This window comes from Leucopleurus acutus (genome assembly GCF_964270905.1).
Source record: "Leucopleurus acutus genome assembly, chromosome: 1".
Classification (NCBI taxonomy): Eukaryota; Metazoa; Chordata; class Mammalia; order Artiodactyla; family Delphinidae; genus Leucopleurus; species Leucopleurus acutus.
This window is the reverse complement of record NC_139142.1, coordinates 167,094,315-167,205,428: the sequence shown is the minus strand read 5'-3', so window position 1 is coordinate 167,205,428 and position 111,114 is coordinate 167,094,315. Positions and strand designations below refer to the sequence as shown.

Genomic DNA, 111,114 nt, shown 5'->3' with positions numbered 1-111,114 from the left:
AATGTGTGTAACTGAAGAAAGTTAATGACGGGACAGTGTATAAAGATGCTGGCAGGGTTGAGCGAAACCAACAAGGGATAATGAAATACCCCAGGGCTAATGCTGAGAAGCCATTGTCAACCATAGGCCTGAAGGGGCAAAGAGATGGAACCAGTGCTCAGAGCAACAGCTGAAGGAGAGGGAGGGCCAGTAGGAACTTTGATGAATACAGCGCGCGCTCTCTCTCTCTCTCTCTCTCTCTTCCTGTGGTACCTCCCACTGGCTGAACCCAAGAGGAAGCCTAAGGGCAAGTGACCCCAGATGACACTGCCCTTCAAGGTCAGCCTCTAGAGAAGGATGGAGAGGAGTGGATCTGGAAGCAGATTATCTAGTAGGTATGTGATCATATAGCAATGTGAGAACCATCTAAACATATGGCCGAGGGCTTCCCTGGTGGCGCAGTGGTTGAGAGTCCGCCTGCGGATGCAGGGGACGTGGGTTCGTGCCCTGGTCCGGGAAGATCCCACATGCCGCGGAGCGGCTAGGCCCGTGAGCCATGGCCGCTGAGCCTGCGCGTTCGGAGACTGTGCTCCGCAACGGGAGAAGCCACAACAGTGAGAGGCCTGCGTACCGCCAAAAAAAAAAAAAAATTGTTTATACTGAGCCTGCACTCTAGATCCCGCTAGCCACAACTACTGAGCCTGCGTGCCACAACTACTGAAGCCCGTGCGCCTAGAGCCTGTGCTCTGCAACAAGAGAAGCCACCACAGTGAGAAGCCCATGCACAGCAACAAAGAGTAGTCCCTGCTCGCTGCAACTAGAGAAAGCCAGCACGCAGCAACAAAGACCCGATGCAGCCAAAAATAAATAAATAAATTTATTTTTAAAAAGATTGTTTAAATAATCAGTAAAAAGTACCCTCCAATGCTCTTATTTGCTTACCATGTGGAATAAGGCCTAACCTCCTTATCATGGACCTTATCTTCTGGATCCATCACTTGCATGTACCTCTTTCATTCTCCTCTTCTATCAACCGTAATTGTCTGTAGTCTATTGAATGCTGCACTGTCTCTCATTTCTGTACCATTGTCCATACTGCTCTTTCCATTTGGAACCTTCCCACCTCCTCCCAAAGTTGGCAATCTTCTTATTCTTTTAAGCCCATTAACTGCCACCTTTTTGGTCAAGCTTCCCTGATCTTCCCTGGTGTGAGGGAGTATCTTCCAGTTCCCACCTTTGTGTTATCAGTACATCTTACTGTATAGGTACCTCTAAATGTACTTATCATACCATATAATTCTAGTTCTTGGAGCTCAGGTGTACATGATGGGGTTAAATATGTTCCATGGGTCAGGGACCCTATATTCTTTTGTTCATGTGTGACCATCTTTTGTTACTTATTCAACCTAAAAACTAGAATTGACAACTTACATATATCCCCCCATCCAGTGCTTAATCTTTTTTCTTTCAGTTTTATTGAGATATAACTGATATAGAGCACTGTGTAAGTTTAGACGTATAGCATAATGATTTGAATTTCATACATTAGGAAGTGATTACCACAATAAGATTAGTGAACATCTATCATCTCTTATAGATACATAATAAAAGAAAAAGAAAAAAATGGTTTTCCTTGTGATGAAAATTCTTTGGATTACTCTCTTAACAACTTTCATATATAACGTACAGCAGTGTTCATTATATTACTCATGTTGTACATGACATCCCTAGTACTTATAACTGGAAGTTTGTACCTTTTGACCACCATCCAATTCCCCTTCCCCTCCCCATCCCCTCCTCATCCCCTTGCCTCTGGCAACCATAAATCTGACCTCTTTTTCTTAGAGTTTGTTTGCTTGTTTCTTTGGGGGGTTTTTGAAGTATAACTGGCCTACAGCACTACGTTAGTTCTTGGTGTTCAACACAGTGATTTGATATTTTTATACATTACAGAATGATCACCACCCCATTGCTTAATCTTGTGTTTATCATTTTCTTGCTCTTAAAAATATTTTTATGTAAAAAATAAACATTTTAGGGCTTCCCTGGTGGCACAGTGGTTAAGAATCCGCCTGCCATTGCAGGGGACAAGGGTTCGAGCCCTGGTCCAGGAAGATCCCACGTGCCGCAGAACAACTAAGCCCACAACTACGGAGCCCGTGTGCCACAACTACTGAAGCCCATGCACCTAGAGCCCGTGCTCTGCAACAAGAGAAGCCACCGCAATGAGAAGCCTGTGCACCGCAACGAAGAGTAGCCTCCACTCGCCGCAACCAGAGAAAGCCCGCACACAGCAACGAAGACCCAACGCAGCCAAAAATTAAAAAAAAAAAAATTTTTTTAAATAAAAAAAACAAAAAACATTTTATTAAAAAAAATAATTTTTTTTTTTTCTGCACCATGCGGCTTGCAGAACCTTAGTTCCCCAACCGGGGATCGGAGCCATGCCCTCAGCAGTGATAGCTGCGGAGTCTTAACCACTGGACCACCAGGGAATTCCAAAAAATTCTGGAGCCTTCGCTCCAGAACTACTGAGCCTTCGCTCTAGAGCCCATGAGCCACAACTTCTGAGCCCACTTGCCGCAACTGCTGAAGCCCGTGTGCCTAAAGCCCGTGCTCTGCAACAAGAGAAGCCACCACAATGAGAAGCCTGCGCACCGCAACAAGGAGTAGCCCCTGCTCACCGCAACTAGAGAAAGCCCGTGTGCAGCAACAAAGATCCAATGCAGCCAAATATAAATAAATTTTTTTAAAATTTGTATATGTCTATGTATTTACATACATACATAAGTATATATTTGTGTGTGTGAATATGCATACATATTTCCAAAACATATATTATTAATTTTAGTTGTTTTGTTTATTAAAGTAGTATCATTCCCTACATAATAACCTGGGAACTTTTTTTTTTAATTTAACTACAGTTGATTTACAATATTGCGTTAGTTTCAGGTGTATAGCTTCAGATTCTTTTCCATTATAGGTTATTACAAGATATTGAATATAGTTCCCTGTGCTATACAGTAAATCCTTGTTCTTTATGTATGATATTTTATACATAGTGGTGTGTCCTGGGACTTCTTTTTCACTTTTCATGTTTTATTGCTAAGATCCATCTCAGGTTTGTTGCCTGGAGCTGAGTTTATTTACGGTTGCTGCTGTTGACTATTTCAATGTGTAAATATGCTAATATTACTTTGTTGCTGGCAGCAAAGGCTCTTGGTGCCCTGTATTCTTCCCTTTGGCCCACAACTGGTTTTAGCCAAATATGTGGTAGCCAGTTTTGTGGGGCCTCCCATTTACTGACAATGCCCACCGCAAGTGCTAGGCCGTGGGCCTCTCCAATTTCTGCTTTAAGGCCTTCTCAAAAGCCACAAGAGCCTTCTCAGCCCTCTCCCAAACACAGACTGAAAGTAAAGAGCATTAACCCTCAACCAATGGGGGGTGTGAGCCAAGGGATAGATGCCCCAAGCTCCCTTTCTTCAGATGGACAATTCTGGGAGGGATTTTTTTTTAATACGGGATTTTTAAAAATATTTATTTATTTATTTATTTGACTGTGCTGGGTCTTAGTTGCAGCACGCAGGATCTTTGTTGCTGTGTGTGGGATCTTAGTTGCAGCATGTGGGCTCTTAGTTGTTGCATGACGGCTTTTAGTTGTGACACACAGTATCTTCAGTTGCGGCACACAGGATCTTTAGTTGTGGCATGTGAATTCTTAGTTGCGGCATGTGAACTCTTAGTTGCAGCATGTGGGATCTAGTTCCCTGACCAGGGATCGAACCCAGGCCCCCTGCATTAGGAGCACAGAGTCTTAGCCACTGGACCACCAGGGAAGTCCCTGGGAGGCATTTTGTATATTTCTCAGAGGTCTCCATGGAATCACACTCCTTATGTTGGTGTTTCCTGATACTTTGCCTCAATCTCACCCTCTTATTCACCCCTGCTGCCTGAGGTCACTTCTCAAATGAACAACTTGCACCCAAGTCCTCATCCCAGTCTCTGCTTTTGAGGACTTCAAACTAATACAACCAGTTTCCTGATAATGAGCATTTGGATTGTTGCAGGTTTTTGCTATTGCAAAAGTGCTACTAAGAATATTCGTATAAAACCCACTGGTGCACAAGTGCAAGAATTTCTCTTGCATATTTATACAGGAGTAGACTTGTTGGGTCAAAGACTAAGTGAACTTTCAGCTTTACAAGATAATTCCAAACTGCTTACCAAAGTGGTTTTTACCAATTTATGGTTTCAACAACATTGTATACAAGATCTTATTGATCCAAATCCTCTTCAACACTTGGTTCTGTCAGATTTCTTAATTTTCACCTCTCAAATAGATATCGAATAGAATCTCATTGTGGTCTCAATTTGTACTTCTTGATGATTAATGAGGTTGAACATGTATTCATATATTTATTGACCACAAATGTTTCATCTTTGGGGAAATGTCTCTTCAAAGCTTTTGCCCATTTTTCCATTGCTTGACTGTCTTTTCCTCATTAATTTTACGAATTCTTTTACAGTTATGGTTATTCTCCTTTGAAACTCAGAAGCTCAAAATCAAATTAACCATAATCTTCACTGAATATTACCTTTTTCCTGGTTAAAAAATTAATGCATGCTTGTTGTAAAAGAAACATGTAAAGAGTACAGACATGTTTAACTTAGAAAGTCTTCCTTGCTGTCAGCTCCAGCCCACCTCCAAGTAGGAATAATTCCCATGAATTGTTTGCCATCCCATATTTTGAGGATTTTGTTGTCACATCTCTCTCCCAGATTAGACTGGTAATTTCCCAAGGGTAAGGACTGTGTTGTATTCATCTTTGTATCCTCAGGCCCAGGCACAGTGCCTGGTTTAGACCTGGAACGCAATACATTATTGTTGAATGAATTGCTGAAAGTTGGGTTAGAACAGAAATTTTGAAGTTACAAGAAGACTTCAGTTTGGAACAGAGGATTCAAGTAAAAGTGGGAGATAGCAGTGGTAAAATGTGTTAGGGCTTGATTACCAAAAGTCTTGGCCGTTAGGCCAAAGTGTTTGATTTTTATCTTGGAGGCAGTCATCCAGGGAGGCATTCAAGACTTTTCAGGTGGAGGGAAGTTATTTGTTCTTATGTTTTTACCAGCAACAGGATTAGAACAAAACATTGACAATCCAGTCATCTAATGGCAATGTACAGGATGTAAAGCGGAGGAGGTTGGGGAAAATGAAACTGAAGACAGAAAAATGAATGAATCAAGAAGTTATTAACTTCTGGGGGGACACAGGCACCCATGAAAAACATGAGAACTATGTTTCTGTCAGAAAAATAGGCATAAACCCAAGCCCATGCACTTTTTAAGAACCCTTTGCTCTTGGGTTTGTTAGTCTAAGAGTGAGAGAATAAGAACCTGAACTATGGGGCCAGGATGTGTTCATTCATTCAGACATGTTTATCCATCACCTGCTACATGCAAGGCACTGGGCTGAGTGCTGAGAACAGTTTGAGGCGTGGGGTATGGTATGGCGTGGTGGCCAAGAGCATAGACTCTGAGCCCAACGGTCTGATTGCAAACCTCTGCCAGAGGTTTGGGACCTTGGCTAATTTACTGAAGTCATCTACACCCCACAGGTGTTTTACAGAGACAGTCCTATCACCACCCTCGTGATTAAGGGGATCTTACATCTGTATAAAGCACTTAGAATTCACAACATGCAGGGAGCCCTCAGCAGAGTTGTAAGGCAGAAACCAGAGTGGAGAGCAAGAGGAGGAAGCAGAGGGCATGGGCTTGATTTCAAGAACTTTTGTTAAAATAGAGGAGAGAGAAGACTAGAAGGGGAAGTGAGGCCAAGGAAGGTTTTTTTGTTTGTTTGTGTTGTTTTTTAAGATGAAAAGATATCCTAAATGCTCACAGGGAGGATGTAGTAGAGTGGGAGAGGCTAAAGACACATCACTGATGATCTGTTCCTTCCCGCTAAGGGTACCCAGATGTCGGGAGGGGAGGGCTTTCTGGCAAAGGTGAAAGGCCCGGCTTTAGCTAGGAAGCCACTTCCGCTGGCGAGCTGGAGGAGTGGCGCTGAGCGTTGCCTGGCTGCAGGTGCCTGCTCAGAAGTAACCACAGGCAAGCGAGAAGGAATGTCACCAGTGGGGGAGGGGCGAGGAGCGACGGCTGGTGGGAGGTCTGAGGAGAGAGAAGAAAAAATTGTGCCATACCATTTAAAAATGGGATGGTCAGAAACTAGAGGAAGCAGACTAGACTGCCAGGAGCTGGCAAATTTGTAAGGGTACTGATCTGCCTGGTTGGGTAACTTCCGGTGGTCCTGGGAACTCCAGGAGGAGGGAAGCATCTAAAGAAGGGGTGGTGAGTGCCAAATGTCACGGTGGTGAAGTTGGGGAGAATGGGGACGGATAGGGGACCGCTGGATTTGCCAGCTGACTGGTCATTACTGAAGTAGGGTCTGGAGGGTCACTGTAGTGTCAAAGCAGATGACACATGGCAGAGAAGAAAGGAGAGAAAAAATGGCAGGGCAGTAAAGCACATGCACTCCAAGAATACTGACTGTGAAATGAAAGGGCAAAGTAAGACATTAACCAAAGAAAGTAACTAAGTCAGTGAGGTGTATTTTTCTTTCTAAAGGTCGGGAAAGCTTTATATACATAATTATTTTATGTATGTATGTATGTATGTATTTATTTATTTATTCACTGCACTTAGTTCCCCAACCAGGGACTGAACCTGAGCCCCCTGCAGTGGAAGCATGGAGTCCTAGCCACTGGACCGTGGGGGAGTTCCCTAATTATTATTTTTTTTTAATAAGGCAAAGGCAGCAATTGTACTAGGGCTCCCCAAAGTCAGCAGGGGTATGATACAAGCATAACATGGTAATAAACAGCTCCTCTGAGCCAGATGTTTTCCATAAGATGATGTTATCATCCATTTATAGAGGAAGAAACTGAGGCTTAGAAAGTGAAGTCACTTGCCCCAAATCACACTGCTAGTATGGGGCAGAGTCAGGATGTGAACCCAGGTCTTACGGCTCTAAAGCACCAATGCTTGTCTACCCGTATACCACAGATAAGCAGAAAAGCTAACACTACTCAGGAGGAGGGACTGAGGGAAGGAAGAAAGAGTTGGGAGAGATGTGTGTACTAATGATTTGTGTTTATTTAGAATTACTCTCCTTCCCACTCACGTATGTAAATGTATGGACTGTTGAAGTTGGCATTATTGAGAAAGCCTTGCTTTACATAGGAGAAAATTCAAGCCAGAGAACTGAGGTGACCTTTCTGTAGTAAGAGGATTTGTGGGCATGGTCTAAAAAGTTACAGCTGAAGACTCAGGACAATTGCGTGGTCAATTGATTCACCCAACCCTCTACCCAAATGGTTGCTTCATTGGAGCATCAATCTCCTAGTTCAAGGGAATGGAGGTGAAAACAGTTTGCACATATTGACAAATTGTTTATTACGATTATCAACCTGAGACCTTTTGTGGTATATTCTCATCTATGAATGTTTTCTGAGAGGTGACTTCAAAATATCTGCCTAAAGAACAGATCTCATTTCTTTTTGCTAAACTCCCACGTGCAATGAACACAGAGTAAACCAAAACCAAACCACAGTCCAAAGGGAACTGTGTAGTGTTATGATCGGGTCACAGGCTCTGGCCAGGGATAGAAACAGAGCTTTGGTGAGCAAACTGGGCAACTAGGGCCTAAGGTCAGGACACAGGGGGCAGACCCTGTTGCCACACCAAAGTCCCAGCCCCAGAGGTCACAACAAAGGCCGGGGAGAAAATGCCAGGGTTCATGGGCATTTAGTAGACCAGGAAAGGACTGAAAAAGCAGATCTGAGCAGAAAAGAGGTAGCCACCTGACCCAGCTTGCAAATTAACCTCTACATGCCCACAAATGCAATTTTAAATTATCTAATAGCCATATTAAAAAGAGTGAAAAGAAATACGTGAAATTAAATTTGATGTATTTTATTTAACTCAATATATCAAAAGTATTATCACTACAACTTCTAACCAATATTGCCAATAGTTTACATTTCTTTTTTCATCCAACATCTTCCAGATCTAGGATGTATTTTATATTTGCAGCACACATCTCAGTTCAGGCTGGCCCCATTTCAAGTGCTCAGTGAACTATGTGTCAAGCAGCCCAAGCTTAAAGAAAATTGAATTATTTTGTCTAAATATTTTTCTCCTCTTTCTTTTTTTCTTTCTTTCTTTCAGAACATGTTGAATTGGGTAGGACTGAATTATGAAGAAGTGGATGAAAACTCTCATATTCTAAGAGACTCCAGTTTGAAATTTTAAATGTTTCAGGTACAGCACTCTCAGTCGATTTTCTTTCTATCCCTGAGAAATGGCTTTTTTTATTTGTTTGTTTGTTTTTAGATCCACCGTGCACAGAATCGCTTGGGAAGCTAAAAAGGCAGGGAATGTGATGCAGGTGCCTGCTACCAAATGTTCATTCCTTCTGTTCACTTGTTTGTTTATTTTTTTCCTCTTAACAACAGTTACTAAACACCAACCATGGGTCAGTTGCACCTAGGGCTAGTTTTACAGGCATATTCCCTGGCTTGTGAAACCTAAAATTTAGCAGAAAATCCAGGCAAATAAGTAAAATAAAATGTAGTAAGTGTTGTGATAGGGGAGATATGAGGGAGGGGCTGAGTGGCTACTTAGGAGAATAATTTGACCCATCTTGGAAAGATAAGAGAAGGCCTTTGCAGTGGAGGAGGGAATGAAGATTGCCTAAAGAGTGGCTAAGAAAAGGGAGAAGGGAGGGCTAAAAAATGCTCGAGGCAGAAAGAGCAGAGGTAGGGAAGGCCCAGAAGCTTTTTGTGTAACTGAAAAAAGCTTGGTGCGATTGGGGCCCCCAGGGTGCGAGGTAAGGCTGGTATCATGCATTTTTCTCTGGTCAGCCTATTTAACAGTGGGAGCTGGAAGGCAGGATGTTGACAAATCTGGAATAGGCAGGCCCAGCACAGGAAGTACTCCACCCCAAAAGTATTCCTTCACCAGTTCAGTTCAACTTTACTAGTTACAGACTCAAGTGGGTTAACTAGCTCTTCTTTATAAAAGCAAGAATTTCTCCTACAGTGATTATTCTCTTTTCAGATTATGTCAGGCCTTGATACTGTATTTCTGATTCAGAAAATTGAACATGATTGAAGTTCCATGTACCAAAGGACAAATAAAAGTACGTATAAAATTCAGGAGTGGAACTAATGAAGCAGTGTTAATCCTGCCCAGGGGAGGTCTGAGCAGGCTTCACACAGCAGATGACACTTAATAGCCATTATTTACTAAGTATCAGGTACCGTTCTAGTGGTTTACATTCTTAGCTCACTTTATCTTCATAAAAGCTTTAGATACCACAATGCCTGCTTACAGATAAAGAAATTGAGGTACAAAGAAGTAAAATAACTTGTCTAGAGTCACACAGTTTGTAGAGGGTAAAGCAGTTTGCTCCAGAACTCTTCATTAATCCCTCTGTCACATCCTGGGGCTGCAGGTGTTTGCACATGCCTGGACTGTGTGGCGAAGCATTGACAAAGAATCAGAGATCAGACTGATGAGAGAGGCAGTGGCCAAACCATGCAGAGTTTCAGCACGAGCACCTTGAAGACAGGCTCAGAATAGCCTTTAGGTTAATGTATTTTACTATTTCAGTGCATGTATAAATGATTGCTAATGATCATATCTTTGAATGTAGTTACATTAAGAGAACATTATATTCAAATCCAGATTTACACAAACCACATTTCGAATGGTGATTCATTATTGCCTCAACAGATTCCCACAGGATCCCTAAGCTATCAAGAAGAGCCAACCCCTGTCATTAGCTGTAAGATGCAAAAGCTCAAAAGGCAACTCATCATTGACAGAGGAGGTATAAGCCCCAGTTAGGGGGAGAGGCTACAGTTGCCCCCACTCTTGGCCCTTCACCCACAGGACCTCCACATTCACAACACGGCTCTTTCCTCTCTAAGAACTAAAAAACAAACAGCAAGGCCCCTTTCTCTTTTTAGCCAAAGTAGAATGGGCAAACAGGAAACTGGTGCCCTCCACCCCCCGGCCCCTTGTACACACATACCAACACGGAAAGCAGGCGCTTCTTTCTCCCAGCTGCCCTTGCAGCTGTCCAGGACTTTTTAAAGAGAGCGCTCCAAAAATCTTCCAGGGAAACTTGAGTGACTCTAGTAATCTCTCTGCACAGAAGGCACCTTTGATTTCGGGGAATGATATTTCTTCCTGACGCCCCATGTTATACAGAGCTACTGCATCTTTTATTTATTTATTTATGGCTGCATTGGGTCTTTGTTGCTACGCGTGGGCTTTCTCTAGTTACAGCGAGCGGGGGCTACTCTTCATTGCAGTGTGCAGGCTTCTCATTGCAGTGGCTTCTCCTGTTGCGGAGCACAGGCTCTAGGCACACGGGCTTCAGTAGTTGTGGCACGCAGGCTCAGTAGCTGTGGCACACGGGCTTAGTTGCTCCGTGGCCTGTGGGATCTTCCCAGACCCGGGCTCGAACCCGTGTCCCCTGCATTGGCAGGCGGATTCTTAACCACTGCGCCACCAGGGAAGTCCCAAACTAGAGCATCTTTTAAAACCATGGTCTCTGATGACCATAGCCACTGGGTTGGTGGGCAGAAAGTCTCATCTCTTGAGCCCCTGACCTGACCTTGGGGAGGCTGTGTGGAGGCTGTCCTCCCAGCAAACCCAGATAGATCCTTTTGGGAGGTGGCACCGGGGAAGAGCTAGGCTTCCAGTGTGGTCTGTGCACTGGCCTTCCCCGATATGCCTGGGCCACTTCCTTTCCTGTCAGGGTCACAAAGAGTCCTTCTCCTTCCACCCACCACTTCCTTCATTGGGAAGGTCAAGGAGAAACTGGTGAGATCACAGTTTTTTTGAATAGGGTTTTCAAAAATAGAGTCAACTTTGCTTCTGCTGTAGACACCCTTGATTTGTATAGAAGTGACTAACTGGGGCTCAGTTATATAATGACAGGCCTGAGGATTTGGACATCAGTTTGAACCCACTTCCTATTTTTCATAATTATTATCATTCATTGTCCACTTACCATTTGTCATCCATTGTGCTAACAGCTTTACTAACATGTACTATCTTGTTTAACCTTCAAATGATGAAAATGATTTTTATTCCCATTTTACACATCAAAAAACTGAGGATAAAAAGAATTAACTGACTGGCCCAAGATCACACAGCTAGTGAGTGGTTGATCTGTAATTCAAAGTCAACTGGGCCTGACACACTCTGTAAGATGCTTCCTTCAGGCAGGCCTATATATTGATATAAAGGAAAATACTAGGCATGCCATTGTGATTGATGGGGTCCAAAAGACTTATGTGTTTGGAAAGACTGGCAGTCCAGTGAGCAGAGAAAATAGCATGTTAGAGTCCCACATTCGGAAAAGTTAATTCCTTAGTCTTTACGTCTTTATCTAGTGTGGGATCACCTGTCCTAAATATCTGAATTATTTTCATAAGAGATACTGTTTCCACCCCAGCACTACAGGGAAACCTCCTTAAGCCTTTCCAGATCCACCCAGTTTATATGAATCTCTCCAGGTCCTATTCCTTCCTAACAAATTCTTTTCAGCCCAATTATTTCTTACTCAGCCTATCTTTTCTTCAAAACTGTAAGCTCCAAGGAACGAAGCCTGGTTGTTAGCCATCTCCCCATACCTAACCCCATTTCTAATCTGTGCTTATGCTTCCTCTATTACAGTGCAAAGATGGCCCAGTTGTGGCCCAGCTTCCCTCAGGAATCTCCTTTGACTAAGGCATGCCTGAAAGATTCTTTTCTTCTCTAAGTTTCAACAGCATGTATAGACTAGCAGTTATACCTTAACTAGTTTTCTTTCATAAAGATACTTTTTTTTTTTTTTTCTGCTGCAAATGATACTGAAAGCTCTTCAAGAACTAGGGCTATATCTTCTGCTTTTTACCTTGATAAATCCATTTTCAGCCTAGAGCACACACTGTGGGCCACTCTCCCTGTGGATCTGAGTGAGGATAATCCTATCCTTAGAATCATTCTTGGGTCTGGGCGTGGGTGGAAGGTTAGACTGGAAGTTTGGGATTGACATGTACACACAGTTATATTTAAAATGGATAACCAACAAGGACTTAGTATATAGCACAGGGAACTCTGCTCAATATTATGTAGCAACCTAAATGGGAAAAGAATTTGAAAAAGAATAGATACATGTATATGTATGACTGAATCACTTTGCTGTACACCTGAAACTATCACAACATTGTTAATCAACTATACTCCAATATAAAATTAACAGTTAAAAAAAAGAAGAATTATTCTTGATCCATCTGTCTCTGGAATGTCTGGGCCTCCTCGGCTTTAAGACCTCCCTTCATTCATTTGACAACTTTTTTTATGTGTTCGTTTCACGTAAGTTTTCGGGAGTAAAAAGATAAGTAATAAGGCTCTTGCCCCCAGGAAACTCAGAGTCTGGTGAGAGCAATAGATACACGATACACAATACACAAATGATGGTAAGTATGCAGGTAGGAGAAGTGCAGTGAAGGCTTCCCAGAGAAGGTGATGCATGAGCTGAATTCGAAAGACAAGGAAGAATAAAAAGCACTGGGGTGAGATGGAGGTCTTTTCAGGCACAGGAAGCAACTTACACAAAAGTGAGAGTATGCAGCGTTCAGGGAACTACACGCTCTTAAATGCGAGAGGAATGAGACCAGTCAGAGAGGTAGGCAGGGGCCAGATCACAAAGTGCCTTTTGGAGCATGCTAAGGAATTTGACCTTATCCGACAAGTCAGGAGGATCGACTGCAAGATTTTATGTAAGGAGGTAACATCATCAAATTAATGGTTTGGATAAATCACTCTGGCTGCAGTATAGAGAGTAGACTGGAGTGAGGCAATACATGGAGCAAGACTGCAGCTGGAAGACCGATTAGGAGTTCAATGCAATAATCAGGATAAGTGACAGTAGCATGAACCAAACTAGTGACAGTGGGAATAGAGAAAGTGGTCGGATAAGAGAGATATTAAGAAAGTAGAATAATAAGAGTTGGTAACTAATTGGATTTGGGAGTTGAGGGAGAGGGAAGAATCAAGAATCACAATCCAATTTCTTTTTTTTTTTTAAATGAAAACTGTGATCTTTTTTATTTTTTAAAAAATATTTATTTATTTGGCTGCGCCACGTCTTACTTGAGGCACCCAGGATCTTCGTTACCGGGTGAGGGAGCTTCATTGGCATGCGGGATCTTTTAGTTGTGGCATGTGGGATCTTTAGCTGCGGCATGCAAACTCTTAGGTGAGGCATGTGAGATCTAGTTCCCTGACCAGGGATCGAACACAGGCCCCCTGCATTGGGAGCGCAGAGTCTTGGCCACTGGACCACCACTGTCTGATTTCTTGTTTCTGTGATTGGGTGGTGCCTCTGTGGAGATTTGGAACGTAAAAGGAAGAAACTTATCCCACAAGTCAGGAGGATCTACTGAAAGATTTTTATGGAGAATAGCTGTTTTATGGAGAATAGTGAGGATGGAGACATTTGGACATAGTGAATTTGAGGTGTCTGCTGGACATCCAAGTGGAGCTGTCTAGAGGTAGTTGATATAATGGCCTGACCTCCAGGAGGAGATCAGAGCTGTAGATATTGGAGAGTTGAATGCATAGAGAAGATAGTTGAAGTCATGAGAACAGATAAGATCACTCAGAGGCAGTGTAGGGTGAGAAGATGGTGCGGGATTTCACCATTTAAGGAGCGAGCTATGGGACTTCCCTGGCGGTCCAGTGGTTAAGACTCCACGCTCCCAATGCAGGGGGCACGGATTCAATCCCTGGTCAGGGAACTAAGATCCCGCACGCTGCATGGTACAGCCAAAAAAAAAGGAGTGAGCGAAAGAGTCCATGATGGAGGCTGAGAATGACAAGCCAGAGAGATAGGAGGCAAGTTGGAAAAGGGGACCTAATGGACCTCGAGGTTTCAATCAGTTATTTTATGACTTTTAGCCGCAGGATGGGGCCAAGAATGAGCTCTCAGTGAATTGAAGAAAGATGTAAATGATGGTTAAATGGATATGTATATTTGTTGAAATTAATCAAGCTGTATGCATATTATTTATGCATTTTATTGTATGTAAATTGTACCTCAATAAAGCACTCAGCATAAACATTTTGAAAGAAAATTTGAATGTGATCAAATATGCTGGGAGAAGAGCATACTGAGGGAAAGAAATTAAGGGAGAGAAAGGATGATTAAGGGGAAAAGGTCCTGAGGAGGTGGAAGAGAGAAGCTTTGAGCAGGTGGAAGGATTAGCTTTAGACAAGGGATTAGCTTTAGAAAGAGGCCTTCCTCTTTCACTGATAAGAGGAAGAAATGAGGAAGAAGGAATGTTTATGGAAGTGGATAAGTTGGATAGGAAGTAAGGTAGTAAGTTGAGTCTCTCTTTAATACTTTCTTTTCCCATGAAACTGGACTCCAAATGTGGTGGTTTTAGAAATATGCCTACAAATTCTTTGATACTCCTCCCTTCAAAAGGTGGAACTTAATCTCCTCCTTCTCAGTCTGTACCAGACTCATTTCTCATGAATAGACTATGAAAGAAATGATGATATGTCATTTCAGAAATTAGGCTATAAAAAAAGACTGCAACTTTTGTCTTGATGGGGTAACCAACCATCCTGATTTACCTGGAACTGAGGGATTTTCTGGGATGCAGAAATTTCAGTGCAAAAACCCAGACAGTTATGGGAAAATCAGGATGAGTTGGTTATCCTAGGCTTGATCCTGTTCTTTTCTCTCTTGGACCATTCACTCTGATAGAAGTTAGCTGCCATGTTATAAGCTGCCAAAAGAGAGGTCCACATAAAACTGAGGGAGACCTATGAGCAACAGCCAAGTAGGAACTGAGGCTTCAGTCCAACAGCCCAGGAATAACCAAGACCTACCAACAACTACATGAGTGAGCTTGGAAGCAGATCCTCCCTCAGTTAAGCCTTCAGATGAGACTGCAGCCCCTCTGCACAGCTTGACTATAACTTTATGAGAGACCTTGAACCTTAACCACCAGGGAGCTCCAAATTTCTGACGCACAAAAACTGTGAGATAATGTTTCTTCTTTTAAGTCGCTATGTTTTGGGGTAATTTCTTATACAGAAATAGATAACTAATCATCAGATCAATGAAAATGAGGGGAAAGTGGTGTGATAGGTTTCCAGGACCCAGCATGGTTGGACGACTTCTCCAGCAGCCCTAGACAACTCCAGACCATGTGTTTGCCTACTTCATGGGCCACTGATATTATGCAATGTCCAACAGTATCTTTTTTTTCAACAGTATCTTTTGATAAAGGGATTTTTCCAAAATCTTATTTAGCTTTCTTACTGAGCTATTAATCATTAACACTATGACTGACTTTAAAAGCTTTTTGGCCGGAATGTGACCTGTCACTGTTTTGGCTACAAAAAGTGTAACTTTAAAGGATAGCTATATATATATATATATATATATATATATATATATATAAAATTTTTTATTTATTTATTTATTTTTGCGGTATGCGGGCCTCTCACTATTGTGGCCTCTCCCGTTGAGGAGCACAGGCTCCGGACGTGCAGGCTCAGCGGCCATGGCTCACAGGCCCAGCCGCTCCGCGGCATGTGGGATCTTCCTGGACAGGGGCACGAACCCGTGTCCCCTGCATCGGCAGGTGGACTCTCAACCACTGCGCCACCAGGGAAGCCCGATAGCTTTATATTTTTGATCCCTTCTCTTATCTTTGGGAAGAACTCTTATCAAAGTTACATTAGGAAGCATTATTTTGTGGGTTTTTCTTCCTCTAGAAAAAAATATTTTTGATTTATCGGATTGGCCACTGTGCTTTTTAAAAAATGGCACTAAAACTTCATTGACTTTATGACACTATTTGACCAAGTTTCATAATCTATATAATGAAACATATGTAGTGTACTAGGAACCAGGGGCAAGTAGACTACCAGTTTATTTATTTATTTAAAAAAAATTTTTGTTGACATATAGTTGATTTACAATGCTGTGTTAGTTTCAGGTGTACAGCAAGGTGAATCAGTTATACATATACATATATCTACTCTTATTTATTTATTAATTTATATTTATTTTTATTAATATTTATTAATTTATTATTATTTATTAAATTTTTTAATGTATACATTTTAAAATATTTATTTATTTATTTATGCTGCATTGAGTCTTAGTTGTGGCATGCAGGATCTTGGTTGCAGCATGCAGACTCTTAGTTGTGGCATGCATGCAGGATCTAGTTCCCCTACCAGGGATCGAACCTGGGCCCCCTCCACTGGGAGCATGGAGTCTTACCCACTAGACCACCAAGGAAGTCCCTCTACTCTTTTTTAGATTCTTTTCCTGTTTAGGTCATTACAGAATGGTTTTTTTTTTGGCTGCGTTGGGTCTTCGTTGCTGCACACAGGCTTTCTTTAGTTGCGGCAAATGGGGGCTATACTTCATTTCGGTGCATGGGCTTCTCATTGTGGTGGCTTCTCTTGTGGAGCACCAGCTCTAGGTGCACAGGCTTCAGTAGTTGTGGCACGAGGGCTCAGTAGTTGTGGCTCAGTGGCTCTAGAGCGCAGGCTCAGCAGTTGCGGCGCATAGGTTTAATTGCTCTGCGCGTGTGGGATCTTTCCGGACCAGGGATCAAACCTGCATACCCTGCATTGGCAGGTGGATTCTTAACCACTGCACCACCAGGGAAGTCCCATAATTAGCACTTTTCTTTTTCAGCTGTTCATCATAATTCATTACACTTGTGGATTACCCAGCCCCTGCACAGTCAGATTCATCCAGTATATGTATTTACACTGTATTCCTGGGCAATGTTTCAGTTACAACTTTTTTCTGAGTTTGAAAGTATTCAGCGTCCTGATTTAACTTTCAACTAACTGATTTGAATTAATGATCCACTTTTGTGAATTGAAAATAAAATGTAACACAATGAAATTTAACACATAAACAATAACACATATTATGAAAAAATACATTAGTTTAGATTAACTGCATCATATCAACTGAACATTATTAGCTGAGACAAACTATAGAGCAACCTAAACTTTAAGAGTGAAACGACTATTGAGATGTTACATGATTTGAGAAAATCATGATTAATCTGACATTTAAAATTTATGAAGTAGATGTGAATAAAAGCTTCTCATCCCACTAAAATATCCTGTAGATAACTTGATAGATCACTGGTTCAGGGACTTCATGTTGGAAAAGTGCTGGTAGATTGGGAGAAAATTGCAGTTACATGACTAGAGGACTCATTGAAGGGAAAAAGAGAAAGGAGAGCAAAAACTAAAAGGAAATGTACAGTGTGATCCCATTTATGTTAAAAAGTGAGCGTAAATTTTAAGTACATAGGAAAAAAGCACTAGAAGGAAAAAGTGTGTAGTGGTGATCAGTCTAGAGAGGGGAGAGGCTAGGAGAGCAAAGGGAACCATCACATTATACTCTATATATGCTTATCTTTTTTTTTTTTTTAAGGAACATTTATTTATTGGCTGCGTTGGGTCCTCATTGCTGCACGGGCTTTCTTTAGTTGCGGTGAGTGGGGGCTACTCTTCGTTGCAGTGCATGGGCTTCTCATTGTGGTGGCTTCTCGTTGCAGGGCACGGGCTCTAGGCGTGTGGGCTTTAGTAGTTGTGGCACGCAGGCTCAGTAGTTGTGGCTCACCCACTCTAGAACTTAGGCTCAGTAGTTGCGGTGCACAGGCTTAGCTGCTCCGTGGCCTGTGGGATCTTCCTGGACCAGGGCTTGAACCCGTGTCCCATGCACTGGCAAGTGGATTCTTAACCACTGCGCCACCAGGGAAGCCCGTCTTACCTGTTTTTAAGTGTAGAGTTTAGCAGTGTTAAGTGCATTCACATTGCTGTGCAGCCAATCTCCAGAACTTTTCTATCTTGAAAAAATGAAACTCTGTATCCCTTAAATAGTAACTCCCCATCTCATCTCCCTAACCCCTTAACCACTGTTTTTCTTTCTGTCTCCATGAATCTGACTACCCTGGGTACCTCATATAAGTGGAATCAGACATTATTTGTTCCTTTGTATCTGGCTTATTTCAATTAGCATAACATCGTCAAGGTTCATCCATGTGGTAGCATATGTCAGGACTTCATTCCTTTTTAAGGCTGAATAATATTCCATAGGATGTTTATACCACACTTGTTTATTCATTCATCCATTGAGGGACACTTGGGTTGCTTCCACATTTTGGGTATTGTGAATAATGCTACTATGAACATGGGTGTACAAAAACCTCTTCAAGACGCTGCTGTCAATTCTTTTGGGTATATACCCAGCAGTGGAGTGGCTAGGTTGCCTGTCATGTTTTAATCTTTTATGGTGAGAATGTACTCATGTATTTATATGAGTATGGAGAAAAGAGTCAGGTACTGTTAAGAAAGCTGGGGGTAGAAGGGTGGAAAAGGTCCCTGCCCTCACAGAGTTTATGTGTATTTTCCTCCACAGGCCTTCCTAATTTGGAGAAATCAGGAATTCATATTTCAACTCAGTAAGTGTGGGTTACCTATGGGCAACAGTTAGGGATACCTCACCCCCCCCAACACACACATGTATTTTAAATTCAGCAAATATTTGTTGGGTGCCCAATACTTGTCAGGTTGTACATTTGCCACTGGGAATTTAACAACAAACAAGAAATCAATGGTTCTTTTTCTTTTTTTGTTACAGCTTTATTGTGATATAATTCACATCCCATACAGCTCACCAATTTAAAGTGCCAATTCAGTGTTTTTTTTGTATATTCATAGGGTTGTACAGTTATCACCACAATCAATTTTAGAACATTTTCAACACCTCACAGAAAAAGAAACCCTATACCCATTAATATCACTTCCCATTTCTCCCAACGCTCCCAGCCCTAGGCAACCACTGCTTTCTGTCTTTATGGATTTGCCTATTCTGGACATCTTACATAAATGGCATCATATAATTCATGGTCTTTTGTGACTAGCTTCTCTCATTAAGAAGAAATGTTTTAAGAACCTAATGTTTTAAAGGTTCATCTGTGTTGTAGTATTTCTTTTTGTTGCTAAATAATATTCCATTGTATGGATATACCATATTTTGTTCATCCCTTCATCAGTTGATGAATATTTGGGTTACTTGCGCTTTTTGGTTATTATGAATTATGCTCTCATGAACATTCATGTGCAAGTTTTTGTGTGGACATATGTTTTTCGTCCTCTTAGATATATACCTTGGAGTGGAATTGCTGGTTAATATGGTCAAGATAGTAACTACAGTAATATAGTTAATATGTTTAACCTTTTGAGGAACTGCTCTATTTTCTAAAGTGGCTGCACCATTTTACATACCCACCACCAGTGTTCCATCCTCCCCCAAACTCATAATAAAAACTGTCTTTTTTATTATAACCATCCTCAAATATACTTACCTTTTTATTGTGAAATAATTTTCAATTTAAAGAATTGCAAGGATAGGGCTTCCCTGGTGGCGCAGTGGTTGACAGTCCACCTACCGATGCAGGGGACATGGGTTCGTGCCTCGGTCTGGGAAGATCCCACATGCCGCAGAGCGGCTGGGCCCGTGAGCCATGGCCGCTGAGCCTGCGCGTCCGGAGCCTGTGCTCTGCAACAGGAGAGGCCACAACAGTGAGAGGCCCACGTACCGCAAAAAAAAAAAAAAAAAAAAAAGAATTGCAAGGATAGTACAAAGAGTTCCAGTGATATTTTCTCACTCAGCTTCCCCTGGTGTGAGATAATCAATATTTTGAAAAAGATAGAAATAATAGCCAGAGACCAGTTCTGGTTTTCTTGTCCTAGGTGTGTGTTAGGTGTGTTACAATTTTTGTATTACTTTAACCATGGTGAAAGTGATAAGCATTCACTAGAAACTGTACTTCTTTTCCCAGTATGATACTCTCTTCTGATGGTGGGCAGCAGCAGCAAGCCACAGCTCCCAGTCAGCCACATGAGCACAGATGGCAAACAACCAGTATACTTACAACCTTTTGTAGCCACACCACCATTGTCTTTCACTTTCAGTACAGTAGTCAATAAATTACATGAGATATTCAACACTTTATTATAAAATACACTTGTGTAGGACTTCCCCGGTGGTCCAGTGGTTAAGACTCCACACTTCCACTGCAGGGGGCACGGGTTCGGTTCCTGGTCCGGCAAGTTCCACATGCTCAGCAGTGCGGCAAAAAAATTAAAACAAAAAACGGTTTGCGTCAGATGATTTTGCCCAACCGTAGGCTAGTGTGTGCTCTACTTGCTTAAGGTAGGCTAGGCCAAACTACGATGTTCAGTAGATTAGGCGTATTGAATGCATTTTTGACTTATGGTATTTTCAATTTACCATGGGTTTATTGGGAGGTAAGTCAAGGAAGAGCTGTATAGAGACAGAAGTCAGCGATAACAGGATCACATTATGGTGCCCGAGGTAACAAAACCAGGAGGTTTTCTTCTAGTAGACAATCAGATCCTGTTAGCAAGGTCAATTTCGGGGAGGAAGGGACTACCTCACAAGCCGCCCTACTGGTGGTCTCATCACACGGTTATATGGTTTGGTAGTTTTCTAATCCTACCGGGTTGTTTTCTCTCCAGCCACGAGTTTGTTAAACGCCTGAAAGTGTCAGGCAGTGCTTTGAAAGTCACATCCTCCGCCCTTACCCAACAGCACTTATTTAAACAACTCACCCGTCAGTTTCCCGTAGCGCAGGAGACCGGCCGCAACAGAGGAAGCAAGGCCTGTCGGAACATCCAGGGCCACACCCAGACCCACGACCGGGGCCGCTCAGGGGCCCCGCGCCGGCCGCTCAGGGGCCTTTTCTGCCCGCAGACTCCAGAAACACGTTTCCCTATTGGCCAGGCGTGCACCAGGGCCCGCCTTCTGGAAGTTGCAGGGCGGCCTCCTATCTAACCCCTAGTGGCGGCCTCCGTGTGGGGCCACGGGGCTGAGAGCGGGAAGTGGGCTTCATTCTCTTCTCAGCAGACGAGGTTAGGGGTACGAGAGCCCTCCTACAGCGAGGTCAGGCGAGGAGGCTGCATTAGGACGGTCGCGAGACCCTTTGTCTGCTCGCCCCGGCGAAGGGGCGGAGCCGCGCCGGTTCCGCCCCGGTTCCGCCCCGGAAGCGGAAGTGCGGGCAGCCTGAGGTTCTGTCCAGTGAGATCTTGGACCGTGCGCCAGCCGTTCCTCCTGCCGGTCACATCTCGCCGTCTCTTCTGCCCGTGTCCCCTCGCCGGCCCCGCCATGCTGTCTCTAGATTTTTTGGACGATGTGCGGCGGATGAACAAGCGGCAGGTGAGGTTGGCCGCCCACTGTTCCCTCTGTCCCTTCGACGCTGCCACTGCGGTGCCCCGCGGACCTCTGGGCCCCAGTGTGAGGGCCGGAGCGGGTCTGACGCCTGGATTATTCCATCTCTTTGTGGGGTCTGTGTCCAGAGGTAGCTTTATCCGCCCCATATTTTTAGCCGCTGGCTGATACGGGGCCTTCTAGGGGCGGAGCGGGAAGCCTGGTCTTCACGTTCCATTGCCCTCTGTGTGGCAGGGAAGCAAGTGGAAACCGTAGGGCTCTTTATAAGTGGGAGTTGGGGTTGCTTATTGTTTTAGGCTTAGTAAGGCGGCAAACTCGTGATTTCTCCAGTCGCAGCGACTTCCGATGGATTCCAGTAGCTAGGTTTAGCAGTTCACCGCTACTCTGGGATGCTCGGGAAGGCGGTTGTAAGGCCCCACAAAAGCCGTTTGGCTACTTTGAGCCCGTTACAACCCTTCTAGTACAGCTCGGTCTCAGCGGGCTGTCCTGACTTCCTTGAACCACCTCCGAGTTCAGAGTTGAAACGTTTACTCCCCTTGTCCTTGAGTCCGCTTAGCATTAAGGTATACCTCAGGATCCTCGGGTATACCTCCCAGTATTAGTGGTACCGGGATCCTGAAACTTCCATCTCCTGATTTTGTCCTTAAATCTTACTCCGTCTTGAACTTACAGATCATATTCCAAATGGTACTGGGAATACTGTTGTAATTATTTAGTCATTGGAAAAAGCTGCTCCTTTTTGTCTTCTACACCAAGTGTGTCTGTGGAGCCCACTTTTGCTTGCCTCGGACCTTTTTACAGTGTTTTGCTGTTAAGAATTGTCTTGATGTCACTATTAAAGGTTTTTCTCTTGGACTTCTATTATGCACTATTTATATTTACCATTTAGGGAAGAAGATATACAACTTCCCCTTACTCCCCTTCAGACCTCTTCTTAGACATGTTTGCTAATTCCTTCAGTCATAATTGATCATTTTTTCCCCAAAGTGCACAAAACGTTTCAGATTCTCACTTGTATAGTGTTTTTTTTTCATCCATATCTGAATTTCTAGGTGCAGAGACATTGCTTTGAAGAAACTCTTCTTTTGGGCCTACTGTTTATTGTACCCTGTGCTAGGTACAATGAGAGAAATGCGAAGATAGATAAGACAGATTCTGCCTTCAAGGAGCATAAATATGTAGATAATGACTAAGGCAAAACAGTAGCTATTTTGAGCTCTTGCTATGTGTGAAATGCCTTATATACCTGTGAGGTAGATAATGTTATTCCCATTATACAAGTGGAGAAAATGAGCAACCTCCCAGAGATTGTTAAGAGGGGATGTGAAGGATTGGATAGCATGGGGATGGGATGAGGGAAAGTTAGAAATGAGGTTTTACCTGCACATAATATCTGGGGGAAAAAATTGATACTGACTGTAGGTACCAAGAGCTAATTAGATGAAAAGAGGGAAACTAGAAATTTCATCAAATGTCTGATTAATTTGAGTTGTAATTTTTTTTTCCTGTCAGGTTCATAGAGGAATACTTTAGTACAGTAAACTCCATCCAGGGGAATTCCCTGGTGGTCCAGTGGTTAGGATTCCGCACTTCCACTGGGTGGGGTCTGGGTTTGATCCCTGGTCTGGGAACTGAGATCCCACAAGCTGTGTGGCGTGGCCAAAAACAAACAAACAAACAATTATATACACCCATTACAATCAAGATACAGAACATTTCTGTCACCCACAAGATCCCTTTGTAGTTCATTTCTTTAGCACTTGGCAACCACTGATTTGCTTTTTTGTCAATATAGACGGGTTTGCTTTTTTTTAAAAAAATATTTTATTTATTTAGCTAGCTGCACTGGGTCTTAGTTGCTGCACATGGGATCTTCATTGCGGCATGTGGGATCTTTAGTTGCGGCATGAGGGATCTTTAGTTGTGGCATGTGGGATCTAGTTCCCCGACTAGGAACCGAACCCGGGCCCTCTGCATTGGGAGCGTGGAGTCTTAGCCACTGGACCACTAGGGAAGTCCCTGGTTTGCATTTGATAGAAATGGAATCACAGAGTATGTATTCTTTTGAGCTGTAAGTTTTAATTGATTTTTAAGACCTTACTCAAGACTTTTGTTTACGGTATGTAATTTTTATTTTTGTCTCCTTCACAGTTTTCAAAATTAAAGTGTTTCACTACTTTCATGGCATCCAATACACTGTTGCAAGATTAATGTCTTCTCTCCTGCCCTCCAACCTTCAGTAGATCCCATTGCCTTGTAGGTTAAGTCCAAACCCCTTAGAATGGCATTTGAAGTAAGTCCCAGTCATTTTACAGTCTGCCGTTTCTCACTGTTTCAGTCTTGTCCCAGTTTACTCTTCCTGCCTGTTTCATTTCACTGTGTATATGAACATTGTTCTATTCAAACTTTGTGTACTTAACTGTCTTCAGAACTCCCCTTTTACTATTTGAGTCTTTGTGGACCGCCCTAGACTATTAGGTGATCTCTAAAGGCCTTTTAGCTGTTATGTACTAGTCTATTTGTCTTCTCCCCTTTGCAGTGTGGCTCTTTTACTGTAGTGTCAGAGCACAGTGTTCCTGAGGCTTTTCTTAATCCATGAAACCCTGATTTGTAGTTTGCCTGTTTCTGTGGTGAATACTTCCAACATGGTTGATTTCAAGCTGCTAACATGACATCACTGAATGTGGAATTAGGAAGAAATGTGGTAGCATGCAACTGTAATTTCCACCTTACAGGTAAAATTTAAAAAATAATCTCAAGAACACAGATAATAGTAAAATGTAGTAAAATAGTTAGAAACTGATTTAGAGTATTTATTGACTTTGTTTTTTAAGTAATTTAATTGTACTAATTTTTAATAACACTGTGTTTAACAACCAGCTTGCAAGATTCCTGAAAATTTAGCAGGTTGGCTCCAGCACACCTCTGGTTGTAGGTTAGTTTCTTGATGCCCATTGAGGTAACCTTTGTGTGCAGAAAAGCCTGTTTAGAATTCTTATATTTAAAAACATAATATTCGATTTGTAAAACCTAAAATTTTAAAACAAAGTTCTTAAACCTTTCAGAATCAGTTTTCAAATCTTATCCTATTTAAAATCTAGCAGTTGGTGGGATCTTAGTTCCCTAACCAGGAATTGGACCCGGGCTCTCGGCAGTGAAAGCGCCAAGTCCTAACCACTGGACCGCCAGATTGGACCGCCAGGGAATTCCCAGGTCTAGCAAATTTTAACAATCACTTTTAAGGGCCTTTGAATATTTGGGCTAATTTATAAACAGACATCTTAAAAACGTTAAATTTAACTTATAAATTTAAAGAAGTTCCTTTTTAAGAACATCGATTATTCAACAAACACCACTGCATACTTATATAATTTTTATAAATCTGGAGCTTAGGTTCTCCTAAATGTTTCAACATTTGAATATAAGGTATAAATAGTAAGCTTTCTGATTAAAATAATAAATCTACAATTGATTGTACATTTTAAATTGGAATTACAAACCTGACCTATTACTTTTATATTCCAAATTCTCTTAAATTTTACAAAACTTAAGAAAAACTTACAAAACTTACAAAAACTTAAGATACCAAATATGCACAGTACCCTTAACATAAAAGTATTAATACTATACATAATCTCCTTTAAGCATTTCTGTTCTTAATTATGAATTTTCCTGGAGTGAAAAGATGCTTATTCACTAAATAAGTATGTCATGCCAAGTAATTTTTATATTATTTTCATGTGTAATTCTCTGCTTGCTGAGAATTCTTAATGATCAGAGGATATTGGCCAGCATGTGACTAGATTCATGTTTGAGCCCTGATGGGACTAATCTGACTTTGACAGAATTTGCTTTATTAGCTCCTCCTTAGGCCTTTTGCATTACTTGATTGAATTTTGCATTTCTTTGGATTTTAATTATCTGTATGTTTTCCTACGTAAATCTGAAGACCCTAGGACTTGGCACGATCCTTTCTTTTTATTTATTTATTTATTTTTTAATATTTTGGCTGTGCCTCACAGCATGTGGGATCTTAGTTCCCTGACCAGAGATCAAACCCCTGCCCCCTGCAGTAGAAGCGCTGAGTCTTAACCACTGGACCGCCAGGGAAGTCCCTCTTTTTATGTTTTTCAGTCTCTTAGGATCCCTTAACTCTTCTTTTTTTTTTTTTTACTTATTATTATTTTTTATTTTGGCTGTGCTGGGTCTTCATTTTGGCACACAGGGTCTTTGTTGTGGCATGTGGACTCTTAGCTGTGGCATGCATGTGGGATCTACTTCCCCAACCAGGCATTGAACCCTGGCCCCCTGCATTGGGTGTGCAGAGTCTTACCCACTGGGCCACAAGGGAAGTCCCTCACTTAACTCTTTTTTTTAAAAAATAAATTTATTTATTTATTTTTTATGGCTGCATTGGGTCTTCGTTGCTGCACGCGGGCTTTCTCTAGTTGTGGCGAGCCGGGGCTTCTCTTTGTTGTGGTGCGCAGGCTTCTCACTGCAGTGGCTTCTCTTGTTGCAGAGCATAAGCTCTAGGTATGCAGGCTTCAGTAGTTGTGGCTCAGTGGCTCTAGAGCGCAGACTCAGTAGTTGTGGCGCACGGACTCAGTTGCTCTGCAGCATGTGGGATCTTCCCAGACCAGGGCTCGAACCTGTGTCCCCTGCATTGGCAGGCGGATTCTTAACCACTGAGCCACCAGGGAAGTCCTGTTCACTTAACTCTTAATGGCTATTGTAGTGATACCTGATTGAATTCCGGATATCTTTGGTAACTTTTTTTTTTAATGAATTGGCCCTCTGGTGAAGCACATAGAAGCCTAGATTCTTCCTAGGCTTGGACCTAATATGAGTAAGTGTGCTGCGAATAGGAGGTATATACAGTACAGAGGAGAGATCCATTACTTTTTTTGATTATTGAAAACTAATCTGGTCTTGTTTAGGATCAGGAAACTCTTTATCACTGGCAGGGTATAAAAATTCAGTAATAAATTGCCAAGTTTCAATGTAGAAACATCAGTCTCTGTTATATACACAAGGAAATCACAAGTAAAATTATGTTAAAAACTGCGCTTACTGTCCTCGAATATATTCTTCTTGAGCATCCAAAAATCATTCTTCATCCTGTATAACTTTGAGCAAATCTAGAATACAGTGCCATAGTAAGGATAAGGCATTTACTTGTTATGGTTCTTAGATACTTCATATTTTTTAGGTTTTTTTTTCCCCCATAGTATTCTCTCCATGGACATACAGACAAGCATGATTATTTATTCTCATGCCAGATGGCACAAGCCTCCAACAATAAAGACAAATTCCACTTAAGCAGAAATTATGACCATAACTCTTCTTCAAAAGAGTTGTCTTTTGAGGCTTCCCTGGCAGTCCAGTGGTTTAAGACTTTGTGCTTCCACTGCTGGGGGCACAGGTTGGAACCCTGGTTGGGGAACTAAGACCCTGCATGCCATGCAGTGTAGACAAAAAGAAAAAAAAAAAGAGTTGTCTTTTCTGACTTCAAGGAAGGAGGTGAGGTAGAGTATCCAAACACAGAATATGTTCATGGGGATAGAATGCTTTGTCTGAAAAATTTGGCTTATCATTCAGGGTTTAGTCTGGGAAGCAGAACCACTATGAATATTTTAGAATTAAGGGATTTATTATAGGAATAAGATTTTATACAATTGTAGGAGAAGCTGGATGAGTCAGGAGTCTAAAACAGAGATGCAGAAACAGAATGTCACCAGTTCTTCTGTAGCACTGTTGTGGGTAGACGGAAGCTTGCCATGGAATCTGGGGCTAGATTCCACATCTGGCTGATGGAGTGGAATCACACCAAAGGAGAGTAGATGAAGTCTGTGGAAGGCTGTTGCCTCTACAGCTCGTTTCTGGATGTGGAGCAGGGGAATGCGAGGACAAACTGGATTCTGCCAGGCCTTTAATGTCTGTCTCTCACCATGTCTAACCACAGTGACCTTCAGCATAATAGCAGCTGCTGCTACTCTTTCACCTTCTAGGTCTTGGGCAGCTTTCTCTTTGCTAAATCTAATTCAGAACCATACATGGAGGGGGGTTTGGGGAAGCCTAGTTCTAGCTAAGCCAATTTGGCAAAACTACTGTAGTTTTCAAAACTATTATAGTCTGTCCTTTGTCAACTCAGCATTTATACACACCTCTTTTAATCATATTTCACTTTTCAAATAAACATAAAAGCAAGATTATACTTCTGTCTAATATGCAGCTTTCCTTTGTTTCTGTAATTGGCTACATGGTTGTAGCTGTCATCTTTCTTCTTAACCATTCCACATTCCTTTTGCTCTCAGCAGGATCCTAAGTTGGTCATAGTTTCTTGCCTTACCCAAACCGTGATTATTAAAGGGTAATGTCATGAGGAGTCCTGCCTGAACTGGATTGTTATAGTTTTCACTAACTTTTATTGTAAGACATGGAAGTACTAAGAAAGGCCTCAGAGGATTCTTTATATTCCTATATATTCACTTCCCTCATTATGTAGTAACAAACCTCTGTTTTTCTCTGATGGTCAGGGTCAATCCCCTTTGCCAGTAAATAACCACCCCATTCCCTGCATTTTGGTTCACTGGCATGAGTATCCCAAAGTGGCAAGGGGGCAGACTCAACTTCCAGTTTAATGGAACCACTGTGTCTCCTGGTGGAAGGAAATCTCCTTTAGGAGTGAAAACTTCTGTTTTTTGGCTGCGCTGGGCAGCTTGTGGGATCTTAATTCCCCGAACAGGGATTGAATCCGGGCCATGGCAGTGAAAGCGCCAAGTCCTAACCACTGGACCACCAGGGAATTCCCAGGAATGAAAACTTCTAAACCAACAGCCAAAACTATGAGGCTGGGAAGCAGAAATTTCACTAGCAGATTATTAGTAGTGGGAGGAGTCACTTCCATTCCCACCCTTTAATTCTGGACTAGTGAATCCTACTTACAGAAGATATTGGTTGCTGATTAAGAGCATATACCACATACTGGAGGACATTAGACATTATCCCAGCCCAACAAAGTGTTGCTGCTGTCTGGCTGGTACTGTAGCTGTCTTCAAAAGGCCATTTGTATCACTCAGAAGATAGAAACAACACCAGTAATTGAACAGGGAAAAATTAAATACAAAGAATTGTTAACTGGCAAAGATGCTCAACCACTAAAATGTGTAAAAGAGGACTCCTAAGGTGTTCAGAAATAGCGTATGCAGAAAACAGTTATTACCTTCTAGGATAAGGGAGTGAACGAAGAAAGAACTAGCAAAATACCTCCCTCCAACCCCCTTCACCCCTTCTTAACCGGAGATGTAGACCTCTTTGGAGAGGGTGTGGCTGTCACAGGGACTTGCAATGACATTTGCCAGAGCAGTGAGCTGGAGCTGGACCTTAGAAGTGGCCCGCTGGGAGGTTGAGAAATTTGCCAGAGTGTGTGTGGGCAGGAGTCAGTCTGTGATGGTCTCTGAAGTGAGTAATAAGAGACCTCCAGTACACAGATCCACTAGCTACTGGGTGAAATAAAAACACTCCATGGGAAGAGAAGCCCCTCCCACTCTCTATCACCTTGCTGTGGCCCTGCAGTCCCTTTATTAATAAAACCTAACATCATTGAGCCAACTGGAAAAGGTGCCCTTGTTTATAGGCTCAGCCTGGTAACACAAAGAAGGATGGATTTGGTGCTGAGAGACAATAAATTGATAATGCCTACTGTTCCACTGTTCTTTCAGGCCAGCCACTTAAGATGATGGAGGACACAGTAAGACCAGTGAAATTCATGACCATGTGCCCACTGTTGTGCTTTAATTACCTATAAGTTCCCTGGTCAGAATCAGTGTTGTATGGAATACCATGATGCGGAATAAGGCATTCTGTAAGTTCATGAATGGTGGTTTTGACAGAAATACTGAGGACAAGGAAGACAGATCCATATACAGAGTCTATTCTAGATAGAAGAAATTGCTGCCCCTTCCATGCTGGAAATGATCCAGTATCAGGAATGGTGGCATTGTTGGTCTTTGCAGTTGGCAGTCTAGGCACTCATCATTGGCTAGAACCAAACTGGTCTTGGTGAGTGAAAGTCCACATTGCTAACCTTCATCTTGGCTGCTACAGCCACTTTGATCATGAGTCCATTGGGTAAGACATGGATGGCTAGGGAAAGAGGCCGCTGACATCCACAAAACAGGTAATTTTATCCACCTGATTATTAAGATATTCTTCTGCTGGGGTAATTCTTTGGTGGGACACAAATATCTTCACATTCTATGTACCTACTTGGAAAGCTCCATCCACATACCTTTTCCGCAAACCTCTTGTCTCTAACTTTCCAGTGATATATCTTCCAAGTCCCTGGCCATCCAGCCAAATTGCTGGTCACTCTTGAATCAGTGTAAATCCACACCTGTGGCCATCTCTCCTTCCAGGAAAAGCAAACAATTATTGTATCACTTGAAGTTCTGCCCATGGGAGGATTTCCCTTCATCATAATCCTTTATGGTGAACCCTGAATGGGGATGTCATGGCACAGCTGTCTACTTTCAGTTGGTGCTAGATGGTTCATGTAGAACCATCATCTAAACATCAGGCCTAAAGTCTTCTTTAGTCAGCTGGTCATAGGGAACTCCCCATGAGGCGAGAGGTGTAAGCTGAGAGAGAAGAAGCAATGTAGCATGAGTAGGAGCCATGAGTATCTGAGTCACTTGTGTCTCATACAACTTACTTGTGTCTTCAGGACCTGCTTGAGCCCAATCTTGTATATACTACTTACAGTGGATGATGGAGTACTGCTGTGAATGCCCAACTTTATGGCTTGGTGGATCTGGCAGCATCCAGTTCATGCTGAGGAGTTCAGGTTATATGGTAACTTGGTGATCCATGGTCTAGTGTTTAGTCTCTTCTAGAATTCAGCAGCTAGCTAGAAGCTGTTACAGAGGAGGAGAATAGTTCTCCAAAGGATAGCATAGCTTTGCCCCCAAATTCAAAGACCTGTGCTGTTGTTCACCCATAGAGGACTGCCAGAGGCTCTCCATCTGTTACAGGTATTTCAGTTACCATGAGATCTGCTGGGTGTTATGGTCCAAGTGATAGAACAGCTTGATGGGAGCTTGGACCTGTTGCACAGCCCTCCTCAAAACTGGATCAGAATTGGTTTACTAGGTCAATACATTGGAGTAGCACACCCACATGAGGTATATGTTGCCTCCAAAATCCAAAGAGGTCCACTAGGCTTTAAGTTTCTTGGTAGTAACAGGAACCAGATGCAGCAACTTGTTCTTCATCTTGGAAGGGATATCTTAACATGACTGGGACCACTGAACCCCAAGAATTTTCATGGGGATAGGAATTTCTGTGGGATTTATTTCTCACGCTCTGGCCACATATGTGTTTACCAAGGTGTCTAGGTCATGAGCTTCAACCACCCAGTCTAGTCACTGTGATATCATCAATATAGTGAACATGTTTACTCTGTGAATGTTGGACCAATCAAGGTCCCCATGGACCTTTATGATAGAAAGCTCTAGGGCTAATTGAGCCCTCAAGTAGGCTCTGCCACCAAAAGCATACTGCTTCTGGTGGTCTTATTTCTCTTGCTATAGGAGTCCTCAGGGATAGGAAACTGTCAAAAACGCGGAATGAGTCTCTTAAGTTGGAACTGCTAGAAGCTGATGATTGTCTTACTAAGACAGGGAACCTAACTTTTTATTTTAATCATCTAGACTTATTAAGAATATGTAACTTTTAGTTTTGATTGGTTATGCAGTTATTGCTACATGTAGTAGCATTGTTAAGGACTATGATATTCTGCATTACAAGCTAAATTATGGTTTGAGCCTAGAATATCACTTGTAGCAAGAAATAGGAGTGGAGAAGATAGCAAGAGCCAGATCATGGAAGGCCCTGTATACTCGGAGGTTCAGAATTTATCCTATAGGTAGTGAGAGAAGTTTTTTTTTTTTTTTTTTTTTTGCGGTACGCGGGCCTCTCACTGTTGTGGCCTCTTGCGCTGCAGAGCGCAGGCTCAGCGGCCATGGCTCAGGGGCCTAGCCGCTCCACGGCATGTGGGATCTTCCCAGACCGGGGCACGAACCCATGTCCCCTGCATTGGCAGGCGGACTCTCAACCACTGTGCCACCAGGGAAGCCCTGAGAGAAGTTTCTGAGCAGACACCTCAATAATTTTATTTTCACTTTGCGAACAATAATTATATATAGGTGGATGAATTAGAAGGATACAAGTCTAGAGGTAGGACTCTCAGATTGTTTCAGTAGTCTGTGTAAGAGGAGATGAGACGTGAAGTAAGGCAATAGTCATAGAAATAAAGCCAATGGGATGGATGTGAGAAATGTTGGGGAGATAAAATTTAGAGGACTTGGGTGGATGGTGATACTAATCACCAAGAGAATGTGGGAGGAGGAAGAGATTTGAGGAAAAGGATTGAGTTCAGCTCTGGATGTGTTGAATTTAAGGTGTCTGTTTAACATCTAGGTGATTTTTAGTAAGTAATTGGATATACATACCAATTGGATATAATTGGTCTGGTATGGAGAAGAGATTTGGGTGTCATCAGCATATATGTTGTAATTGAAACCATGAATAGACAAGATTGCATGCAGAATGGAAAGAGAAAAGGGCAAAGGTTGGACTGCTAGAACACTTGTATTTAATGGGATGCCAGAGAAGAGGTCAGGGTCTGAGGTCGGTGACATAGAAACCAAGGGATGAGGGAGTTAGAAGAAAGTTAATCAAGTGTCAAGTGACTCAGAAAGACAAGGTAGTTAAAATAAGTTCATGGACTCCCTCTTCCGTTTTTTTAAAATTAATTAATTAATTGATTGATTGATTAATGGCTGTGTTGGGTCTTCATTGCTGCATACAGGCTTTCTCTAGTTGTGGCGAGCCGGGGCTATTCTTTGTTGCAGTGCGCAAGCTTCTCATTGCGGTGGCTTCAGCACGGGCTCTAGGTGCGTGGGCTTCGGTAGTTGTGGCACGTAGGCTCAGTAGTTGTGATGCATGGGCCTAGTTGCTCCACGGCTTGTGGGATCTTCCTGGACCAGGGCTTGAACCCATGTCCCCTGCATTGGCAGGCGGATTCTTAACCACTGCGCCACCAGGGAGGTCCCCCTCTTCCTGGTTTTTAATGAATAGTTTAAATAGGTAATATATTTACATTATTCTCCCCCACCCCCACAAAAAAGTGAGAGTGACGTTTTCCTATAGTCTCGCCAGCATTGTGTGTTTTCAGACTTAGATTTTTGCCATTCTAATAAATGAAAAGTATCTCAGGACAGTCTTACTTTGTATTTCCCTCATTATCAGTTTGGTTGAACATATTTTCATATGATTTTGGAGTTGTTTTTATTTCATTTTCTGTGAACTAGCAGTTCATAATCCTTTGCCTATTTCCCTTTTGGATTGTTGTTATTGATTTCTAGGAGCTGTTTATAGGAAGATTAGTCTTTTGTCGTATATATTGTAAATATTTTCTCCCAGTTTGTCTTTTGATTTAGCTTATAGTATAATTTGCCATGCATAGTTGTCAGATTTTTTTGGTTATTTGCTCTTTTATTTTGTTTTGGGTAGCCAAATTTACCCATCTTTTCTTCATGGCTTCTGGATTTCAGGTCAGTTTAAAAAACCTCCTTTACTTCAAGGCCTTTCCTACTTTATTTTCTTCTATTACTTTTGTGACTATGTGCTTTAAAAAAAAACAGCTTTATTGGCATATAAAGTATAAAATTCACCCATTTTAAGAGTATAATTCATGGTTTTTAGCAAATGTATAGGGTTGTGCACCTATCACCACAATCCAGTTTTAGAACATTTCCATCATCCCTGAAAGATCCTTCGTGCATTTTTACAGTCAATGCCTGTTTCCACTCACAGCCCCAGACAACCACTAATCTGCTTTGTATCTCTATGATTTGCCTTTACTAGACATTTTATTTTTTTATTTTATTTTTATCAACAATTAGCTTTTATTAAATCATTTTATATAAATGGAATCCTATAAAATGTAGTCATTTGTAGCTGGTTGCTTGCTTTTTTATTTTTGGCTGTGTTGGGTCTTCATTGCTGCATGCGGGCTTTCTCTAGTTGCAGCGAGCAGGGACTACTCTTCCTTGAGGTGTGCGGGGCTTCTCATTGCAGTGGCTTCTGTTGCAGAGCACAGGCTCTAGGTGCACAGGCTTCAGTATTTGCAGCACATGGCCTCAGTAGTTATGGCACTCAGGCCCTAGAGTGCACAGGCTTCAGTAGTTGTGGTGCGTGGGCTCAGTAGTTGTGGCTTGCAGGCTCTAGGGTGTAGGTTCAGTAGCTGTGGGGCATGGGATTCATTGCTTCGCAGCATGTGGGATCTTCCCGGACTGGTGATCGAACCCGTGTCCCCTGCATTGGCAGGAGGATTCTTAACCACTGTGCCACCAGGGAAGTCCCTGATTGCTTTCATTTCACATGATTTTTTTAAATTGTGGTAAAATATACGTAACAAAATTTTCTATCCTAACCATTTTTTAAACTTTATTATTTATTTATTTTTAATGGAAATGTCGTTGATCACAATATTGTGTTAGTTGCAGGTGTACAGCAAAGTGATTCAGTTATACACAAATATATATGTATCTATTCTTTTTCAGATTCTTTTCCATTATAGGTTATTATGAGATATTGAATATAGTTCCCAGTGCTATACAGTAGGTCCTTGTTGTATCTTAACCATTTTTTAAGTGTAGAGTTCAGTAATGTTAAGTACATTCACATTGTTGAACAACCCGTCTCTAGGACTCTTTTTATCTTGCAAAATTAGAACTCTGTACTCATTTAAAAACTCCCCATTCTCTCCTTCCCCCAGCCCATAGAAACTACCATTGTACTTTCTGTCTCTGTGAATTCGGCTTTTATTAATTTTTTTCTCATTATTTGTTTTCTATTTCACTGATTTCTGCTCTAAACTTTATTTCCTTCCTTGGTTACTTTGTGTTTAGTTTGCTATATTTTCTAGTTTCTTAAAGTGGAATCTTGGGTTATTGGATTAAAGTCTTTCTTTTCAAATATATGTATTTAAAGCTATAGATTTGTCTCCAAGCAGTACTTTAGCTACATTACAGAAATTTTGACATGTTGTGTTTGTTTACACTCAGTTTAAAATATTTTGTAATTTCCCTGTGGTTCCTCTTTGAACCATGGGTTATTTGGGAAAAAATGTTTCTAAGTATGTATTTGTGGGTTTTTCAAATTTCTCTCCAGCGCTGATTTCTAATTTAATTATATTGTAGTTGAAGAGAATAGTTTGTATGATTACAGTGTTTTAAAATTGAGTCCCCTTTTAAAATTTGCCTAGAGCCTGGTCTCTGGAGAATGTTTCATGTTTGTTTGAAAAGAATGTGTATTCTCCTGTGTGGGGTGGACTGTTCTATAGATGTTTAGTTGGTTGAGGTATTCAAGTTTTCTATATCCTTGCTGATTTTCTGTCTTATTCTATCAACTATTAAGAAGAGGATGTTGAAGTCTCTAACTTTCTATCCTGAGATAGATCCTACTTGGTCATAAGGTATATATTGTTTGGTCTAAACATTTACTAAAATGTTACAGATACTTTTTATGTCTATATCCGTGATACCATTCTGTGGTTTTCTTGTAACATCTTTATCTGATTTGGGTATCAGTAATGTTGGCCTTCATAAAGTGAGTTGGGAAGTATTCCCTCTTCTTCAGTTTTCTGGAAGAGTTGGCATAGAATTATGATTTTTTCCTTTAAATGCTCGGTAGAATTCATTAGTGAATACTGTCTGAGCCTGGAGTTTTTCTTTGTGGGAAAGTTTTTAAATCATAAATTCAGTTTCTTTAATAGGTCTGTTCAGGTCTATCTATTTCTTCTTCAGTGAGCTTTGGTAGCGTGTATTTCAAGAATTAATATATTGGTATAAAGGTATTCACAATACTTATTATCCTCTTGATATTTGTATATTAATACAAATTAATAAGTATTAGTCTAGTGATGTCACCTCTCTCATTCCTTCCTGATATCAGTAATTCATATCTTTCTTTTTTTCCTCATTAGTCTGGCTAATGGATCTCCTCAAAGAACCAACTTTTGGTTTGCTTTTCTTTACTGTTTTCCTGTCTTCAGTTTCACTTATTTCTACTCATATTTTTAGTATTTCTTTTTTGTGAGTTACTTTGGATTTCATTTGGCTTTCCTAGTGTTTTAAGGTGGAAGCTTAATTTGGGAAATCCACAAATATTTGGAAATTAAACAGTGCATTTCTAAATAACCCATGGGTCAAAGGAGAATCACAAGGGAAATTGCAAAATATTTTGAACTGAGTATAAATAAAAATACAACATATAATTTGAGACATTTCTGTTTTCTTAACATAGGCCTTTACTACTATAAAATTCCCTTTACATACTACTTTAGGTGCATCCTACAAATTTTGAAATGTTGTATTTTTATTCTCTTTTGATTTCTTCTTTTACCATGGGTGATTTAGAAGTGTTATTTGATTTCTAAACATTTGGGGGAATTTTTCAGGTATCTTTCTGTTACTGATTTCTATTTTCATTCCATTGTGATTGGAGAATACTCTTTGCATAATTCAAATCCCTTTCTATTTATTGAGATTTGTTTTGTGGTCTTGAATATGGTCTATCTTGGTGAATGTTCTCTGTGTACTTAAAAGGAATGTGTATCTGCTGTTGTCGGGCAGAATGTTCTGTAAATATCAGTTAGGTCAAATTGGTTGGTAGTGTTGTTCAAATCTTCTCTATGCTTATTGATTTTTTTGTCTTCCTGCTGTATCAGTTATTGAAAGGGGGTGTTGACATTTCTGACTATAACTATGGATTTTTCTGTTTCTCCTATTCTTTTCCATTATGGTTTATCGCAGGATATTGAATATAGTTCCCTGTAGTATACATTATGCTATACATAAACTTGTTGTTTATCCATTCTTAATGTAATAGTTTGCATCTACCAACCCTAAACTCCCAATCCATCCCTCTCCCTCCCCCTCCCCGCCTTGGCAACCACAAGTCTGTTCTCTATGTCTGTGAGTCTGTTTCTGTTTTGTACATAGGTTCATTGTGCCATATTTTAGATTGCACATATAAGTGATATCATATGGTATTTGTCTTTCTCTTTCTGACTTCATTTAGTATGATAATCTCTAGTTGCATCCTGAAATAGTTTTTTATTGCTATGACTTCAGTTTCACTAAACTTTTCTTCTGTGATGTCTAATCTGCTGTTATTCCATTCTGTGTGGTTTTCAGACAAGATTGGGTGCTTTCAGGGTGGTATGCTGTGTGGTTTTCATTTCAGACATATTCTTTTTCATCTCCAGAGGTTTGGGCTGGGTCTTGGATATATTTTCTATCATCTAAGTCTCTATTTAATGTGCTTAGTCTTTCCCCCTACCTTTTATTTTTATTTCTTTTGCCACACCACACAATTTGTGGGATCTTAGTTTCCTGACCAGGGATTAAACCTGGGCCACGGCAGTGAAAGCACTGAGTCCTAACCACTGGACTGCCAGGGAATTCCTGTTTCAAGGCTTTTTTTTTTTTTTTTTTGGCGGTACGCGGGCCTCTCACTGCCGTGGCCTCTCCCGTTGCAGAGCACAGGCTCCGGACGCACAGGCTCAGCAGCCATGGCTTATGGGCCCAGCCGCTCCACAGCATGTGGGATCCTCCCGGACCGGGGCACAAACCCACGTCCCCTGCATCGGCAGGCGGACTCCCAACCACTGCGCCACCAGGGAAGCCCTCAAGGCTTTTTTAAAAGGCTTTGTTAGGCAAGTCCAGAGCAGCCTTCAGTCTAAGGTTAATTTTGCACCACAACTGAGCAATAACTTTTGAGTATGCTATCCAAAGCCCATGTGTTATGAACATTTCCACTCTGGCTGGTGGAAGCAAATTATCCCTGCCGCATATGAACTTTTAGAATTGTCCTATCTGCTCCTTTTAGTTGGTTCTTTTTCCGTCCTTGGTACTTCCCTGAAATGCATGTGCTGATCATTGCTGATCATCACTCAGCTGAAGACTTGAGGAGAGACCATCTGTAGATCTTTGTGTAGTTCTCATTTCTGTACTGCCCTACAATCTTAAGTTGCCTTCACTTCCCCAAACTCCCAGTTCTTTATCCTCAAGTCGAGGAGACTTCTAGGCTCTGGCTACATTTCTGTTTTGCCCTGTGGCCTGGAAACTATCCATTCTGTAAATTGGGGCAATTGTAGGGCTCACCTTGTTTCTCCTTTCATAGTCCTATGCTACCTGGACACAGTCACATGTCCAGTGTCTGAAAACCTTTGTTTCATATACTTTGTCCAGTGTTTTAGTTATTTCAGAGGTAAATTTGGTCCCTTTTCCTCCAGTTTGGCCTGAATAGCATATATTCAAGATTCATCTATGTTGTGTGTTTCAGTAGTTCATGTTTTCTATTCCTGAGTAGTTTTCCATTACTTGGAAATGTTGTAATTTATTTATTCACCTGTTGATGGACATTTGGGTTTTTGTCTTTTTTTTTCTCCCAATTTGAGGCTGTTATGAATGAAACTGCTGTACATGTGTTGTGTTTTCATTTGTCAGATTTTTAAAAGATTTAATGGATTTTTTAAAATGAAAATTATCTTATTGGTATTATGCCTGTTTAGACTATTCAGGAACTTTTGTTATCGTTGTTAATCTTTTAAGATCCTCACTGGGACTATCAGTGACTTTATTGGACCATAATAACAGTGTCTATTCTGAATACACTTCAGTTTTTCCAACACCATCAGTTTCACTTGTACCTGCTGTCCGTGTATCTGCCTCTAATGCCCTAGCTTCTGCTGCTGCTTCTATGAGTTAGAAACCAGTGGAATTGTGGTTATGAATTAATGAGTCTCTTAGTTTGAGGTCGCATGGTAAGTGGAATTTAAGACTTAGGCCAATGGCTATTTTGTAGCTCTAAGACACATTTTTGCTTCCATGGTCACTTCTGTCTTTGCTTGAGATGGCTAGAAGTCTGACTTCTATGTAAATATCCTATATGTTGAACTTCAAGTACCTCTTACAAGAACAGGAAATATAATGGTATATTTGATAACTAAAGGATAAATGCACAGTACATAATTTCCAGATTGTGGCTTGTTAAATTATAATATTTAAACTTACTATCAGCTTTATTTTGCTGAATTTTCTGTTGTAGGTTTTTCTTAAATTCTTGTTATTTATTACTTACTGTTTATTTTAAGTTGTCATGTGGATTATTCTAGTCACGGAACTTTTGGGGGAAGTCTCCACACACTACTTCCCAAAAGTGCAAAAGAAAAATAGCACACACAAATCTCCCTATACCATAGCTACCGAAAGATATTACATAGAGCTTTGACTGGTTTTAATAACATTCTTTTCTAGTTACACCTTGAACACTGAGGGATATAATGTTCCAGTCACTTCTTAGAAAAAATAATGGGGCTATTCAATTCTGTGGTTATTATTCTACTTATGTCACAATGTCTTATTAATAGTTAGCTTGATGTGGCCAAATGGTATGAGAAGGTTAGGTAGCTGCCACCTTATTTCTGCCAATACCCAAAAAAGCACTTCTTTCTGTACGTTGATTCTGTATATTCATTAGCATTCAGATATAGTGGTAAAGAAAGCAGGGGCTAGGGAGGCAATATGTTTGTCTTTTCAGTAAAGATTTTTGTCACGAAAAAGGGGAGAAAAGAAAGAGAAAAATAGGACATTTTCAAACTTGCTCAGGTAGAGTATTTGTTTTAGCAAATAGTGTGCTTCTGTCTAGGTTTTGGCTCACATACTGACTTAGCAGTATTCAAACAGGCACCTTTTAAGGAACATTTGCCAGTTACATGTATTGAGGGACTTTTAACCTCTTTCTCTAATAAGAATGATGAGGATAATCTTGATGATTAGATGCATTTCACAACAATGATTCTATAGCAAAAAGTAGTATTACATGTCTGAAGAAAAAGAGAAGGGTAATTATAGTGACCTCCTGGCAGGGACAGAGAAAATCACGATTTTTTAAGTCTTTCATTTTTCTTTTAAAGGACAGTTATTTTAGGGACTTCCCTGGCAGCCCAGTCGTTAAGACTCTGCACTCCTAATGCAGGGGGCACGGGTCCCATCCCTGGTTGGGGAACTAAGATCCCATACACTGCATAGCATGGCCAAAAAAAAAAAAAGAACAGTTATTTTATTAGATATTGCACACCTGTTCTGACAATGCTACATCTGTGCCCTTCTGAAAATGGAAAGATTTTCCTCAACAAAACAGATTTGAACTGGCTGACATGTAGCTATTTTTAGTTTTATTTATTTCAGTGTGAATTTTTTATGTTTTGCTGGAGAAATATTAATATGGTTGATTATGGGATATTGCCTGCTTGGGGTGTTATGTGCTATATGGTATGTTACCTTTTCAAAATCTGGACAATTCTGAATTACGAAGCATTTCTGACCCCCAAGGGTGTTAAATAAGGAATCATGAAACTATAGTTTATAGTTTTTATGGAATCCCACAGCCCTTCCTTCAGTGATTCTGGATCGGGGCCCATAATCTATTGTCCTAACCAGTAGTATAGGTGGCTTTCTTAGCATGGGAAGTTTGGAAAATAGAGCCTTTAGCTGAATTCCTGACTGCTGATCCACAGGTTGACCATAATCACTTCTTAGAAGCTAGTTTTCCTGCTTTTAGCCTCTCCCACTCTACTTCCTCAAATCTGTCTTTGGAATAAAAAGACCATTTTTTGTCTTTTAAAAAGCTACTGTCTTGAGGTGGAGTCAAGATGGCGGTGTGGGAAGACGTGGAGTTAGCATCTCCCTACAACTAGGGTGCCTGCCAGCTGCTGGTGGGGGACTCTGATACCCAAGGAGACGGAAGGAACCCCAAAGTGAACCGGTAGGATGTAGGGGGACTGAGGGGGGGAGGAGAAGTGGAGGCCAGACAGGATCAGCACCCCTGAGGCCGGAGAGATCAGGAGTGGCAGGCGGAAGGGGCCCCCGGAAAGAGCAGGCAAGGAGTGGAGGGCGGTTGCCCCACCCACTCAGGCACAGGGAGCCTGCTAAGCTCCCAGGCGGGTCCCCTGCTCTCCAAAGCCCCCTCCAGGCCATGTGGGTCCTTGAGGGCATAGGAAGGAGACCTGGGAGATCAGGAGAGGCAAGTGGGAGGGGCCCTCCAGGAGGAGCAAGAGAGGAGCAGAGGGCGATTGCCCTACCCACTCAAGACCAGGAAGCCTGCTGGGATCCCAGGTGAGGTCCCCCGCCCTCTGAGACTAGAGGTGGGGGCACGCCTGGGCCCCTTCTGTCCCTTGAGCCTGAGCCCCACCCCCCACAGCCCCCAGGGCCTTTTCCAGTCCTGTGGGTCCTGAGCATTGGCCCCACCTACCGCCCAAACCTCGCCCCTGCTTAGGCCCTGCCCTCCACAACCAAGGCCTCCCCCTCCCTTTTTCTTTTTCCCCTTCTCTTTTTTACTATTGTGGTATTGATGTACCTTCTGGTTGTTTATTCATCTATACTTTTATTTTTATATTCTTCCTAACTTATCTATTAGTTTCCTAGTCTAATTTTATTTTTTACTTTGTTATTGTTTTTTGTTTTTTTGTATGTTTTTTGGTTTTTCTTTCTACGCCTCAGGCGGCTCGGGGGATCTTGGTTCACGAGCCCAGGGTCCGGCTGAAGCTCCTGCAGTGGGACTCTTGAGTCTGAACCACTGGACTAACAAGAGAACCTCAGACTCCAGGGAATATTTATCAGAGTGAGGTCTCATGGAGTTCCTCATCTCAGCACCAAGACTCAGCTCTACCCAATAGCCTACAAACCCCAGTGTTGGAAGCCTCAGGCCAAACAACCAGTAAGACAGGAACACAATCCCACTAATAAAAAAAAAAAAAAAAAGTCACAGATGAAAGAGCAAGGTAAAAACCTACAAGACCAAATAAATGAAGATGAAATAGGCAGTCCACCTGAAAAAAAATTCAGAGTAATGATAGTAAAGATGATCCAGAATCTTGGAAATAGAATGGAGGCATGGACTGAGAAAATACAAGAAATGTTTAACAAAGAGCTAGACAAACTAAAGGACAAACAAACAGAGATGAACAGCACAATAACTGAAATGAAGAATACACTAGAAGGAATCAATAACAGAATAACTGAGGCAGAAGAATGAATAAGTGAGCTGGAAGACAAAGTGGTGGAAATAACTACAGAGGAGCAGAATAAAAAAAAGAATGAAAATAATTGAAGACAATCTCAGAGACCTCTGGGACAACACTAAACGCACCAACATTCGAATTATAGGGGTCCCAGAAGAAGAAGAGAAAAAAGAAAGGGTCTGAGAAAGTATTTGAAGAGATTGTCGTTGAAAACTTCCCTAACATAGGAAAGGAAATAGCCACCCAAGTCCAGGAAGCGCAGAGAGTCCCATACAGGATAAACCCAAGGAGAAACACGCCCAGACACATAATAATCAAACTGGCAAAAATTAAAGACAAAGAAAAATTATTGAAAGCAGCAAGGCAAAAATGACAAATAACATACAAGGGATCTCCCATAAGGTTAACAGCTGATTTCTCAGCAGAAACTCTACAAGCCAGAAGGGAGTGGCATGACATATTTAAAGTGACGAAAGGGAAGAAGCTACAACCAAGATTACTCTACCCGGCAAGGATCTCATTCAGATTCTGTGGAGAAATCAAAAGCTTTTCAGACAAGCAGAAGCTAAGAGAATTCAGCACCACCAAACCAGCTTTGCAACAAATGCTGAAGAAACTTCTCTAAGTGGAAAACACAAGAGAAGAAAAAGACCCACAAAAACAAACCCAAAACAATTAAGAAAATGGTAATAGGAACATTCATATCGACAATAACCTTGAATGCAAATGGATTAAATGCCCCAACCAAAAGACACAGACTAGCTGAATGGATACGAAAACAAGACCCACATAAATACCGTCTACAAGATACCCACTTCAGACCTGGGGACACATACAGACTGAAAGTGAAGGGATGGAAAAAGATATTCCATGCAAGTGGAAATCAAAAGAAAGCTGGAGTAGCAATACTCATATCAGATAAAATAGACTTTAAATTAAAGACAGTTACAAGAGATAAGGAGGGATACTACATAATAATCAAAGGATCAATCTAAGAAGAAGATATAACAATCATAAATGTTTATGCACCCAACATAGGAGCACCTCAATACATAAGGCAAATGCTAACAACCATGAAAGGAGAAATCAACAGTAACACAATAATAGTAGTGGATTTTAGCACCCCAGTTACACCAATGGACAGATCATCCAAACAGAAAATTAATAAGGAAACACAAGCTTTAAATGACACAATAGACCAGATCTAATTGATATTTATAGGACATTCCACCCAAAAGTGGCAGAATACACTTTCTTTTCAAGTGCACATGGAACATTCTCCAGGATAGATCACATCTTGGGTCACAAATCAAGCCTCAGTAAATTTAAGAAAATTGAAATAATATCAAGCATCTTTTCTGACCACAACACTATGAGATTGGAAATCAATTACAGGAAAAAAACTGTAAAAAACACAATTACATAGAGGCTAAACAGTGTGCTACTAAATAGCCAAGAGATCGCTGAAGAAATCAAAGAAATTAAAAAATACATAGAAACAAATGACAACGAAAACACAATGACCCAAAACCTGTGGAACACAGCAAAAGGAGTTCTAAGAGGGAAGTTTATAGCAATACAACCTCACCTCAAGAAATAAGAAAAATCTCAAGTAAACCCTACACTTAAAATAACTAGGGAAAGAAGAACAGAGAAAACCCAAAGTCAGTAGAAGGAAAGAAATCATAAAGATCAGAGCAGAAATAAATGAAATAGAAATGAAGAAAACAATAGCAAAAACCAATAAAACTAAAAGCTGGTTCTTTGAGGAGATAAACAAAATTGATAAACCCTTAGACTCGTCTAGAAAAAAATGGAGAGGACACAAATCAATAAAATTAGAAGTGAAAAAGGAGAAATCACAGCTGACATTACAGAAATACAAAGGCTTATAAGAGGCTACTACAAACAACTATATGCCAATAAAATGGACAACCACGAAGAAACGGACAAATTTTTGGAAAGGTACAACTTTCCAAGACTGAACCAGGAAGAATTAGAAAATATAAACAGACCTATCACAAGTAATGAAATTGAAACCATAATTAAAAATCTTCCAACAGACAAAAGGCCAGGATCAGATGGCTTCACAGGCAAATTCTATCAAATATTTAGAAAAGACCTAACACTGATACTTCTCAAACTCTTCCAAAAAATTGCAGAGGGAGAGACACTCCCAAATTCATTCTACAAAGCCACCATCACCCTGATACCAAAACCAGAAAAAGATATCACAAAAAAAGAAAATTATAGACCAATATCCCTGGTGAACATAGATGCAAAAATCCTGAACAAAATACTAGCAAACAGAACCTAACAGCACATTAAAAGGGTCATACACCATGATCAAGTGGGATTTATCCCAGGGATGCAAGGATTCTTCAATATATGCAAATCAATCAATGTGATACACCACGTTAACGAACTGAAGGATAAAAACCATATGATCATCTCAATAGATGCAGAAAAAGCTTTTGACAAAATTCAACACCCATTTATGATAAAAACTCTCCAGAAAGTGGGCAAAGAGGGAACCTACCTCAACATAATAAAAGCCGTATATGACAAACCCACAGCAAGCATCATACTCAATGGTGAAAAACTGAAAGCATTTCCACTAAGATCTGGAACAATTCAAGGATGTCCACTCTCACCACTCTTATTCAACATAGTTTTGTAAGTCTTAGCCACGGCAATCAGAGAAGAAAAAGAAATAAAAGGAATACAAACTGGAAAATAAGTAAAACTGCCTCTGTTTGCTGATGACATGATACTATACATAGAAAATCCTAAAGATGCCACCAGAAAACTCCTAAAGCTAATCAGTGAATTTGGTAAGGTCGCAGGATACAAAATTAATGCACAGAAATCTCTGGCATTCTTATATACCAACAATGAAAAATCAGAGAAATTAAGGACACACTCCCATTTACCATTGCAAGAAAAAGAATAAAATACCTAGGGAATAAACCTGCCTAAGGAGGCGAAAGACTTGTACTCAGAAAACTATAAGACACTGATGAAAGAAATCAAAGATGACATAAACAGATGGAGAAATAGACCATGTTCTTGGATTGGAAGAATCAATATTGTGAAAATGACTGTACTATCCAAGGCAATCTACAGATTCAGTGCAATCCCTATCAAACTACCAATGGCATTCTTCACAGAATTAACAAAAAATTTTACAATTTGTATGGAAATACAAAAGACCCTGAATAGCCAAAGCATTCTTGAGAAAGGAAATTGCAGGGGGAGGAATCAGGCTGCCCGACTTCAAACTATACCACAAAGCTACAGTAATCAAGGCAGTATGGTACTGGCACAAAAACAAATATAGATCAGTGGTACAAGATAGAATGCCCAGATAAACCTGTGCACGTATGGGCACCTAATTTACGACAAAAGAGGCAAAAACATACAGTGGAGAAAAGATAGCCTCTTCGATAAGTGGTGCTGGGAAATCTGGACAGCTGCATGTAAAAGAATGAAATGAGAACACTCCCTAACACCATACACAAAAATAAACTCCAAATGGATTAAGGACTTAAATGTAAGACCAGGCACTATAAAACTCTTAGAGGAAAACATAGGAAAAACACTCTTTGACATAAACCACAGCAAGATCTTTTTTGACCCACCTCCTAGAGTAACGGAAATAAAAACAAATAAACAAATGGGACTTAATTAAACTTATAAGCTTTTGCACAGCAAAGGAAACCATACACAAGACAAAAAAGAGAACCCTCAGAATGGGAGAAAATACTTGCAAATGAAACAACAGACAAAGGATTAATCTCAAAAATACACAAACAGCTCATGGAACACAATATCAAAAAAAACAATCCAGTTAAAGAATGGGCGGAAGACCTCAATAGACAGTTCACCAAGGAAGACATACAGATGACCAAGAGGCATATGAAAGATGCTCAACATCACTAATTATTAGAGAAATGCAAATCAAAACTACAATGAGGTATCACCTCACACCGGCCAGAATGGCCATTATCAAAAAATCTAGAAACAATAAATGATGGAAAGGGTGTGGTGAAAAGGGAACCCTCTTGCACTGTTGGTGGGGATGTAAATTGATACAACCACTATGAAAAACAGTATGGAGTTTCCTTAAAAAACTAAAAGTAGAACTACCATATGACCCTACAATCCCACTACTGGGCATATACCCTGAGAAAACCATAATTCAGAAGAAGATATGTACCACAGTGTTCATTGCAGCAGTGTTAACAATAGCCAGGACATGGAAGCAACATAAATGTCCATTGACAGATGAATGGATAAAGATGTTGTACATATATGCAGTGGAATATTACTCAGCCATAAAAAGTTACTGAGTCATTTGTAGTTAGGTGGATGGACCTAGAGTCTGTCATACAGAGTGAAGTAAGTCAGAAAGAGAAAAGAGATACCATATGCTAACAAATATATATGGAATCAAAAAAAAAAAAGGTAGTGATGAACCTAGTTGCAGGGCAGGAATAAAGAGGTAGACATAGAAAATGGACTGGAGGACATGGGGTGAGAGGGCAAAGCTGACGCGAAGTGAGAGTAGCATCGACATATATACACTACGGAATGTAAGGTAGTTTTCTGGTGGGAAGCAGCAGCATAGCAGAGGGAAATCGGCTTGCTGCTTTGTGGTGACCTAGAGGGGTGGGATAGGGAGGATGGGAGGGAGGCTCAAGAGGGAGGGGATGTGGAGACATGTGTATGCATATGGCTGATTTGCTTTGTTGTGCAACAGAAACTAACAGTATTGTGAAGCAATTATACTCCAATAAAGATCTATTAAAAAAACAAAAAAGCTACCGTCTTGAGATGGAATTTAGGAGACCTAAGTTTTAGTTGCTACTCTGCCTGCCAAGAGCTGTGCAGCCATGAGTGCATCGCTTAGCTTCTCTGTGCCTCAGTTTTCTCACCATAAATGGGAGTGTCAAACTAGGTTTCAAATCACACCTGTATAGTCATATTACTATATTACTCAAAGAACAGCAGGTATTTCTAAGTGTCCGCAAGAAAACGTCCATATTTTCTTTCTTCCTTTGTGCATGATGTTATGTTGATAGAATATGTCATACTTCGTTGGAAGTGTGTTCTGGCCATTAGCATGGACTTAAGAAAAAAAAACCTAAACAACTTATTTTTGAATAGGTGATACTTGCATTTAGTAAGAACTTAAAAAACGTGCACATGTATATTGGAAAGAATTTTCCTTCCACCTTGAGTTCCAGTTCCTCTTTCCAAAGGCAGCCATTGTTCCCAGTTTCTTGTGTGTGCATCCAGAGATTAACTATATGTTTATAATAATATGCAACCTGAAACTTTTTTTAGAGTATGCAGGAAAAACAGGTTAATTGCAGGGGAAAAAGTAGAAAGTGGTATGAGAGCTAAAATCCTCATCATAATAAATAGTTTATAGATGATGTTCCAAATTTATGAAAAGAGAAGCAATTAATTTTTAGAAGCATGAGGGTAAAATAGCTAAAAGAGGTGAAAAGGATTGCTGGGGGTGGCTTGCCCTGGCCAGGATATGCAGGGTTTTTTTAAAAAAATATGTATCTCTTGACTCTATGTAATCTTTTGATAAAAATAAAAATTAATTTTAAAAGGAGAAAAGAAAATGTGGATAAACAAATGAAACAAAATTGCCTGGTATTGTAACCCCAGGTGTAACCAGTTTATTTTCTTCCAGTTTTGTCTATACTTTAAAAAATAAGAAAAATTGTAAGGTATCACCCGCACCCCCAAGGAAAAAAAAAGGGTAAATACGTGAGGTGATGAATGTGTTAATTAACTTGGGGGAATTCTTTCACAAGGTATATCAAATCATCACATTGTACTATGAATATTGACTATCTTAACAATTTTGTCAGTTATACCTCAATAAAGCTAAAAAAAAAAAGAAAGTTTGAAAGAATAGTACAGCAAACACCTGTAAGCTATCACAGGTTTAACAGTTTTTAACATTTTTCCATATTTGCTTTGTATGTACTTATGTGTATGTGTGTGTATATATATATATGTATATATATATAATTTTTTCTGAATCCTTTGAAACAAATTGCAGATATGACAGTTCACCCTTAACTACTACTACTAGCTAATTACTGCTAAGCATGCGTCTCTTACGAGTGACAGTGTCCTACATACCACAATACCATTATCATATGTAAGAAAATTAACACTAATTTCCTAGTATCATTTAAGTAATAATTTGAGTTTCCCCAATTGACCCCAAAATGTCTTTTATAGTTAGGGTTTTTTCTTATATGCATTTTGTTCTTTTGAACCAAGATCTAACCAGAGTTTATGCGTTACATTTGGTTATTATGTCTCTTTAGTCCAGTACCCCACCTTTATTTTCATGACATTGAATTTTTGAAGACTGTAACAGTTGTCTTGTAGAATGCCCATATACTCATATATATATATGTGTGTGCGTATATATATATATATATACGCACACACATATATATATGTATGTAAATAATTTCTTTTTTTTGCCGCACCACGCGGCATGCAGGATCTTAGTCCCCTACCAGGGATCGAACCCGTGACCTGCGCCTCCTGCAGTGGAAGCATGAAGTCTTAATCTCTGGACTGCCAGGGAAGTCCCAGCACATATATTTTTTAAAATAACGAAAGTGAACTTAACATTGGACATATTTTTGAAACTTCTGCTTTTTCACTTTAAAGTATTTTATGACTGTCTTTATAAGTTCACATTTTCGTTCGTACATTCAGGGGTCTTCATAATCTGAGCTTAATATGCTTTTTCAGATTTCTGTCACTGCTCTCCAGCACCATCTTTTCCTCTCCTGAACTATCTGCCATGGTGTCCAGTCATCGTCTCTACTTTTATTCATTATCCAGCATTAGTCCAACACAGTTAGCTCATATGTTTCCCTCACTTGAAATACCTTTGCTTATTTAAGTCATAGAATTTTACAATTTGTTGAGCAGTGTAAATTTTGTAGGGCATAAGGCTGGCCTTCAAGTCCTAACTATGTGACTGACAAGCTGTATGACTTTGATAAGTCATTTCCTTTCTGAGACTAAGTTTCCTCAGCTGTAAAATGAGGGGTCAAGTTAAATGTCATTGAATAGCCCATAATTATCAAGGGATAAGTATTGTAGAAAAGTAAGTATTAGAGTTTAGAAGCAGAGGTATGTTGCTGTTGGCTGGTATGTGTCATGTATGTGATTGAATTTAAGCTGAATGGTCGTGAAGCCCAAGTAAAATAATTTATGTGAAAAGTTCTGAAAAAACGTTATATAAATGTAATGTATTTTAACAAACAAAACAGCAGGGTTCTTTGGGTGAGTGGGTGGGGATGTTCTGGGATGCTGATGGTGTAATCATTACAGTATTTTAAAGAGTTTTCTTAGAACTTCAGGTGCCCTAATAGTACTACTTAAAACTTTAAAATTGATACTACTCAGTGCTTTCCTAGGCGAGGATAATTATGGATCTGATATCTTCTCTTGTTCTTACAGCTCTATTATCAAGTCCTAAATTTTGGAATGATTGTCTCCTCGGCACTAATGATCTGGAAGGGGTTAATGGTCATAACTGGAAGTGAAAGTCCAATTGTAGTGGTGCTCAGGTAACAGTTTTTCTTTTCAAGGCATGGAATTGCATGGCATTACTTGGGAGAAAAATTGAAGTGTTTAATAACTGATGTATCATTCCTTTAGACACTACTCTTTCCCAGAAGACGGCCTGGAAGAAAATTTGTTAGTCTTTCTCACTTGTGAGAAATTCTAAACCTTGTTAGGCACTTTCCATTCAGATCCCAAAGGGCTCATGACTTTTCTATGAAATGTTTATGTGAGCTTTATTTTTGGCACATCTGTTAAGAAAGTATTTCGGTATACTTTATTTTCCTGAAATCCTTCTGTCTTCTTACATTCTTTACTTTGGAATATCAGGAAATTTAATTTACAAGATTTACAAGATTATATATCATCTTTACAAATTAAGAATTTTTCTACAGCATGTTTTCAGTGTCAGTATAGAAGCATCACTAATTATTTCCATGTTTCCTGCTGACCTTTAAATATCACTTCTAAATAGACTTCAGGAATTCTGAGTATATTAATGCCATCTCTTAAAGTGACAAATAGTACTGACTTTTTTTTCTCCACTGTCTTCCTTCCCTATCCTTGTACTCATACTCTTAGGGATTTAAAAACCTAATTTAGCAATTCATTTTTGGAGAATTACCACTTGGTGATTTATTTGAATCATTGTAGTTCTGTCTTATTTGGGGCTTAATTATGTAAGCTATCTCAAGTCTTTTCTGGAGATAATGGAGTATAACTATAAAATAAATTGAATCATTAACATTACCTAAAGTCTAGATAATAGTACATTATTCTTAACAAGATGAACTTGACTCTTTCATTGTCATACTAGGATATACTTCCAGCAACAAGTGGTTGGAAGCACTGGGTGGCCAGTATCTTACTCCTCCCTTACTCATACCCATACCCTCGGTCTGAATTTATTAGTAATCAAATGCAACTGTGATTTTAGAGATACAGTGAAATGTCTGGAGTTTATTACCTGGGAAAACATTTAATGTACTATTCTAGGGGTATAGAGACTTGGGTCTCTAGCTTTTTCATTGTCTAACTACAGCCTTGGGCAAGTCATTTATAGACTGAACCATAGTTTCCTCATCTGTAAAATGAAGACTAGACCTAGATGATGTCAGAAGACTTTTCCAGTTTTAAAATTATGTGGCCCTAAGTTCCCAGTCTTGAACTCAGTGGAGAGCTTCAATTTGTGAAGTGTTCAAACACTAACAGAAGGAGAAGCCACACTAATTGGCACTGTGGGGAAAAGCTGTAGAGAGAAGGCCCAGGGAGGCTTCTTTTGAAGATTCTTCTGGAATTATTTCAGAGTGAGTTCTGTTCAGTGGAGATGTTTAAGTACAATCTAATGACCTTTAAACTGGGAATGATGGAGTGAAGAGGAGATTAGACTAAGCACCTGTGGAACATTTTGGTGGTCCTGAAAATATCAGTTGGGGCTTAAAAGGAGTGTTTGGATAAGTTATTTGGTAGCTAGGTTATTTGTATACTAAACTTTTCTGATTGCTGGTTTGGAATAAAGAAAAAAAATGAAAAGAGACAGGTCATATTAGAAGAGAATCTGGTCAAGACTGGAGGGAGTAGTCATTAGAGAAAGGTAATTTATGTGATTGGGTGTTATTTATGTGATTTCATAAAACTTCAAGGAATATAATTTTTACCTGGAACCAAATGTGCCTCAGAGGACTCAGGCCAACTGAGAATCCAGTTTTAGGACTTTCGTGAAACCACTGGGGATAAAGACAAAAATACTTTCTTATTATTTATTTTATTAACTGAAGTTTCAGGGAACATTGAAAACTGATTTTTTCCCCCTTTGTGAAGCTGAAGTCAGTTTAATTTATTTTTATTTTTATTTATTTATGGCCAAGCCGCGCAGCTTGCGGGATTTTAGTTCCCCCACCAGGGATCGAACCCGGGCCCTCTGCAGTTGAAGTGCGGAGTCCTAATTGGTGGACCGCCAGGGAATTCCCCAGTTTAATTTATATATAAATTATTTATATATAACTTCTTATAAAATTGATCATGATTGATGTATTAAATTTGAAAGTATCGTTTAATCAGATAACAGTAAGATGTTTATCAATAATTTATTTAATTTTTTAAAAGTTTCCCCTGGTTATTTCTTTAATGATCCTCTTACCACATGCTTTTATCTGTTTTTAATTGCCATCTGTATCTGAATTATTATTTTTTTTTTTGCGGTACGTGGGCATCTCACTGTTGTGGCCTCTCCTGTTGCGGAGCACAGGCTCCGGAGGCGCAGGCTCAGCGGCCATGGCTCACGGGCCTAGCCGCTCCGCGGCATGTGGGATCTTCCCAGACCAGGGCACGAACCCGTGTCCCCTGCATCGGCAGGCGGACTCTCAACCACTGTGCCACCAGGGAAATCCTGTATCTGAATTTTTAAATCTTTTTTTTTTTCTAATCCAACTTTATTCCCTGAATCTACACTCTTGTTTTCGTCCTACACTAACATCTCTATCTGGATGTTGACCAGGCATTTGAAACTCCACCTAATAAAAGTAAAATTCATCTCCTTTTCCCAAAAACCTGTTCTTCTTCCTCCTATTTCTGTGACTATCACAGCCATCTGCTCAGTTGCCAGTGTTAAAAACCTAGGAGTCATTCTTGATCCCCTCTTCTGTCATAGCCAGTTGGCCATCGAATTTGTTATTATCCCTCTCTCTATTCTACCCTTTTTTAGCTGTCCTCCCTGCTGTTATTCTATTTCAAGCCCTCATTTCCTGCCTGGGCTGTTGTAACAACCTTTAAAAAAATGCTTTTATAATCAGAAAAAAGTTAATATACTTTCATTATATGAAATGTTGAAATCACAGAAAAAATCTAGATGAAACTAAGTCACCCATAGTTCTGGGATATAATCACTATTAACATTTTAGTCTGTTTTTTCATGTATATTATTTCTTACATAATTGACGTAATTCTGTATGTGTATCCTTTTCTCAATCTTTTCCCCTTATCATTCTCCAGTGTCCATGTTTTTAATAACACTTTTAATAATTACCAAGTATTCACTTGTAAGTAATAGCCTGGACAACTGGTCTCCCAATTTACCTTCTCATCTTTTTCAGTTTACTCATCAATTCAATAAATATTTGAATGTCTTCTATGTACTCTGTAGTTTCTGAAGTGATGTTTCTTAAATGCAAATATGATAATGATACTCTCTGCTAAAATTCTAGAGTATCTCAGAAGCAGTTTAGCATAGTGAGAGTGAACCTCCTTGGTTCAAATCTCACCTTTATCATTTTTTTAATTTACAACTCTAGGCCATTCTAAGCCTCAGTCTCCTTATCTATAAAGTTGGGATAATAATAGTACCTACATCATAGAGTTGTTCTGAAGATAGTTTTAAAAAAACTCTTAAAATTGGCACTCTGCATATAATAAGTGCTCGATAAAGATGAGTCATTCACCCAGAACAACTCAGCTTTTATCTATTTCATTTATATCATTTTCAAGCAAGGTTTTATTTGAACAAAGGATGTCACTGATTTTAAAAAAGAGCCAAAATAAAAACTTGAAAATTTCATGTCTAGAATACCTTCTGTAATATTTTCACCAAACACATGTTCTATCTTTTGTCTGAACACCTTCTGAGAAAGGGAACTCATTGCCCCAAGAGGAACCTAAACAAAACTTTTAAGAATAAACGTGTACTGAAAATTCACATTTCTAGTGGTTCCCGAATTTTGCTCATATTAGAATCACTTGGGATCTTTACCGAATACGGATGCCTGCTTCTCTCATCCACAGACATTCTGATTTAAGTGGTTTGCGATATGACCTGAGCGTGGGGACTTTTAAGTTTCTCAGGTGATTCTTGTGTGCACCAAAGTTTGGGAACCACTGCCATATTCCCTTATGTATGTAGAGGGACCAGAGTCTTCAAACAGAAGTGTTTGGACTTTGTCATTTTTGCTGTATTGAATTTTTTTCCTTGTCTTCTGTTTTTTCTTACTAAATTTATTGTTGATGAAAACTGGAGCTTGAGTTTCTGAAAACAATACTGATGGGCTACTTCTTTATAGAAAGAAAAGTTTCATTAATTAGTGCAAATATCTTAGGACCTTTGAAGAACTTGGTATAAGGTAGAACAGGTGAAAGGTAAGAAGACACTCTAGAAGTTTGTCATCCGTAATTACCATGGAATTGAATTCTTTGCTTGTTTCTGAAATTCTTAGGCAAAAATCTCTGGTCTTGTCCTTGGTTTTGTTTCTTGTTTCTCTTTTTTAAATAAATAAATTGATAGCGCAAGCATTATCTCTGTCGCTGACTGTTCTTTGACTTGATGAGCTGTTTTCCTTCTTGTTGGGTTGAAACCATAAGGTCATCTTGGTCTGTATCTTTATAAATGTCAGGAAAAGATGATCCAGTTCTCATCTGAATATCTTTAGCGTTTTCAGATGAAGTGAGAATAAGGACAGTGATTATAAAGTTCACTCTTTTATATATTGTTTGTCACTTGAAGTTTTAAAAGGTTAAAGAATTAGTAACATTGCCCTTTTCAAAATTTAAGCTCCTTTGAATAGTAATGGTTGAAATGGAACTAGTTATGAAGGCTATTAACTAAAGGAAACCTGTAGTATAACTAGTCTGAGGAAACCATATTTGGAGGACAGTACACATTTTATGTTGATATATTTGTTAAGATATTAAGTATATTCCAAAGGTGATACTTCTAATTGTTTGTTGCATATCTAACGTTGAAAGTAAATTTAATCTCAGGCTTTCTTTTGCTATTATATTCTTCTTTCCCTCCCAGTGGCAGCATGGAACCTGCATTTCATAGAGGAGATCTTCTCTTTCTAACAAATCGAGTTGAAGATCCCATACGAGTGGGAGAAATTGTTGTTTTTAGGATAGAAGGAAGAGAGATTCCTATAGTTCACCGAGTCTTGAAGATTCATGAAAAGTATGTGCAAACTATATCTTCTCTATTTTAAAACATTTTTATGTTTTAGTGTTTGCAGCATTTAATTTTGATAGCCTAAAGATTAAGAAAGGGTGGGGAACTCCTAGGTCCTTCTTCCAGTCCATTTTTATGAATGTCTGAAGGTTTGGTGAACATTTGGAAGACTAAATACTTATTTAGTAATTCATTTTTCCCTGAAGGCTTTTCTGGAGGGTTTTCTTGGTTCCCTTCCACTTCCCAACCAGATCAGTAACCCTGTTTGTATATAGCTCCAGAAAAAACATGACAAAAAGGTTGATCCCAAATAGAATCTTCTGATATAATGGACGAGGTAGCCCTAGCCTTTCAAAAACAAATCTTTAAGGCAATCTCACAGATATTTTAAATAAGAATAAGTTTGTCAACTTTTTCAAATTCCAAAGAAAATTTCTGAAATCTAAGTTATTCTTGTAAATATAGACTCTTGCGTTTTAGAATTGAAAAGGATATATGTAAAACCTTGAGAATCCCCTGGTGTGGAGGAGGGACATAACGATGAGCAAAAAATGTCACCTCTCTGGGTCTCAGTTTCCCTGTCTGTAGTAGAAAAAGGTTCAGGAAGATGAACTATAAGATCTCTGGGTTCAATATTTTAAGATAACTTCAAATGGAGTATAATCTGTAAAAATTTTGGATCCCTCTGTTGTATACCTGAAAACTAATATAATATTGTAAATCAACTATACCTCAATAAAAAATAATAATAAAGTATGCAGAAAAAATAAAAAGATCTCTGGGCTCTAAGCCTATGCTTCCCTGTGCAGCTACATATTCCTCACCCCCTCCATTCCAAGTCTGTAATATTTCTAGTTAAGGAAAACTTTCAGAAGGAAGGAAAGAAAGAAATGAAGGAAAAGGGAGTGTCCTGGAGGACATACAGAGGGAAGTAAAACAGTGGGAGTGATGTAGGTTCTTGAGTATGAGGAAGCCCTAAATAGATACTACCTCATGTTTACCACCCTCTCAAGTGGTTTACATTCTCCACTTCCAGAAGAGGGAATTGACAACTGTTTTTTTGAAAAATCCCTGTAAACATTCTAGCTTAGAAGAGTTCTTTCTTCACTGATAAAATAAAGATCTTGGGCTTCCCTGGTGGTGCAGTGGTTGAGAGTCCGCCTGCCGATGCAGGGGACGTGGGTTCGTGCCCTGGTCCGGGAAGATCCCACGTGCTGTGGAGTGGCTGGGCCCGTGAGCCATGGCCACTGAGCCTGCATGTCTGGAGCCTGTGCTCCGCAATGGGAGAGGCCACAGCAGTGAGAGGCCCGCGTACTGCAAAAAAAATCAATCAATCAATCAATAAAATAAATAAAGACCTTACTGCTCTTTTTTTTCCATACTTCAGTATATTGGAAGATTATAGTTTTTATATTGCATTCTATTAGTGACTAGGAAGGAATAACTTAGTTTTCTTTAATTTTACTTTTATTTATTGTGAAGGTTTATTCAGTACAGGTAGTGTTTTCCACATTCTCAAAGTATATTTGTGTTGTTTGTTCTCAGCACTACCTGTTGTGAACAAATCAAAACCAACTTTCCCCTGAATTTATCAGAAAAAAATCACACCCTGCTTTGGGTAGAGCAGAAGTTGTCCATTTTTATGTGTGATCTTTTGACATTGAGTTATTTATTTATTTATTTTAGAATAGGTTTTTATTTATTTATATTTATTTTTGGCTGCGTTGGGTCTTCGTTGCTGCGCATGGGCTTTCTCTAGTTGCAGCGAGCGGGAGCTACTCTTCGTTGTGGTGCACGTGCTTCTCGTTGCGGTGGCTTCTCTTGTTGTGGAGCACCAGCTCTAGGCACACGGGCTTCAGTAGTTGTGGCAGGTGAGCTCAGTAGTTGTGGCTTGTGGGCTCTAGAGCGCAGGCTCAGTAGTTGTGGTGAACGGGCTTAGTTGCTCCGTGGCATGTGGGATCTTCCCAGACCAGGGCTCAAACCCGTGTCCCCTGCATTGGCAGGTGGATTCTTAACCACTGTGCCACCAGGGAAGTCCCAAGTTTTTTATTTTAAAACAGTTATCTTATTTCAGGACAGGTTCACTGACAGATATATCAATTACAGATTCCTTAAATTTAACAGAATTGTGAACATTTTAAACTGTATGGTGTTCGTAATCTGACGTTATTGGTCATTTACTTTAAACATTTGAGATGCCTTCAATTAGCAGGCCTGTTTAAATAACAGATCCTATTAATCTTCTGAAGTTTCAAATTTCCTTTTTTGGGGTGGGGGAAAGACTAAAATACCTGGTTGTAATAATCATTTGATTTAATAGTATTAACATTGTTCTTAACTATGGGACCAAATGACAACCAAAATGGATTAAGTTTTTTTTTTTTTTTGCGATATGCGGGCATCTCACTGTTGTGGCCTCTCCCATTATGGAGCACAGGCTCCAGATGCACAGACTCAGCGGCCATGGCTCACGGGCCCAGCCGCTCCGCGGCATGTGGGATCTCCCCGGACCAGGGCACGAACCCATGTCCCCTGCATCGGCAGGCAGACTATCAACCACTGCGCCACCAGGGAAGCCCTGGATTAAGTTTTTGTAGTAAATGTGTCCTGAACGTTTTCAAGCTGGTTTTTGCACTGTTAACACGTTTCTATCATCTGAACCTTGTTTTAAGAAATGAAATCCTGAGCTTTAAGAATAGAGGTAGGAAAAAAAAAAAAGAATAGAGGTAGGAATTGTTCAGCTAACCTCTCTCTTGTCTCATTCCTCCTTCTCCATCTACTTTTTTTTAATATAAATTTGTTTATTTATTTATTTTTGGCTGTGTTGGATCTTCATTTCTGTGTGAAGGCTTTCTCTAGTTGCAGCGAGCGGGGGCCACTCTTCATCGCGGTGCGCGGGCCTCTCACTATCGTGGCCTCTCTTGTTGTGGAGCACAAGCTCCAGACGCACAGGCTCAGTAGTTGTGGCTCATGGGCCTAGTTGCTCTGTGGCATGTGGGATCTTCCCAGACCAGGGCTCAAACCTGTGTCCCCTGCATTGGCAGGCAAATTCTCAACCACTGTGCCACCAGGGAAGCCCTACTCTTTTTTCTAATAAATTTTACTTATTTATTTAATTTTTTTTTTTTTTGGAACCTGGACAGGGACTTGAACCCTGGGCCCTCAGATTAAAAGTTCCATCTGCTTCTTATGTAAATTTGTAAATATAACATAAAACTTTTTTTTCATGTATTGAATCTCCATCTTATGAACATTCTTATTACATTATTATTCTTAACACATGATGCTGTGTGAAATTGGAAAATACAAAATTGCCTGTAATCCTAGCATCCAGAGACAAAATGTTAAGTTGGGGGTCATTTTCTTTTTGTCTTATAAACATACGTTTTCCTCCCCGTGCAACACTGGGATCTGCTCAATAACTACCTTTTTTTTTTTTTTTAACATCTTTATTGGAGTATAATTGCTTTACAATGTTGTGTTAGTTTTTGCTGTATAACAAAGTGAATCACCTATATGTATACATATATCCCCATATCCCCTCCCTGTTGCACCTCCCTCCCACCCTCCCTATCCCATCCCTATAGGTGGTCACAAAGCACTGAGCTGATCTCCCTGTGCTATGCAGCTGCTTCCCCCTAGCTATCTGTTTTACATTTGGTAGTGTATATATGTCAGTGCTACTCTCTCACTTCATCCCAGCTTACCCTTCCCCGTCCCCGTGTCCTCAAGTCCATTCTCTATGTCTGCATCTTTATTCCTGTCTTGCCCCTAGCTTCATCAGAACCATTTTATTTTTTATTTTTTGGTTCCATATATATGTGTTAGCGTACGGTATTTGTTTTTCTTTCTGACTTACTTCACTCTGTATGACAGACCCTAGGTCCATCTACCTCACTACAAATAACTCAATTTCGTTTCTTTTTATGGCTGAGTAATATTCTGTTGTATATATGTGCCACATCTTCTTTATCCATTAATCTGTCGATGGACACTTAGGTTGCTTCCATGTCCTGGCTATTGTAAATAATGCTGCAATGAACATGTGGCCCATGCTTCTTTTTGAATTACGGTTTTCTCAGGGTATATGCCCAGTAGTGGGATTGCTGGGTCATATGGTAGTTCTATTTTTAGTTTTTTAAGGAACCTCCGTACTATTCTCCATAGTGGCTGCATCAATATACATTCCCACCAACAGTGCAAGAGGGTTCCCTTTTCTCCACACCCTCTCCAGCATTTATTGTTTGTAGATTTTTTGATGATGGCCATTCTGACCCGGTGTGAAGTGATACCTCATTGTAGTTTTGATTTGCATTTCTCTAATGATTAGTGATGTTGAACATCCTTTCATGTGTTTGTCGGCAGTCTGTATATCTTCTTTGGAGAAATGTCTCTTTAGGTCTTCTGCCCATTTTTGGATTGGGCTGTTTGTTTTTTTGGTATTGAGCTGCATGAGCTGCTTGTATATTTTGGAGATTACTTCTTTGTCATTTGCTTCGTTTGCAAATATTTTCTCCCATTCTTAGGGTTGTCTTTTCGTCTTGTTTATGGTTTCCTTTGCTGTGCAAAAGCTTTTAAGTTTCATTAGGTCCCATTTGTTTATTTTTGTTTTTATTTCCCTTACTTTAGGAGGTGAGTCAAAAAAGATCTTGCTGTGATTTATGTCATAGCGTGTTCTGCCTATGTTTTCCTCTAAGAGTTTTATTTATGGGACTCTGCACTTCCTGGACTTGATTTACTGTTTCCTCTCCCATGTTAGGGAAGTTTTCAACTATAATCTCTTCAAATATTTTCTCAGACCCTTTTTTTTCTCTTCTTCTTCTGGGACCCCCTATAATTCCAATGTTGGTGCAAGTAATGTTGTCCCAGAGGTCTCTGAGACTGTCCTCAGTTCTTTTCATTCTTTTTTCTTTATTCTGCTCTGTGGTAGTTATTTCCACTATTTTATCTTCCAGGTCACTTGTCTGTTCTTCTGCCTCAGTTATTCTGCTCTTGATTCCTTCTAGAGAATTTTTTTATTTCATTTATTGTGTTGTTCATCATTGTTTGTTTGCTCTTTAGTTCTTCTAGATCCTTGTTAAATGTTTCTTATATTTTCTCCATTCTATTTCCAAGATTTTGGATCATCTTTACTATCATTTCTCTGAATTTTTTATCAGGTAGACTGCCTATTTCCTCTTCATTTGTTTGTTCTGGTGGGTTTTTACCTTGCTCCTTCGTCTGCTGCATATTTCTCTGTCTTCTCATTTTGTTTAACTTACTGTGTTTGGGGTCTCCTTTTCGCAGGCTGTAGGTTCATAGTTCCCGTTGTTTTTGGTGTCTGCCTCCAGTGGGTAAGGTTGGTTCAGTGGCTTGTGTAGGCTTCCTGGTGGAGGGGACTGGTGCCTGTGTTTTGGTGGGTGGGGCTGGATCTTGTCTTTCTGGTGGACAGGGCCACATCCAGTGGTGTGTTTTGGGGTGTCTGTGAACTTAGTATGATTTTAGGCAGCCTCTCTGCTAATTGGTGGGGCTGTGTTCCTGTCCTGCTAGTTGTTTGGCATGGGGCGTCCAGCACTGGAGTTTGCTGGCCGTTGGGTGGAGCTGGGTTTTAGCATTGAGATGAAGGTCTCTGGGAGAGCTCTTGCTGATTGATATTACATGGGGCTGGGAGGTCTCCGGTGGTCCAATGTCCTGAACTTGGTTCTCCCACCTCAGAGGCTCAGGTGTGACACCAGGCCGGAGCACCAGGACCCTGTCAGCTGCACGGCATTGCGTTGACTGGCTCTCCATCACCGTGACCGTGGCAGGCAAGGTTTGTGGGCACGACTTCAGCTACCTGGGAAAAGCTCTGATATGACATCAGAACTTATTTCTGCAACTATCTGGAAAAATCCATACTTGACTTTTTCCCATCTTCTCCAGCTGTAGAATATCTGCCCTCCAAGCAGCACATAACCTAAACAATGAGATGTTTGCCTCAGTTGTTTCCCAGAAACTTGGAGTCAGCTGTGTCCTCAGTACTATTTTGTAACATGATTATCTCATGAGCATATGGTAGAATATACCTGGTATTACCACATATGCAAAGAATTCCTGAACTAAAAGATGACCTTGCCAAGTACTACTTAATACGATGGTACTAGGTCCATGAATTTGAATCTGTTCTTTGTGCCCAGTGTAGTTCATCTAGTCCTGCCTGTTATCCACGTGAGACTAATTTTGTGTCCTGAGCTATCTGACTAGGCAATGGAAAAGTGCACGTTATCAAGGGCTTCTCTCTAGTGCACTACTGAGCTCAGGAAAAATTCCCTTAACAGAAACATTAAGTAATTTCCGATATTTGGGGACAATAGGAAATTGTGAGAAAGTGGTTGGCATTGGAGTTTTTGTTTTTGTTTGGAGATTGTGTTATCCCCTAATCATTTTATCTTTTTAAAAATTATTTTATTTGTTTTTTTAAACTAAACGTGTTACAAGATATTAAATATAGTTCCCTGTGCTATACTGTAGGTCCTTGTTGTTTATCTATTTTATACGTAGTAGTGTGTATCTGTTAATCCCAAATTCCCAATTTATCCCTACCCCCTGGCATTGTTATTTAAAAAAAAAAAAAAAAGACTTAACCACCTCCTGCACTGATTATAGTTAATACTGTATTTTTAATTAAGTAAAAAAAGGAGGGCTATGAGATATGCATGCAGAAAGGTTATATGTACTGTGGCAAACAGCAAAAAACATCTTCTTTGAATCCTTCTCTCCCCTTGCCTATTTTTTGCTTTCCATTTTCTTCCAAAATGGACGAGTTAGGAAAGCAGAGATAGTGAAGTTTGTTTTTTAATTTAAAAGGTGAGATAGCTATTAAATGTTTATCAGTTGACTTAATTTTCATGGATAGCTCCTCGTATTAGCCTGTTAGTCAGCAATTCGTAATACTTACATTTTTCCCACATATAAACTCTTTATCTTATTGTATAGCCTACTCTAATATGTATTTAGTAAGTTCAGCCTATAGGTAGTATTATAATTTGATGATATTGAATACTGGCATGTGATCAAGTATTTAGAAGGAGAATTCTCCATTGGGGTGACTTAGTCCTTTGCTTTGCTTTTTCTGTGCAGATAGATACATTATTTTGCACCCATTTGGCTCTTGGGGTCTTACTTTATCTTATCTAAGTTATTTCCTCCCTCCTAACATCACAGTATTGTAATGGTTGAATTTTAAGTGCTTTGAGCTCCTTGGAGATAGATAATACTAAATATTTGGTCCCTATGCTAGCGAGGGAAAAGTCCCATATAAACGTGTTGTCAATCAGGATTCGGTGCTCATGGGTTGTGAAGTGCTAGAATAGGTCTTCATAGTAGGCTTAATAGGAGCTGGTTGCCACCAGAGAATATTTCTTGCACTATTTTTTAAAAATTTTTTAAAATTAATTAATTAATTGATTGATTAATTATTTTTGGCTGTGTTGGGCTTCATTTCTGTGCGAGGGCTTTCTCTAGTTGGGGCAAGCGGGGGCCACTCTTCATTGTGGTGCACAGGCCTCTCACCATCGCGGCTTCTCTTGTTGCGGAGCACAGGCTCCAGACGCGCAGGCTCAGTAGTTGTGACTCTTGGGCCTAGTTGCTCCGCGACATGTGGGATCTTCCCAGACCAGGGCTGGAACCCGTGTTCCCTGCATTGGCAGGCAGATTCTCAACTACTGCGCTACCAGGGAAGCCCTCTTGCACTATTAAGTAGATGAAGGAAACCTGTGCTTTTTCAAACAGCTGTAGTGGGTCCTGATTACATCCCAGAGGGTGGGAAATTGTGTTTGTTTGTTTGTTTTGTTGACAAATTAGTCTTTGGGAATAGCTCAGATCTCTCGTAGCATCCCTTTCCTTTCCTGGGGAGTTTCCCATTTCCCAGCTTTTCTTTCCTCATACTTTACTTTTCTGCCTCTTTTCTTGGTGTTATTTCCTGGTTGAATGGACTCTTCTTCCTGCTGCTGCTGACTTTCACTCTGCAGCTAGCCCCCCCTTGGCACCTGTCCTCTTTTACCCTCCAGGATTTTTCAGACATTCTTTCACTTACTGAGTTGTCAGCTACAGATTATTTTTCTCTGTATATATTAGCATTTCTTCTAATTGGAATCTCATTTTTAATGAGACTGTTTGCACTTAACTGTTTTTGTTGTTGCAGCACCTCCCAATTTAGTTTTATCTGCAGATGATTTAGTGTCTAGTGAACCATTTTCTGGCTTAGAATCTAGGTGGATATTAGTCAGTAGGAGTTAAAGCTATTTTTCTTCTTTCTAGTGTAGCTGTTAACCCAAACTCACTTGAGTTAATTTTTTTTTTTTTTTTTTTTTTTTTTGGTGGTACACGGGCCTCTCACTGTTGTGGCATCTCCCATTGCGGAGCACAGGCTCCGGACGCGCAGGCTCAGCGGCCATGGCTCACGGGCCCAGCTGCTCCATGGCATGTGGGATCTTCCCGGACCAGGGCACGAACCCGTGTCCCCTGCATCGGCAGGCGGACTCTCAACCACTGCGCCACCAGGGAAGCCCTTGAGTTAATTTTTTAAGATAGTCTTTATCAACTGTAAAATGCACTTTGCTTTCAGTTAAATTTTAAGATTACTAGAAGCCTCATGGTTCTTTAGTAGAATTAAATTAATAATTATCTGATCGAGTAGGATGATGTTTCTATAGACCCTGGCTTGTAAAAGTAGTGCATGTTTGTTGGAGAAAAAAAATGAGAAGCTAAAAGCCAGCTAAAAAAAAGCCATAGATAGCTGCTGTTTACACCTTGGTCTATCATTTTAGACCTTGTTTAATATTTTTCTTTTTTACTTTTTTTTTCATATGGAGAATTTCTAACATGCACAAAAGTAGACAAAACAGTATAATGAACTTCCATGTACCAGTCACCTAGTTCCAATAATTATTAATCTATAGCCAATTCTGCCTACATTGCCACCTCTTCCCCTTCTCCTGCCTGTATTATTTTGAATTAAATCCTAGATATCATGTGGTATATATGTAAATATTTCAATAAATAGCTATAAAACATAACCAGTGAGCTTTTAAAGAGTATAACTGTAATTAACATTCTTACACCTAAAAACATGAACAATCATTCCTTTGTATCATTAAGTTTCCAATCTTTGTTCAAATTTCCAATTGTGTCTTAACTTTTTTTAACAATTTGTTTGAATCCAGATTCAAAGAAGGTCCTCAGTTGCAGTTGGTTGATATGGCTTTATAATGTCTTTTATTTAAATCTGTAAATTCCTTCTCTAATTTTCTTTGTCCCTTGCAATTTATTGGTTGAAGAAACTGGGTCATTCTGTAGTTTCCCACAGTCTTCGTTTGGAAGATTATATCCAAATGAAGTAGTTTAATGTGTTCCTTTGTGCTTTGTATTTCCAAAATTTGGTGGTTTGTGTTTATTTTAATATGAAAATGATATTATACTGTACATGCTATTTTGTAATATTTTTTCACTTAATAAAATTTGTATGATCTTCTGATGTCATTAAATTTTCTTCTGTATCACCGGCCTTAATGCTTGCATAGATTTCAACTCCTGTTAGACTTTGTTTGCTTCCAGTTTTTTCTTATTGTAAATAATATAGCTATGAACATCCTTTTAGCTAAATAAATAATTATTTTGATATTGGGAATGATGATAAAATGCCACAGTTCCACAGGAATTTTCAGTTAACATGAACAAATTTTGTACTTTCAAATGGCATGAAGGTATTTGGTGACTTGGGTTTCCCTTACTCTTTTAAGGCAAAATGGACATATCAAGTTTTTGACCAAAGGAGATAATAATGCGGTTGATGACCGAGGCCTCTATAAACAAGGACAACATTGGCTAGAGAAAAAAGATGTCGTGGGGAGAGCGAGGGGGTAAGTATAGAGGGGAGATTTACTGAAACATTGGCTCTCTCGATCATAGTGTCTGATCATACACAATGGAATATAATGGCTTGGTCCTGGTTCGGCCAAATCACCTTGTGTCCTTTGAAAAAGTATGCTTCTTAAATTGCATCTGAAACTTCAGGTTTACTGCTCCAGAAGGGAGGATATGGGGTGCTATAAAAGAACAGAATATTAGTGATGAGGATGAATTAGAGTGACAATTTAAAAAATTCATTTGTCTGTTTAATTCATTTCAGAAATGTTACTGGGCACCTTCCATGTACTCTGACGTCTAATACTGTGCTAGGCTCTGGGGATCCAGAGCGGTATTAATCCTGCTTCTTGAAACTTACATTTCTTAAGTGTTTACTGAGTCAACAACTTAAAGTGTTCATCTAGATTAATTTCATCATGTTGATTTATTCCATATTGTTTTATTTCTAGTTTTGAAATTATTGAGGTCAAATGAAATTTAAAAGTTATATTAAGCCTGTTTATTTCAGATTTTATCAGGAGAACAGATCAGTGAAGGACAGGAATTGTAAGTTACTGGTATGAGGAAGTATGGGATTATTACTACCTTCATGTTATTAATACTATTAACAATAACTCACATTTATTAGGGCTTACTCTGTGCCAGAGACTCATTCTAAGTGCTTTCTTCACAAGTATTACCTCATTTTAACCTGAGAACAACCCTAATATTTCCATTCTACAGATGAGGAAACACAGACATGTTAGGTTGTTTATCTAAGTCACACTGATGATAGTAAGTGGCTGGCTGACTCCAGAGCCCACCCTTTTTACCGTCATAGTAAAATTACTGGTATAACACTTCTGAGATGGGTAGCTGCTTGTTCTCACTCTTTAGATGCTACATGGCACTCTTATCCACTGTCAGAACACCTGCTCCTTCTAACCTAGAACAGACACTGTGGATTCAGTGATTCCACTAGTGAACAGTGGAGCTGAGGAGCTGTGTTCCCATAAAGAAATAAATTCAAGTTATTAAGTAAAAGCTGCCTTGGTTACAGCAGAAGAGATGTTCAGTTTGGGGCCAGAGAGATCGGATCAGAAAAAGCACCAATGTGTTTTGTCTTCAGCAGACCTGGTTTTTTGTGCACACCTCCAGTTCAAGGGAACTTGATTTCCTATGATGGAGCTAAACATACTTTTATAATTCAAATTAGATTATCAGTGCTTCTGAGAAGTGATAGTCCCCATTTCCCTCAGTTCCCAAGGTGCTGCTAATATCAGCCTCTTAGAGTCTTTTTGCTTTTCCTTTAATTGCAAATGTACAGATTCTTGTAGAAACATAAGGAAATAACAGTCATCAAAAAGCAGAGTCACTTCTTTCCTTTCAGTTCCTTCATAAATATTTAATTTTTTGGTTTGTGTTCTTTTAGCCGATATGTGTAAAGATGCAGATCTTAATGTGTAAGTGTGTATACATAAACACATTTTGTGTACGGGGAGAGAATGGTCACACTGCTTATAACCTCTTTTTTATCCTCCAATGTTATTAGTATCTATAAATCAAAAGATTTATTTCCATATCATCATTTTCAAATCTGTATGCTACTCTACTGTGTGCAAAGACCATATTTTTATTTAGCCAAAATCTCCTATTGTCAGATGCCTTTGATTGTGAGCAGTGTTATGATGAGCATCCCTGTTACATATATCTCAGTGCCTCTGCCCAGTCATTTCTTCACAGTAAATTCTTATACTTGGAATGACCTGGTGAAACATAAGCATATTTTAAGGCTTTGGACAAATTTTGTTGTACAGTTTATTTGTACTCCTCCCAGAGGGTCCCTTTATCTGGATCTTGATTCTTAGGTGTTTAGTGTAGCTCTGTCTGCTCATTCTGGCCCCCTGTTTGGGTAAAAAATGCATCATCCTATGGAAGGGTGGAGGAACCAGGCTTTCTTTTACTCAAGTAACTTGTCTTTTCTAAAGAATTTTTTAAAAGTCCCAAACTATGTACAGTGTTATTTCTAAAATCCCAGCATTGAAAGTTATAGGCCTTTTTCTGGTTATTAATTTTAAAAATGTTATAGTCTGGTACTCTCTTAATTAAATAACTTTGCATGAAGTATAAACATCTGGGACATGAACAGCAGGAGCACAGAATCTTAACTGTTACAAGTTCACTTTCCGTTGATTATGTCACCACTTACCTTGACACATAATGAGGCACATCATCTCCTTTTGTGAAAATTGTGTTTTTTAAATGCTAAACTATATTTCAGAGTCAGACTGTACCCAAACCTTGGAATTTTTTTTTTCCAAACAGCTGCACACTAAAAAATTTTACACTGAAGCCTAAAGCCCTAAATAAAAACAAATTTAAACAATTTTTTATTGAAATATAATTCACATATATTAGGATATAAAATTTACCCTTTTAAAGTGTACAGTACAGCGAGTTTTATTATATTCACAAAGTTGTAAAACCATCACCACTGTTTAATTCCAGAACATTTCCTCACCCCAAAAAGAGAACTTGGTACTGATTTGCAGTCACTCCGCATCCCTTTCTCCCTGCAGCCCCTGGCAACCACTAATCTACTTCCTGTCTCTATGGATTGCCTGTTCTGGACATTTTATATAAACAGAATCTTACAATATGTGGTCTTACAATATGTCCGGCTTCTTTCACCTAGCGTAATGTTTTCAAGGTTCATTCATGTTATAGCATGTAATAAAACACTTTTAGAAAGTGAAACTAATACTGAACCAAGTAAGAATAGGGGTGATTCTTTCTAAATTCAGGTAGTTGAAAAACACAAGAGAACCTGTTAGTCAAAGACGAGTAGAAAGCAACAGGAAAAGAGGACGAAAACCTGGCAGAAGATCAGGGAATAGAGAAATATTGACAGCGAAAAGAAGAATAAAAATAAAGGAAGGAGCAGAGTAATTGAGCTCTCTGTTGACTGAAATCAGTTTTATGGAGGAGGCTTTTATTTATTTATTTAATTTTTTTTTGGTCTGCATCTGGTCTTAGTTGTGGCGCACAGGACCTTTGTTGCCACGTGCGGGATCTTCAGTTGTGGCATTCGAACTCTTAGTTGCGGCATGCATGTGGCATCCAGTTCCCTGACCAGGGATTGAACCCAGGCCCTCTGCATTGGGAGCATGGAGTCTTAGCCACTGGACCACCAGGGAAATCCTGGAGGAGTCTTTTACAATGTACTTTTTACTTAGCTTGAAACAGACCGTTCCGGGATAGAAACAATGATCCTTTTTAAGGCAGCTACTGGGGTCCAAACTTCCCAGATGTAGATCCCTTTTGACATCTGACAGATTATTTTCACCCAGAGCATCAGCAGATAGTTCTTCCTTCTGAGGCTCCTTTCTTGGCAGCACCTTTGATCCCAAGAACTCCCAGGGACACGTATTTACCCCTACTGTACCTTCTAGATGTTAACTTGCCACAGGCTGGTGTTGAGGTTGGCTTTGTGGATGGCATTTGTTTTACTTATTTTAAACCTCTGCTTATTATCAACTCTGCTTTAGCAGAGTTTATCTGAACTCAGTAGGAAAAAAGTGCAACTGATTTGAATTTAAGATGACTGATGATAGCAGCATCATACACTTGATTAGCGACTCTTGACTGTCTGTGTCCATGGAGGAAAACAGTAGTATAGGTAATTAAATCTTTTGTTTGACTTTGGACTGCCTGTCATATTCTGGCAACCTTATGTTTTGCTTCTATTACTCCTAAAGATCAAGTTGCTTCTATTTCACACTTACGGTGGGCAAGGAAAAACCACCGTAGGGGGGGAAAATGTTTCCATGGATAACCCATAAGCAGACTATGTGATCATTGTGGTTCTTTGAGCATAGATATCATTGTATGGAGGTAACAGTGAAAGTCTCTACCCATGAGCATGGCTGCTGATTGATCATCAGGCCAGAATTAGCAGTCTGATGTTTTATTTATTTAAAACAAAATTTTTTTTTTTAGATTTTTATTTTATTTTCTTATTTTGGGCTGTGTTGGGTCTTCATTGCTATGCATGGGCCTCCTCTAGTTGCGGTGAGCGGGGGCTACTCTTCGTTGCGGTGCACAGTCTTCTCACTGCAGTGGCTTGTCTTGTTGCAGATCGCGGGCTCCAGGTGCATGGGCTTCAGTAGTTGTGGCACACAGGCTCAGTAGTTGTGGCTTGTGGGCTCTAGAGCACAGGCTCAGTAGTTGTGGTGAACGGGCTTAGTTGCTCCGCGGCATGTGGGATCTTCCCAGACCAGGGCTCGAACCCGTGTCCCCCTGCATTGGCAGGCGGATTCTTAACCACTGTGCCACCAGGGAAGCCCCTGATGTTGTTTTAATAGAAGTCACAGATGCTTTTATAGCTTTTAATCTGCATTTTACTGTAAGGCATTTGCCTTTATGTTCTTAAATTTAGACGATTTTCCTTCTGAAAGACTGGAAACTGTTGCTTTTATGAAGATGTTATAAGTGAGACAAAAGAAATACAGTTGTTGCATTAAAAAGAAAAAATATGTGTATTAAAAATATAGAAAACCTTTATCTACCCTCCTAGAGCTTAGCTAGGCCATTCTGTAGTGACTGTTACTTTTCAGCTCTTAGAGGTCCCACGGGCTGAAAATAAAGCATGGGCCCTAAAAGGGGATATGATTTGTCACCACATGCCTGTTCCATATATCTTGCTTGCTAGAACTGTGCTTCTTGTACTTTCATGTGCAGAAGCGTCATTTGGGCCCGACCTTCCAGAGGTGCTCTGACTCAATAAATCTGGGAAGATAGAGCAATCTGCACTTTTTAAGAAAATTATTTATTTATTTACTTATGGCTGCGTTAGGTCTTTGTTGCTGCATGCAGGCTTTCTCTAGTTGCAGCAAGTGGGGGCTACTCTTCATTGCAGTGCACGGGCTTCTCTTTGTGGTGGCTTCTCTTGTTGAGGAGCACGGGCTCTAGGAGTGTGGGCTTCAGTAGTTGTGTCTCGCGGGCACTAGAGAGCAGGTTCAGTAGTTGTAGTGCACAGGCTTAGTTGCTCTGCGGCATGTGGGATCTTCCTGGACCAGGGCTGAAGCCCGTGTCCCCTGCATTGGCAGGCGGATTCTTAACCACTATGCCACCGGGCAAGTCCGCAATCTGCATTTTTTTTTTTTTTTTTTTTTTTTTGCGGTACGTGGGCCTCTCACTGTTGTGGCCTCTCCCGTTGCGGAGCACAGGCTCCGGACATGCAGGCTCAGCGGCCATGGCTCACAGGCCTAGCCCCTCCGTGGCATGTGGGATCTTCCCGGACTGGGGCACGAACCCGTGTCCTCTGCATCGGCAGGCAGACTCTCAACCACTGCGCCACCAGGGAAGCCCCGCAATCTGCATTTTTAATGAGCTGTCCAAGTGATTCTCACAATGGAGGTGTAGGTTTTAAGAAACATCAACTTATGCGAATGGGAGTTTGGGGATGGGGAGAGAGAGATGAGTCTGGGTAGTGCTGCCAGAGGGAGAGGGGCAGGATGGGGTGAGGACAGGAGACGGGAAGTAAGAGAGCTCTTAAAAGGAAGTAAAATGCACCAAAGACAAAGCTTCTGTTTTTCAAGATTGCCAAAGCCTCTGATGGTTAGAGGTGTTATATAGGAGGTAATTTCTGTTTGTGTACCTTCGGTGTGTGCTAAGGTTGTGGGTGCCCTGAATAAAAGTATCTGGGATATTTTAAAGTATGCAAAGGTCAACCTCCCTTCTCTAGGACAGGCTCTAGGATGGTATCACCCAGTCCACTCTGGAATCCAACAGTAGAAGAGGAAGAGAAAGAAGAAAGTTGTATATTTCTAAATGCTATTTCCTCCCACATCTCTCTCTACCCTGAATTCTTATGATGTTGAAGAGTCTTTTGTTTTGTGGGGAGAATTGAAGTCCTGGGAGGAAGTGAAATCCCCAAGGGAAAGAGAAAAGAAGAGGCCTGGATATTCCAGCATTCAATCAGGCAGTATTTACTGGATGCCTGCTATGTGCCAAGTGTCAAGTTTGGCCTTGAAGATACAGTGGAGAAGAGATTGGCACTGTTTTTGCCTTTATAGAGCTTAGAGTCTAGTAGGGGAGACAGACACTATCCAGCTAGTTAGGCAACTAATTCTGTAATTAAATTCATGATGCAGACTTCAAAGGAAATATATGAGGTGATATGAGATTATTTAACAAGTGGTTTTACCTAGTTTGAGGGGACAAACTTTAGGGACAAGAGGAAAGCAAGAGCTAGTGAAAAAGCAAAGGTGTAGCAGCCAAGAGGTAGGTAGAGAAAGAGACTGGTATGTTACAGAAACCAAGGAGAAAGATTTCAAGGGCAGGTTTCTGGTCATCAAAGTCAAGTGCTGCAGAGATGAAAAGGAAGGTAGGAGCTGAGACTGGTCTTCTGCATACAATGATTTAAACTGTTCTAGAAGAAGTTTCAGGATTAAGAGAGCCAAAGCCAGATTACACGTGGTTAAAAAATGAGAGGGTGGTGAAATCTTAAGTACTATAATAGAGCTGTACACTCACTTTTTGGACACTTAACATGAAGTACCTTGTAATGTTCTGGCTGTGTTTGCCTTGTCTCCCCAACTAGATTGACAACTCTCCACAGGTTATAACAACAAACCCAACCCCTAACACTGAATCAGCAGGTGGCATTAGAGTCACCAACTAGAGGTCAGAGACCTCAGATCTGGTACTGGTTCCACCATGTACCTTGCGCATGAGCAACTGTTTCCTCATCTATAAAATGGCTATACCCCTAACTTCCCTATCACATGGGCTGTTGAAAGTGTCTAATAGGACAGTATATACAAATGGATTTTGTGAGCTGAAAATTAGTATTCAATGGAAGATATTGAGAATGTTCAGTAAATGATAACAGCTACTTAGAAAGTTCTGTGATGATCAGTTTTTTGTTTGTTTGTTTAGATTCGTTCCTTACATTGGGATTGTGACGATCCTCATGAATGACTATCCTAAATTTAAGGTAAGATCCTGTACTATATGTTTCAATAATTTTGGAAACCGTTAAATGGATTACAGTTAAAAGATGGAAGACCAGTTGGATAGTTTAGTGATTTATCTTAGTCACAAAGACCAGTTTGTTAATTAACTCTGAGGATTTGTGAACTTTTAAAAGCTTCTCTGACTTGTGATTCTGTGTTTGTTTTCTAGTATGCAGTACTGTTTTTGCTGGGTTTATTTGTGCTGGTCCATCGTGAGTAAGAAGTCTGCCTTGCTGTTCCTGGAAGATGCTGTACTTTTTGTTCCTGAATGTTTGGAGTAGATATCAATCTGTGGTTGGTGGAATGGAGAACACATGTTGGCGCTTCTTGGTAGCACTGGTTTGCATTAGTTTATGTTTCCACACCAGAGTACGTGTGGGCGGGTGCATGTGCACCACAGCGTGCACTCGAGGGGACTTTTAATCACAGAATTTCATAAGTTGTCATTGTCATACTTTCGCATTTTTGTACATCAGTGAATTTTTTATATTAAAAGATTGAGCCAAAGCCCCCAGTGTTTGTATTTTGAAGCCAAGCTTCACTTCTAAAGTGCCTACAGAGTTCTGTAAATGAAAATGCAGCTCTGCACGAGTTTGAAACTGTCATTCCTCCTTATAATGGGAATGGCATATACTGAGGTGGTCGTCGTCTTAACTTTTCAAAATTTTAAATAAAAGACTTTGCATATCGAAACCCCTTATCCCTGACTTGTGTTTGTTGGGAAAGCTTTTGATATTTGCTTTCCTGTGCTGGTTCTTAGCGCCCTTGGGGAGATACAGGCTTTGATGTGAACAATTCTTCAGCCAAGAAGGTTGTCCTAATACTGACAACTGGTTTTTGTTTGTGTTGTTTTGTTTTTGTGAAGCAAAAGTAGCCGTTGATATTCGTAAGAAATCTTAGTCATAAAATTGATTCTTCATTAGGGGGCCTCAGATGTGTATAAACCCAGCTGGTTGCCGAGAGGTTCAGAAAATCTCACTTTGCTGTAGACTCATAACCTTTTCTACACTTGAGACGTTCTCAACTCTTTCTACAAGATGGTAGTGAGTATTAGCATCTGGGGAGGCATGAGGAAGGTGCTGGAGGGCAAGTGTGCTACTTGTTTTCTTTAGACTCTAATTTGCCTGAACCTGTTCTTGTAGGTGACTGACTTTGCTTTTCTCTAATGCAGACTTTAAGAAGGGAAGGTTTAAAGTAGTAAAGGCAAAGCCCACCTGTGTTTTTTCTTTTAATATTGAGACAGGGAAATAGGGAGCATGGGGTAACTCAGTGTGTTTAAAGCACAAAATACTCTTAATCCTCTCTGTTCTCTTTTTGTATTAGTGTGAAATCTCAAAGTAAGCAAAATGTTGGGCTAAATGAATGGTTTCTATTATTTGTTCAACTGAGGTGGAAATCAGCCCGTACTTTAATGCTAATGGAATGAGAATAGGGACAGTTAATCTTTTGAAACCCTCCCCTGTAGAGATGGGCCATCCTAAATCCATTATCCAGGCTTTAGCCTTCAGACTTTGGATATGGGCTCTTAATGATATCAACAGAGTATGAAACTTGGCAAATTATTGCTGACAGGTGCTTCTTGAACTTGTCTTTGAAGTCTGTATCGTGCTTATGTTTTCTCATGAGCCAAGGAAAGGAGAGTGCTGAAATGCGCCCCCCCCCCGCCCCGCCCCTCTCCCACCTCCGTGTGTGGCCAAAAATTGCTGCTTCCTCCATTTTTCCCTCCTAGTAACCTGCAGATGACGGGGTTAATTGTTCAGCCTAAATGGTGCCCTGGCTGGTTTTGTACCAGCCTTTCAGAGACTTCTCTGGGAGAGAAGCAGTGTGTGTTCTCTTGGCAAAGGTTGGGATCCCAAAGTTCTTTGTGATCCTAGCTTGCCAGAGGGTAAACATCCTTGTGCTTCTATCTTCCGCTGTCCAGATTTCTCCTCCTGTTACACTTGTTGGGAGAGAAATGTTAATATTTTCCTCACTTGCATATTTTCACACCCAGTTTTGTAAAATTACTGTTTTTCCTCCTTTGCTGGATGCTGTAGTTTGAAGCAACAGCTAAATTCTCTGAAAAGTAACCAGATCATTTAAAAATATTTCAATCACTCTACTAGCCAAAAATAAAAAGATTAGTTGTGGAGACAGGTACTGTGTTCCCAGTTTTTATATTGTCTAGTGCTAAAACATAAGACTTAAAACTGGGAGATTTTATTAGTAAATATAATGTGTTGCGGGGTTTTTTTTGGGTTTTTTTGTTGTTTTTTTTTGCGGTACGCGGGCCTCTCACTGTTGTGGCCTCTCCCGTTGCGGAGCACAGGCTCCGGACACGCAGGCTCAGTGGCCATGGCTCATGGGCCTAGCCGCTCCGTGGCATGTGGGATCTTCCCAGACCGGGGCACGAACCCATGTCCCCTGCATCAGCAGGCAGACTCTCAACCACTGCGCCACCAGGGAAGCCCTATAATGTGGTTTTTGTGGGTTGTTTTTTTTTTTCGGCCATGCCAAGCGGCTTGTGAGATCTTAGTTCCCAACCAGGGATTGAACCTGTGCCCCTGCAGTGGAAGTGCGGAGTCTTAACCACTGGCCCGCCAGGGAAGTCCCAGTAAATATAATGTATTTCAGAGCTCTTTGGAAATGTAAGAAATGCCAGAGATGTTTAATTTGGTGTTTTAATGGAATTATAAGCTCTTTGAGATTTCACAGGGCAAGTGGGAAGTTAGGAGGGTTTAACCATTGTGAGTGAAGGGAATGGAAGAGGATGAGAATTGATAAAACTTCAAATGAGAACATAATAATGGGATTCTCTGTTGGCTGTTAGTCATCCACTCTCATTAGTCTCTACAGCTTATCTCCAAGTGCCTGTCCTCAGTTATATTCTCTCTGTTCCCACTGGACACTTCCAGTTGATTGTCCTGTCTTTAAACTTAAGCTCTTAGCAGTTCCTGCAAGCTTCCCCTCCAAATTTCCACTTTCCTTTGAAGGAGTATTCACCTAGATTTTTTTCATTTTCTTACCATATTTAGTCACTTAAAAGCCAACATCTACCCCTGTCATTCCATTCTCATTGCCATCCCCCGAATCCAGAAACATACTCAGGGGCTCCCTGTTGCTTGTGTGTCTTTATGTCCCAGTTTTCCTGTAACATGGCAGTCTGTACCTATTTTAGATCATTTCCACCTGTTAGTTCATTTTACTACTCCTTTCACCTTTAAAAAGTATCTCTTTTTGGACCATAAATTTTGTATTTACCCTACATATTACCTACGTTTGAAGTTCAAACTTTGAATTCAGCTAACATGAAGCAGCCTTTGCTATACCACTGTGTTTTCCCTTATATTATCTTACACTCTCATTATGCTTGTCTGAGTCTCACTTTCTTCACAAAGTAATTGTTCTTTCTCTGTCACTCAGCATTTGCAGACTTACGCTATTTGTGTTAAGTTTGTGGATCTGGACTCAAGTTTCCTCATCAGACTGTAAGTTCCTCCAGTGCAGGAGCCCCATTTTATAGACCCGTACTCTGTTTTCCCAGTAGCATCTAGCAGCATATACTAAATGTTCAGTATAATCATGCATTGGAACCAGAGGCAGTAACTAAGGGTAGCATTATTGTGCTGTTATTCTGGAGCAGAGCGTATGAATCATTAACGTGATTTTTATTTGCCTGTTATTTAGTAAGTACCTTATCTTGGTCTTGGCCACATTTAAATCTAAAAACTTTATCTCCCTATGGTTCCATCTAAAACAGCATGTTGCCTTTCTAGAATTTTTGATGTTAACCCTGTTTTCTTCTTTTGTGTGTGTGTCCTTGGTCTCTTCTCGTGTTCTCTTTCTCAGTGGGAAAAATATTGGCATTTGTCACTTTTCTTAGGGAGTGACAGGCTTCTCAAAGAGCCTAGGCTTGGAATAAAGGCTGTTATCCCTGAGTGCATTTCTTAGTCATTTGCATAAGGGTGTACCAAGTCCTAATAACTCCTCAGGTGTGGGAGCTACCCCAGGTTCTGAGGGTACCTTTGTTATGACATTTATCACTCTGTTGTGCTTCAGAAATTCTAGCTGACTAACTGGATTGTCCTCCTTCCTCAAGATGCTCCTTAGTCGGGATGGCCTACTCAAGCTGTTTTCTGTCCAGGTATATCTTTGTCACTATTCTCCCTTACTATAACCGTAAGTAATACCAGAGAAGTTTCAGAAATAAACAAATATGACTCTTCACAGGTAATTATGGTGAGTCTGGATGTAGAAAGAATTCTGTGTAACCAAGAGGTGTTAGGAACTAGAATATGCAGGGGTTATCAAAAAGTAGTGAGGACATTGCCTTCCAAGTTATGTAGCATTCTAGGCCCTTAGGAATTTTCCAACCTCAGCTCCCAGCAGACCCCAGGTTCTCATACCCTTGATACTGGTCTCACTATACAGACATCCAGTCTTTGCTTACGCTAGGTCTCCCTGCCTGGAGTGCCTGCTCACTTCTCTACTCGCTAAAAGCTTTCTCATTCAGGAGACATTTATTGAGCATCTGCTCTGCCAGATTTTGGGTCAGGCCCTGGGGATACAAAGATGAGTAAGGCAGGGTCCCTCCTCTGCCAGGAACTCAGTGCCTTAATAGGGGCAACGTGTATACAAATCTTTCCACATAGGATCATAAGTGCAACGTTAGAGATTCACAGGGAGCTCAAAGAGGGTTTTTTTTTATTCTCAAACAAGATCTCAAGTATATAGTGCCTCCTTCTCGGTGCTGCCTACTCAGTACTTTGTTCATCACCCTCAGAGTGGTTTGTCTTATTTGTGTCCTGCTCCGCAACTAGCTCCTTGAAGGCATTAAGACAGGGCCAGCCTCTAATTCATCCTTGTATATCCCTTAGTCCTTATCACAGTGCTTTTATACATTTTAGATTTATTCATATGCTGCTTTGTTCCAAAAAAGATTTGGAGTGGCTCATAAAGATACATCCAGTACTATGTGATAAAACATAAAACAACTGAAGAATCTGGTGTTGAAATAAGCATGGGAGGAGAAAAGGTTAAAATCAAAGGTTAGATTAGTACCTGCAAGACACATCAAAAGATTCTGTTGTCTGCTGGAGGAGATCCACAGCATCAGCTCTCAACTCCTAGGGGCTAATGTCTATGCTTCATGGAATGGATATAAAATGGAAATTTTTTAAAACTTGTAATGATACCCGAAGATCAAGAAATTTCTCTTCTGGGACCTCACTGCAAGGACACTGTGTAATGTTATGCAATAATCTCTATATTAATTAGCCTAATGATTTTCATAGAGCTGTTTCAGAGAATGTTCCTTTAGTATAGGCGTAGTTTGGCTACTTCTGCAGAAAGCCACCTCACAAAAGATCAACTACCCATCTAATCAGCCAGGAACCTTCAGTTAGTTTTCCTGTAGAACAGTGTTCCTTAATCTTCATGGTCTTTTATAAGAAACAAAATTTCATACCTCTTCTCCATTCTGGTAAACCTCCTCTCAGGTCTGTTATATCCAACCTCTTATCCTCAGCAGCCAAGAATATTTTATCTTGCTTTTTCTTAAGTTTGCATTATAAAAACGTTAGTTACTCATCTCTCATATACAGTTATATTCAATATGACTTTCAAATTATAGATCCTTGTTCTACTAATCTTAGGAGTTTCTGGAATGCCACCTACTCTCCGTCAAGAATCATTTCTGTAGAACCCTTACTTTAATTGGCCGGTTTATTTAGATTGCTAAGCTGGATCCCAGCTTTAATTCAAGGAGTCTAGTTAAAATAATTTGTACTCAGGACTTAGATCAGGCAAGGAAGTAAATCAGCTAGCATGAAGCTTTGATCAGAGTTGTCAGCCTGACAACTTATTTAAGCAAGAAAAGAGAGAATGCTGTATAGAACACGTTTCTTGGAATTGGTCAATAGTTGAGGTGGATACGCCAGCATTTTAGTTTATCAAATGAGTCACAATGTAATAGGCATTTTGCCAAGGCATTTTGTTGACTGTTGTGTCAACACCATGGTCTTAGCTGCTATCCAGGGAATCTTTTTTCCCTGTAATGGGCTTCAGATTTAAAGCAGGCTTTGCTTTTCCTAGGATCCGCTAATAATACTGAGTACTTAGAAGTTTCCAGTGCTCTGCTAAATGCTTTTGAATTTATAACAGATTTTAATTTTTTCTCCTTTAGTCCTCAGAATAACTCCATTTTACAAAAGAGAGAAACTAGAAGCTAAGAGATTTGCCCAGGATCTTCTGGTCCATGGATGGCAGAGCCAGAAGTCTTGCTTTTATCACCTCACAATGCTGGGTGTCATACCCAGTTCTCCTACCTTTGTAAGATCTAATGAGACTCTTTTATTTGGAATAAACCCCACAATTGCAAGGCCCTTGGGTATTCTTCTTTAGAAGCCCTAGGTTGTTCTTTCATCAATTTGCTCAGATTAGTAAATCTCCTAGAAATAGGGAGATTCTCAGGCAGATTTCCAAGCATTTAAACCTCTTCGGAGTTTAAAGATTATTTCTTTCAGTTACTGAAATGCCTCCCTGAAGTACCTGCTTGTTAGACCCAAATAATCTTATGAATGCTGGGCCTGGGGCTTCTCACTTCGTTAGGTTTTCATAACTTCCCTGAGCGTCTATGCCATTTAGCTGAGCAGCAGCTGCTTAGCTTAGCCACTGTTGGCATCGTCATCACTTTCTCATTAGATGTATCTTCTCTTTTCTTGTGAATATTGCCTTAAAAGTTTTTTTTGTATTTTGGCAATTTAAGTTTCTGAAATAGTTCCTTATCAATGGTTAATGTTCTGATATTCTAGCTAGTTCCTGTGTGTTCCCTCTGACTTTGCGAAATTGCATCAAATATCCCTGATTCTTTTCTTCCTCTCTTAAAGATTACACTCTTCTTCCGATTCTACAGCCCCTTCCCCTTTCTGAAACTAAAGAGCAGGACCTGAGATACCCCACGATATTCCTCTTTCTCTCTGCAACCCATACAGATGGGATCTGTGCTCAGAGGTTTGCCAGAAGAGTGATTTTACACCATCCTATCCTGAGCAGCTCTAACAGGTTTGTCATCATTTTTCTCTAGGCTCATTTATGTCTAATTTAAATTTCTGCTTTTTGTTTTCTCTTTTGTCCTCTGTACCTTTCATGTGTTTGATGTCTACACTCTGGTTTTCTCCATTTGTTTAGTTTGTCTGCAGCTAACTTGCTTTTACTTGAGTTAACTCATCTATTAAATGGGCATAATACTAGTCTTTACTACATCAAAATAGTGTTGGTGATCAAAGGAGCATGCATGTAAGTGCTTTTGGAAAACAATAACAAAAAAGATTCAGCTGTGAAAAGACATTATTTGTAATTGATTCCAATTTAATGAAATATAGCAAACAATAATATATATGTCCTTTATTTCGAGCAATTTTTAATTAAAAACATGGTGCAGTTTAAATGTTTTGTTGGTGTTGGTTATAAGAAGATTTGCCGTGTATCTTTCACCCCTTAATCATCTTTTGGGTTGACCTTTGAATCTTCTCTACATCGTCTTTGAATGTCCTTGAATGTTGTAGAAACCTCAGAGGGTCAAGAGTGAGCTCTGGGGACTTCCCTGGTGGTGCAGTGGTTGAGAATCTGCCTGCCAATGCAGGGGACACGGGTTCGAGCCCTGGTCCGGGAAGATCCCACATACCGCAGAGCAACTAAGCCCGTGAGCTACAACTACTGAGCCTGCGTGCCTAGAGCCTGTGCTTCGCAACAAAGAGAAGCCACGGCAATGAGAAGCCCGTGCACCGCAACGAAGAGTAGCCCCCGCTCACCGCAACTAGAGAAAGCCCGTGCACAGCAATGAAGACCTAACGCAGCCAATAAATAAATAAATTTATTAAAAAGAGTGAGCTCTGAAGAGCTTCTCCATGCACGTGCATGTGATTCACTGTCATTCTTCCTGGTGGGAGAGAGGACTTGGGGAACAGGCAGTCTGCAGTGGAGATCCTCATTCTAAACTCAGCCTAGCACTCCATGAGGGATCCGACTTGGAAGTGCTGTCTTGGGCAAGCCCGCCTCTCTGCAGTGCCTGATGCTTCACATTCCTGGGACAGTGTTTGATAGTTGGCTGTGGACCTGCTGCCCTGATTCTTTCCCCAGGGTCCTCGGAGGCCCCTTTTTTCCTGTGCTAAGCTGACAGATAAAATGATCCTAGGGGCATCTGGGGTCATTTTCACAGCTGTGGTTGGAGCTGCGAGTGCAGGCTATGTCAGGGGAGGCTTGCTTAAGTATAAATGAACCTGTCAGAGCAGAACCAAGGTCCCAGGGTCACCTGCAGAAGAGAGATGAAACTCTCAGTGCCTGCTCCCTCTCCCCCTTGAGAAATCTAAACCAACTTGATATTTAAATGGGAAAGTAAAACGGGAGTGGTGTGGTTTAGGGAAAGCAGTATCTGTCCCTGATGACTCTGGGGGCCTGACAGAGTGATCTGAACAGACCCAAAGTCTGATTCCAGTGTGACGTCTGGGCAAGTGACTCAACCTCTGAGCCAGCTTCCAGCTATAAAATGAGAGATAAACCTACCATATAAGATTTCTTCAAGCATTTAAGTGAGGCGGCACTCAGTACCACCTCCTAATTTCTATGACCGAGGGCCAGAGAAGATAGGATGGGTGCTGTGATTGATGCAGAGGAGAGGGAGGGGGTTGAAAAGGGAATGATTATTATGGGAAGGTGATAAGAGCTATATCTGTACACCATGGCTAAGCAGTGACAAGAGTACAGAGAGGTGTAAATGCCAGGGTGGGAGATGAGAAGGAGATTGGGAAAAAAGCCAGAAATGGAATGTCCTTGTCCTGTGTGTCGTGCTTTCTGGGAGCTCAGCATGACAACCAGCTTCTCATACACGCTTCCCCTTTTAAGATGGTGATCCACAGAGCTAGCAGGCCTTGCTGAGCTAGATATGGCAAGAATAATAATAGCAAGTACCGTTTTTGAGCCAGACTGGGGAGTAGGTTCGGTCACAGCCACACTGTGCAGTGTTTCTGAGAAGAGTCCAGGGCTCAGGGGTTGGTCAGTACCCTGCTCCTCCATCATTCACTCCTTTGGTACTCTGTCTCTCTAATGAGATGGTAAACTCCTGTGGGAGCAGGGCACTATCTTTTGTGTCCCTGCCCTCCTGTGCCTGGCATAGTGCTCTGAACATTGGTGTTTAGTAAACATTTAAGCAAAAATAAATGTATTATTTTGGAGCACAGTGTCTTCTATTCATTAAGTGCTGCCACTGACCCAAAATTTCCAAGACAAGTCTGGACAGCTCCTTTGGAGGAGGAGAGTGCTGACTTTGAGAGGGAGTCCTATAGGACTGTTGCTTCCTGCCACAAAATAATTGGGCTAAAAAATGTAAAACTATTAAAAATAGGGCAATGTGGTTATTGCCATTTTACAATTGAAGAAGGTGAGGGTCAGTGAGGTCACACAGCTTGTATACGGACTCTTGGTCCAGTGCTCTTTTCACTCCCCTGACCCAAAGATCTGCCTCCTGGCCAACTGATAAGCCAGTCTCTCCCAAGCTGGGCGCCCATTTGTGGGGGGAGGGTGGGGGAGGGGAGGGCTCGGCCATCCATCGTTCTGCACTCCTACCCTGAGCACCTGCTGTGATTTCCACAGCACCTGGTGAGTGCCGGCTGTGAGAAGGCAGAGAGCTGGGTGAACCCGGTCAGATTCCCCAGGAGGGAAGGGCCAACTGGCATTTTATGGAGCTCCTCTAGTGCCTGGCACTATGCTGGGCACTGTAACGCCTGTTACACAGGAGGCATCCTCGCCCCCTTTTCTACCCTTAGAAAGAGGCACAGAGGTGAAGGAACCGCTCGTTGGCCGAAAGCCCTTGGGAGCGGTGAGGGAGGGCCAGGGGAGCCGGCTTTGCCCAGGTCCCCAGCTTGAAGGTGGTGAGCTTGGGCCCGAACGCCCTGAGGAAACGGTGCCCACGTGGGGTTAGGAGTGCGGCCGTGCGGGCTGTGGAGGGGGCCCCTGACCGAGACCCCCACCCAAGGGCTGGCGAGGACAGGAGGGTCGGAGGAGGGCGGGGCAGGAGCGGCAGCAAGCGCGCTGGGGCGGGCTCTTCGGGGCAGGCTCCGCCCCCAGGGGCGCGGGTTTAAAAGGAGGGAAGGCGCGCGTCAGGGACCTGAGCCGTGGCTAAGTGCACCTGAACTGAGGCGCGGCCGGCACACAGCCATGACCCTGCGGGCGCGGGGCGCGGGGCGCTCGGCTGCTCGGAGGCCTTCTGCTCTTCGCTCTGCTCGCTGCCGGCGCCGCCCCGTTTAGCTGGGATCTCCCGGAGCCCCGCAGCCTGGCCAGCAAGATCCGAGTGCACCCGCGGGGCAATCTCTGGGCCACCGGTAAGTCTTCGCGGTACGGGCAAGCGCCCCTCACCCTGCTCTGACCCCATTTTCCTTCTCTGGCCTCTCCTCAGCCATGGACACTAGTGTCCAGGCTAGAGGGGACCCTGGAACTCATCTAACAGATGGGGAACTTGAGACCCAGACCCAATGACGGTTAAATCACTCACCCAGCCAGTTTAAAGCAGAGCTGGGGCTGGATCCTAAATCTACCTGCCAGCCAGCCGTGCCCCTTCTCTTAGACAAGACTTTACTGAATCTTCTAACCTCTGGTGTGTCTTCTCTCTGCACCTCCACCTTCCAGACACCTCTTGTTCTCCACTTCCTTCTCTGCCGTTCCCGTCCCTCTTCTAAGCAGACAGCACAACTGGCAGAGTTTCTTCCTGGCCCTGGGGCATCCCACCCTCCTTCCAGCTGTGCCGTCCCCTCCACCCCATCTACCTGCTCAGGAAAAGCTGAGGTACAGGCTTTGCTACCACCCGCGGTCTTTGTAGCTCCTGGTGACGAGGAGGAGGAAGGTTGTGTATCTTCCTGCCATGAGAACTGAAAAGTGAGAGAGATCTGGAGCTTTCCCACTGGGATAGGATCCTTGCTCCCTGACTTCCTTGTGCCTCGGCACCTCCTTTCTAGGTCACTTCATGGGCAAGAAGAGTCTGGAGCCCCCAGCCCATCCCTATTGGGGACAGCTCCCCACATCTCCCTGAGGGACCAGAGACTGCAGCTGAGTCATGATCTGCTCAGGATCCTCCTGCAAAAGAAAGCTCTGGGCATGAGCCTCAGCGGCCCAGCACCTCACACCCAGGTGAGCCAGGCCCGGGAGAGGCTCAGCCAGGGCTGCCCCTGGATCCAGCATTGGGCTTACGGTGTGAGTGCCCAGCCAGGGTGTGATAGGCCCACCCAAGAAAGTCAGCGATTCTAGGCTCTCCCTGTGATCTAGAGCTCAAACTGAGAGGATTCTGAAGAAAGAAAGCTGACCTTCCCAGCAAACCCCATGGAACAAAAAGTAAGGGAAGACGTTCCCCTCACCCATTGCCCAGTCTAAAGTCACAGCCTGGGATTATCCAGCAGGACCTTCCCCTACCTCCACCCCAGTCTACACAGACTTGCCCCACCCCAGCTGTCCACCTTTGCTGTGCCCTGTATGTGCCTGTTGGGACCCTGAGGCTCAGAGAAGGGATGAAAGGAGTTAGTCAGCAGCTAACACAGAGTCTAGACCTTGTTCACCTTGACCAGTGCTCTTCCCAGTCTCTCGTCTGCCTCAGTGACCAGTGGCAGGGTTGCTCAACGCCAGCACTTGATATTCTGGGCTGGACAATTCTCTGTTGTGGGAGTTGTCCTGTGCATTGTAGGACGCTTAGCTGTGTCCCTCGTCTCTATCCACTAGAGTATGGATAGATACTGTTAGGACAACCAAAAATGCCTCCAGACATTGCCAGAGGTCCTCTGGGGAGGGGACAGGGGAGGGAGCCAAAATCACCCTGGGTTGTAAACCACTGACCTATGGGGTTCAAGGCCCCAGAGTTGAAGCCAAGCCAGCTTTCATCTCCAGCCTGGCAGAGGGGCAACTCCTCCATTCTCTGTCCCTGTCGCTGTCCCCATCCCACACCACCTTCCCTGGTACTTCGTTGCTATGTGAAGAAGGCAGTGTAATGTGGTAGAACGGGGGCTCTGGTGACAGCATGCTGGGTTCATAAGCTAGCTACTTAGTAGCTGTGTGACCTTAGAAATGTCATTTAACCTCTCCAAGCCTCATCTTCCTCATCCATAAAATGGGAACAGTAGTGCCCCTCTCCTCTTAAATGAGACCATTTGTGTCACATGCTGAGCATGATGCCTAATGCATAGAAAGCACTTAGTAAACAGGAGCTGTTGCCAGTCTGTGAGCTTCCTGGCAGCACCAGTGGCTGACTTAACTTTGTGTCCCCCACCATGCCTAGCATATAATATGTACATCTTGAAAGAAGGGAGGGGCATTCCCTACAAAAGGTTCATCCCAGCCCCATGGGGAACTAAGATCCCACATGCTGCACAGTGTGGCCAAAAAAAAAAATAGAACCACCAGCCTCTGGAGACCTCAGATGTAAGGGCCAGGTGCTCGGGCTGGCTGAGTCTGAAGGCAGACAATGTCCCCTCCGGGGCCACTGGTCTCGAAGGCCTGAAACATGAAGACCAACTAGAGAATCTCAGAGGAAGCAGTACTTAGCCCTAGGGGGTGGGACTTCAGAAGTGAGGTCTTGGGCAGAGCTGGAGGTGGGGGGAGTAAAAACACTGTCCGGCCCAGGGCCAGGCATGGTACTTGGACTTTACTTCTATGATCTCCTTTGACTGTCATGACCACTCTGTGAGGTTGAGGCTGTTATTCTGAGAAAACCACTACCCTGACCCCTCCCAGGCCCTTCAGGGAGAAAGGCACTGGGGGGCCTGCCCCTGCCTACCTCTGTGGATGCCTAGCACTTAGGAATGGCAGGATGCCCCTATCTTATCGTATAAGATATCCTAAATATTGCATGGACATACTTAAACGAAAAAAATTATTCGTTGTTTACCTAAAATTGGAATTTAACCGGGTGTCCTGTATTTTATCTGGCCTTTTCCTCTGATCTGCAAATACCCGGTCATAAAACGAGGGTGTATTTGGTCCCTCAGGCCCCGCCCGGAACTGGCATCCTGGGAATCCCTGAAATTTCGTCTTGTTTCCAGGAGAGTTTATCCGGAGAATCCCGGACATAGCTACCTAAGGGTACCGCAGGTCCGCGGCGACGCTGAGGGACCTCTAAGCCCCGCCCCCGCGTCAGACCAGGCCGCGCCCCACTCCTCGCGAGAGGGCCGCGCTTGCCCAGGAAGGTTCAGAGGCGGAAGTGGGGTACCGGAAGCGACAGTTGCCATGGAGCCCGCGGAGGACTGGCTGGTGGAATCCTTGCGCTTGTAAGTCGTGTGGGCTTGGGACGTGGAATCCGGGTCTGGAGCTGGCTTGGGGGCGGACGGGCGCGGCATGGAGCACGCAGGAAACCCGCGGCATGTGGGGCGGGACCTGTACGGAGGACTCCGCCTGGGCCTCGGCTCCCGCAGCTGGGAAATGGCACCTTCCTGTGTGCGCAAATTGTGTGAAGTACTAGTAGGGGCAGTGCTTGTGGAGGATAATAATAACATAAGTGACTATTTATTTTGCGCCAGGCTCTGGGTTAAACCTTAAACAAAGATTATCTCGATTCCTCACGTCAACCTTGGGAAGTCTGAGTACTCTAGGAGTTCCATTTTACAGATGAGGACGAGACTCAGGGAAACTGACTGGCCTGCCCCCAGTCACACGGGATGAAATGTGTAACAAGGCTTGATCCCAGTTCTGCCTGATTCCAGAGCCTGGGCCCCCAACTGCCGAACCATGCTAACATCTCAGGTTCTTTAACAGCTGTAAAGTGCAATGCGTCGTGTGATGTTGTGTCCCTATCATGCAGGTACCAGGATTTCCATGCATTCGACCTCTCGGGAGCCACTCGAGTCCTTGAATGGATTGGTGACAAAGGTGATATGCCCTGCCTGGCCCTGAGGAACCGCTTCTCAAGCTGGAACTCAGGAGCTCAGCCCAGAGGGACCCAACCCCTCTTCTGGGAGCTTGAGGGCCTCTTGGTCACTTGTAGCAATTTCATGCCCCGTCAGCATTATATTTCTCTTATGAAGATCTAGATCTCTTCCATGCCTCAGTACAAGGCTGCATACCAGTGGCAGAAGAGTTTGTCTTTGCTTTGGGAGATTTGGTAGAGTGTCTGGACCCAGCTGTGGTCCAGAATCTTTCCAGCACTTTGTCACAGCTTATTCTGCTTCTTTTTCCAGGAATCTTGGTTGCTGGCTATGAAAGCCTGAAAAAAAATGAGATTCTTCATCTGATATTACCTCTCAGACTTTCTGTAAAAGAAAACCAGGTAACTTGAAATATTTATGCTGAGTATATGTGTCTCCTTCTACTCATTTATTAAATCTTTATGGAGTTCCTATTGTCTACTAAATATTGTCCTGGATACTAGAAAGAGAGAAACTGTAAGCCCTGGGCCTGCCCTTATAGTCTAATAAAGGGAGGCAAATGTGCACAGAGGTAAGTTGTACAGAAAGTCCTGTGATTTACAGAGGGCTCCTAGAGCAAGAAGTCAATTATACTTTATCAAGAATAGATTTAGGGGGAATTCCCTGGTGGTCCAGTGGTTAAGACGTCACACTTCCACTGCAGGGGGCCCGGGTTCGATCCCTGGTCGGGGAACCAAGATCCCATAAGCCGTGCCACACGGCCGGAAAAAAAAAAAGTTTAGGGAGCAATTAGAGTATGAAAGGTGGTTGAAACCTTAGAATGGTTAAGATCACCTAGGATGAATGTGTAGTATATAAAGAATAAGAGGAGAAGATGGCTAAAGACAGAACATCAGGGAGAACACTTAAGAAATGGGTAGAAAGGGGCTTCCCTGGTGGTGCAGTGGTTGAGAGTCCGCCTGCCAATGCAGGGGACACGGGTTCGTGCCCCGATCCGGGAAGATCCCACATGCCGCGGAGCGGCTGGGCCCATGAGCCATGGCCGCCGAGCCTGCGTGTCCGGAGCCTGTGTTCCGCAACGGGAGAGGACACAACAGGGAGAGGCCACAACAGTGAGAGGCCTGTGTACTGCAAAAAAAAAAAAAACAGAAAAAAAAAAAGAAATGGATGGGTAGAGGAAGATGATGAAGCCACAAGGAGTACTGAGAAAGAATAGTCTTTGAAGTAGGAGGAGTCTCAGAAAAGGCCAGTGATCCAGAAGCCAAGAGATAAGAATGTGTCACGAAGAGTTGATAGCTGCCTAATGTTACTATAAAATCACTCAGGCTCATTGGCTAGATCAGTCCTGCCTTTATTGCCCTTGGGTAAATTTCCTTCCTAATGTTCTTGATCTTCCTCATCCCTACCCCTCAAGCTGAGTCAGGAGCTCACCAAAATTGAGCCTTGATGAGAGACCTGATTTACCTCCTGCCTCACCCCTGGCTTTCCCTCTGTTCTCTTGTGGCCACCTCCTCTTCCCCTGCCTCTGGTTCCTCACGTGGAGATAGTAGAGTCTAGTGGCTAAGAGCATGGACTTCGGTTAGACAGACTTGGGTTCAGATGTATAACGTAACCCCTGTGACCTTAGAAAAGTTGCTTAAGCTCCCTATGCCTTGGCTTTGTCATTTTAGAACAGGGATAATTATACTGCCCAGGTCATATAAACAGGGTGGCTGACACAGTGAGCACTGGATAATTGGCAGTTGTATTTTTTTAATTAATTATTTTATTTATTTATTTGGCTGCATTGGGTCTTTGGTGCAGCACAGGCTTTCTCTAGTTGTGGTGAGCGGGGGCTACTCTTCGTTGCTGCTTGTGGGCTTCTCATTGCCGTGGCTTCTCTTGTTGCGGAGCACGAGCTCTAGAATGCGGGCTTCAGTAGTTGTGGCATGCAGGCTCAGTAGTTGTGGCTCGCAGGCTCTAGAGCACAGGCTCAGTAGTTGTGGTGCACAGGCTTAGTTGCTCCGCAGCATGTGCAATCTTCCCGGACCAGGGCTCGAACCCATGTCCCCTACATTGGCAGGCGGATTCTTAACCACTAGCAGGTGGATTCTTAACCACTGAACCACCAAGGAAGTCCTGGCAGTTGTATTTTTATTGCTGGAAGAACCCACCTAACTTCCAGTGCGAGGTGTGGGGAGGAATGGGGCTGTGTTAGTTGGCTGATACATTCCACCTTTCTCTGTTAAGCCTCTGTGACTCCTCTAAGAAGGCTTGGAATATAACACTTGTGCTATGGTGAAAGGTTAGAAGAAAGGTTTTGGATGTGCAGGGAAGAAAGGAAGCTATCTGTGTGAGCAGCTGAGACCAATATTTGCAAATAACAGCACCCTGAGGCCCTGCCCAGAGAAGCATCATTGCCACCTGAGCGGCTTCCGTGGCTTCCTGCCAGGCTGGGATATGGCTCCTTACTTAGAACTTGTCTGAAACGTTCCTTTGGAGAGCGGTCCCCTATCTGACTGGCCACCCCTTTGTATTTTAGGGCTTATTCCCTGAAAGAGATTTCAAGGTACGCCATGGAGGATTTTCAGACAGGTCTGTCTTTGATCTGAAGTATGTGCCAGACACCAGGTATGGTCAGCTCTGTTACCCAGACCTTCCATTCAGGATGGAGTGGCTGGAACTTTAGGGGTATCCTGTATCTTTATCACCACCCCTCCCCATCCCACCTCAGCACAGGGGCACATGGGAGGGCATGTGCACACACAGATCTGGAATACAAAGAAACCAGTGCTCGGTGGCTTTACGGTCCCTCACAGACCTCTTGACTATGGTAACCCACAGATTGCTGGCGTTGCTCTAGGGAATAGATATAAAGTAGAAGGGATGCTCTTAGCTTCTCAGAGAGCTGGTGGTGGGTAGTTGGGGCTAATAGCTCAGTTGGCAGAGACCAGAGCCTCTGGGTGAGGCTTCTGTGTTCAGGCTCCCTGCTGGGTCCTCTAGCACACTTCATGCCACGTGGAAGCCAGGGCTCAGTCCCACGACTCTCTGTGAGCTGTGGACCTGTCCCTAAAGGGGAACAAGCCTGCTCCTCCTCTTAAATGAGGGTGACTGATCTTGATGCCCCCTCCCTGCGTAAGCTCTCCTGATACAGGGAGTGTAGGAATCCCAAGCTGAGTGGGCTGGAGAGGGAGAGGCTGAGGGCTGTATGGGTGAGCTCCCCACTGTCTGGGCTGAGATTTCTTATCCATCCTGAATAGGTTGCTGGTGACCAGTGGCCTTCCCGGTTGTTACCTGCAGGTGTGGCAGGTTGCAGAGGACAGCGGTAAGTGACTTTGACTCGGCGGGGTTGGGTTTGTAGGAAAGCCTGTTATTCTCACACCCCCAATCCCTAATCTGAGCCAGTTAAGAAACAGACTCAGAGCCAGTGGGAATTAAAATGCAGTATCTACTGGGACTTCCCTGGCTGTCCAGTGGTTAAGACTGTGTGCTTCCACTGCAGGGGGCACGGGTTCAGTCCCTGGTCGGGGAGCTAAGATCCCACATGCCACATGGTGTGGCCAAAAAAATTTTTTTTAAATGCAGTATCTACTTTAATGCAGCAAAGGTGAATTAGCAGCCACAGCAGTGCACACAAGCCCCAGGTGGAGCTTCCTATAGCTTGCTTCAGGAGTTGAGTTTACCAGCCCAGCCAGAGGCAGAGCACCTGGTGAAGTTCGGGCCCCTCCCACCCCAGGCAGGGGCAGAGCAAAGGCAGCAGGGAGGTCACCTCTCACTGCAGGCATGCTGCTCTCAGGGAGGGAAAACAGTGAGTGAGCACAAGGCTGGGCTGACCAGTCTCCCACTCAGAGACATAGCTCTGCTGCCCAACAGGAACAGGAAAGTTGGGAAAGGCGCAGGAAGCGTTAGTCCTGTTCCTCTGGGAGTCGGGGGAGTTCCCTCATAGTATCCCCTCCAGCAGGAGGTTTGCGGTTCCCCTGTCAGGCAGGCACCGAAGCCTGCAGCCCTGATCCAGCCCCTGCCATCCCTCCTTGGGTTAGAGCATTGCTGACCAGCATGGAAGCGGGCCTCAGAGGCAAAGGCAGCCGCTCTTGGAACTGCCCCTTGGCTTGTGTGGTCCTCTGCCTCACTTGGATGCTTCCCAGAAACCGGTAGCAGCTGTTGGCTTCTCCCCAAGCTTCACCGCTGCAGGAATGTGGTTCTGGTCCTCCTTTGGTTTTTGAGGTCACTGACCCTGTGGACTTCCCTTTGTTGTTTCTTCCTTGTCACTTGTCTTATCCTGTAGCTTCCAGGTGTGTGTATATACTTATTTGTAGTTATGATTGTTTATTTTTTCATAATTTTATTGAAAGTCACCCATTTTAAGTATACAGTTCAGTGATTTTTTTCTTTTTAGTAAATTTAACAAGTTGTGCAACTATAATCACTTTTAGGATATTTTCATGACCCCAGTAAGATCCATCATGCCAATTACGATTAACCCCCACGCGCACACCCTGCCCCAGGCGACCACTAATCTGCTTTCTGTCTCTATGATAGATTTGCCTTTTCTGGATATTTCATATCAATGGAATCATACAACATGTGGTCTCTTGTATCTGGCTTCATTCACTGAGCATAGTACTTTTGAGGTCCACCCTGTCATACAATGTCATAACGTGTATCAGCAGTTTGTTCCTTTCTGTGGCTGAACAGTATTCCATTTATGGATGTATCACATTTGTCTATCTGTTCACCAGTTGATGGATCTGATTTTTGGTTATTAGGAATGATGCTGCTAAGAACATTCATGTACAAGTCTCTGTGGACCTATGTCTTCATATGTCTTGGATAGACATTAGGAATAAAATTGCTGGATCATGTGGTAAATTTATGTTTGATTTTTAAAAAAGTTTTTTTTTGTTTGTTTGATTTTTTAAGAAACTCCCAAACTCTTTTCCAGAATGGCTTCATCATTTACATTCCCACCAGCAGTGTATGAGGGTTCCTGTTTCTCCGTGTCCTCACCAACATTTGTTATTATCTGTCTTTTTTTTTTTTTTTTTTTTTTTTTGTGGTATGCGGGCCTCTCACTGTTGTGGCCTCTCCCGTTGCGGAGCACAGGCTCCAGACGCGCAGGCCCAGCGGCCATGGCTCACGGGCCCAGCCTCTCTGCGGCACGTGGGATCTTCCCGGACCGGGGCACGAACCCGTGTCCCCTGCATCGGCAGGCAGACTCCCAACCACTGCGCCACCAGGGAAGCCCTATCTGTCTTTTTTATTAAAGCAGTCCTAATGGATGTGAAATTGTATATCATGTGGCTTTCATTTGCAATTCCTTAATGACTAATAATGTTGAGCATCTTTTTATATGCTTATTAGCCATTCATGTATCTTTGGTAAAATGCCTATTCAAATCTTCCTAAGGGTGTTTTGTTGTTATTTTTTTCCCCCTTAGCAGGCTGAGATAACATGCTGTCACAGGGCCTTTGATATGCCAGTTTCACTGTACATTTTAATAGATACTTGTTCGGATTAATTAACAATCTATAAGATGTAACAGTAATATTAATGAGTGTATATTATATTCCAGTCACTGTACTAATCACTTTCCATGTGTGATCTCATTAAATTCTCATAAGTCTGAGAACAAACTCTTTCCCAGAGAAGCTAACTTGTTCAGAGTCACAAAGATGGTTGCAGAACCAAGACTTAAATGTAGTCTGACTTCAAAGTCTGCTTATAACTCTGCCTGGTGGTAACTATAGTTAGATAATAATAATTGATCTCAGTATAGTATGTAGGGGCTCTGAAAAAAAGGTCATAGGGTATTTACTGACTGGCAACATAGTCTGTGCCACCATTTTGCTTAGATCTGGTTCCTGGAAGTAAGATCTACTTATGAAAGGGCACATAATAATAATAATAATTATAACAGTAATATAATATAACAGTAATAATAATTATTATTATAATAATTATTATTATAATATATATAATTATAATATATATTATATAATATATAATGTATAATATATATTATATATAATATAATATATAATGTAATAATAATATTATTATTATTATTACTGTTATTTGTAGCAGTAGCTAACATTTCATCATTTAGTCGTTATTCATTGTGTGCTTCCGGTGTGTCAAGCATTGGGCGAGGTTCTGGGGATATAACAGCAAGCACTCACATAGATGTTCCTTGCTTTCTTGGTGCTTATATTTTATGAAATATTTTGCCCAGTTTTTGATTGGCTGTTTTGTCTTTATTGACTTGTGAGAGTTCTTTGTACATTCTAGATACATGTTATTTATCAGATATATGTTTTGCTAATATTTTCTCCCTGTCTTTTCATTTTCTTAATAGTGTCCTTTGAAGCATAAAAGTTTTAAATTTTGATGAGGTCCGTTTTAATAATAAAACAGTGTTATATCTAAGAAATCTTTACTTAATCCATAGATTTTCCCCAGTGTTTTTTCCAAAAGTTTTATTGTTTTAGCTCCAACATTTAAGTCTGTGATCTCTTTAGAGTTAACTTTTGTGTATGGTAGGTATGAGGGAGGGGTCTAAGTTCATCTTTTTGCGTATGACTGTCTGGTTGTCCCAGCACCATTTGTCAAAAAGCCTGGCCTTTCTCCACTGACCTGCCTTGGTGCCTTTGGTGAAAATCAGTTGATTGTGAATATAAGGATTTATTTCTGGACTCTCCGTTCGGTTCCAGTGATCTCTATGTCTATCCTTATGTCAGTAACTTATAGTTGTTTTTTTATCTTTCCCTAAAAATAGGCTGCGTGGGGCAGCAATGGTTTAAAGATGAGGGGGGCGCCTTGGAGCTCTTTTGTCCTGACGGTGCCTGGGGTACCAGATGCCGTATAGAACCTGTAGCCCCAGGCCCAGGAGAGCTAGGCCCAAGGAGACTTGCTCTGACACTCATACGAGAGTAGGAAATCAGATAGTTACCTTCCCCTGGATATTAGTGCAGAATATTCCAGAATCTGGGGAAGGCTGGCCAGCTGTTTTCCTAGACGCCTAAAAATGTAGCATTATCTTGGTGAATTTTCCAAGGTCCAGGTTTGACCCACAGCTTTGGTATCTCAGAAACCTGATTCTGTCAGCACACCCAGAACAAATCTAATCTGTTATTAGGGGCAGACACGCTCACCAGACTCACAGGACTGCTGTATAAACCAGAACGCAGATTTATTAGTTTATAATGAAAAAATAAGTGTCCCTAAAAGTGGAATATTCCAGATCCTTATTCTTTTCCTATAGAAGACCTAACCTAGTCAAAGCCTGCATGGTAAACATAACCATAACAAGAGGAATCAGCTCCGAGGCTTCCAAATGGTGTTTTCATAAGCTCTCTTAGGCAGAGGGTATAGAACTTGTGAAGGCTTGGCTCTCCAGGCCCCTGGAGGGAGGGCCTGTGGCCTCTCCTCTCAGCTCTGGGGCTGAGGAGTCCACTGAGAAGGTCTTTAGGTGGAGACATACCTAACAGCCTCAGCTGAATGTCTCCCGCAGCCTCTACTTTGAAGTTAACTTCAGTCTGGAGTGGCTCTCTCTGCCGTGGACGGGCATTTTCTTTGCCGTTGTGGCAGAACAGCCCCCTCTCATGGGCACCACTTTTCCTTTAGACGTGGTAATACGTTAGCTCAGTACTGCAGGTGTGGAGCCATTCTGACTCCTTAAGGAGTGTGCGCACTGCAGCTCCGACCTGTTCTGTTGGTTTAATCTTCAGACAGCCTTCTTTCTTTTATTGCCCAGTTCTTGGAGGTGCCTCACTGCATCTTTTGCTTTGATTTTGTAGTAGTTTTTCTTTTCATTTGGCTAGTTGGTGTGGATTTCCTAAAGGGGGCATTTTAACACTGACAAGAGAGGGGATGAGGAGGAACCTGCATTGCTTTCCTGTTGTAACTACGGGGCACAACTCTCCAGTCAGGAGCTCTGAAGCCTTTGTTTTCTACGGCATCTTTGAAATAGGTCTTTGCAGGCTGTCCCTTGACCTCCTCCTTCCACGCCGTCAGGGGACAAATCACACCTGAGAACCAGCCCTGGCTTAGAGCAGCAGGTCCTGGGGAATCTGTTCCAGGCTCCTAAGTCTTTGGAAAGGGAAAAGGGAGCCGCTTAAGTGGGGCCCGGGGGAGTGAGGCAAGCTGTGCTGGGCTGGTTTGAATCGCAGCCTCACTGGCACTCCCCGGAGACACACGGTCCTGAGGCTCAGCTGTTGTGTCTGCTCCGACCTCCGCGGCTCCTAGGGTAGAGCAGTTATGTTCAGCACGTCTAGACAAAGTGCACTGAGAGTCTGTGGCTTGGGGAGCAGGACCCAAGGGGCCTCTGCATCCTAGCCCAGCCTGGCCGCACCTTCTGTGACTCCTTGTATGTGAACTGTCTCCAGGGAACTGACTGCCACGTGCTCGCTTGATAAGACGCGTTAGTGTTCCTTCTCTCATCCATCCCTTCCTCATCCTCTTACCTATCCTCTAGAATTTAAAAATACATAGATCTCCATTTTCTTCAGAGAATGTGAAACCAAACAGTGAGCTCCCTCTTGGAGCAAGAAAATATAAAATGGAAAATATGCATCTCCCTTTAAGTAGTTTGTACAGCAAACTACTTGTTCTGAACTATGTTATAAATGGAGAATGCAGAGATGGGAACCTGTCTGCTGTCGAAGCAGACTGAGGTGAACAAAGCTAAAATTTGATTTAACCTGAGGGCAAGTATGTCTTTTTAACGTTCAGTGTAAAAAAGATGTGGACTTTCTTGCCCTGTTTATGTTTGAAGACAAAGACATCTGTGTTATAACCTTGACCTGTTAGGATTCGGCCAATTGCTTGAGGTCATGGGACATGTTTTTGAAGAAATAATATTACTTCATGAACTCCATTCCTGTTATTTTCAGTTAAGGTGTAAACAACATCATCGGCGTGTTCTTTCCTTTTCTCTTCCTTTATTTGTTCTCCGCAAAACTATAAAAAGCCAGAACTGCTGGCGGGGTTTTGAGATGGCTGCTATGATTCATTATCTCCCATTTGCAAAACAGTTCATAAGACAAATTACAGAGAAACTACAGTGCTTCTGACAGTTTCCAAACAGTAAACACAACGCACAGTGATGATGTCTCCACATCCTCTCTCACCAGCCGTGAGGCCCTGTCTCCCCTGACCTTCTGGCAGGCCTTCACCATGGAATGTTTCAAACCTGCATTAACATTCTGGACTTCAGCCACTTCCATCTTCCCCCAGATGTCATTAAGGCTGTCAGCACCATTGATGTGCACGAGAAGGAGGGGCGTCTCTGGCCCAGGATGGCCATCTTCTCGTCGGCAGCGCCCGGAGTCCTCCACGGGGCCAGGCTCAGCAGTCTGAAGGTGGTGGATCTGGAATCACAGAAGACCACCTACAGCTCAGGTACCGCAGCCCCTTGCCGGCTCCTCCCAGCCCCACCCAGCCACGCTGGAAACCGAATCCAACCCTGTGTGCCAGCTGCTGGGGAAACGAGATGAGTGAGAGGCAGGGCCAGGCCTCGGGGGCCCCTGTTCTGGGGCTGGGGAAGGCAGTCCCGGGACCGGCACCCAACCAGCCGGGCGGACCGTGTGAGATGAGAAGGCGGCGGGATGTGGTTCACTCGGCCGGGGGCTGGTGCGGAGCTGCCCAGAGGAAGGGGCTTGGACCAGCCAACGGCGCCAAACCACTGGACCCATTTGACTGCAGCCACTTTTCTCCTCTCGCCCCGCCGTCCAGGTGTCAGTGACGACGAGTTGCTGAGTAGCCTGCAGGTCCTGGACGCAGACACCTTTGCCTTCTGCTGCACCTCGGGCCGCCTGGGGCTTGTCGACACCCGCCAGAAGTGGACCCCGTCAGAGAACCTCAGGCCTGGCTCTGGGTCCGCTGGAGGGAGGTGGTATGCAGAAGCTGGGGGCCGGGGCCCTGGGCCCAGCATTGCCAGCCTTGGCTCGGACGGGCAGCTCTGTCTTCTTGACCCCCGGGATCTCTGCCAGCCAGTGAGCTTAGTCCAGTGCCCAGTGTCCATGCATAGCCCTGACCCAGAGCTGCTGCGAGTGACTTGGGCTCCAGGCCTGGACAACTGCTTGGCCATTTCAGGTACGCTGAGAGGATTTCGTGTCTGTCATTTGATCTCTCTCCTCCGGGGACTCTTGGGTGCTCAGGAAGGAGCCCGTAGTCCTGTAGTAAATCTGGCCCCAGAAGTTAAGGTTGCTCACAGAAAAGCTCCATGTTAGCTCTCCAGGTTCTTTAGTGGTGGCCCTTCCACATCCTGGCTACCAGACTTCCCCACGTTGGTAGCAGGCCTTTCCTGTCGCAGCAGGAATTCAGTTCTGAGGTTGGTGGAGAGGCTGCGGATGGTAAGACACTAGGACAGCCACGGGCTGCACCAGGGAGAGGCGATAGGGTCTCAGCGGTGCCACTCAGTCTACTCGCTTTTAGAACTACAGCAAGCTAGCTAGGTCAGCAGGCTCCTGGGTCTGGCCCGGCAGTATCTAGTTGAATGAGGGTGTGTAATGAGGTATCTGAAAGCCGATGGAAGGATCCTCTGATGGGGGGAGAGTTTGAAAGAATAGTTGAGAGAGCAGGAGAGGGTCATTGGTCACGGCAGGATCCAGAAAGAGCAGAAGAGCAGAACCAGGCTTGGGTAGTTCTCTCTAAAGGCTTCTCTTTCCCCCATCAAGTAGGAGACAAGGCCCTCTGCTGAGAGGGACTCACATGTGGAGGGAATAGAATTGGGGGCAAGTGGAAGAGGTTTGAAAAGTCTCTAAAGCCTCCGTTTCTTGGGGAAAATAATAGTACCTACTTCATACAGTTGTGAGGGTTAAAAGAGAGAATGCAAGATTAGCCTTGGGCCTGGCACGTGATAGATGGACAACAGATGCTTATTGTTATATGCTCCTTGGAGTCATCAGCCGCCAACATTGACGGCAGATGCTACATGCCCTTCAGTTGGCCTTTAATTTTATTTATTTGTTTTTTTGGCTGCACTGCGCAGCTTGTGGGATCTTAGTTCCCCGACCAGGGATAGAACCCGTGCCCTCAGCAGTGAAAGCGCAGAGTCCAAACCACTGGACCGCCAAGGAATTCCCTCAGTTGGCCTTTAAATATCTTGTGGCTATTTGATTCATCATCCTCTAGCCTGTTTTGGTTCCGTAGAGCATTCAGAGATTCAGCGTCAATGCTCGCTTTTCTTGTTCTTCCTCAGGTTTTGATGGGACGGTCCAGGTCTATGACGTCACGTCTTGGGGTGGAATGGGGCGCCAAGTAGAACCTCTCTTCACTCACAAAGGTCACATCTTCCTAGACGGCAATGGGATGGACACTGCTCCACTGGTCACCACCCACACCTGGCACCCCTGCAAACCGAGGACTTTGTTGTCTGCAGCAAGTGATGCCTCTCTGCACGTATGGGACTGGGTGGACCTCCATGCTGCCCGCTGACTCCAGCATCTTTCCGCCCAGGCCCTAGGAAGCTGCTGTGTAGCAAGGATATTGATTCAAGATTCAAGTGACCACAGAGCCCTGTTACCAGCTGAGTGGCTGTGGGCAAGTTAACCAGCCTCTCAGTCCCAGTTTCTTTATTTGTAGAATGAGACTGGTAATAACTACCTGGCAGGACTGTTGGGAAAGTTAGAAGTAACATATTTAAAACTAACTGGTAAGAGGACTTCCCTGGTGGCACAGTGGTTAAGACTCCGTGCTCCCAATGCAGGGGGCCTGGGTTCAATCCCTGGTCAGGGAACTAGATTCCACATGCATGCTGCAACTAAGAGTTCGCATGCCACAACTAAGGAGCCCGCCTGCCGCAACTAAGGAGCCCATGTGCTGCAACTAAGGCTCCTGTGAGCCACAACTAAGGAGCCCACCTGCTGCAACTAAGACCCAGCACAACCAAATAAATAATAAAAAATAATAATAATAACTGGTAGGATTCATGGCACAATAAAGATTTGGTAGCTACTCTTAGATCTGGGAGCCCCATTTCCCCCAAGTGTAAAATGGCAGCGTTTTACCCCTGTCTGCATTCACAACATCATGGAATCTGAAGAGCCAACGAATGTAAACAGGTTCTGTGAACTTTTCTACAGAAGTGAAAATGTATAGTGACAGATAATCATGAAAAAAGTCAACCCCAGTAGCAATTAAGGAAATAGCAATTAAAATAAGGTTATGCCATTTTTATCTACTAAATTGCCAAATTTTAAAACATTTTTGCCTTGAACAGCTGTTAGAGGTTACATGGTACACAATTCAGAAGGCACAGAGGAGCATCTTAGTTCTTTGGGGGCAGCTGTTTTTAAAGGTGGTAACAGCCAGGGTGGGGAGCTAGGCATTCTCATCAGTACCACCTGCAGCTGGCATTCAGGCAGAGACTGGCCACCCTCCTCTTGGGCGGTTCTTACTGGAACACGGCCTTCACCAGGGTGATGCTTTCCAACCCCTGCCCCCCAGGGGAGTAGGCCCAAAGGACATTTCTTTTTGGTGGCCCGTAGCAAATATGAAAGTGTACCTGCATGTGATTCCTCACTGTCACGTTTGTTAAAGGATTTTCAGCAATTTTCTTGTTGAAATTATGTGATTACTAGTCAGTTTGGGCTCTGATTTTTTTTTAAAGTAGCTTTATTGAGATATAATTCACATACCATACAATTCAACCATTTAAAATGTACAATTTAATGGGTTTTGGTATACTACTTTATTAGTTTTTAAAGATTATGGTAAAATATATCTAACAATTTGCCATTTTCCCCATTTTTAAGTGTACAACTCAGTGGCATTAATTACATTCACAATGTTGCATGACCAGCACCACTATTTATTTCCAAAACTTTTCATCACCCCAAACAAACTGACTGTTGTGGGCTCTGGTTTTTTGGCTCTCAGTTGGGCCTACTTGGTGTATTCTTCAGCTGGGCTCCTATAACAAAATGCCACAGACTGGGGTCTTAAACAACAGAGGTTTACTTCTCACAGTTCTGGAGGCTGGGAAGTCCAATATCAGGGTGCTGGCTAGGTGGGTTTCATCCTGAGGCCTCTTCTCTTGGCTTGTAGGTGGCCACCATCTTGCTGTGTGCTCACATGACCTCTTCTCTGTGCTCCTGCAGAGAAAGCCCTGGTCTCTGTTCCTCTTCTTATGACACCAGTCCTTTCAGATTAGAGCCTCACCCTTATGACATCACTTAACCTTAATTACCTCTTAAAAGCTCTATCTCCAAATACAGTTACATTGGGGGTTATGGGGGTGGGAGGGGGTATAATTTGACCCATAGCATTTAGGAATTATTTTGAAGTAAGAAAAACCTAATAATTTTTCCAATGAAATGATTTTTTTAAATTAATTTAACAAATGTAATGAATGAGCATTACATTTTTTTTTTTTTTTTTTTTTTTTCTGTATGCGGGCCTCTCACTGTTGTGGCCTCTCCCGTTGCGGAGCACAGGCTCCGGACGCGCAGGCTCAGCAGCCATGGCTCACGGGCCCAGCCGCTCCGCGGCATGTGGGATCTTCCCGGACTGGGGCACGAACCCGTGTTTCCTGCATCGGCAGGCGGACTCCCAACCACTGCGCCACCAGGGAAGCCCGAGCATTACATTTTGGAGAGATGTAATTAAACAATTTCAGACTCAAGATGTGATCCTTCTTACCTACCATCGTCTGGAGTCTTCTTTCTAATCCTTTTCTTCCCCTCCATTGCCCCATGAGAACTGATTCTATAGATTCATTTCCAGAAAAAGGTAATTTCTTCTTTGCTGTGCGCCATTTCGGCTTAAGCTTCACAGGAACACTCTGCTTTCAGATAGAAGAGGAAACCTATATGACAAATCAGGGATTTTTTTTTTTCAAGAGAGTTGGATTACCAGCATAGCACTGGCTAAACTATATTATTTCACCAAGTAAAAGAGATGAATAATTTAGAAAATAGTAGAATTGATACATGAATTGAAATGCTGCTTTTCTAGGGACTTCGCTGGTGGCGCAGTGGTTAAGAATCCGCCTGCCGATGCAGGGGATGCCCTAGTCCGGGAAGATCCCACATTGAAGCAACTAAGCCCATGAGCCACAACTACTGAAGCCCACGTTCTAGAGCTGGTGCCCTGCAACAAGAGAAGCCACCGCAATGAGAAGCCCACAAGCAGCAACGAAGAGTAGCCCCCGCTCACCACAACTAGAGAAAGCCCATGGGCAGCAACGAAGACCCAACGCAGCCAAATTAAAAAAAAAAAAAAAAAAAAAAAAAAAACTTTAAAAGAAGAAAAGCTACTTTTCTGAAAAATACTGATACATCAGTCAGTCATGGTCCAGCCAGGAAGACTGAATCCACACCAGATAATTCAGTGGAGGGAATTTCATTATGTGGAATCTGAAAGAGGATGCAAGGGAAGGTGAGGCCCTAAAGGAGGTGGTGGGTGTGTTGCCCAGAGCCCAGGAATGGGGCCTCCCAGTGGGAACTGAGCACAGTGATCTTGCCTGGCTGTGGCTGGGGCCGTGGCAGGATCTGAGACTGCAAACAGCTAGACTACAGGAAGTACAGAGAACGAAGTCCCCAGGCTTCTCTCCTTCTACCCTCCAACATCCTGCCTGTGCCATGGACCAAACCTGGCAGGAGCTTGTCAGCAAGGGAGCCTGGGAAATGCAGCAAGCAGGGTACGGGGCCAGGATGGATCTGAGGACAAACAGGCAAATGACTGGCACCACAGCCAAACCTCCTCAAGCAAGAAAAAGGAATAAAATGAATAAAGAAAATAGAACAAGGATATCACAACAGATCTAGAGAACAAGAATTATAAGAGACTATAGTGTGCACAATATTAATTTGAAAATCTCAAGATAAACAGTTAATTTTCTTGAAAATATACATTGATTTTTATAAATTTCTTTTTTTAGTAGAGAATCTGAATTATCCAATAAGAAAGCAAAAACTACTCAAGGAATAACACCAAAAAGAATATGGGGAGGGGGGACAATTTTGTAAATAATTTTTTTTCAAACTTTTAAAGAACAGAAAATTCCCATGCTATAGAGACTATTTCACATAAAAAATCTAAAAACTCATTTTATGAAGGTACTGTAGTCCTAATAACAAAACTTGGCCAAGAAACTGTGCTCAAACACAACACCACACTCTCAAGCTCAGGTTTTCACACTAGACAGTGGCCTCAGCACTATACTCCACAACGGTCCTTTTATAACCAATATTTTTTTTTTTCAATGGGGAGAAATGTACTCATTTTAATGGAATTCCAAAAGATAGTATAATTTTAAATAAAATAGCCTAACAGACATAGGTTATTAGAAACAGACACAAGCTACAAAAAGACTAAAAAGAAAGGATACACAAATAGCTTTTAATGTATTGGAAATAAATGGCTTCATTCTGGATTTTTTTTTTATTATTACAAACCAGGAACATTTTTATTGTTTATTCCCCATAGACAAACTATATTAAGATTTTGGTGAAAGCACTTTTTAAACATCTTTATTGGAGTATAATTGCTTTACAATGGTGTGTTTCTGTTTTATTCACAAAATGAATCTGTTTTATTCACAAAATGAATCCCCATATCTCTTCCCTCTTGCATCTCCCTCCCTCCGACCCTCCCTATCCCACCCTAGGTGGTCACAAAGCACCGAGCTCTGCTATGTGGCTGCTTCCCACTAGCTATCAGTTTTACATTTGGTACTGTATATATGTCCATGCCACTCTCTCACTTCGTCCCAGATTACCCTTCCCCCTCCCCGTGTCCTCAAGTCCATTCTCTAGTACGTCTGCGTCTTTAATCCTGTCCTGCCCCTAGGTTCTTCATGACCCTTTTTTTTTTTTTAGATTCCATAAATATGTGTTAGCATATGGTATTTGTTTTTCTCTTTCTGACTTACTTCAATCTGTATGACAGATTCTAGGTCCATCTACCTCACTACAAATAACTCAATTTCGTTTCTTTTTATGACTGAGTTATATTCCATTGTATATACGTGCCACATCTTCTTTATCCATTCATCCTGTCGATGGACACTTAGATTGCTTCCATGTCCTGGCTATTGTAAATAGAGCTGCAATGAACATTGTGGTACATGACTCTTTTTGAATTATGGTTTTCTCAGGGTATATGCCCAGTAGTGGGATTGCTGGGTCGTATGGTATATAACCAATATTTTAAACACCTCTTTACTCTCCTGAAATAAAAGTTTACAGGGAATATTGATCGTTTACAAACCTAATATCAAAATCACTATAAAATATAAGGGAATAAAATACAAAAGATTCTGTATTTCAGTGTAAATGCTCATCCTTTCACATAATGAGGTAATCAGATGCTTGCATGTATGTAGTAAAATCATCAAGAGCAGGACAGCCATGATTATACAGCCAGACTGGTGTGCTGCATTTGTGACTAACACCCAAGAGTCAAGAACATGATTTTTCTGAATTGGTGAACAACTCTTTGGAAAGTTCTAAACAAAAGAAAGTACTGTTTTCTCCAGTTTTACGCAGTAGTTGAGTTTTTGGGAAATTCAGGTGTATTAAAGCTGTGCAAAACTCTCCTTGTGTATTTGTAAAAAGTTAGGTTCAGAAAAATGGTACAGATGAACTGGTTTGCAGGGCAGAAATTGAGACATAGATGTAGAGAACAAACGTATGGACACCAAGCGGAGAAAGCGGCAGGGGGTGGGGGTGGTGTGACGAATTGGGCAATTGGGATTGACATGTATACACTGATGTGTATAAAATTGATGACTAATAAGAACCTGCTGTATAAAAATAAAATAAAATTTTAAAAAAGAGAGAAAAAAAGTTAGGTTCTAGGCACACACAATTGTAAAAAGGTTTTCCCCTACATCAGTGGTTCTCAAACTGTAATATGCCTAAGAATCACCTAGGGGACTGGTTAAAACACAAACTGCTGGGCTCCGTTCCCAGAGTTTCTGATCAGTAGGAATGTTACCCAGGGTGTTGTGAGAGAAGCAGACCAATAGGAGTTATTTCTCTCTCACACACACACACACACACACACACACACACACACACACACAGAGTACCTGTGGGAGCTGGGCCCACAGTCTCTGTAAGGCTGCTGTCTTCCTGTCCATCTGCTGCTGGAGCTTGGGGCCCACAAGGCAGGCAGGAAGGGGATGGCAAGGACCAGCTGGAACCTGTCAACTCTCGCTGTCTCCAGTCTTGATGCAGGTCACCTGCACGATTCATCACTGAGCTAAACACGCCCCCCGCCTAGGGGTGGGAGAAGCTTAAGGAAGGTCACGGGAAGGTGGAGCAGCTGCAGGTAGATAATCCACACTGACCGGTGAGTCACAGCCGCACCTGCCCCAACGCCTGAGCGTAAAACCAGAATGGCTGCGGCTTCCCTTCCACCCACCACATCTCACTCAGAAACGTCTCTCGTGGTCCACTCTGCCCGGAAACACACAGGGGAGTGAATTCTGGGGCATGTGGTTCCGCCCAGCCAAGTCACCACATTAAAAAGCCACCTCAAGTTTGAGGGTGGGGCTGGAGAATCTGCACTTCAGATAAGCTCCCGGGTGATGCGCACGCTTGCAAGTCTGTGGACCAGGCTGAGGATCACCGCCCTCCAAGAATGCCCGGCAGGACTCTAGTGCAGGACTGCCTCAACAATTGCATTGCATCTACGTGGCCCCCGTCACCGCACCCCAATTTTTATGACAAGCACAAATCCCCACCTCCGACTGCCAAAATGCTTCTTTGAGAACGGACATATTCCACAGGGAGGAACTCCTGGGGTTCTCTCAGCAATTCTAGGAAGATGCCCCAGAGAACCCCTTAAGGGACCGGAAGAAAATAAGCGATTCACGTTGACATCAGCACAGGATCCACTCTGGCAGCGGGACAGAAGACTCAGCAGCATGGACGGCAGAGAAAGTTTAGGAACTGTTTTCGCCTCACAAAAGCTCAAGGATACAAGAAAGACCAAGCAGCTATTTAGAGAGGATGAAAGAGGAGCAAGCAAGAAACCCTGCAAATAGCAACGTAAAGAAGGTGAGTAATTCGATTTGGGGCAGCTCTTGCATATGTGTGCTCAGAAGGATGTGTTCCAGAACAGAATGTGTCAAGGTGAGAAGGGTGTCACCAGGCCAGAGGAGGAGGCATGTTGAGGCGTGTCCAGGGGAGCAAGGGATACTTTTAAAGGCTGTGTCTTTAGGGCCTCAGCCCAGGCCCTTCTCTGGAACTGCCTCCCACTCTTCCAGGTCCTCTGAAAGTGTGAGTCAGCCACCCCCGCCCAGCCACAGCGGCTTGGCCCAGGGAGGGACGTGTGACCCAGGGACCCAAATCCTTTCACTAGGATGAGCCAATCTGAACTTCTCTCAGAGAATTTGAACTACATAACACAGAACTCCAGTCCACCAGGGAGAATGGAGTCAGGGCCAGGGTCGGCTCCGCGTGGGTGGGGCTGGGTTTCTGGGGAGCAGGAACAAGGGTCTGTGGAAGAGGCCATGCCTCAGAGACTGAGACACCTGTGGAGAAAAGCAGATGTGAGAAACTGGCAGGCTGAGACAGAGCACAGCACAGGTTGAATGAATGAAGGAAACATGAATCGCCCCTCCCACACATGATCTCCGTGATTGGTTATTGTGAACGAGTCGAGTCAGTGGAGGTTAGGGAGGGAAGCAGGTGTTCCCACAGCCGTGGGAGAAGGAGGTGATGCTATAGGTTCTGATTCTCTCAACTAGCATTTACTGAGTATTGCTGTGCGCCGAGTACCATGCTGGATGCTGGGATAGGAGATACAGAGATATAGAAATATAGCCCCACTGGTGGGGGATTTGGGGAGAACACCCATAGAGGGAAGGGGTCGTGTGTTGTAGGAGCACAGAGGGCTGAGTATCCGCCTCCGCTTGGCTAGAGACCAGGTGTGATCAGGAAAGGTGATGTTTGGGTTGCATCTTTCCTTCAGGCCAAGGAGAGGGTAGGGTGTTCCAGGCAGAGGAAACAGCAAAGGAAAGGACAAGTGGAAAAAGGCATAGCCCCAGGAAGTTGGAACTGCAGCTGAGAAAATGGGCCGTAGCTGGTCAGCATTGGCCCTGCGTGCTGTGCCCATGCGCTGAGCTGGGAGTCCCTCAAGGATTTGGAGTGAGAGGGCGGCTGGCTGCGGCCATGGCCTGGAAGAGGGGGTGGAGACCTCCTCCAGGCAGGAAGAGCGAGGGCACGTGATACAGCGCTCACACCTGCGGCAGCCTGCCTGTATAGCTCATCTGCTTTTCTGGATTCATTTCAGTGTAGCCAGCCAATGAGTGGTTTAGATCTTCTCTGCCCAGTGCCACCCTTAGACTTGGGCAAAATGGATGCCGTGAACTAAGCCAGACCCAAAAGGACAAATATATGATCCCACTGACATGGGGAACCTAAAATAGGCCAGTTCATAGAGACAGAAAACAGAATGGTGGTTGCCAGGGGCTGGGGGAGGCGGGCATGGGGAGTTCCTGTTTAATGGGTACAGAGTTTCAGTTTGGGATGATAAAAAAGTTCTGGAGTTGGATAATGGTGATAGTTGCACAAAAGTGCAACTGTACTTAATGCCCCTGAATTGCACACTTAAAAATGGTTAAAAGGGTAAATTTTAGATTATGTTTATTTTACCACAGTTTTTAAAAAGTGGATGCCAGGGCTCCGTGCTTCAGAAGGCCCAGCCCCACTCCAGCCCTCCTCTGGCTGCGCCCTTGTCCTGTGGGCTTTCAGCATTCAAGCACCTTGCAGGCCTGAGAGAGGCTGCCCTTCCCTAATGGGCTATGGAAGGGAGTCCACAGACTAACTTGGACCATACACAATAATTCCCTTATGTACTGACTTCACTGCCCGACCCCACATACGCTGTAGCTACCAACAGTTTGCACGGTTGGGAGTCAGACAGCTCAGGGCCCAAGTCCCAGCTCTGTGTTCAGTTTCCCCCTCTGTAAAATGGGCCTAATCATAGTAGCACCTCATGAAGTGGCTGAAATGGGTAAATGAGCCCTTGCAATAATGTGGTTAGAGGCCTGACACACAAGAAATGTCAGAAAACTTGGCTCCTACTAGAATATTCACTCTGCGTTCTTGACTGGAGGACTGATTATAGCTGTGTTGAAGAGAAGTGAAGGGAGAAGGTCATGTTCTCTGAGGGTGGTGCAAAGTTATCCAAGCAGGCGAGTGGGAGCCCCCTGCCCTGGGCTGAGTCAGCTGGGAGGCCTGGGTCACGCTCACCAGACAGTGGTGTCTGCAAGCCCCACGTGGCTTATTATACTCTTTGGAGACATCAGTCTCACACAAGTCTCTGCCCTGGGGCTTAGAGTCTCATAATAAATTTGATTAAAATGTCTCTCCCTTGGACCATTCCACTCACAGGATTCACTGAGAATTCATTTATTTGGTGGGTTAATATTTTGCATCAGCTTTGTCTAAGCAGGATCAGTGCCCTGAGACCCAACTCCGGTGTTTCTTGCTATCTGTAAATGAGAATAAGGACAGGTATTTTTGCTATGAGTTTCTTCGATAAAAATCTGGCAATGCATAATTTGTGTCACCTAATTGCAACTTTTATAAGTGAATTTTATGCATCTCCAGTTATAACTTTTGTTTTTTTTCTTGAGGGATTTTCAAGTAGCTTCCAAAAGCCACCCTGCTTGTCTGGTTCAGATACTTTAAAGGCATAATTATGAGTTTGAATTGAGTTAAAAATAAGAGCCTGCAGAGCTTAGCTCATGCTGAGCACAGTGGCAGGCAAAAAGGTAAATCAAAACACTTTTGAGCAAGAGAATGGATGGCTACAGTTTCAAATAAAAAATTAGGACACTGTAAAAATCATCATATTACATTTGGTTCACTGGGAAACATCTCCATGCGGCTACTAACCCACACTTAACTCACTGTTGTAAGTACTCCATGCAGGAGTACTAACAGCAAACGTTACTTAAAGCAACTAACATGTCACATTGCTCTAAGGATGATAAAATACATATGAAATATCTACAATCTCCAGCTCAACTTTCCCTTATTTTGCTAAGGGAAAAAACACATGTGAGATGAAATTGTATGGATATTATATTTGAATCTTCTGGATCATTCCAAAGTATGATGGCAAATTTTCTAAAAGGAAATCTGGTTACTTCCAAAGTATTTTTATAATGCAGAGCTACACTAGGTTTTAGTATGATGAATTTCCACCTAAGTGAAGACTTTCTCATTGAAAAGAGTGTAATTATTGAAGATATTCCATATCAGATTTATTTCCTGGCTATACAAAAAACTCTAAGCTCAGATTTCTGGGATACCTTTGCTGTTGTTTGTTTGGCCATGCTGCACAGCTTGCAGGATCTTAGTTCCCCGACCAGGGACTGAACCCGTGCCCCCTGCAGTGGAAGCGTGGAGTCCTAACCACTGGCCCACCAGGGAACTCCCAGGGATACCTGGAAAAACCATCTTCCAAAAAAGGCTCTTTGAAAAGTCTCCTCGATGGCAGCAGATTGACATGCTTTGAAGGGATGTCAATCCCTTTTTGGAAAGGAGATACTGGGCAGAGTCACCTCTCGTGGATAAGGGAGGTGATCAGGCTAGACAATAAGCAAACTGTCTTTTCTGTCAGTGTTTATCAAGCCTTCCCCACGTGTATCTCTGTGTGCTGGAGATACACGGACACGAGGCTTTCTAAAGTGGCTTGAAGACAGTTCTTAAAGGAAAACCCAAAGGATGTCTTCAACAATGGCAACATAAAGTCCACAGTGCATCAAAATGACTACTTTTGACAGATACTTATTTAGATAAGTTCTTTTATGTTTTTTTAAAGAAAGACTAATTACTTCATAATCATACTTTATAAATCTACTTAGATAAAATTGTACTATGTGTAGATTGTGCTTTGTTTTATAATTGATGGGTTTCTGGAAAGTTGTGGGAAAATCCTTTAAAATCAAACACACAAGGAAATTATTTTAAGAGGGAGAAACTGTGTTCCATTTATTTCCAAGCACCATTTGCTGTGTATGTCAGAGGCCCTCCAGGGACTCTGCTCCCAGAGAGATGCCCAAATCACCAGAACCTGTTGACCTGCACTTGGCCTCCCCCGTCGGACCTGGACACCTGAGCACAGACGGGAACTAGTGAGCTCGTCAGAGGCAGGTGATAGAGCGGTAACTCCTCCAACCAGGAGTCTTCTTAATCAACGCCATGGTTCCTAGTTATTGCTCTGGACATATTTACAAACAGAAGAGACTTCACCCACTTTATCACCCTGGTTCACGATCTTCTCGACCCGGTCTCACATTTGTAGGATACGGTATAAGCTTTAAAGCTCTGCAGCAGCCCTGCTGGCAGTTTGGAGTAATTCAACCATGCAAAAATTCTACTTCGGTTGAATCATGAAATCGCTAGTTTTATAGACCAAAAATGGCAGTCTCCCTTGGTTCAACCTAATATGTTGGAGGAAGAGTAGGGTATGGTATGGTTTAGAAAGTCAGCCATTAGCATTGATCTTTCCTCCTCTTCCCTCCTCCAAATAACCCAATAGAATGCTTTCCTCTCAAGTAACTCCATGTAAATCTAAGACAGGGGATGTAGGGAAACACAGACAGTTCCGAGGCTCCAGTCCTCCCAGAGGCAGAACAGGGGAAGACCTTTAGAAATGTATTTAGCTCATAAACAAATCCTTGTTTAGCTGCCCAGTGCCGGGAGGAAACTGCTCAGCCACTGCTGGTTCTACATCTTTAATGCCATCACCACGGGAGGGCAGAGCCGCCTCCGTCCTGGAAGGAGGATTTGGATCTCACCCTCACATTACCATGCTGTGAAAATTAAGGCACAGAATCACAGTGAAGACACACTGAGCTGGTGATACAGTCAGATTCAGAACTAGTCTCTGAAACCTCTGGAAATCAGCTTCCATTTTAACAGCATGGACAGGAAAGCCTTGAGTGGTATTTCATAAGCCCAGCGGGTACTGAGTGAGAGAAACAAAATACGGTCTGTTGGACTGGGTTTTGAGCTCTCTCTCCTTCTCCTGTGGGTGTCGTGGTATAGAATCAAGGGCCATACAAACCCGTTTTGGGGGTAGATTCTGCAGTGTTTTCAAGACAGGTCCCCTACACCTAGAGTCTCTCCCCGGCATGGGCTCTCTGACGTGCACTAATACGTGAGCTATTGTTGAATTGGCTCCCACACTCAACACATCCATAGGGTTTTTCTCCCGTGTGGATTCTCTGGTGAGTAGTAAGACCTGAGCTCTGATTGAAGCTCTCCCCACGTTCCCCACATTCATAGGGTCTCTCTCCAGTGTGGATTCGCCGGTGGGTAATGACGTTTGAGTAGTCACTGAAACGTTTCCCACATTCCAGACACTCAAAGGGTTCCTCTCCTCTGATGGCTGGTCAGAGTGGAACTCTTACTGACCGTTTTCCCACACTCGGGGCACTGGTAGGGCTTTTCGCCAGTGTGCGTTCAGCAGTGTGTCCCCAAGCGCGAGCCGTTGGTGAAACTCTTTCCACACTCACTACACTTACGGGGTTTCTCTCCTGTGTGGATTCTCTGGTGTGTGATGAGGTCAGAATGATCACTGAAGCCTCTCCCACATTTGGGGCATTTGTAGGGCTTCCCCACCGTGTGGATTCTCTGGTGGCAAACCAGATATGAGCTTTGGCCAAAGCTTTTCCCACACTGGCCACATTTATAGGGTTTCTTTTCTCCAGTGTGGGCTAATCTGTGGACAGCTAAGTGTGAGCTCAGGCTGAAATGTTTTCCACATTCACAGCATATATTGGTTTTTTCTCCAACATAGGTTCCCTGAGGACCTATGAATTTACCTAAGTCTCTTTCTGGAGGAGAGAGCAACTCTTGTCCATCTTCTAAGGATACTTCCCACTGCTTCTCTGCCCCATATTCACTTTCCCAGTCTTTCCTCCAGTTGAGGTATTGGGAACCATCCACGCTGGATCTTCCTAATAACACCCCAGGTAGTTTTACTGCCTCTGAAATGTCCTGGCTTGAATCCTCCTCATTCTCTGTCCTTGTTTCAAGATCTGAAAGAATGAAATGAAACTGCAAAGGTTACCTATTTTCTGATTCAGAAGAATGGAAACAATGTGAAAGAGGTCCTTACTGGTCACTTAAAAACAAGTTATTGGTGGTGACAGACCTTAATCAATTTTCCATTAACCAGGAACAGATAAGCTGGAATATGGCTGAACCATTGTCAAGACCAGCAGACATCCAGGCCTCACTCACTCCCCCAGCTTCTAAGCAGGAAGGTCATGTGGAGAAAGGCTGGAGGCAGGTCCAGGCGCACTTCTTTCTCTTCAGTCAGAGCTGCTCCCCCCTCCTCAGAGGCTCTGTCGCCAAGCTCAGCTCCGCCTCTCCTCCCATCACCTACGAACTGGCAATTGGTACTAAAAAGCCACCTTTCTCTTCCTGATACTGCCTTCTGGGTAGAGAGACGTGCCTGAGAATAATTCTCCTGGCCATTCTCCATCCCCTTCCTTACAGGTGGGAGGAATGACTTCCCTGGTTAACAAGCAGCTGGTGTACGTGGCTCAAATCAGCAGTGAAGGCTCTATCCCTGCAGGGCGAGGTGGTGGTTGTCCAGTGCTGCCTTTGGCTCAGTTCTGGGGCTCTGTGTGACCCCACAGCTAAGCCACACCCTCAAGAGCTCCACCATTTAGAAAGCTGCCATTCTGATCTCAATGTCTTACTCATGTCTCTCTCAGTCGGTCTAGAACCTGAGTAGGAGAACAGTTCTATTTACCAGATCACCTGAAATTCCAACAAAATGACTGAGCCCCACCACGGAAGGGAGCTCATCTTAATCATGAGAAATTCACCCCTCCAATAATCTAAGGTTGACTGTAGTTTTAATTTGGGGTCATCCATGTTCCCTTTTCTACTAACCTGGTTAAGTGATAGTTAATTAAAATTATAATTCAGATAGAATTATAAATCATAAACATAATCATAATCATAAACACTAATACTTTGTTTACAGCTACATATTCCAAGGTAACTAAAGAGACCAGGCTTTCTTTTCTGTTCTTCTCACAACTCCTGTGGTTTCAGCACCACAGAACAATAACCCGGGAAGATCAAGTGCCTGGGTTCCTCTCCCGCCCTTGCCCAGTGCTGGCTCATCCATGTTCAGAATTCCAGGTCTGACTTCTTTGTTGGTAAGATACTAGCTTTCACTCATTTCCCACCTGCACAGGAAGTTTTCCGAATTTCCTTGAAATCCTGGAGACTGTCCTTCCAAAGTTCTTCAGTTCCCTCCAGACTTGAGACCCCATCTGATGGGGGAACTGGAGGTCCTGCCCAAGGAAAAGCAAGAAGGGACATGGGGTTCTTACGTAATTTGCCTTCTGTTCTCATATGTGGAAGTGGTAGGTGGGATGAGAATGGAAGCATGCCTCAGAAAGGTCTAGTTTTCAGAAGAAAAAGTTAATGACTTAGGAAATTTTCCCCCTTAAGTTCAGCATACAGGGCAATGTGCTTATGTATTTTAACAATAATTATAACGATGACAATGAGAACTAACATTTGCTGAATGCAAACAATGTAACAACCCAGGGAGGTAGTTACCATCACTGTGTCCATTTTGCAGATAAGAAAATGCGGGCTCAGGGTGTTTAACCAATGTACCCGGGAACAGACAAGTCTTTAAAGTGGCAGACTGCTATATATAATATATGCAGAGTTCACATCTATGGGGCACTTTAGGTGGAAACAAACAACTGAAACTTTAAGTAACTCTCCTGTTTCTCTAATATTGTTACTAAAAGCAGGCAAGGAGATCCCTTTGCTGGCGAGCAGAGCAAAATCCTCAAAATCATCTTCCTGAGTCACCCTGGACTATTGGTTTCTATCAGTATTTAAAGATAGGCTGTAAATAGTATTCCTCTATAGAAATCAACAATTTTCCTCCTGACAAGCCCATTCAGATACAGACTAGTGATAGCAGAGTGACAGACATAAGCATGTCTCCTGATTCACGGTCCCTAATCTTCCCGCGGGGCTTCCTCTCTCCCACTGTTCTGAAGTGCACTTCGGGGAAGAGAGCTTCCCATTGGGATACCCCCTCAAAGCCTGGGGGCCGAGGCTCCCGGGCTCCTCTTGGGGCTCCTCTGTCACCTCATTACCATCCCATCACTGCCTTCTGGTTCTCACTGGAGTCCCCTCTAGTCCGCAGAACGCCTCCTGCCACCTCAAAGGCATCAAAGGTGTTGGCCAGGGTCCAGGGACTCATCAGGGCATCCATCTCATCGTATAAGGGGCAGGTGCCTGGAGTGTGGGTGCTCCTGGCTTTGAGGTAGTTAGTCTGGAGGTTTTTGAACCGGTAGCGACACTGCTCCAGGG

At 42.4% G+C, this 111,114-nt stretch overlaps 3 protein-coding genes across 5 annotated transcripts; all 3 read left to right on the top strand.

The window, feature by feature from the left end:
* The first annotated feature begins 21,051 nt into the window (after nucleotides 1-21,051).
* On the top strand, nucleotides 21,052-71,789 carry SEC11A (SEC11 homolog A, signal peptidase complex subunit). Of its 3 annotated transcripts, XM_082841548.1 has the most exons (6): nucleotides 21,052-21,334; nucleotides 49,014-49,123; nucleotides 53,905-54,054; nucleotides 63,807-63,926; nucleotides 70,855-70,912; nucleotides 71,101-71,785. In XM_082841548.1, exons 1-6 carry the CDS (start codon nucleotides 21,284-21,286, stop codon nucleotides 71,149-71,151), a joined length of 540 nt encoding a protein of 179 aa, XP_082697674.1. In that variant the 5' UTR covers nucleotides 21,052-21,283; the 3' UTR covers nucleotides 71,152-71,785. The 3 variants fall into 3 exon arrangements, with proteins under 3 accessions (XP_082697674.1, XP_082697676.1, XP_082697675.1); XM_082841550.1 differs by lacking the exon at nucleotides 49,014-49,123 and having other exon boundaries at nucleotides 71,101-71,789; XM_082841549.1 differs by lacking the exon at nucleotides 53,905-54,054 and having other exon boundaries at nucleotides 71,101-71,782.
* A 9,340-nt stretch (nucleotides 71,790-81,129) lies between these two features.
* Nucleotides 81,130-84,016, top strand: NMB (neuromedin B; the record flags this gene model as incomplete). Its single annotated transcript, XM_082850754.1, is given in 4 exon segments — nucleotides 81,130-81,286; nucleotides 81,917-81,946; nucleotides 81,949-82,088; nucleotides 83,933-84,016. Coding segments are annotated over 4 exon segments (411 nt in total), but the record flags the coding sequence as incomplete, so codon positions are not given.
* Nucleotides 84,017-84,170: 154 nt separating this feature from the next.
* On the top strand, nucleotides 84,171-97,637 carry WDR73 (WD repeat domain 73; the record flags this gene model as incomplete). The annotated part of the gene is made up of 8 exons (XM_082839607.1): nucleotides 84,171-84,211; nucleotides 84,742-84,809; nucleotides 85,118-85,206; nucleotides 87,327-87,415; nucleotides 88,045-88,109; nucleotides 94,019-94,183; nucleotides 94,517-94,876; nucleotides 95,985-97,637. 8 exons carry the CDS (start codon nucleotides 84,171-84,173, stop codon nucleotides 96,218-96,220), a joined length of 1,113 nt encoding a protein of 370 aa, XP_082695733.1. The 3' UTR covers nucleotides 96,221-97,637.
* Nucleotides 97,638-111,114: the final 13,477 nt, after the last annotated feature.

Bases quoted from the DNA above. Each gene is read 5' to 3' on its own strand.
- SEC11A (XM_082841548.1), top strand. From the start codon at position 21,284: ATGCTGTCTCTAGATTTTTTGGACGATGTGCGGCGGATGAACAAGCGG. The intron at 63,927-70,854 runs GTAAGTATAGAG...TTGTTTGTTTAG, and splicing joins GTCGTGGGGAGAGCGAGGGG to ATTCGTTCCTTACATTGGGA. The intron at 70,913-71,100 runs GTAAGATCCTGT...TTTGTTTTCTAG, and splicing joins ATGACTATCCTAAATTTAAG to TATGCAGTACTGTTTTTGCT.